This window comes from Durio zibethinus, chromosome 26, assembly GCF_047325235.1.
Source record: "Durio zibethinus cultivar Kanyao isolate XHJ-2024 chromosome 26, ASM4732523v1, whole genome shotgun sequence".
Taxonomy (NCBI): domain Eukaryota; kingdom Viridiplantae; phylum Streptophyta; class Magnoliopsida; order Malvales; family Malvaceae; genus Durio; species Durio zibethinus.
The window spans coordinates 6,106,615-6,209,882 of NC_143187.1; the positions used below are offsets into that span (position 1 = coordinate 6,106,615).

Consider the following 103,268-nt stretch of genomic DNA (forward strand, 5'->3'; position numbering starts at 1 on the left):
TTACTCGGCTGTTGTGTGATTGCTTCTTCGACTGCTTGTAAATTGCTTGATGCTTCTATGATCACGGATTGGGGACTTTATGTAGGGATTAAATCCCTTTCAACTTGGAAAGCCTTGGATCCACCGAATCTATCAAGAATTTTCATGATTTAATTTTTCTGAGATCTTTAGTTAATTAAACAGCCTTGATGTCCGCGTATTTCCAAAATTAAAATGTATTAATTACTTATGAATCTTGGGCTTGGATCTTCACCGATTGAATCTACCCCAAATCTTTCCATTTCGATTTTTCTTTTTTCTTTTTGTTTGTTTTTAAACATGACAGAAGACCAAAAATTAAAAATAAAAATAAAAACTAAAATGAAAATGAAAAGGCAAAAATTAAAAACCAAATAAATTAAACGAACGAAAACACAAATTTAAGCTCTTTGATCTTTGGCCTAAAATTTAAATTTATCAATTAAGGTTTAATTATAATTTTGCATAAAATTCAAAGCTTATTTTAGCAGTGGAAAAATTTTCGATAAAAAATTTTCGTATAAAATGAGATATATATATATATATATATATGAACTTATTCCCTCAAAACAATGAAAAGTGAACCTTCATGGCGTTCTTTTCATGAATTTTCTCAATGGGATTTGATTAAGCCATATTAGATAAGCGTTTTAAGTGTTATTTAGTAGTTTGATGTGGTGTGGATGCGCTTCCGCTGCTATAGCTAAAAGTTTTGAGTACCAACTGTGACTTCTTTAGTTCTTTTTCTTACATCATAGTCTAAAAAGGATAGTATCTAACACCTCGCCGAAGTTTCCAGGTCAACTTGCTTCTTGAGTGTCTTTGTCACTCTATAGAATCTAAGTTGATTGCTATCAAAGAAAAGGATAGGAACTTATTACTTTACCATCTGCTCTCTGATCCACCTCTGTCATTGTCCTTTCTCTACCTCATTGAGACAAAAAGCTAGTTGGGATTCTTTGTGGAAATTGGACTTCAAAGGACCATTAGAAAGCTATCTAATTTTGATTTGAGACCCATGTAGTTCAACTACTCTATGAATTTAAACCAGTATTAATTCATTTGCTGGAAGGCAAAAGATTTTTTATCCCAGTAATTGCTGCAAAGTTTAACATAGCAGAGAGACAGATGAGTGAAACATCAGATTATTGAGCCTGGTGTGCATTGCTTTAAAAGTCCAATCTCAATGAAATAGAGGAAGTACATTTAGTGCGCAAGTACACAACTTAAAACTAGTAACTTTTCAGAAAATATGAAATAAATCCAGAAATAAATCCAGAAATATGATTTCCCGACATAAGCAAAGCGATGGTTCTTCATGCCAAAGAGCATATACATTGTTGCGAGCCACGAGTCTTGCCTCCAGGAACTCATTCCTACAAGTGAGTAAAGAAACGAATATCAATCCAGGTAGCTAAGTTGTGCAAAGATGGTGTAGCATCTAAAGTGCTCGTGAGCGTCCTGTTTGAATGCTTTTTTCATTTAGGATAAACCAGTCCAGTTTGATGTGTAATACGAGCTAAGACAAGGGAGACTCACCATGGGAGGAGAAGGTTCCCAGTGGTATTCTTTGATAAATACACCCCTGCCAATGTTATTGATACCTTTAACATAGTCTGCAACATCTGGTGGCATATTAGTAAGTATCAATTCCCTCAAGCTGGTCAGCTGGTGGAATGCATCAAGCGCTTTTAGATTTCTACAGTCCCTAATTTCTAATTCTCTGAGACTAGTCAAGGCTCCTTTCTGCACAACCCACTTACGAAGGTGGTTCAGTTGCCACAGTTTCAAAACATGGAGTTGAGGAAATGCTCCAGAGACACAATTCATTTCTTCCCCTATGTAGGAAAAGCTTAATAGCCTAAGTATATTTAGGTGAGGAAGATTTCCTAGCGCTTGCATTGGGTCTTTGTTCATTACTGTCTTTGATAGAGTGAGGCTCTTAAGGTTTGGAGGAAGATTTGTAGAATCAACTGATCTTACTAACCTTCCACATAAATACAAGTTAACCAGGTTGTGCTGCACCTCGAGGCTCCCGAACTTGATTAATGCTTGCTCACCAGACTCTCTTATCGATTTTATCCTTAGAGAGTGAAGTTTGTTCAGTTTTGAAGTCCAGTCAATATTTATACGTCGGATATAGAATGTCAACTGCAACTTTCTGAGGCATGTCAACTTACTGAAGGTCTCTGCAACTGATGATTCATTGCCTATAGACAGCCCACATAAGCTCTGAAGCTTATTTGAGAATTCCACATTGGGCGTTTCCAGTGAATCGAGACAAATTCCATTCAGATAGAGATGGCGTAGGTTGCCAAGCTTCCAGAAAGAATCAGGCAAAGTGGTTATGTTGGTGTGCTTCACATCGAAAGTCTCCAGGCATTGCAAAACGCCAATAGAGACTGGAAGTGAATTAATAGCTGTTGATCTCAAGCCTAGGTACCTTAAGTTCAAAAGAGTGCCCACTGCCGTGGGAAGCGGAGGTTTGTAGACACTCTCAAGATCAAGAACCTTAAACACTCCACGGTTTCTCTTACTCATAATCTTTTCCATAAACATGGTTGAATTTCCATCAGGGATACCTCCTTTTAGAGTGTTGAAAGATACGTAAGAATGTAAATGGCCTAGGTGAAGCTTTGAAATGGGGATGTTTGAATATGTTGCAAGTCTCCGGACTGGTAATTGTGATTTTCTAGGTGAAAATACCTTGCTGTGGATCTGAAAAAATCCAATATTCCTTGCTTTTAAGGAGAAGACATCATGAATAAAGCTGGGCAAACGACATGTTTTGGGGCTCCCATCTAACCTCCATCTTACCACTTCAACAATTTTTCTACAAACTAGTTCCTCAAAATACATTTCTGCCAGATCCTCCTCAACCGTATCACCATCGGGCAAGGATGTGACAAATCCTTCAGCTACCCAAAGATGAATCAACCTCCTTATGGGGATTTCAATTGCCTTAGGAAGGAGTCCCATGTAAAGAAAGCAAGGCTTCAAATAAGAAGGCAATTCATGATAGCTTAAGGCCAAGATATCGTCTATGGCAGTCACATGTTCAATCAGTCTTGACCATTCACTGTCTGTTAATTCTTTGGCAGACAACAAACCTCCCATTAAGACAATTGCCAAAGGTAAACCACGACAAAAATTCAAGATTTGCTCCTTGAATTTGATTAACTGAGAATTATGTAATCTATGTTCAGTAACTTCTAGCATTTTTAAGATCAATGCCCAACTTTCTTCATCATTCAATGGACGTACCTGTAGAGTTGAACTATCAGGCACTGCCACATCAGCCTTTCGAGTAGTTACAATAACCGCACCACCAAGGGAAGAGGAAGAGGGTGGAAAGACCTCCTTGATTGCTTCCCAAAATTCCGGAGTGTCGACATCATCAACAACAATTAGATACCTTCCTCGTTCTAGAAGTTTAGGGAGCCTCCACTTTACTTCGTCTTCCAGTAGTGGCTCCTTTGCAATCTTTTCATCAAGCTGGCTTATCATTGCAACCAGGACATCTCTCATTTTGAAATCTTTCGTTACATGAACCCATGCGAAGCTAGAGAAATGCCGCTTAATATCTAGTCTGTTATATACTATTCTTGCTATGGCTGTTTTGCCTGATCCTCTCTCCCCCACCAGTGAAACAACTGCTGGTTGGTTCCCTTTCTCTGCCTCCTGGACTACAAGGTCAACCAAATTCTTTACTTGCTCCTCAAGGCCAACCACTTGACTTTCATCATCCAAACAAAAACCAGATATTCTTCCCCAACGTTGGTGTTGGCTTGGTCTTGGGATATTGTCATCAGCAACATCTTGAATATCCAATTGTTGTCTGTCTTTGAGTAAGTCTCCAGTCTTGAAATGAAATCTTTGATCTCTTTGTTGAAGATAAATTGGTTATGGAAAGAAGTGAAAGGCTGCCGGCACATCATCATGAGGCCATTATGTCTCTGACTCTGCAGTGCTTTCCAGAAGAGAAAGGTGTCAATGGCATCATCCATGGAATAGAGAGCACGCAAGAGGCGAGTTGTCCACTGACTGCTGTTCATTTCAACGGCTAATGCTTGATTCTTCTCTGCTTGTTTCAGCAACCGCCTGACCAAGTTGAGCTGGTGGGTGGTTCTTTGAACTTGGCCTTTCATTATTTTTATTTTAATTGTGAAAATAAAAGATGTACATTATTTTTTTTTTGTATTTTATAAGTTATTATATTTGAATATTTTTTAATATGATTAATTAATAAATATATATTATGTTTATAATTAGATGTCATTAATAATAATAGGAGTAAATATTTTATTTATTTCTTTATTTTTATATTTTTAAAAAATAATTTTTTATTTACTAAATACATTTTTTGGAAAATAAATAATAAAAACTTTCTTAAAAAAATAAAAATAAAAAAAAATTCACAAATTAAACAGGACATAGATTTTTTGGACTATTGATCGTTTTGGGTCAAAATGGAACATTATACCATTGGAGAAAGAAATGTCCCGAGATCGTTATGTATTTTAAATATGATTAAAGACATATTATATTATCATTGTAGACTATTGATATTTTAGTAAAACGTGACATTAATTTACTACTAATTAGATTTTTTTAGATTTGTTGTTTTATAAAAGGAACTAATTTAAATTTGAAAAACGAAATATTGAATTTTTATTTTAAAAAATTTATGATATAAAAATTTGTTTGGTATATTTTTAAAAAATTAAATGTTAGTATTTTTTATTAATATTTTATAAAATAACAGATATGATTTTATAATTATTTTCTATTGGTAAAAGTAAAAAAAAATGAAATTAATGTAATTAAATAAATTTTTTAAATAAATTGACTTAATATATCAAGTAATTAACATCTACTTAGCATTTTCAACATATTTTTATTGAAAAATTTTCATTAAGTGATTTTTAAAAATGGTTTATCGAACTATTAAAAATTGTAGGCTTGAGAAAATGTTTTTAGTTTTTATGTTCTGATTTTAGTTTCTAAAAATTAGTTTTTTTTCTATTTTTATTTTCTTAAAAGTATATTTGGTAAATAAAAAAAATTATTTTCTAAAAATACAAAAATAAGAAAATATAAAAAAATCAATTATGTTACTATTAATGACATTTAATTATAAATATCATATATATTTATTAATTAATGACATGAAAAAATATTTAAATATGATAACTTACAAAATATAAAAAAAAATAATGTACATATTTTGTTTTCATATTTTAACCTATTTTTATTTTATTTTTTAAAAATTAAATTAAATTTTTAATTATCAAATACATTTTTATTTATATTTTTTATGTTTCAAAAAAATAAAATTAGAAAATAGGCAAACACTACCTTAATTTTTTTATTTGAAAATTTTTAATGATTTATAAAACACTTTATATTATCAAAATTTATAAATTAGAAATAAAATGATTAAATTTGTAGATTTAGGTGAAGGATGAATTACTTTCCTTACAAACATTAAATAACAAATTTACAAATAAGTTTTGTGAATCAATCCACTTTCATTTTTTCAAACTCATTCAATTAACATTTCTTCAGACGTTGCAAAATCAACCAAACAGACACTTATTATTCAATCAATACCCTTTAACAGAACGGTGTGTTTAAGCCTGATTACATTACACGTTGTCGGCACTCGGCATTACATTAGAGGATAAAAATAAAACAACAAAACAGAACGGCGCGTTTTGCTTTAATCGTTAAACGGTGCGTATGAGGCTTATTACAATACCAATGTCCGTGTATAAAGGACCCACTCTCTCCCGATTCAGGAACCGACTCTGTTTTCCGTTTTGGCATACTTCCCTCGCTCAAATCTCACTCAGAGTCGAGGGGGTTTTTTTTGAGCGCCTTTTTTAGGTCCTGCGCTTAAATCAAACGTTATCGTTTAAATCCATTGAAACCCAACGTTTCTTTCGGTTTGAAAACTATATTTTGAAGTTTAAAAAACGCCCCATTGTAAAGACCCGTTATGGAGACGTCTCCCAGCTACTTTGACCCTCAAGTTCACGTATCGCGGATCTGAAAGAGTAATTTTGAATTTTACATCAAACGTATAAAAAAAATCATTGAGATATAAAATAATTCACATCAATTTAAAAAAAATTTTTTTTTTTATAAAATAAAATTTTAAGATCAATGAAACAGTACGAATCATGTTAATTTGAAATAACAGACGAATAAATGTTTGGATCTTAAAATCGTACAGATCATAAATTAAGTCTCAACTCATGATACACGCCGCTAGAAAAAAGTTTCGTCGTTATGGGTACTATTTTAATAATCCCATTTTTTTTTTCACATGAAAATATTTTACATCTTTTTAGAGCTACCTACTTCTGTACAATAATGTGAAATTTTGGTTGTTTCAGTTGGGGCTTCCTGGGTGCCTTTTTGGAGCCTTTTTTTCTTCTTGGGAGTTGTTTTTGATGGGTCCGAGCCTTTTCCATAAAACCCATTTCACAAAGTAATGTGTTATGTTGTTTGGTGATGGCCTTGTTCTTTGTTAATTGTTAGAATTTGGGTTTTGAATATGACCTGTGGAATGGGATTTGATGTTCAAACTTTGGATTGAATAGTTGATAGCTATTAAGTTTTACTTATTGATAAGAATCAATGGTTTTATGTATGAAATATTCTTTATCATTACAAAACAAACACACACACACACACAAAAAGAAGCAAGAAGCATAAATGAATATAAATAGAAACAAAAAGGTGATATTAAAAGTGGAGTTTGGTTATTGAAGACTTGAGAGGAGGAAATAAAACAAAATGATAATAAGATGGCAGTGAAACTCTGGAAAATGAGGGGAGGAAAAGAGATAAAAACTGAGATGTTTAGTATCACGTTGTTTTAGGTTGTTCTTTATGTTGTTTAGTATGAGTATTGCTTGTTTTCATTATATCTCAATTTATGTGGATTATATAATACAGACTACGTGCAGGAAAAGAAACTCAAGTTCAAGCATATATCCACAGCAAGAAATTGGTGTTTCAAAGTTCAATGAAGCTAAGTTGTTGTATGAGGTACAGATTATCAGCAGCCCAACTAACGCTGCACTTCTTGAAAACATCAAGCAAAATTCTGAGATCTGATTATTTTGAAGAAACGCCCACAAAGACACAGTCGGCTTGTAAGAGGAGACCATCTAATGATGGTCATCGAAGTTGATAATGGTGTTGATTCAATCCGCAGATTCGGAAGTCAGGCACTAAAAGCTTGCAAGATTGAGGAGGATATATTGGCAGATAATAGAGACCCAACTTTTGCTCTGTTTGCATCTCTACCTGATTTTGCTCTTCAAGGTGCTTGAAGTACTATAACTTATTTTAAGTGCAACAACTCAAAGTTGAAACTATTTAACTAGCTTTTCTTGTTTCCACTGAACATAATACGATTATGATGATAGTCTTTGATAAATATGTCCTAGGATTTGTTCGGGATCCTTGATTCATTTCAGCTGTATTTAGGAGTTATGAAACTGATATTTGCATAAAATTAGGTTTGAATGTGTTAGGAAATGCAAAACTGATTGAAGGTCATTACACTATGCATGTGTATAAATAAAGTTTTACTTGGATTTCTTGTACATCAAGTCCATTAAATGTTGCAGTCTAAGAAATATGAGGACAGTAAGTAGAGAAATATGCAAACTCGTAATAACAGAATTAAATTACTGGGTTCATGATGCGTGTATTGCAAGTGTATCAAATCCTTGACTGACTGATCAGTATGTCTATATTTCTATTTTGGAGCACTATTTTGTAGTCTTCTTGATATGGCATCCCTATTCAAGCTATATATGTTTGTATTTTCATGTTTTGCAGGATTAATGCCGATTCCAGATCTGATTTTACAATTTGAGAGATCATGCAAGAATGTTTTAGAGTCGATTGGTTTTGTAGTGCTGGAATAGGTAAAATCAATGGGATTAATGTCCCAGTTGTGTGAGAACATTCATTCTTACATGTGCACCTTAATTTTTTATAGGCCTTGTGATTCTCAGATGATTTGGTTTGGTGCACACACAGTGCTTGTTCTTAGATACCTACTTGCTGATAAAATGAAGGATCCCTTCCGAGAGAAGCTTATGACTGTTGGTAATCGTATTCTACACATGTAAGTAATTTCGTATTCTGGTCTTATCATTGTTCTTATAACCATGGTAGGGAGTGATTTGAACTGCTTAGTGGTTCACTGCCCCTGACTATGAAATATCTAGTTTTTTAATCAACTTGCTTGTTATGTGTGCTACAGGTGTTGAATTCTTGTCTTTAAGTACAAGCATTGATTTACTTCTCCAGGAGCATTGCTAGTTTTAGTGGATTCTCTCATTGTGCATTATGTTGAGATCTCATGGTTCACATAAGCAAAATGAATTTCTAAGTGCTTAGTTTAGCTCTTTCAAACATGAAAAATGTTGGAAGTCTATGGAACCTATGCAAGAAGCATGCATCTTAACTACAGACAACATGGAATCAAGTGAACATCATCATAAATGATTGAAACCCATAACTTTCAGTTGATTAAAATTTTGATTTTAGAAAAGAATAAAGATTGTGAACACTTGGCCTTCAGTTGATGAAACTTTTGATGTAAGAAAGATATAAAGGTAGTGATGACATTTGCTATGAAGTGTGACTTTTTCTTATCCACTTTTGTATAAGCACCCAAACATTGTTATTTTATTAAAACCTTTAATTATCACTTTTGTTTACATGGAGTTAATATATTTGTCCAATAAAAAAATTCAGTTTTATCAATAATAAAGATCAAGAGCTGTGGTAGTTGTCTAACATGTTCTAGCTGTCTTTATTTAGTAGGAAAATTTGTTATTGAGCATGAATCTAGTATGTTAGATGTTTTAGATGCTCACAGCCCATTATATCTCTCATGGAATGGTGTGTTCCTTTGGGATGTCAACCATGTTACAGAAGTCATTCAATACGTGTCTTATATGAAAAAGGGAAACCATCTTGAGTCTATTGATAAGTTCACTTAGTTTGGTTGGTAATTGTTAATTATAAAATTAAATTTCAGGTATTCTATGATTTTATTCTCCAAGCATCATGAAGAATTGGTGGGGATTTATGCTTCTCAGCTTGCATCTTGATGTTGCGTCGATCCCTTTGTGTAAATGATGGAGCTAAGGCCAAATAGCAGGTAACAGCTGTATGTTGTTTTCTTTCATCTTTTCCTTTGTGGTTATTCAATATTGAGTATTTCCGATGGGCTACCTTTTATCATTGGGTACTTAATGGCCAGGTGTTATGTCCATGCGGACAACAGTGACTTACATATTTATTTATTACACTGTAATGCATGTTAATCAACAAAGAAACATCATAGCCAAAACTTTTGAGCTGGTATTCTAGAAACATGCATATTAGATTGATTTGCAGAAGAGGAAAGAAAGTGTTTCAAAACTAGTTGCATCTTAATTTTTATAATATGTCTGGTGGCGTTATATTTTGTTGCGTGGCCTGTCTACATAAGTGTGAATGGTATGAGATGTAAAATTTAGGCTTACTTGTGGCATTAAGGGATTAGGTCTGTGTTTCTAATTTGTGTTTGAGTTTTTCCTGCTGCTTGATTTGTGTAATGATGCATCTAATTATGTAGATAAACAACAATAATACGTGAATAATGAATTGTAAAATACTAGATATTTGTCAAAGTTTTGTTTGAAACAAAATAAATTGTCTGAAACCATGAATCTATGAACTATTTCCAGAATGAGAGGCATTCCACTGCTTCACTCAATTCTGGTGATTGAGATTGTTGTTATAGTTTAGTGCATGTTTTCTATAGTTCTACATTGTATATACCAGTAACCCATGCAGGGAACATCTTTTGGGACAGCTGTTTCCTTTTGTTTTTTGGCCGGATGACAAGGCTGTTTGAATATCATATTTCTTTACTCAAAGAAAGTAAGAATGCCTATGGAAATGCTAAACATTAATAATTTTTGTCTTCTTTTGAGTCCTTTGTTGTGTACTTCCATGGATGAATTTCCTGCTCTTTTGCATTCATTCAAATAAGTTGCTAAAATTTGACAACCATCCATTGTGGCCACTAGACTGAGGTGCTTTTCTGGCTGAAGGAGGCGATTACATTGTCCAGGCTGCAGTTGTGTCCAGAATATATACTTAATGTTAATTGTTCTTCCCATGTTTTTAAGCATTTTGAGGAAAGTGAGAAAATGTAGAAGATTTTTTTTAAAGAAAGTTAAAAGGTGGGAGCGCATTATATACCTTATATTTTATTTTCCAAAGACAGCCTACACAGGCAAAAAATAATATAAAGAAGGAAAGGGGGAGAGATGAAAGAAAAGACAGCTGTAATCACTTTTTACTGTCATCATTTCTATAACTACTTTCCAGATGCTGATGCCTGAATTCTGGGATCATATGTAGTTATCCTTTTTTATTGTTTCTTATGTTTTTCTCTTTAATTTTGATGCATTTAGTATGGACCTCCAAGGTTGTGATTTAAATAGCTGGAATCCATACTTTTCCTCCGATTATTGCTGATTTTAGTTTGAAAGATCAGCTAAGATGTTTGTCAAAGTGATGTGGAAACCATAGAGGCAGAGATATCAGTTTAAGATACTGCAAAATAAGACCCTACTAGTCTTTCTCCATATTAAATCTTTGCATTTGTTCTTAGTTTTAAGTTGCAATGTTTTTGTTTCTTCACTTGGCAACAGTGTGCATGTCAAATATAAAATCTTCCTTTCTGCTATGGAGTATTCGCCATTTTGTCTAGGGGATGATTTGAAAGGAAGCTTTGAACTGAGACTGAAGACAGTTATGTATTTCTAGGCTTTTGTGAACTGAGACATATCTTTAACTGTGCAAGTAATGTATTTAGAATCTTTTCTACATGATATCCTAACGTGAATCTGAGTCTGGGAATTTTAGGTGTAACAATTTCTTCAAGCAAAGAAAAGATTGTTTGAGTAATGGAATATCAATTGCTGACTTATGTTTGTATGTCATTTGCAAATCACTCAGAGTTGTATTATGGACCAGGGCTAATGATGACCAAAAAATACAAAGATACCTCCAATAAGGGCTACAAATAGCAGTAAAGGCATGTTGAAAAAGGAGTTATCAGATTCACACGTTTCTGCCAGGGCTTTGAAAGGAGCAGTAAATATCAAAACGTTGGTGGCAAGAAATGCTGTCACTGGATCTCTTAACCCAAAACCGCTACCCCAGCATCAGCTTCAATCAATTAGAACAGTCTGACGAAAATGGAGAAAATTATGTTAATAAAGAGTAACATGATACACCATAAATTGCCAAAATTCAAATAAAATCCAAGTAATTTAAAGGCATATGCCTCTTTCTTGATCTTCAAACATTGAACCTTAAGCATTCTACAAATCTTATCAAGTGTGGAGGTGAACATGTAGCTCACAAATCATATCCAAGTAAACACAAAAAACAAATAGCTAACTAGCTTAGTTTTTTTAACCATGACTAAAAATAATAAAAGCGTGAAAGCTGCCTAGAGGACTCACCGTCATACCTCAAGAGCAGATAACTGTTGTAAAAGTTCATCATAAGGTGATGAAACACGATCCAAGACCCGCTCTCTCTCCGATTTTTGGCAATGGAGTAAGGACTGTTTACCCATTTCTTGCAACAGATGATGAATCTCAACCAGTCCATTAACATATTTAAAGGATTATCCAAAGTTTCCTACTTTAAATATAAACGATGCTATCTTACCTGTTTTCAATCATCAAAATTTAACTCCAAAATTAGTTACAATAATATTTTATTCCACCATTAATTCAATTCTACTAGTAAGCCATTTTACTCTTCATTTTAAACTTTTACCATCCATTATTTAATCATTCTTCAAAAACCCATTTCAAGACTTCACATATATTTCCAATTTTGCATCAAAATTCAGTTTTTTCTTTGGGATCAAATTCAGGAAATTTTTCATATTTGTAAATTAAAAGAACCCCCAAGCTTACATTGCAGCAAAAACTAAAAAAAAAAAGCAAATTACAAAGAAATAAAGTTTTTTTTTTCTTAACTAAAGGCAAAGAAAAGAAGAGTGAAAAAAATGGTAAGAGGAAGGGAGCACTGACCAGAAAATTGGGGCTTGGCGAAAGATGGTGAGAGAAGGGAGCATGGTGGGGTAAGGAAGCAAGAGCAATGGATTATCACTGCCATTGCTTTGGATAAAACTTGGATTCTCCAAACGCAGTGTTTTATATGGTGTGAGCGTTGGAAGACATATATGGCCTTGGAATTTTACAAAAGTTACACTTATGCCATTCTTTGTTGTTTAACAGAAAATTTGATTAAAAATGGATTTGATTGTGATGCTTTATCCTTTACCATATATGGTGAAATATGCTGGATTTTATAGGTTTTTCTACCTCTATTTTCTGTTTATTGTGGGAGCAAACAGACCATTAAACCAAATTCCAATGGACAAAAAGCTCAATAAGCTCAAATAAGGTGGCAGCCCTGTATGATTTTTTTTGAAGAGTTCCCAGTTTGAGATAAGAAAAAAGCGATTGTTAGAATTTGAACCAAAATCTTTTAAATGCCACTTTTTAAAAATGGTTAAATGAACCAACATATGAGCTTCCGCAACTTTGTATACACTATTGACTATAAGTTCAAAACTTTGTTCCAACAATCCTGGAACATCATTCTTCTAGAAAAACGGCTTAAAATTTGTTGGTCAACTATGGGAAGAAATCTGCTAGTGATTTCTGCCTTTAAGCTCTGATCAAGGTTTAACAAAGTACATGAATTCAGCACAGGCACTGTCTATTTTATAAAAGAAGGGAAAAAAATGACAATTCGGAAGTGGGAATTCTCTGGTCAAGAAGAAACTATAAGGGGAAAGATGATTTGTCCATTACAAAATTTCCAGTCTTGAAGAAAAGCAAATTTTACGTAGGCAATACCAAGAATGAGAGAAAAAGGCACTTATGGCAGCAAGCAAGCCTAATGCTGACAACCATATACTACTATAAAATCACTCGGTAGGCTATTTGGCAGTCAGCCAGGAAATGTCACGGGGTTGTAGGATTTGGTAATGATCAGTTAAGCCCAAGTGTGCCATCAGAAGCCAAACATGGGTTAGAAGCTGTCCTCCTCGCCTCAGATGTTGTCTGTGCTGACTTCCTTCGCAATGACTAGCAGCATGAGCAAGCATTTCCACCCAAGTATCAGCAATTAAGGTCCATTCCTGCCATAAAATAGTAGTTATAAGTTCACTAATGAGATCTCAATTTTCAAGAGTGAGAGAGTTGGGAGTAATATTATTTACCTCTTCCTTGTTTGGTATTTCTTTTAAACTTCTTGCAAGGCTACTTCCATCAGATAACATAGATTTCCTTGCTTTATACCTCCTTCCAAGCAATTCAGTCCCCATGGTAGCGTTGACCAACTTATTATACGTTTCAATTTTGTTTTTTGGTGGCACTGGTGTACTGCAAAAATCAATGACTTCGGCACAAGTGTCTTCAATTAAAATATCACCAAGCCCAGCTGGTAACATGGAAGGATAATTAACAAGCAAATGCAGCATATACCTTGACATGAGAATGCTCATTTCGCGCTTTGATTGAATGGCGGCCCCTACAGATTCCTCCAAGTGGTAGCAGATGTCTGTAGCAATGTGCCAAATCAGAATTCTCTCATCAAATCCTTTCTCCACGCTCCACTTAAGTTCACTGTGACCATGAATTTCCACTGCAAATTTTTTACTGCCTACATCCGAGGTATCATGAGCTGTTGCTTTAAGTCTCTCCTTGAGATGCTTGAATATCCATTTCTTTAAAGTGCTGGATATCACCTCCTTAGTAACATATCTCTCCTTTTCTTGCTTTTCCACGATGCCTAAGAACTTAAAGAGTTTTAGAATTCTATGGCAAAGGTGAGGTTTTACTTCACTTAAGATTGGATCGTAAATCATTGGTTTTTCTCTAAGTGCAAAGCCTAGGAGATTGTATTGAGCCATGGTGTTTGACCAACGAGGATTGTTAAATAGTTGGATAGAAGCAATGGCTTTCAAGATAGAAGTTTTTTTGTGCAAGCACAACCAGACAAAGGTCCAGTCCGAGAAAAGAATGACCAATGCGGCATATATGTCAAGTACAATAGCTACCACCAGCAATAGGAAGGTTATGACAAGGTCAGCCTTGTTATACTTGTGCTTATCATCAGCCAAAGAGAAAAGGACTAATACAATGCAGGTAAGTGATAGATTGATGCAGCGCAAGCTAAGGCCCCAACGAGAATAGACCACCGATGCTTTCGTGTAGAGCAAATCGTACATGAATGCAAGCTCCATTTCAACTACTTCAAAAGCCTTGTCAAAGGACAGATTCTGAAATACAGCTAGGCTGGTGTCTCGATGCCGAGAGGTAAGTAGGAGATTTACAAAAATACGCTTGAATATCTGAAGTAGTCCATAAGCTTTAAGTAATTCATTGGTCTTGGAAATGGAATTGTCTTCAAAAGCAAAGGTCTCCATGGGCAGTTGGATATCGATTACTCTGTTTGGTATTACATTGTATCCCTCTTCTTTCTTCACATCATACTCCTTGAGTAAATTTGGGTTACTGGAGCCTGGAAGATCACGACGAACAAGCGTGGAACCTTTAATCTGTTCGCTGCTTGCTGAACGGAGGACCCAGGTTCTTTCTACATACTTGCTGATGCCAACAAAGACCATTAAAGTGGACAGAATTGATAGATGAGAACCTCTCCATGCCATGAGGAAGGTGTTGAATGCAACTCCCGTTTGTAGAGCCAACCCAAGCAGGTGCCTCAACCACAACTCATTGTCTTCTAATGAATAAGCAGTGATGGTGTCAGGGCCACCCAAATGCAACAACAGGAATGGTGCCCAAAATACATGTAGTTCAATGTTGGCATCCGATACTCCATTATCACTAGTGTTTCCCAGGTCATTTGAGATAATGCCAAGGGCCATTGTTGCCACAGTATCTGCAGCTAAGTAAGCAACCCATACTGCAAATCTGATCAAAAGTTGGTAACTATATTTTCTGCGATTGCCCATGACAATGAGTATTGTCTGAAAAAGGAGGCTAAGTAGAACCAGTCCTCGTAGCTGCCAGTCCTTCCATAGGTTTTTGAAAGTTTGAATGAGTGGCTCCATCATTTCCTCTTATTCTTTACAACAATCTGCTAAGAATTATATAGTTATATTTTATAAAGATTGACCTAGAAATGTAACATCGATACAGAAAGGAAGGTGAATAAGGCTTTGATATGTGGGTAGACTGAACTAACTATTGAAAGTAAGGCCATCTAGGTTTCATTATAAAGGTAGAAACAGACAATGACATAGGTATGAAATGCTACCATATCACCAGCTATACTGTTTCTCATTAAGTACTAATTTGTTCCATGAATAAGCAGATCATTGATCCAAAATAACAGAAATAAAGAAATGTTACAAGCAGCCCGAGTAATTACATTAAGACAAGTTCAACAAACAAACAGGAAACAAGCACACAAGAATTGAAGAAGTTCCTTCTTGTAGATGGCTAAATCTACATTCAAAAAGTTGGCTCAAGCCAAACAAGAGTATAATGCAGTTATTGAAGCGCAGTGAGAAGGGAATATGAAGAGAAGATTAAGTACCTGTGTTAATCACGGATGACACTGCTTTATGGTCTAATCACCAATGCTTATCCTCCTCACTCTAAGCCAAATTTCCGGAGGAAGAGAGAAAGAGAGAGAGAGGAAGAAAAAAAAGAAAGATAATTATGGACCCATCTGCAATGGTCTGCTTGAGTCTTGACTGCTTGGAAATCATTTGCATACTGCATAATGACCATATTTGCTTGACTTTGACTTCATGTATAAATAAATTTGTGACCATACATTCTTTTCTACATTAACTGGAAAAGAGAAATGTATCCGAATGAGAATAATATTTGGTACTGCATTCTCTCAAAACAATTAAAAGTGAACCTTCATAGCGTTCTTTTCATGAATCTTCTCAATGGGATTTGGTTAAGCCGTATTAGATATAGCCTTTTAAATGTTATTTAGCAGTTTGATGTGGTGTGGATGCGTTTCCGCTCGCTACAGCTAAAAATTTTCTGAGTACTAGCTGTTACTTCTTAAGTTCTTATTCGTTCATCATAGTATAAATAACATAGTATCTGATACCTTGCCGAAGTTTCAAGTTCAACTTGCTTCTTGAGTTCCTTTGTCACTCTATAGAATCCAAGTTGATTGCTATCAAAGAAAAGGATAGGAACTTACTACTTTACTCTCTGCTTTCTGATCCACCTCTGTTATTGTCCGCTCTCTTCTTGAGACAAAAAGGTAGGTGGGATTCTTTGTGGAAATTGGACTTCAAAGGACTGTTAGAAAGCTATCTAAGTTTGATTTAAGATCCCTGTAGTTTAACTACTCTAGGAATTTAAACCAGTATTAATTCATTTGCTGGAAAGAAAAAGACTTTTTATCCCAGTAATTGCTGCAAAGCTTAACATAGCAGAGAGACAGGTGAGTGAATCATCAGGCTATTGAGCCTTCCTTGAGTGCATTGCTTCAAAAGTCCAAACTCAATGAAATAGAGGAAGTATATTTAGTACACAAGTACACAACTTAAAACTAGTAACTTTTCAGAAAATAGAAATAAATCCAGAAATATGGTTTCCCAATATAAGCATAGAGTGATGGTTCTTCATGCCAAAGAGCATATATATTGTTGCGAGTCACGACTCTTGCCTCCAGGAGCCCATTCCTACAACTGAGTAAAGCAACGAATATCAGTCTAGCTAGCTAAGATGTGCAAAGATGGTGCAGCATCTACAGTGCTTGTGAGTGTCTTGTTTGAATGCTCTTTCATTTAGGATAAACTAGTACAGTTTGATGTGTAATATGAGCTAAGACAAGGGACACTCACCATGGGAGGAGAAGGTTCCCAGTGATATTCTTTGATAAATACACCCCTGCCTGTGTTATTGATACCTTTAACATAGTCTGCAACATCTGGTGGCATATTAGTAAGTATCAATTTCCTCAAGCTGGTCAGCTGGTGGAATGCATCAAGCGTTTTTAGACTTCTACAGTCCCTAATTTCTAATTCTCTGAGACTAGTCAAGGCTCCTTCATTCACAACCCACTTACGAAGGCGGTCCAGTAGCCACAGTTTCAAGACATGGAGTTGAGGAAATGCTCCAGAGATGCAATTCATTTCTTCCCCTGTGTAGGAAAAGTTTAAAAGCCTAAGTATATTTAGGTGAGGAAGCTTTCCTAGCACTGGCATTGGGTCTTTGTCCATTCCCGTCTTTGATAGAGTGAGGCTCTTCAGGTTTGGAGGAAGGATTCTAGAATCAACTGGTCTTAGTAACCCTCCAAATAAATACAAGTTAACCAGGTTGTGCTGCTCCTTGAAGCTCTTGAACTTGATTGATGCTCGCTCACCAGACTCTCTTATTGATTTTATCCTTAGAGAGTGAAGTTTGTTCAGTTGTGCAGCCCAGTCAATTTTTATACTTGTTGGGATATAGAATGTCAGCTGCAACTTTCTGAGGCATGAAAACTTACTTAAGGTCTCTGCAACTAATGATTCAGTGCCTATAGACAGCCCACATAAGCTCTGAAGCTTATTCGAGAACTCCACAGAGAGCCTTTCCAGTGAATCGAGACAAATTCCATTCAGATAGAGATGGCGTAGGTTCCTAAGCTTCCAGAAAGAATCCGGCAAAGTGGTTATATTGGTGTGCTTCACATCCAAAGTCTCCAGGCATTGCAAATTGCCAATAGAGACTGGAAGTGAATTAACAGCTGTTGATCTCAAGCCTAGGTACCTTAAGTTCAAAAGAGCGCCCATTGCCTTGGGAAGCTGAGGTTTGTAGACACTCTCTAGATCAAGAACCTTAAACACTCCACGGTTTCTCTTACTCGTAATCTTGTCCAGAAACATGCTTGAATTTCCATCAGGGATACCTCCTTTTAGAGTGTTGAAAGATAAGTAAGAATGTAAATGGCTTAGGTGAAGTTTTGAAAAAGGTATGTTCGAATATGTTGCAAGTCTCATGGCTGGTAATTGTGATTTTCCAGGTGAAAATACCTTGCCGTGGATCTGAAAAAATCCAATATTCCTTGCTTTTGAGGAGAAGAAATCATGAATAACGCTGGGCATACGACATGTTTTGGGGCTCCCATCTAACCTCCATCTTACCACTTCAATAATTTTTCTACAAACTAGTTCCTCAAAATACATTTCTGCCAGGTCCTCCTCAACCATATCACCATCAGACAAGGATGTGACAAATCCTTCAGCTACCCAAAGAAGAATCAACCTCCTTACGGGGATCTCAATTGCCTTAGGAAAGAGTCCCATGTAAAGAAAGCAAGGCTTCAAATAAGAAGGCAATTCATGATAGCTTAAGGCCAAGATATCTTCTATAGCAGTCACATGCTTAAACACTCTTGACCATTCACTGTCTGTTAATTCTTTGGCAGACAACAAACCTCCCATTAAGACAATTGCCAAAGGTAAACCACCACATAATTTCAAGATTTGCTCCTTGAATTTGATTAACTGAGAATTATGTAATCTATCTTCAGTAACTTCTAGCATCTTTAGGAACAACGCCCAACTTTCTTCATCATTCAATGGACGTACTTGTAAAGTTGAACCATCAGGCACTGCCGCATCAGCCTTACGAGTAGTTACGATAACCACACCACCAAGGGAAGAGGGCGGAAAGACCTCCTTGATTGCTTCCCAAAATTCAGGAGTGTCGGCATCATCAACAACAATTAGATACCTTCCACGTTCTAGAAGTTTAGGGAGCCTCCACTTTACTTCGTCTTCCAGTAGTGGCTCCTTTGCAATCCTTTCATCAAGCTGGCTTATCATGTCAACCAGGACATCTCTCACTTTGAAATCTTTCGTTACATGAACCCATGCACAAATAGAGAAATGCCGCTTAATATCTAGCCTGTTGTATACTATTCTTGCTATGGCTGTTTTGCCTGATCCTCCCTCCCCCACCAGTGAAACGACAGCTGGTTGTTTACCTTGCTCTGCCCCCTGGACTACAAGAGCAACCAAATTCTTTGCTTGTTCCTCAAGGCCAACCACGTGACTTTCATCATCAAAACAAAAACCAGATATTCTTCCCCAACGTTGGTGTTGACTTGGTCTTGGGATTTTGTCATCAGCAACATCTTGAATATCCAATTGTTGTCTGTCTTTCAGTAAGTCTCCGGTCTTGAAAATGAAATCTTTGATCTCTTTGTTGAAGACAAATTGGTTATGGAAATAAGTGAAGGGCTGCCGGCACATCATCATGAGACCATTATGTCTCTGACTCTGCAGTGCTTTCCAGAAGAGAAAGGTGTCAATTGCATCATCCATGGAATAGAGAGCACTCAAGAGGCGCGTTGTCCACTGAATGCTGTTCATTTCAACAGATAATGCTTGATTCTTCTCTGCTTGTTTCAGCAACCGCCTGACCAAGTTGAGCTGGTGGGTGGTTCTCTGAACTTGGCCTTTCACCTTTGGGGTCATGGCTATTGCTTCATCCTGAATAAGATTTTGCAGTTTCCGTGAGAGAAGATAAACTACCACTTCAGCATCCATGAAGAAGAACTGACCAAAAATAAGGCAAACAGAACTCCCAAGCAACAGACCATAAAATGGGAATTCGCAGGTATTTTGTTGATTGTTTTTGACCCTTTTCGGATTTGAGTGTTTTAACTGTGTCGAAGTCTTGTTTTGTGGACAATATTTTTCCTCCGACGTTTCCAAGACTTCCCGTGAATGCAAAGGCAACCAAAGATGCTTGGCCCCACCAATAGTTACTCAAATATGGGAAATTTGTTTAAGATTCGGAAGATAGCATTTGATAGGTAAAAAAATTTAGAGAAGTATAATTTTAAGAGTACAGAAATTATTGATGAGTAAATTAATATAATTATAAATAGGTAAAATTTTCATAGGTTTAAGTAGGAGAAAAAAATATAAATAAATTATAAAGTTTTATTAAATTGATAACCTATAAGATTTTAAAAGTTTAATGTTCCTATGATGTGTATGTTTGAAGTACGTATATTTATATGTTTATTAGTAGATTAGAAAAAATTAAGATATTTCATATAAATATGATGATTATTTTATTTAAATAGATTAAAAGATATTGAAATGATTCACATAATTATTAGTACAAATGAATATATATTTATTTGAATTGATAGTATTTAATAAAACTAAAGAAGGAGATTGAGGGGTTTTATAAGTATTAATTATTAAGTGATTGATTGAGATTATTTGTTTATAATTTTTTATAATTAATAAATATTAATTATTAAGTGGTTGATTGAGATTATTTGTTATTAATTTTTCATAATTAATGTTTTTTTTATATGTAAACGCAAATTAATTGGATTAAATTATATTAAATTATTATTTCTTATATGAGGTGATTAATTGTTTAATTATACTTTCTTTGGCTCGAATATTCAATTGTATTAAGGGTTTTTTATCTAATAAGTAGTATTAACGCTAAATGTTTGAGACATAAAAAGAAACAAGCTTGAACTTGATTCAAATGAAGAGTGCGAGTTCTTATTTTAAGATATGAGTTTGTGTAAACAGTGAAAATACAAAAGAATATTGTTACCAAACTTCCATTACATATGAGGTCGAGTATGTCTAGTATAAAAAATTGATGATTCGATAGAATTTGTGTTTAAATGGAGATAATTGAAAACAGTTACTCAAATATCATAATATATTTATTTGATATTAGCTAAGTATTATTTAATAGATAAAAAGATTTATAGATAAATAATTCTAAGAGAAAAAAATTATTAATAGACGAGTTAGTATTTTTTTATTTAAGATTGACTAAATATTATTTTATAAATAATAAAACTTGTAGAAAAAAAGTTTTAAGAGGAAATAAATTATTGATAGACAAGTTAGTATAATTATAAATAGGTAAAATTTTTAAATATAAAAAAATATTAAAGAGTTGTAAAATTTTATTAAATAGATATTTCATAGGACTATAGGAGATTAATATTCTTATAAATATATATGTTTATGTTTAAATATTTGTTAATAGATTAAAAGAGATTAAAAAAGTTCATATAAGTATAATGATTGTTTTGATGGATTAGAAAAGATTGAAATTATTTATATAAAAATGAATGCACATAAATATATATTTATTTGAATTATAAATATTTTATAAAATTAAAAAGATTAAACGAGTCTATATATACTAATTATTAAATAATTGATTGAATTGTTTATAATTTTATATAATTAATAAATGTTTTTAAATTCATCGAATTAAATTATATTAAATTATTATATTTTTATAATTAATTAGTTATTTAATTATACTTTCGAACGACTTTTTAACTAACATCCGCAAACAGTAGGAAGTAAAAATCTCACAATCATCAGTGTTTTGATATGCACGAAAGGAATGTGATTCGTAGCTCTGAAAAAGTATGTTAAGATGGAGAGATTTTATTAAAAAAGGGCACGTCAGTACGGCAAGTAGGGAACGGTGAAAGAATGGATTGTTGAAAATATCCAAAACGTGCCTGATTTTAAGATTCCAAATCGAGGCCTTTTTCTAAAGTTGCGGATGTTACGCTTCCAGATAGAATGGGATGAAATTTAACCCTTTTTACGAGCTTGGATTCCTAGCCAAGTCTTTGAAGCAATTAATAACATCCCATAAATCAACAAGATTTCATTTTCTGAAAATTTGATCGTTTAGGGTCAATGGAATATTATAGAGAAATGATATTTTAGTAATACATGACATTATTTTTCTACTAACTAAATTTTGTTAGATTTGTTGTTTGATAGAAGGAACTAATTTAACTTTGAAAAATTAAATACTAAAATTTTAATTTAAAAAATTTAAGTATTGAATTTATGATATAAAAATTTGTCTGGTATATAATTGAAAATTAAATGTTAATATTTTTTTGTTACTATTTTATAAAATAAGACATGATTTTATAATTATTTTCAATTGGTAAAAGTTAAAATAAATATGAAATTAATGCAATTAAATAATATTTAAAAAAATTGACTTAATGTATTAACTAATTAACATCTACTTAGCATTTTCAACATATTTTTATTGAAAATTTTTCATTAAGTGATTTTTTAAAAATGATTTATAAACTATTAAAAATTTTAATTTTCAATAATTTAAAAAATTTTAATTATTTATCAAACACTATATATTACCAAATTTCATAAATTTGAAAAAAAAGGATTGAATTTGTAAATTTAAGTAAAGGATGAATCGCCTTCCTTACAAACAAGTTTTGTGAATCAAACCACCTCTTTTTCAAACTCATTCAATTAACATTTCTCACTCATTGCGAAATCATCCAAACAGACCCTAGTCTTCAATCAATAATGCTCCTTAACCCAGAGGATAATAAAACAACAAAACAGAACGGTGCGTTTTGCTTTAACCGTTAAACGGTGCGTTTAAGACTGTTACATTACACACCGTCGGCGTTACATTAGAGCATAAAACAACAAAACAGATTTGCTTTAACAGTTAAACGGTGCGTTTAAGACTGATTACATAATTCACTGTCGGTGTATAAAATCCCACTCTCCCAATTCAGGAACCGACTCTGTTTTCCGTTTCCGCATACTTCACTCGCTCAACTCTCACTCAGAGTGGGGGGTTTTATTTTTTTGGCCATTCATGGTCGAGGGTTTAAGCCCTTTTCTGAGTTTTTTTTTTTTTTAGTTTAGCACAAATTCCTGGGCTTAAATCAAACCTTATTGTTTAAATCCATGGAAGCCCAACTTTTCTTTCGATATGAAAACTATCTTTTGAATTTTAAATAACGCCCCCATTGTAAAGACCCGTTATGGAGACGTCTCCCAGCTACTTTGACCCTCAAGATCATGCCACCAGAGAAAAGTTTCGTCGTTATGGGTACTATTTTAATAATCCTTTTTTTTTTATGAAAATATTTTACATCTTTTTAGAGCTACTTTCTTTTGTACAATAATGTGCAATTTTGAGTTAGGGTTTTCTGGGTTTTTTTTTAAGAATATTTTTCTCTTATTGGGAGTTGTATTTGATGGGTTAGAGCCTATTCCATAAAAACCATTTCATAAAGTAATGAGTTATGTTGTTTGGCGATGGCTATGTTCTTTGTTAATTGTTAGAATATGGGTTTTTAGTATGACATGTGGAATGGGATTTCATATTCAGACTCTGGATTTAATTGTTCATAGCTAGTAAGTTTTACTTATTGATAAGAATCAATGGTTTTATGTATGGAATATTATGTGCCATTACAAAACAAACACGCACACACACACAAAAAGAAAAAAAAAGCAAAAAGCATAAATGAATATAAATAGAAACAAAAAGGTGATATTTAAAGTGGAGTTTGGTTATTGAAGACCTGAGAGGTGGAAATAAAACAAAATGATATTAACATGGTGGGGAAACTCTGGAAAATGAAGGGAGGAAAAGAGATAAAAACTGAGATGTTTAGTATCACGTTGTTTTAGGTTGTTCTTTATGTTGTTTATTATGAGTGTTGCTTGTTTCCATTATATCTCTATTTATGTGGAATATATAATACAGACTACGTGCAGGAAAAGAAACTCAAGTTCAAGCATATCTCCACGGCAAGAAATTGGTGTTTCAAAGTTTAATGAAGCTAAGTTGTTGTATGAGGGACAGATTATCCACAGCCCAACTAATGCTGCACTTCTTCTTGAAAACATCAAGCAAGAGGCTGAGAGCTTTGATACTGATTATTTTGAAGAAACGCTTGCAAGGACACAGTTGGCTTCTAAGAGGAGACCATCCAATGATGGTCATCAAATTGCTGAGGTTGATAGTGGTGTTGATTCAATCCGCAGATTAGGAAGTCATGCACTAAAAGCTTGCAAGATTGAGGAGGATTTATTGGCAGATAATGGAGACACAACCTTCACCTTGTTTGCATCTCTACTTGATTCTGCTCTTCAAGGTGCTTGAAGTACTGTCACTTATAATAAGTGCAGCAACTCAAAGTTGAAACCATTTAACTAGCTTTTCTTGTTTCTACTGAACATAATACGACTATGATGATAGTTTTTGATAAATATCTCCTAGGATTTGTTTGGGATTCTTGATTCCTTTCAGCTGCAAATTTCTAGGAGTTATGAAACTGATATTTGCATAAAATTATGTTTCAATGTGTTAGGAAATGTAACACTGGTTGAAGGTCATTACATTATGCATGCGTGAAAATAAAGTTTTACTTGGATTTCTTGTGCATCAAGTCCATCAAATGTTGCAGTCTAAGAAATATGAGGACAGTAAGTAGAGAAATATGCAAACTCATAATAACAGAATTAAATTACTGGGTTCATGATGTGTGTATTGCCAAGTATATCAAATCATTGACTGATCAATATGTCTATGTTCCTACATTGGAGCACTATATTGTATTCCTCTTGTTATGGCATCTGTATTCAAGCTAAATATATTTGTATTTTCTTGTTTTGCAGGATTAATGCCGATTCCGGATCTGATTTTACAATTTGAGAGATCATGCAGGAATGTTTCAGAGTTGATTAGGTATGTCTCATAGCATCAAGTATATTTATAAGTTGGTGTAGGTGTGTCTTGTGATTTAGGCAGACTCTTGTGCATGAAACACCATGGATATGCTTATAATTACAAATTTATTACTGTTTGATTTTCTTTTCGATTGGGCTTGTGTCTTGATATTGAGCATTTTAGCATGCCATATCCCCTGTTCCTCTTTTTTCTGTCCCCCTTTCCTGGAAAGAAAGAAGATCCAATGGTACTTTATTTTGCTTTTGTTTATGCATTGTTATCTATAGATAGATAATTACTTAAGTCTGTGTTATCGAGAGTTGAGGATGCTGACATGAGCATTATCATTTTTCACTTAAAATTATGTAGTAGAGATGGGTGTTTCTGATGTTTTTTATTTGTTGAGGAACTACTTGTGCATTTTCTTTTCCAAAGTGCCTTTGTAAATTAGGTAGCATCAATTTCTTGGGTGACCTTTTAACTGCATCATGGTTTGTGGCTTGCACAGATATGAATCCAATGTACGTCATCGGGTTGTGGAGGACAAATTGATGAGGCAGAAGGCTCAGCTTCTGCTTGATGAGGCTGCTACGTGGTCTCTCCTGTGGTACCTTTATGGAAAAGGAAATGAGTCTTTAAACTTTGAAAACTTTTGGCAACAATTGATTTCTTAGAACAATGATTTCTTAGAACAATGATTATTTAAGTTACGAAGTTTTTCAAAGTCATCCTGCGTCTTGTTTCTCAAATCACATTGTTCATAGTGTGTGCATTATCTTTTCAAATAGTTTTTTTTTTTTTTAATTTTATTTTGATTACTTCTACTGGCTGGAAAGTTCATCCTTGACCTTTGGATTTTTTATGACAGTTTCCATTCTTCTTGCAGTGACCGATGAACCTCCTGAAGAGCTCATTCTGGTATCTTTTTTACTTTTCAATATTTTGTCCTTTGAACTGAGTCTTTTACTCCTATAATGCTAGTATTTCCTTTTGACTAGCTTCTAATTCAAGTTAAAATGGTTTACTCTTATTTAAATCTACCAATTTGTGACAGTCCCCTTCAACATCGCATATAGAGGCTTGCCAGTTTGTTGTGAATGATCACACAGCACAATTATGCCTCCGTATTGTTCAATGGCTAGAAGGATTGGCCTCTAAGGCCCTTGATCTGGAGAGCAAGGTGATTGGTGTTATAAATTTTAATATGGATTATGTTGACTAGTTCTGCATATTTGTTATTTTTTTGTTGTGCTTTCATCACACTGTGTGATGGAAGAAGCATTGTATTCATTTTCTTGAATATTGATAAGGATTTTATAAAGCCAGTGGCATGGCATGCCCTTACAGGTGGTGTGACTTCTTATAAACGTGAATCTTTCAGTCTTTCACCATTCACCCCTCCTCCATCTTTGCATCTTTTCCTTTTGATTGCACTTTTATGCAGTTTCATAGTATTTAGATCTGATTAGATCTGCTGAATAAGGTGAATAATTGGCATTTTGTTATTAAGAATGATACTATAAGGTGTTATCTTTGAATGATTCAACCATTGAAACTATGAGGTTGCTTGGCATCTCTTTCATGTTTCATGCTTGCTTTGGTAATTTTCATGTGTCATAAGCAATAAGTGTATTTGCAACAGGTTTGTTTTACTTAATAAGTGGAACGAGAAAAAAAGTGGAACATTTGGGAACTGTAGAACCATGGGGTTCATCAAGCCTATGAACTTTGATATTGTAGGTTTTGCTAAGCAGCATTCTTGTTTTATGATTATTGATTCTGTAGACTAGCAAAAGCTTCCATGTAGCTGATGGGATCATTGTGGTAATACATGCTGTTTGAAACATCATATTTTTATGCTCCTTGGATGGCATCATTCTTGCTGGACAGGTGTTGTATTACCACCCGGAACTCTGAGCTTTCGTGAATTCAGCATGTATGGTGGCATCTCCCATGAAGGAATGTATCTTTGTTGTCGTATCGAACACCATATTAATTGGGTTTTTTAAAACTTTTTCTACAGGTGCGAGGATCTCATGTTGGTACCTATCTTCCCAACTCTGGAATTTGGTACCACACTCAGAGGTTTCTCAAAAAGGGTGCCTCTGCTGCTAATACTGTTCATCATTTAGATTTTGATGCTCCAACTCGGGAACATGCCCATCAGCTACCTGATGATAAAGTACTCTCTCTGAAATTCTTCTGAAAATTCTACTGACTTCTGTGATTATGTATTTTTACTCCCAGAGTGATACGTGCAGTGTTTGTCATAGGGGTACAAAAGTGTACTTTCAATATAGAGAGGTTTCAATATAGAGAGGGTGGGAGGGAGAATTCTTATAGATGTATATGCGAGAAGCAAATACAATCTTGGTCTGATTTCCTTTTGGAGTTTGTGATAGAGTTATGACAGTTTAAAATATCTATTATTTGTTTAATGAGGCAGTGACAGTTTTTCCTTGACAGAAACAAGATGAGTCCCTACTTGAGGATGTCTGGACTCTGTTAAGGGCTGGAAGACTGGAAGAGGCATGTGACCTTTGCCGGTCTGCTGGACAGGTATTCAGAGTTTGACAAGGTTGAATACAGAGTAGCCTAGTTGTGTTTTTTGTATGCTGTCTGATAAGCAGTTTAATTTTGCAGCCATGGAGATCTGCAACTATATGCCCATTTGGAGGTTCAGACCTATTTCCTTCCATTGAAGCCCTAGTGAATAATGGGAAAAATAGAACTCTGCAAGCTATTGAACTTGAGAGCGGTATTGGACATCAATGGCACCTTTGGAAATGGGCTTCCTATTGTGCATCAGAGGTAAATATGACAACAATCCTATCTGATGTTTTTGTTACCAATTTAATTTTGGTCCCAGACATGTTTGATACCTCGTTTTATTGGTTGAATTTATCCTTTCAAGTTTAAACGTCTTAGATTTTATCTCAGTTCTTTTCTTCTGGAGGTTATAAATAATATTTATCATTCTTTGGTGTTCGGAACTTGGTGCTTTATAAGTTTTCCATCTCTCTCTCTTTCTCTCTCAAATGCAAGGATGTTGGTTGATGCATGAAGTCAATTGAGTTCTCTGGAATTAATGGAGTGTTTCCTCACTCTCTCTATCTTCCCCTAACATTTCTCTTTTTATTTTTTTATTTTTTGAAGAGAATTTCTGAGCAAAATGGTGGGAAATATGAAATAGCTGTATATGCAGCCCAATGTAGCAACTTAAAGCGCGTGCTTCCGATCTGTGCAGACTGGGAGGTATACTTTTCTGAATAGATAAACATTCTTAGGAGGCATTTCAAATGCTAATATGTATGTAATCTCTTTCTAACTTTACTAAAAATCAAGTCATGAAATTCTCATGTCCCTTACATCTGCAGACAGCCTGTTGGGCAATGGCCAAATCGTGGCTTGAAATTCAGGTAGATCTAGAATTAGCTCGTTCACAACCTGGCAGGATGGAACAATTAAAAAGCTACAGAGATGGTAATGATGGAAGCCCTGCAGGAACTGATGGTACCTCTCAGCTTTCATCTGGACCTGAAAGTTGGCCACTGCAAGTTTTGAACCAGCAACCCCGAGACCTTTCTGCTCTTCTTCAGAAACTTCATTCAGGGTATATTTTTATAACATGGTTTTTTCTAATATTAAGTTTTTGTTTGTTTTATTGTTTAATTTTTTCATTTTTTTTTCTTTTGTCCCCTGATTTAGTGAAATGGTGAATGAAGCTGTTACTCGTGGATGCAAGGAGCAGCAACGCCAAATTGAGGTTTCTGTCAATTAGACTTTGAACACTTGGTTTTTATCTGATGCTAAGATTGCAGAAATGTGTTGTATGATCTGAATAATCCTTTTGATCTATCAAAAGAAAAGAAAAAGAAAAAAAAGGGGTAGGGGTGAAAGAATTGAAAGCGAAACTAGCTGTTATAGAAGATAAGGAATGGACTCCTTTGCAGTGGGATTGTGAATTAAAAAGTTCCCTTTTCTAGCAGCAGATTTTGATAGAGATATCCGGTTGTCATATAGTTAGGCTAGCAGCAAATGAGGATATTCCCCTTTTGATTCACATGAGCAGAAGAAAATGCTTATATTTGTTTTAAAACCTCTCCCTTTACCATTTTTTTTACTCCACTCTCCTTACCTCATTGAACCTATGATCTTAGCTGCATAGGCTTCACTAGTTTTGGTTCCTGTATTGAACTCTTCATAGACATACCTGCACCATTGACATGCGCAGAGATAATTTTTTCTTAGAGCTTTTGTAATTCACTCTAGATATGTGCACATAAAAAAAATGGTGCTGTAGTTCTTGTTTTCTTTATTTATTAAATGGATTTAATTAAATCCAATAAATTTTTCGGTGGCCACTCTAACCTTACATTTCTTGACAGATGAATCTAATGTTAGGGGATATACCACATCTCCTTGAGCTTATATGGTTGTGGATAGCACCTTCAGAAGATGATCAAAGCATCTCCAGGTGGTGCTTCTTGAAAGCGCATCAACACTTATAATATTTAATAAATTAGAACCAATTGTGATCGAAAGTGCATTGGGCCCATTTCTATCACATTTCTTACTTAAGCTAACTCATGTTAGTGAGCTTTCAACAAGGGTCACAGGTTGGCTTTTTGAATTGGTATTGTAGTGCTGGAAAAGGTAAAATCAATGGGATTAGTGTCCCAGTTGTGTGGGAACATTCTTTCTTACATGTGCATCTTATTTTTTATAGGCCTCATGATCCTCAGATGATTCGGTTTGGTGCACACATAGTGCTGGTTCTTAGATATCTACTTGCTGATGAAATGAAGGACCCCTTCCGAGAAAAGCTTATGAATGTTGGTGATCGTATTCTACACATGTAAGTAATTTCACATTCTGGTCTTATCATTTATCTTATAACTATGGTGGGGAGTAATTTGAACTACATAGTGGTCCACTGGCCCTGACTACGAAATATCTAGTTTTTTAATCAACTTGCTTATTATGTGTGCTACAGGTGTTGAATTCTTGTCTCTACGTACAAGCATTGATTTAGTTCTGCAGGAGCATTGCTAATTTTAGTGGATTCTCTCATTTATGCATTATGTTGAGATATCATGGTTCAAATGAGCAAAATGAATTTCTAAGTGCTTAGTTTAGCTCTTTCAAACATGAAAAATGTTGGAAGCCTATGGAACCTATGCAAGAAGCATGCATCTTAACTACAAACAACATGGAATCAAGTGGCGATCATCATAACTGATTGAAACCCATAACTTTCAGTTGATGAAAATTTTCAGTTAAGAAAAGAATAAAGATTGTGAACACATAACCTTCAGTTGATGAAACTTTTGATGTAAGAAAGATATAAAGGTAGGGAAGACATTTGCTATGAAGTGCGACCTTTTCTTAACCACTTTTGTATAAGCACCCAAACGTTTTTTTTATTAAAACCTTCAATTACCAAGTTTGTTTTCATGGAGTTGTGGAAAAACTAAGAAATAAATCAGTGTGGAAACTGGATGTATGTTGGAAAACTGCTTATTGAGAATTATACAAGAATCTTAGGCTTATATACAACTAACTAGGGGTTAAACTAGGAAACTAAATCTTTCTAAAAAACTAATCCTATAATTGAGGGATTGTCTATCCTAATTTTAGGGATACAAATACTTAATTCTAGAGATACAAATATAAATATACAGATTACAAGATTACAACCAGCTATAAATAAGTGTTTTCCCACATTCCCCCTCAAGCTGGTGAATAGGTGTTTTCCATTCCCAACTTGGAAAGAATTTCTTGAAATGTTGCATTATTGAGACCTTTAGTCAATACATCTGCAAGTTAACCTTTGGTTGATACATAAGGTGTACAAATCAAACCACTGCCTAGTTTCTCCTTTATGAAATGCCTGTCTACTTCAATGTGTTTTGTTCTATCATGTTGCACAGGATTGTGTGCAATGCTTATTGCAGACTTGTTATCACAGTAGAGTCTCATTGGTCCATCCCACTTGATCTTCAAGTCTTCTAGGATAACCTTTAACCATAGTAGTTCACAAATTCCTTGAGCCATTGCTCTGAACTCTGCTTTAGCACTTGATCTTGCCACCACATTCTGTTTTTTACTTCTCCAAGTCACAAGATTACCACCTAAGAAAGTGCAGTAGCCTGAGGTGGATCTTCTATCAGTTACTGAACCTGCATAATCAGCATCTGTATATACTTCTAGAATTAATCCCGAATTTCTTTTGAATAAGATACCTCTCCCAGGATTGGCCTTCAAATAGTGCAATGTACAGTAGACAGCCTGTAGGTGCACTTCTTTAGGACTATGCATAAATTGACTTACCACACTCACAGCATATGCTATATCAGGTCTAGAATGTGAGAGATAAATGAGTCTTCCAACTAATCTTTGGTACATCTCTCTATTTACAGCAGCATCTTCATTAGCTTCTCCAATTTTATGATTAGGATCTATAGGGGTGTTTGCAGGTTTACATGCAAGCTTCCCAGTTTCCTTCAGAAGATCCATCACATATTTCTGTTGTGAGATGAAAATACCTTGCCGTGAGTGAGCTACTTCAATTCCTAGGAAGTACTTCAATCTCCCTAGCTCTTTTATCTCAAATTCTCTAGCCAATCACTGTTTTAGAGATTCTCTCTCTTTTTCATCATCTCCAGTTACAATTATATCATCAACATACACTAATAGAACTGTGACTCTCCCTGAATCAGAGTGTTTGATAAACAATGTGTGATCTCCTTGACTCTGTTTATATCCCATTGCTAGCATCACTTTGGCAAATCTCCCGAACCAAGCTCTAGGAGACTGTTTAAGGCCATATAAAGCTTTTTTCAGCCTGCATACTTTGTTTGCTTCTAGATGACCTCTAAATCCCGGTGGAACCTTCATATATATTTCTTCTTCCAAATCACCATGTAGAAAAGCATTCTTTACATCAAATTGTTGAAGCTGCCAATTGTAATTTACAGCCAATGATAACAAAATCCTAACTGTATTCATCTTGGCAACTGGAGCAAAGGTTTCCTGGTAATCCACTCCATAGGCTTGAGTGTAGCCCTTAGCCACTAACCTGGCTTTTTACCTTTCAATAGTACCATCTGCCTTGTATTTTACAGTGAAAACCCATTTACACCCCACTGGATTTTTTTCTTTAGGCAACTCTACCAGTTCCTATGTCTGATTTTTCTCTAAGGCCTCAATTTCTATTTTCATGGCTTGCCTCCATTTCTCACTGGATAATGCCTTTGATAAAGCCAGATTTTGTCTTTATTGAAAGATTTTTCAGAAAGAAATGACAAAGGTAAACTATTTTTTATACTACTTGTGTTATTTGATGTCTCAAGATAGTATAGTCCATCCTTCTCCTTAGCAAGTCTAATCATCTTCCCCGAACTCTGATCCTGAAATTCATAATAAGAGGGATAAAAAGTTACTTTGCAATTCATATCTTTGGTAAGTTTTTGTATAGATATCAGATTAGTAGACAATCCAGGAACATGAAGAACATTTTTGAGAACAAACAAGGGATTAACTTGAACATCTCCTAATCCTGCAACTGTGGTAAGTGAACCATCTGCAGCAATAATTTTCTTATTACTAGGACACAGGTTATATGTACTAAACTTTTGTGAGAAATGTGTCATGTGGTCTGTGGCTCCTGAGTCAATGACCCAAGAACTCATAATAGGCTTAGCTGAGACATTTAATCCATGAGAACTTGAAGCTTTACCTGAACTAGAAACCTTATCCAAAGAACATACCATAGTAGGCTTTTCAAGGATTTTCAATAAGTTCTCAGCTTTTCAATCTCTTCCCTGTCGAACTCTTCTTGTTTCTGAGACATCTGTAGTACTCCAGTGATATTTCCTCAAATTGGGTGGTAGTGATATCTTTCTTTGAAAGGGTTTGGCAATGAAGGCTGAAAATTTTGCTTCTCAAGAAGAGCCTAAAGCTATGATACCATGTGAAAAAACTAAGAAATAAATCAGTGTGGAAACTGAATGTATTTTGAAAAATTGCTTATTGAGAATTATGCAAGAATCTTAGATTTATATACAACTAACTAGGGGTTAAACTAGGAAACTAAATCTTCCTAAAAAACTAATCCTATAATTGAGGGATTGTCTATCCTAATTTTAGGGATACAAATACTTAATTCTAGAGATACAAATATAAATATACAGATTACAAGATTACAACCAGTTGTAAATAAGTATTTTCCCACAGGAGTTAATGCATTTGTCCAATAAAAAAAATCCATTTTTATCAAATAATAAAGATCAGGAGCTGTGGTAGTTGTCTAACAGGTTCAAGCTGTCTTTATTTAGTAGGAAAATTTGTTATCGAGCATGAATTTAGTATGTTAGGTGTTTTACATGCCCACAGTGCATCATATCTCTCATAGAATAGTGTGTTCCTTTGGGATGTCAACCATGTACAGAAGTCCTTCAATATGTGTCTCATTTGAAAAAGAGAAACCATGTTGAGTCTATTGATAAGTTCACTTAGTTTGGTTGGTAATTGTTAATTGTAAAATTAAATTTCAGGTATTCTATGTTTCTATTCTCCAAGCATCATGAAGAATTGGTGGGGATTTATGCGTCTCAGCTTGCATCTCATCGTTGTGTAGATCTCTTTGTGTACATGATGGAGCTAAGGCTAAATAGCAGGTAAAAGCTATATGTTGTTTTCTATCCTCTTTTCCTTTGTGGTTATTCTATAATGAGTATTTCTGATGGGCTACATTTTTTCATTGGGTACTTAATGGCCAGGTGTTTTGTCCATGCGGACAAGAATGACTTACATATTTATTTATTACACAATAATGCATTTTAATCAACAAAGAAACATCACAACCAAAACTTTTGAGCTGGTATTTAAGAAATAGTCGCATCTTAATTTTTATAATAAGTCTGGTGGCATTATATTCTGTTGTATGGCCTGTCTACATAAGTGTGAATGATATGAGATGTAAAATTTAAGCTTAATTGTGGTGTTAAGGGATTAAGTCTGTTTTTCTAACTTGTGTTTGGTTTTTTCCTGCTGCTTGATTTGTGTGTAATGATGCATCTAATTATGAAGATAAACAACAATAATATACTGAACTGTAAAATACTAGATATTTGTTAAAGTTTTGTTTGAAACAAAATAAATCGTCTGAAACCATGAATCTGTGAAATATTTCCAGACTGAGAGGCATTCCACTGCTTCACTCATTTCTGGTGATTGAGATTGTTATTATAGTTTAGTACATGTTTTATAATGAGGCACTCTACTCTTCTGGGTGAGCACTACATTGTTTCTATGGGTAACCCATGCAGGGAACCTTTTTGGAGACAGATATTTTCTTTTTTTTGGCTGGATGACAAGGCTGTTTGAATATCATATGTTTTTACTCAAAGAAAGTAAGAATGCCTATGAAAATGCTAAACATCAATAATTTTTGTCTTCTATTGAGTCCTTTGTTGTGTACTTCGGCGGGTGAATGTTCCTGCTCTTTTGCATTCAAATATTTAAAGGGAAAAATGTTTCTTTGTCCTTCCTCAGTTTATATTGCTAAAATTTGACAACCATCAAATGTGGCCACTAGACTGGGGCTTTTCTGGCTGAAGGAGGTGATTGCATTGTCCAGGCTGCAGTTGTGTCCAGAATTTGCACTTAATGTTAATTGTTCTTCCCTTGTTTTTAAGCATTTTTAGGAAGTGAGGAAATGGAAAAGATTTTTTTTTTTTTGAAGAAAGTTAAAAGGTGGGAGTGCATTATACACCTTACATTTTTTTTCCCCAAAAACAGCCTACACAAGCAGAAAATAATATAAAGAAGGAAATAGTGAGAGATGAAAGAAAAGACAGCTGGAATCACTCTTTGCTGTCATCATTTCTATATCTACTTTTCAGATGCTGATGCCTGAATTCTGGGATCAAATGTAGTTATCCTTTTTTTATTGTTTCTTTTGTTTGTCTCATTAATTTGATGCATTTAGTATGGACCTCCAAGATCATGATATAAATTGCTGAAAACGATACTTTTCCTCCGGTTATTGCTGATCTTAGTTTGAGAGATCAGCTAAGATGTATGTCAAAGTGATGTCAAAAGCATAGAGGCTGAGCTATCAGTTTAAGATATTGCAACATAACACCCTAATAGTCTTTCTCCATATTAAATCTTTGCATCTGTTCTTAGTTTTAAGTTGCAATGTTTTTGTTTCTTCACTTGGCAACAGTGTGCATGTCAAATATAAAATCTTCCTTTCTGCTATGGAGTATTTGCCATTTTTTCCAGGGGATGATTTGAAAGGAAGCTTTGAAGAAATTATTGAGAGGTATTGATGTGTTTTCTGAAGCATATATTTCAGGCAGTAGTGATCCATTGTTTTCAAATAAAATTGGAATTCTTTGGCATGCTAACAGACTTTTGTCACGATCGCGAGAAACCAAAATCGGAAAATATGATGAATCATCTGATGTTGTGGAGCAACATAGGTTGCATAGTCTTCAAAAGGCTTTGGTTGTCCAATGGCTCTGCTTTACACCTCCATCCACAATTACTGATGTTAAAGATGTTAGCGCTAAACTTCTTTTGCGAGCATTAATACACAGGTAATCTCTTCCTTTTCTTTCTCCTGGTAGCTTTATTTAATTGATTGTTGTAAAGGGGTTTCTGGTTTAGTTTGGTGTACCATCTTTTTGTTTTTGCTTTAACCATGAAAGCTATTTATGCATTACTTGAAGTTGTCTCAATTCTAATTTAACCTGATTTGAAACTATCTGTATAACATTTAACCATCATTTCTTTCCACAGCAATATATTGTTCAGGGAGTTTGCTCTGATTTCTATGTGGAGTGTGCCAGCAATGCCCATAGGTGCACATGAATTACTCAGTCTTCTTGCTGAGCCTTTGAAGCAGCATTCTGAAACTCCTGATACTTTGGAGGATTATGTTGTTGAGAATCTGAAAGAGTTTCAAGACTGGGTATGTTTTTTCTTTTATGCTACAGAAATTATTGGCAGTGATAAGTTTTTCTTTACTTTCTTCTTTATGCTTATCTGTGTTTTCATTTTAAATAGAGTGAATACTACTCCTGTGATGCAACATATCGCAACTGGCTCAAAATTGAATTAGCAAATGCAGATGTTTCTCCCATTGAACTTTCAGTAGAGGAAAAACAAAGAGCAATAGCAGCAGCCCATGAGACATTGAATTTATCTTTGTCATTGCTACTGAGTAAGTAGATTTTCGATCATATGTTCTTCTATGCACAAAAGCAGTGCTCTGACTGAAGGATATATTTTGATTGGCAAGTGTGTGATAGCTTTGCTTCCTTTGAGTGTGGAAGTTTTATACTTGTCTTTTGCTCTCAACATATCGATGCCTTGATAGTTAATAATCTTAATGCTTACTAAAGGAGAAGAGAACCCTTGGCTGATTTTTGTGGAGGAGCATGTAAATGAATCGATGGAACCTCTATTTCTTGAATTGCATGCTACTGCAATGCTCCGCCTGCCTTCTGGTGAACCCATGTGTCCAGATGCTACTGTTTGTGCTGCATTGATGAGTGCACTTTACTCTTCAGTGAATGAGGAAGTTGTCTTAGAACGTCAGTTAATGGTATGATTATTTATCTTGTTAACCATTAAGCAACTTAGTTGCCCATGCTGATATTAAATTGTTGATCTGATATGCTACAGTTTTTGCATTTCCAAAACCTGAATGATCTAGCGCTTTATAAAATAAGAGGTATATTTGCATCGTGTTGAACAATTAATTTCTAAGATATGCATATCTGCAAAAGGAGGCCTTGTATCATTTCAGGGTTACATTCTAGATATCAACTCCACTTAATCCTAGTGGTAATTTCATATAAATTGAAGAGAAATGGGATGATACTATTCTCTAAATAATTGCTTCTCCAAAACCTTGAGAGAAAGTATGGGTAATAGTAGGCTTGCTTGAGAGATTGAGTGAGGAAAAGGATCCTTTTAGTTCTAGATATTAGAAAGAATAGCAACTCATGGGCCGTGGTCTAGTAGGAGCCATTCATAGTAGACAGCTTTGCAAACCGCTAGAAATTGAGAAGGAAAGGGAAGCCATTCTTACTAGATATAGCTTTGCAAACAGTAAGAAATTGGGAAGGAATGGGAATAGTGTTAAGAAAATAAATATGGTTTGGATTTAACCTCATTATAAGATTTAGATTACCAATAGATATAGTTTTGGCCAAATTTTCTGCTTGCCTTTAATGAACCTTAGGTTCATGAAATTTTATGTTTGTCATATTTTCCTTTGACATGATCTTTTTTTATGGGCAGGTAAATGTTGCCATTTCTTCAAGGGACAGCTACAGTATTGAGGTTGTGTTGCGCTGCTTGGCAGTAGAGGGTGATGGTATTGGTTCACACATCCTGAATGATGGTGGCCTTCTGGGTTCTGTTGTGGCAGCTGGCTTCAAAGGTAAGGAACTAAGAAGATGCCAATCTGCCATGCTTGTCTGTAGTTGCATACTCTCATAGTCTTGTGTACCTCTGGCAGAAACCTAATTATGAAGTAAAGATTAAAAATTGCTTATTTATGATTGTTGAGCAAATTCATGGTACGGTTGTTACAGGTAGACACCTATTCTTTTTAAGTATTGTATGATATCATCACTGGTCAAGGAAGAAATATACACTGTCAAATAGCAAGTGGTAGGAACATTACCTACCGAGGTAATTTTCTGCAGTATTGATTGAACATGTTAAATGCAGGTGAGCTTGCTAGATTCCAAGCTGGACTTACGATGAAGATATCTGGATTAGATGCTTGGTTTTCAAGCAAAGATGGTTGCTTGGAAGGGCCTGCAACATATGTTGTGCGTGGCCTTTGTCGTAGGTGTTGTATTCCAGAAGTCATTCTTAGATGTATGCAGGTAAACTTTTAACGGAATAATGAGGCCCATTATTAATATAGGCACCCTATTTGGTAATGGAAAAAGTGCCTCATTGCTTTTAAAAGCAGAAAAGAGTCAGAATAAAAAAAACTTTTTTGATGATTCATTGAAAGAAATGTTTTACAAAAGACAAAAGGGGAAATAGAAACCTAAGCATAGGAAAATTTTATGGCTTCAAAAAGTAAAGTTTATGTCTCATGTTAGCAACAGCTATGCTTTTTTGCTCTATGTTACTTGGATTCAGTGGTTAGTGCTGGACACGGTCATGTATCCAATATGGGTACATTTAATTTCTTCTGAGTTTTTCCTTATGGAAGATTGAGCTTCCATACCCATGTCTGATATATGTCGGACGAGGTACTTGAAGGAAAATGAAGATACAGAGCAACATTTGTTTGGGAGTCTGTTTTCTTGGTTGAATTATACTGTTCTGTTTTAATTTTTAACCAACTATTGTTACTGGTATTTTGCAAAAATTAAGAGAAATGAGGACTAGAAACAAAAAAAAAAAAAATGCAACATCATTGTGGGAATATTACTTTGCAAATTTAATTGAAGCAAGGACAAGAAACAAGGAAAAAGAACGCAACAGCTGTGGAAGTGCATTTATTTTGTAACTTTCACCATGTCAATATTTTTGTTCTTAGCATATCTTATTTGCAGGTTTCTGCTTCTCTCATGGAGTCAGGTAATCCTCATGAAAGCCATGATCAGTTGATTGAGCTAGTCTCGAGTTTGGAGACTGGGTTTATCCATCTTTTCAGCCAGCAACAATTGCAGGTAAGTGGATATTTTTATTGGTTAAGTGGGAATGGAGGTTCATATTGGTCCTTCCTCGTAAGCAACTCTCATCCTTCTTTCTGTCAGAGCAAGGGAACATTCTTACTAACTCTTTTTTAACGTCATGACAAATGCGATTCACCATGCACACCCATTTTGTTCCGTTATTATTTCATCTGAAATATGTTTAGAATAATATTTTGTATTTTGTATGTGTTTCTCCTGTGTAAATAGTATGCCAATCTCTGTACGACATATCGACATATATAAGTACTATAAGACAATCCTAAAACATAGAGTTATACCTCTTTAGATGAAGCAAGCCTTTGTTTATTATAGACATAAAGGTTAAATTCCATTTTTATAGACTTTAAATTATAAGATCAAGGTGCAAACTTAAACAGCAAAAAGAAGAATTATAGATGATGTTAGGAGTTTGTCACTGAACTCTGTCAACTTTGTTAAAATTTTCACGATATAAATGTGGTGTTTGGCAGCTAACTCATTTCATTCATCTGGGAATTGCATGTCTCCTTAAATAGCTTTGTTGTATTAATTTTTGGGTCATTTCCCCTCTTATGTTGTTGGGGACTATCATAATTTCATTCAAACAACTATTTTTTGTCTCCTGAGCAGGAATTTTTATTGTTTGAGAGGGAATATTCCATATGCAAAATGGAGATTCAAGAGGAGCTCTCCTCATGATTTAAGTAAGCTTGCGGCCAAATTCTGGTTTAATATCATTGTGCCTTATGCGGAATCGGCGGTGTTGAGAATGTGCCATTCCTCTCCCCCATCTCACGCTGTAGTTTTTATTCAGTAAAGAATATTTTGTTTTATTTTTTTTCCAAGTTTTATGTGCCTCTTTCCCTGTCTGGATTGAGCGAGAGTTCTGAAACATGGAACACTCCTTCAATTTTGCGGATAGCCTGGATCTAGACCAACATGACAAATTGAGGTTCTAAACGAGGATGTTAATATCGTTCAATATAATGTTTCGGTTTTTTTTTTTAGATGGTATGTGTTAGTATTAGTTGTCTTGGTATATTATTTTAGATTTTTTGATTTAATATAAATTTATTTATAAATATACATAAATTTATGTATAATAATATTATTAATAATATGCAAATGAAATATAATATTTTTAAAAATTAAATAAATGAGTTTAAAAGTATAAAAAATAATATCATTAATTTATTGTGATATTTTTAAATATTTAATATGATTATATGATATTTAAATAAATATTTTTTAATGTAAAAATATATTAAGATAAAAATAAAGAGATGAAAAAGAAATTAATTCTAGTGTTAAGATTCTTAAGCTTTAGAGGGAGTATTATTATATATTTTAAAGAAACTAAAATATTTATAAATTTTGATTTTTGAAAATAAAGTATAAAAAAAAACAAGTTGTAAAAAGAAAAAATTTTAATTTTAAAGGGTTATTTTGTTTATTGGTTTTTATTTTTATTAGGTAAAAAATAATCAAGTAACAAAAGATAAATTATAAATTATAAAATATGTTTTATAATTATGTATTGATTGAAATAAATTTGATTAATTATTTCATTGAAATTTATGAAATTAATTGAAATCAATACAAATAATTGATATTATTTGATTTCAAGTTTAATCAATAAAAAAAATTATTTTTAAATATATTATATTTTGACATAATTAAAGTATATCAAGATCAAAACAAAATTACCAACAATGACTTTAAAGCTACAAGGATATGGATGCATCAGGACAATAATTGAGGGTAAGAAGTTGAGATAGAGAAAGAAAAAGACATGGTTAAACACTCACCCAATCATGTTTTTCATATAAAAAAGAGAATTATTTAAAAAAAAAAATTGTTTAAGAGATGCATTTGTTGTTTTCTCTCTTTCCTTCATCTAATCCTCGCTATCTGCAAAAGTGTGTCATCTTAAGAAAATACAAGCTAATAGTGAAAAAATGCCCAAACTATGGTCTTGAGTATTAACAACATCAAAACCAAACATGCCTATAGTAAAATGTGTTCAGTTTTTGGTCGAATAAAAAATAAACTCCAAATTCAAATTCAAATGAGATTATTAAGAGTATAATTTTTTTTTTTTGGGTTTTTTTGAGGTTTAAATTTGGGATCTTCAATTTTAAAGTTGAGTCTAATAATATTGATAGAGTAAATTAATTTGGACATATTTTAAAAAAACAAAAGAGATTTTAAGAAGGGAAAAACTTCCCATAGAATTTTCATTTTGCTCTTTTTATTTAAAAAAAGAAAAAAAGAAAAAATGAAGAATTTAAAGTGGCGCAAGACCCACCAAGTAGGCTACGCCAAACAGAGTTTAACTATTGAAGTCCTTTCACCTTTGTTAAAATCCAAGGAACGAACCGAACCGGACCAAAGTCTCGCTCTGTCTCCCTTCTATAAAATCCGATCCTCTTTTAACAGAACTTTTCGCCAATTTGTTCTGCGGAACTCAGAATTAGAATTATGAGTTCTTCAAAACCTTATTTTCTGTTAAAAAAACATTCTTTGTTTGCATCAGAACTAACATTTCACTGTCTTTTTTGTCTTTCCCCAACTGTTTCCCTCTCTTTTCTTTAACTTTCTTCTTAATCCAAACACGTCCTTAGTTGTATCTAATCAGACCCCGGGGCTCTCTTTCTCAATTTCGCCCATGTCAAACCCACCAAGGTCTTTTTTTTCGTTGGATTTCGCTAAATTTTCTCCACTCTTTACTCGAAAACATCATCTGGGTTCTTAATTGTCTAAAATCTCCACTTGAGGTTATCTTTTTCTTGATCCAAGCAAAAACCGTGAAAGCTCAAATTCTCATGGTTTAATTCTGATAAAGCAGAGAAGATTTTTACATGGGTGTTTCTTTTAAGGTTTCAAAAACCGGTACTAGGTTCAAGCCGAAGCCTTGTCTTCAATCAGAGGCTTCAGTTGATGCTGTCCCTGAGAATTCTAAAGACAGCTCACGGCCTAGAAAGCTTCAGGCAAATTCTGTAGATACCCATTTGCTCCTTTAGATTGCTGATAAAAATGATTGTTAGAAAATTTAAAAAAAAATGAGAAATTTTGGTGGAAGGAAATTCTGGGTTTGTTTCAGTGAACAGATCCTGCCACTTTCCTTTTTTTAATAAAATCTTATAATTGTACTTTATTCTATTTTACTGGAATTTTGCTAATTGGTTGCTGGCAGAAGTTAGGGAGAGATTGAAGTGTTGATTTTTTTTTTTTTATGTTTTATTTATTAACTAAATTTTCCAGTCAAGTTTTAAGGTAAAAAAAAATAAGCTTGATTTCATGTATTGCCTGTTTTCATAAAATATTGTTTTGCCCGTGTTTTAGCCCTTACGTTTTTGGTGTAATAGTTACTGTAGTTAATGGGATTTTGTTTAGTTTTAAGTTTGTAACTTTCTTAATAACTGGTATAAGTTCTGATTTTAGTACGACTTCTCTCTCTAGTTTGATTCATAGCCCCTAACGGAGAGAAGAGGGAATAGCGAAAAGAAATTAGTTTGTATGCTTTTTTTCTGTGTGATTTTTTTTTTCTGATTATTTTGATTGTTTGTTGATCTAGGATGATGTCATTGAAGGTGTTGAGCGTGTTCCTGGGGTGTCTCAGCCAATTGTTTCTGATGCAGAGCTTCATGTTCCTGCAGGTTAGAGTCAAAACTAGAACTGTGCTTTGTTTTTACTTGGGTTAATGACACGGATGGCTCTGAACTATAGTGAAAATTTCAATTTGACACCTGAATTTATTAACTAATGTAGTATTCACCTTAATATCGTTAGCTTCAAATGGTGACAGATGGCTGACAAACAGCCCTTCAAGTACTATATTGAACATTTCACTATAATTCAAGAGGCATTTGTGATATTATCCCTTTTTCTTTTTCTCTCCAGATAGTTGTCAATATTCAAATTGTGATTGTATTGGTTCTTTCTTATTTTTGCAGACCATGAGATTTCCTTCACCTTGAATCTTTATCCAGATGGATATTCTATTGGAAAACCGCCAGAGGTTTGTTTAAGACAATATTAATGATACTCTATTCATTAAGAACTTTACTAAAAGGACAGATTCTTTTGTATCCATCTTGTAAGTCTCTTTTAAGTTAAAATAATTCTTGAATTTTCAGAAGGAGGCTTTGGATCAGGCTACTATTCAGGATGCTCCAAAGTTGCATCCATATGATAGGTCATCTGAAACTCTTTTCTCAGTAAGGGTTAATTCATGTCTTTCTTCTGTTTGCTATTTCTGGCTATTTAAAATTAATTTTTGTCTTTATTGTTATTCCTACAATGTTGTAATATGATGTTTCCTATGTCAAATATATTTTGGTTTTGAGTGCACATTGGGAAGCTCATATTGTATGGTCAAGAATAAAATCTTCGAGTCAAATAGTTTGATTAGTGAAGGTCTTTGTCCTATCTTCACTGGTCCTTGGTGGATAGTGGAGGGATAGCATGATCTCCTTTTTATAGCCCATGCCCATCATTTGCGTCAGTTGTCTGTAAACAGTGGGTTGGCAAAGTGGTATGTCCTAGGTTCATGTCTTAATGATCTGAGAAAACAATGTTCATAATACCTGACCATATTTTTTGTGTTGCCTGGTAACATAACTTAGACTTCCTTTATTTGGGCTTGGGATTAGGTCATTCATAAATATTCTTCAAAAGATAGGAGCACATTGACCTTGATAAATGGTAACTTTGCTTGGTTGTTAATTTTGCTACTTTGAGAAACTGTTTTTTGATACAATATATTTTGAGGAAAAAAAACTTTCATTGATATTTAACCTGACAGTCTTCTGTTTACATAGAAGCTGGATGGTGGAATTTTTTTTACATTTTAGCCATTTCATCACTTTTAATCAACTATGATTTTGCCTTTTACTATGTAGTTTCAGTTTTTAGCAAAATTTAAGTAGCAAAAAGAAAAAACAAGTAGCAAAAGTAACATCAAATTGAGCAAGGGGAGAGTATTTGTTGGTTTAAGCCGAAAAAACCGACAAAAACTGTGCATCTAAGTAAATCAGTTCGGTTTTTTCGGTTTAGGCTGTTTAGTTGGTCGGTTTGTGGTTTTAAATCTTACAAGCTGAACTGATAAAAAAAAACCAACTAGCAATACCCTAAATTCACACCTCTCATACTTTCCACCTCTCTTTATCCCTAAAATCTAAGACTCATTTCCTCTGTTTCAAACATTCTCCCTCGCTCCTCTCTCTCTACTGCAATGCCCTTCAAGCTCCATGGCTTCACCATACCAAAAGTCACCTCTCATAATCATGCCAGAAGCTACCAGTGACGACCAAAGCCACGGCATGATGGTTAGTCCAAACAGCTTTTCGTCCTTTCCCTTCCCCTTTTGCCAAACATCCGAAGCGACCTTCCACCACATGAGCTTCATGCCTTCACTTTGTTTCCTTCCTCTTCCTCCTTTCAAAGCTTTCCCATTTTCCTTCTTTTTCTTTTCCCCTCTTTCTATTTCTTCTCTTATCACTGAAGGTATTGTCTCAAACCCATTGCCTTTGCTACTACTAATAAAGAATGAACTTGGTTTTGAGCTTGTTTGATGGTTTGGTAGCGGAAATTTTCATTCTTTCAGAGGTTTTTGAAATTGGGTTTTTGGATGGGGAGATAGTTTTCTTGGATTCTCAATGAATTTTGTTTTTCTTTGGGTGGGAATTAAAGTTTTTTTTAAGTTCAAGTTTAGCAATTTCAATGAGTTGTTTTTCTTTTTTTGAGCATTTGGATTGGTGTTACATTGAAATTATCAATGTCGGCTAGGAGTAAGATATAGAATTGTGGGTTCAAAAGCAATTTTTTTTAGTCTTTTCATTGAGAATAATCTGCTCAGGAGCCACAAAATTAGAGGAAATGAGAAGTAATTGAATTGAATTTTAGAGCCAATGTTTTCATTATTTCAGTCATTGCCAATACCAGTATGAACTAAAAACCAACTTTCCAAAATTTTCCACTCTTTTTACTGAATTGGGTTCTCATTTTGTCTTACCAATTAAGTGAAAGAAAATCATAGTTCTCAAAAGTTGATTCCTTTTTCCTTCATTTTTTCTTAAGGAACAAATAGAGTAATGTGAAGAAATTAAAACGAAAATGATTATTGATGGATTTGCAAACTGAAAAAACTGACCAACTTAAGTCAGTTCAGTTAATATTTTTTAATCATTTGATCGGTTAGTTCCTTTTTTATATACATTAAGTCGGTTAAATCGGTTTTTGAATTTTTACAACCGAATTAACTGAATCGACTGTGTGCTCTCCCCTAAATTGAGCTTTTGTGGTTTTGATTGGCTTATGTCTTGAAACTTGGTTTAAGAAAAGAAATCATTTGGGTTTCAGTTGGGTTTCAGGAAGAATTTGTCTTAATTCAATGAGGCAATTGCTTGATATTATGTTGAAACTGCAGTGTAATTACTCTCAATGTCTTCTTAGCTAACTTTTTTCTTTTAGCGTAAGCTCCACTTATAAGTTTTCTCCTCAATTATGTATGAATGTGCTTGAAGGCAATTGAATCTGGCCGATTGCCAGGAGATATTTTGGATGATATACCGTGCAAATATGTTGATGGGACACTCTTCTGTGAGGTGAGTTATAAAATTATCATAGTTTGCATCTGTTTATCTTTTTATGTAATAAGTCATGCATATTCTACTTCATTCCATTGATTTTGTGGTAGTTCCTTTTTATTATCATATGTCTTAACATGAGTTTTTACCAAAGCAAGTATCGACACACTTGAACCGGCCCTTTAACCCATCTCCTTGTTGTCACTACTGTTGTCTGTGTCCAACATTGTACTCACAAATCACTCACAACAACACCATCTCTACGGTTTTTTTTTAAATCTTAAAATTCCACCCTCAAATTTTGCGAACAAATAACTTTTGACATCTTTGTTGGTGTGTCTCAGAGAGAGCTTAGCAGGTAGCATTTTATACTTATTTAAGTACATGCTTCATAACTATTATGATCATAGGTAATGTGCATTTAATTAACTCATATTTAGGACTTAAGATTCATGTTTCCTTTTGAAGGTGCGAGATTATCGAAAAGTTGCACCTCAACAAGGATCTACCATCCCATCTTTGGGTGGATCCCCCATCATCAATAAAGTGTGTCTTAGGATGTCTTTGGAGAATGTAGTGAAGGATATTCCATTGAGCTCAGATAATTCGTGGACTTATGGTGATTTAATGGTACATACAGGCAGCCCATCCATCCTTTGCAAACTACTGTTTTACATGTTGCTTGGCTGTTATACATTTAACACCCATTTGACTTCAGGAAGCAGAGTCTCGGATATTGAAAGCCTTGCAACCACAACTTTGTTTAGATCCGACTCCCAAACTGAACAGGCTCTGTACTAATCCTGTTCCAACAAAGGTAATGACTGAGTTCAGAGAGTAATGTGAAATTCATCTGCTTTGAGCATCGGGTCATATTTTTCTTAACCATGATCAACTTGCAGCTCAACCTTGCTTCTTGTAGCTTGCGGAGAAAGAGATTGAGGCAGGCTCCAGAAGTTAATGTAGCCTCTACTAGTAAGGTCCATGGCAAGAAGGTTTTCATAGATAGAGTGCCAGAAAGCTCTAACAGCAGGTTGGGAGAGGCAGGAATTATTTCAGGGAGTATGATGCCGCAACAAATTCAGGAAAATCTGACTTCTCAAGGTATTAGTCCAAGCAATATGTTAGCATTAAGACCTAAAAGTTTTGTGCAAGAAGCACTACCCATGACATCCCAGTCACCAAGGTATCAAATGGGAGTTGTGAATGGAAGAAGCATGCAGGACCATGGGTCTGGTTCTGTTGTCAGTGCATCAGCTGCATCCCCTGCTGGGCAGGAAATGACAATAGCGTATGCTGACAGCATAAACTCCAGTGCTTCACTTCTTGGGAAACGGGAGAATCCCGATGGTCCAATGTCACCCTTATCTGGCCTTAATAAAAGAAATAGGCTTAATGCTGTTGGACCAGATGGGATTCCACAGCAACAAATTGGGCCACATATGGATGGCCTCCATGGACCAGATATGAGCTGGAAGAATATGTTACTGCCCCAGCAAGCACTGGCAAGAGGAATTCAATATGCAAATGCAGGCATGCAGAAGTATCCACAGCAGGTTTTTGAAGGGGTTCTGAAACAGGAGTCTGGTGCAATGCCATTTGCTGCAAGACAGCCAGCATTGAGATTCAGTGCCAAGGAAGAGCCATTTGATCCGGACAAGTTGGATAGTTCTGAGCTCAATCGGGAAACTGATATAAACCATTTGGACCCACAGCAGACACGGCTTCAACCAAGATTACCCCATGGATTTGTGAAACCTGGTTTACCTCAAACACCTTGGAACAATATTAATCAGCATGTTGAGAAAGATGCAAGAAAGGAGGAACATTTCCCAAAAAGGAAATCAGTGCAAAGTCCACGTGTGTCAGGTGGGGCTTTGCCTCAATCTCCATTATCATCAAAATCTGGGGACTTTTCAAGTTGTTCTGTAGGACCTCACTTTGGGGCGGTTGCAACAACCACTGCGCATGGAGCATCTCTAAAGGAGAAGGCAGCTGTTAACTCAGCTCCTGCTGTTGGTGGTACCCCATCTTTGACTTCAAGTGCAAATGACTCTATGCAACGACAACACCACACTCAAGTTGCTGCTAAGAGAAGATCAAATTCCCTTCCCAAGACCCCAGCAATAAATGCAGTTGGATCTCCTGCAAGTGTTAGCAATATCAGTGTTCCACTAAATGCAAGCAGTCCTTCTGTTGGAACCCCACCTTTGGCTGATCAAACAATGCTTGAAAGGTTCTCAAAGATTGAAACGGTGACTATGAGGTACGATGTGAATTGAATTACTACTGTATTGAATAAATAAATTCATGTTTCTATGCTGTATATAGTGTAAGTATCATCTTTGTTTAACTTTATAGGATACTGGTTCTTCTTCTTATGAAGCATAAATGTTTGCTTGTTTGTCCTGGTGAGATTCCAGATCGTGAATGTGTTTTGGTGGATTATTATATTATGAAATCTGCTTGGTTATTAGAACACGTTCTTAGTTTTCAGGAAGTAAAATTCATGTCTCACAGTTTCCTGTTAATAGTTGTATAGATGGCAATATTCATATTACAGTTTCGATTCCAGGTATCAACCCAACAGCAAAAAGAACAAGGTTGATGAGTATCACATCCGGAAACCCAGCACATATTCTCCTCAACTATTATCTGCCTGTCTAACTAGTCTTTCCAGTAATGAGGATTTTAAAGACGATTCAAATTCACTATCAAAGTCACTTTTCGGTGGAAAGATGAATACCTACAAGACAAGAATCTTAAATTTTGTGCAGGGTGAACATGTTCAAGGTCGGGTTTGTTGTTATTTGTCACGTTCTGGTCCCCCAGATATTTAGTGGTTTATCTCACTTGCATTAACTTTGCTCTACTTTAACAGGGAATGCTGTTTCTCTAGTTCCTAGGGCACGAACTAGAATGATATTGTCTGAGAAACCAACTGATGGGACCGTAGCAATGTTTTATGGAGACATAGATGACGGTGACATTCTCGGTGCAGAGGATCATATTTCTTGTCTTCCTACTCTTCCAAATGCTGTAAGTTTGTTTAATAGTTAGATTTTTCCAGTCCTGAAAGAAGAATATGCCTTTTAGACCAATTGAAAACTGCCTGGCCCCAGTTTTTTGGGTGGTAAAAGCAAATCTCTGCCATTACCTTATTTTAGAGTTTGAACAATTGAACCTTTTTATTTTCCACTTTTCTTATGCATGCATGAATTTCTCCATTCTTCTGACATGTTCACCTGATTGAATCCTCCAACAGCACTTAGCGGACTTGCTTGCAGAGCAGTTCTGTTCACTGGTATGTCTGCTAATAGTCTTGATATTCAGAGTTAAAGGTTTTAGGCTGAAACTTATTATTTCACTTCAATATTATTTTAACTTGCTTATGTAGATGCTGCGTGAAGGATATCACCTTGTGGAAGATAATATCCAGGCAAAACCTACTCGTGTGCTTATGGCCTCAAGCAGTCAACCAAATTCTGCTGTAACCTTTCCCAACAATTCTGCAGTCGATATGCAGCTTACGATGCAGCAATATGCTGAAGCTGTTCCGGGTCAGGCAACCAATGAAATGGCAAAGCCAAATATCAGTAATAATATATCTGTAAATCCGTCTCCAAGTGTGCTAGGAAACACTAGGATTGTGCCTCCAGGAAACTCTCAGGCCTTACAGATGTCTCAAGGACTCCTATCTGGCATTTCAATGCCTGCAAGGCCACCGCAATTAGATCCACAACCACCACTTCAGATGCAGCCGCAGGCAGCACAAGCACCACAGCAGCAACAACCACAACAGCAGCAGCAGCAGCAGCAGCAAAGTCAACAACATGCCTTGCTTCAACAACATCAGCAATTCCAGAGATCACCTATGATGCTTGCATCAAATCCTCTCTCACACTTGAATGCGATTGGGCAGAATTCAAACATGCAGTTGGGTAATCAAATGGTCAACAAACCTTCCCCTCTCCAACTTCAGATGATACAGCAGCAGCAACAACAACAGCAGCCACAGCAGCAGGCACAAATGCAGAGGAAAATGATGGGACTAGGAACAGCTGTAGGTATGGGAAACATGGTCAGGCTTGGGGGCCTGGGCAATGCCATGGGAATTGGAGGTGCAAGGGGAATTGGTGGAACAGGAATCTCAATGACACCTATTTCTGGCATGGGTAATATGAGCCCAGCTTCAAATATTCCCAATGCAATAAGCCAGTTTCGACCTGGATCACTAACAGCAGCTCAGCAAGCTGCTTTAATTGCAAAATTAAGGATGGGCCGAGCAAACATGCTAGTCGGTACTCAATCAAGCGTGCCTGGGATGTCTGGAACCAGGCAGATGCATCCAGGTTCTGCTAGTCTTTCTATGCTGGGCCAGGGTCTGAACCAGGCTAACATGAACCCGATGCAGCGGACTGCTGTGGGGCCCATGGGTCCTCCAAAAATGATGCCTGGGATGAACCAGCTTTACATGAACCAGCAGCTGCAGCAGCAACAACAGCAACAGTTACAGCAGTTGCCACATCAGCAAGTGCAGCAGCAGCAAGAAACAACCTCACCACTGCAGGCTGTCGTTTCACCTTCACAGTTAGGCTCTCCATCTACCATCGGAATTCCACAATTGAACCAGCAACCTCAGCAACAGCAGGGCCAGCAACAGACCAGCCCACAACAAATGAATCAAAGGACTCCCATGAGTCCACAGCTGAGCTCAGGTGCTATACATGCACTAAGTGCCGGTAACCCAGAGGCTTGTCCAGCTAGCCCCCAATTGAGCTCCCAGACCCTTGGCTCAGTTAGTAGCATCACAAATTCTCCTATGGAGCTGGGTGTGAACAAAAGCAACTCTGTTGGCAACACATAGCATGTTCGCAGCACTCTTTTTCTTAAACTAATACTTAAGCCGCCTTGGTGCCTAGCAATCCCTTTCCTGGAAGAACCTGTAAAGTTAATTTTGCAGACAGATCAGCTTTTGATCAAAACTCAAAAGGGAGTGAGGTACTCTTTGATAAGTGCGAAAGCTAATACTTAAGCCGCCTTGGTGCCAAGCTACCCAGAGACAAGTTGCAATGGGGCCAGCTTCCCCCTCTGAAATCTTGTTTTTCTTTTGCGAGTAAAATCTTAAAAATTTATCAGCGTTGGTGTGTAGTAACTAAGAAATATTTTTAACTAAGAGTATTTGACTAATTATATGTACTTTTTTTCTCTCTATTTATAGAGATAAGTTTTATTTCCCTCTTCTTAAAATAACAATAGTTTCATATTACACTAGTGTTGATTCCCCGTTACGAATGGGTTAGTTACAAATGTTAATTAAGTCGTTTTATCATTTTATTTGATGAAAAAGTTCATCGTATGGATCATATTTAAAAAAAAAAATTTTCATCTAATAATTTTTTTAAAAATTATTCATTCATGATTTATAAAATTTTTATTACTGAATTTATTATTTCTAAAAATCTAAATTTTAATACCAAATAAAATTTATTTTATTATGTTTATAAATTTCTCAATTTTATTTTATAATTGCTTGAAAATAAATGCCAATTATCATTATTGACATTTTTAAAAAAAAATTTCGTCACTTGGATCATATTTAGAAAAGCTTTTCATATAAAAATTTCTTAACAAATCAATCATCTGTAATTTCTTTGAATTTAATTTTTGAAAAAAATTTTATTTATTTTCAAAACTTAATCATCTTTGAAATGATTTTTAGTTTTTTTCAAAATTTAAATACATATTATTTTTGGCTAGAAAATTAATATCAATTATCATTATTGAATATTTTCTAAAATTTTACATAATTTGGGTAAAATTTTTTTAAAAATCTCATATAAATTTTTTTTTTTAAATCTACCATTAATGATTATTAAAAATTGTATCAACGGAATTTTTTTATTTATTTTCCAAAATTTATTACTTTTTTTTTCAAATTTATAAAATTATTATTTTTTAACTAATTAAAATCTATCCTAATTTAAAATTTAAATAAATAACAAATTAAAAAATAAAGAAATAATTAAATAACATAAAACAAAAAAATAACATAAAATAATTAAAAACAAAATTTTGAATAAAAGTACGATAGTAATTTAATAATATTGGGTAGATGTCACATTGAGAATCCTTAAGGAACTCTTTTAATCTAGTGTAGTATAGATATCAGACAAACTTCTGAAAAAAGAAAAATACTTTTTCAATTAAAAATGTAACTCTCGGTAATAGAAATAAATTTTATTTTGTTAGAGTGCCATTAAAGCTAACTAATATATTTCATTGAAATAAAAAAAAAAAAAACTAATAAGTGAAGATTTAACTGTTCAATAAAAATATAATGTGCATTAAAACTTTTAAGTCATGTAAATAATTTGCCCTTATATCACCAGCATGTAGTAACATTTGTTTAATATTCTTCAAGAGTGCTCGATTTGAGAAGTTGCAGTTTTCTCAAATGCCTCGAATGGAAAGTAGTTCAACCATTCCTTGGAACAAATTTATTCACTTTTTTTTTGTTGTATGACAGCCTTTGTTTAATTATGTGATGACAGATTCAGTAATGATCTGAACAAACTTATCAATGGGAAGTAACAATAATGATAGATTTTAAAGCATAGAGTGGAGTCTCTCATGCTTTGTTCTGACATGGTTTCTGGAAATATCCTTCACAGTAGGGCATCCAGAAAGGGCCATGGTGAGCTCAAGCTCATCCTTCAGCATTTCAACAACTCTTTTCACCCCATATTCTCCCTTTGCTGCAAGCCCATAGACAGCAGGCCTTCCAATCTGCAACTCTTACATGTCAGTGTCCACAAAGTGTTGATTAAAGATTGAAAAGTATTAGAGGCAAAAGCAATTCAAGAATCTATAAGTATTGTTTATGTATGTGTGTTTGTATATATATAAAACAAGCTTAAGATGTATGTGTATATATATATATATATATATATATATATATATATATATATATATATATATCTGATAATAAACTCTAAAGAGTGGTCCAGTTTATCCTTGTAAATATGCAAAATTTTATATTTCTTCTATTGGCCAATACGCATGATTTCTTTACGGTTTCATGTTTGTTGTTGAATACTCAAAAGAGTTTGATATTTTCCCCCTTTTTTACTAGTAAAGCTACAATTAATGAAAAAATAAATAAATTAAAGGAAATTAAAGAGAACTTCAATGGTATTTTTTTTTTTTTTGCACCAACCACCTTATGAAAAAAAACACCTAGGAGAACTAGACGTATGCCTGACAAAATGCGCCTAGTCCAAAGGGTCTGAGGCGCTTTTGTTGTCAGGTGCTAATGCGCAGGTGCACAATATAGGAAGATTAATCTAGTATATGTCCAAAAGGAACAGTGGAATGGGATCCAGAAAGAACTTACAAGGACAGCTTGCGCACCAAGGGCTAACGCCTTGAAAACATCTGTTCCCCGCCTTATTCCTCCATCAAATAAAACAGGAACATTTCCTTTAACAGCATGAACTACCTGCAAACCATGGTAAAAATATCTGTTCTTGGTTCTATATATCTCCAAAAGAAATGGAAAGGGAAGAGCATGCCTAATGCAAATGTTCTTATAAGCCAAGTGCTACCGAAGACATTTCTAGTTTAAGATTTACAAGCACAACTGATTTTAGTGACAAGATGAGGGAAGTATAAAGACATTACAACTAGGAGAAGCCACAAAAACAAATTGAAATAGTAGAAGAAAGAAAACACAGATTGGGAGAAACATAGCTGTTAACATGTATTTAACAATCGGCAATTTTATTTCCCCTTACGTACTTCATAAAAAAAAACCATGACTTTTCCTGCATTTACCACTTCCTATAGAAATCTAATCACGTTGGAAAATCTAAAAGCTTAACAAGCAAGCATGATCAACTGAGACAGGTTTACCTCTTCAAGAACAGAAATGGTAGCTGGAGCATAATCTAGCTGGCGAGCTCCATGATTGGAGACAACAATCCCATCAACGCCTACTTCAACAGCCTTAATTGCTGCCAATTTTGATATATCAAATCTCAAGTGATGATTTTATATCGAGTAAACCAGAGCATCCAAAAAGAAAAAGAGGAAAAAAGTTTCTATAAACTCACAAGGGCAGAGCAGTTGAACTACTAAGAATATCTAACCATATTCTATCCTTCAAACCAACTGAACCAAAAGGAAGTGACAGCATAGAGTAGTTCATCCTAGAACATGAAGTCCAGCTAAAAAGGGAATCCTCTCTAGAATTCTAGGAGTAAAGGTTTCAAAACTCTATCTTTGTCAATTTACTTAAAAAAAATTTAAAAATATTAAAGCCATAGCATTCTTGTACGCAAAACATTTCAAATTTCAAAAGTTGAGAATAAAAATTTTAATCATTTACTGTATATAGCAAGAAACTATACTGCAACTGATTTAATAAGCCTTTTCTTACCATCTTCGTGAGTAAGTACTCCCTTGATCAAAATCGGCAAATTTGTAATAGATCTTAACCATCTAATGTCCTGCAAATGTTGTGATGCACAGCTTCAAGTTAACAGGAGTGAAAAAAACATGGGTGCTTATATGCCTAATGACTAAAAATAAAAGTGAAAAATTATATACACATAGGAGCTTCCATTTAAGGACCTTTTATCAAAGTTTTGAGATGATGGTAAATTAAACAACTTAAGTATTTAGAACAGTCCTGTATATTCATCATTTACTTCTAACATAAGGATGGGAACTTATTCAATTCCAAACAATATGCGACAAGTCAATCAATCCAGTTTATTGGTTTATACTTTATACCTTCCAAGACAAAGAGGCATCAAATGTATTGTTGGCAAAAGCTTCTAGATTTGAACCGTCATCCTGTAAAAGTTCAATATACTGAATGACTATTACATGCTTATAATGAATCTCAATTTTGAATAGAATTTCCAAGGTGGATAAATTCCCATAAAGGAAGAGAGCATAAACATGTATATCATCAGTGAACCCCAAGCTAGCACTGAGCCTTCTGGCTTGGAAATATGATCCTGCCTTATCCAAGGGTGATATGCCCTCATATGACCAGGCCAAAATTACTTTTTTTCTCTGAACATGGATATAAGCATTAATGCATATTTCTTTCCAATTAAATAGTAGTGGTCAGACATTGCATCCTGTTATATTCAGCAATAATTGGGAAAATAAAATATTTTCACTTACAGAGGAAACTTCGTTCGATATGAGACCTTCAAAGTTCTTCAATTGAGGTGCAACCATTCTGCAAAAGTATGAAAAATTTCAAATGAAAGGCATAAATTTCAACTTGTCTTTAAATGTGTGGATGAATGAGTTAATGTTCTCTACAACATTAGGGAACAAAATTTGTGCCCTATCTATAGCATATAAAGAAGTTATATGAATCTGTCAGACTGAAACAAAATGAATGAAAGGAGACACTATGTCACTTGTTCTTTATGTCTTTCTCCCTTCGACCAAGTCTAGGAGCATCAACAGTTAGGACAATGGCCTTGTATCCACATCTTTCAGCTCTCTGCACTAAATTAGCAGATATATCTCGCCTCTTGTAGACCTGTTCACAGAAGGATAAATATTAATCTGTTATAAATTCAGTTCTTTGCCTGTGATATTGGAAATCCGGAAGGACAAAGAGAAATTGCTGTAAAAAAAAAAAAAAATGAAGATTCACTAAAAGACTTGAAGCAGCATAATACATATAATTGCAAGAACCGAACAGCAATGCAGCTAGAAGCAACCTCCTCAACAGTACAGGTAGACATGTAGGATAAAATCTGCATTCATAACACAATCTCAGTATTCACACTTAAGGCAAGCCAATGAGCCTAAAACTATTTATATTATATTTATACCATTATTGTGTTACATGCAGCAGCTGCTCTGGCTGTGGCGACCTCACCTGTTAAAAACACAACAAAAATAGTTGAACTGGTACTTGAAATAAAACATTAAACAGACAGCATAAGAGGATTCAAACCTTCAGGGTGTGCCAACTTATGCATAGCGGTTGGAGCAATCATAATAGGGGCTGAGATTTTGTACCCTAGAACAGTAGTCGACAAATCGACCCTGCTGACATCAACAAATATTCTTGGCCGGATCCTGAGAATGGAAGCATCCATATCAGTAGACTGTTTTACTTTTCTAGCTACATCAATTTCATTAGCAGGCTTAACAGCTTACGTAATTCTATGAAATTCTTCCACATTCTCTTTTAGTGTGTGCTGATCCTCGGCTCCACCACTATAGTAGTCATAGTACATTTTGGGAAGGGCTTGCCTGGCTAATTCTTGGAATTCATTAACATTAACTGGTTCAGCTGCCATTGATCCCGGAAATAGAGATCCTGATACAGCAAAAAGAAATGGCATTATCAATTTTCAATGCTCCAGAGCCCTTACGTCTAATACGTATTTTAGGTCATAATTAAACTTCTATTGCACAAACAACCTAAAAGGATGTTGCTACTATCCAGAATCATAAAAGATTCACATTTTATCCTGAAAAAACCTTGAGATAAATTTTCTTACAAGGATACAAACTAGACTGGCTCGAGAAAAGCTGGGGCTCGTAAGCGGCTAAACAGGTTTTATTCAGAGCATAGTTCATAATAGAGAAAATAGGCAAAAGCCAAATCTAATAAAAAAAAATCACAGTAATAAAATTCATGGAAAACATAATACTAACATTTAATTTTGCCCAAAGCACCAATTTGCTATCTTATGCTAAAACCCTAAAACTCTTTCTAAGAGTCATATAACATGGCTAAATTAAAAGAAAAAAGACACAAATTACAGTACCAAAGTGAAGTTTCTTACTTGAATTAAAAATTGTTTGATAAAGTTTACAGTGTACCTTTGATGACTGAACTATACCAAAATGACCCTGCAAAATCCCAATGATAAAAAAGTTTCAATTCCAATATATGCAACTGTGCATATATGTAGTGTTGGCAAAAAAGACGAGGAAAGACGATTCATTCATTGTCCTTTCTGTCAAGTCCAACCTTGCAGCTCTCACAATTGGTAGTTGATTTATCATCAATTCTGAACACTGACAAGGTCGGTTCTGTTTGTCTTTTAGTAGAGGAAAAATGTTTGATCCGCCCGAGTCCTAGAAACCAAACCTCATCTATGACCATGAATGATCCAACTGAAAGACCTTAACCTGTTTCTATTCCATGATTTGGGCCCAAACTCAGCTCTATTTCAAGTGTGACATGATTGTTTATAGGCCAACTTCAATTCGTACCATAAATCTTAAGACCCACAACTTCGCTCAGTGGCTAGACGGACTATCGTTCTTCTTGATTTTGTCCAATCTGATCAATGAAGTGTTATTATTCCTACCCAATTTTGAATTTTTCTCAATCTAGAACATCAGACTTGCATGGATTACGATTACCCAATTAAACCTCCATGATTATGCCATTTAACATTTAAAAAGTGTAGTTGAGCATAATGTATACAGGGAAAGATGTGAACAGCAATATTTGAAACATTATTTTTCTATAGATGAAACTCTTTGGTCCTTTTTGGTCATGGAAGCTGTTTGTTGTTATTCATTCAGTTAAAATATAGGTAAGATTAAATGGAACCAAATCCATCAGTAGTGTACACCTATATAGGCATTATCTAATTTCTGAGTTGAATTAAAATTGTATTTATAATAGAATTGCATGTAAGAGGTTTAGTTCTAATATGATTGATATATAAGCTATATAAATAAGCTAATATACTTCTAGAAATTAATAAGATGGGTTAATCTCAATTACACTAGTAAATTTCTCTCTTGTTTAATCCTTGAGTGTCCATAAAAAATCCTTGAATTTGAAGTATAAAAACTTATGGACCTAATAACTGTTTCGTAAACAAGAAGGACAAGAAGCTGATCAAGAAGTAAATCTTTGAGAGTTTGGGAAGCAAACATCAGGAAATCTGTCTTGGGAAGTAGTATTGGAGTAGGTAATCTTAAGTCTATTTATATTCCTACACATTACAATTCTAAAGATACGATTTCAACAATGGTAGAAAGGTGCAGAACTGATGAAAAACATGAAGGAACCTTGTTAAGGTAAGGCTTCAACTTAGCTTTCACTTATTTGATGTCTAAAAAGTTCCTGACATAATCCATCTACTGGAAATTTGTTTCTGCTGGATAAATATTAAAGCATTGAGGGAAGCTGCTCATGTTTGGTCGTGACAAGGCTCCTAGTAATTTCTTTCACACTAGAACAACCAGAAAGGGCCATAGTTAGTTCAAGTTCATCCTTAAGCAGTTCAAGGACTCGCCTGACTCCAGATTCCCCTTTCGCTGCAAGTCCATAGATAACTGGCCTTCCAACCTATAACATACAAAACTGTCTTATTAGAGCACATAGAGAAAAACGGAGAAAGTTAATGCAGGAAAGAATGCAAAAGCTCTGTGGTTTCATAATTTTAACTTGAAGGAAAGTGTGACAGGGAAAACAAGAAATGAACCCCAATTATAGCCTGGTGAGTGTGAACCGTCTTTATTATTAGCATAAGCGGTTGCAATCCGATGCTACCATACAACCACTAGGAAATGGGTGAATGAAACATGGGATTTATTTCTTAACTGAGCTTATAAATGGCAGTTTAAGAGCTTACCAGGACAGCTCGTGCACCAAGGGCAATAGCCTTGAAAATATCTGTTCCTCGCCGTATTCCTCCATCAAGGAAAACTGGAACTTTTCCTCCAACAGCATGAACTACCTGTAACCTCATTTTGCACAAAAATAAACAGAATGAGAATCTTCCTTGCTAGCAAACATGTTGGAGCGAAGTAGCATACTCAAATTTTAAGAAACAAAAGCTGTGAGTTGGAAAATTCCATATGCATGAATGCATCAGCACCTATAAAATTATTTCAGATTTGTCGCTAAGAAATTTCAATAATCTCTCATATGCTGGCACATTTTACGAAGGCTTTCTTTGGGGAGTTAAGAATGTAAAACTGATGGTTGATTTGCTTAACTAAATTGTCAGTTTGGCACATAAAATTCTATAGCTGCAACAATGCCAACAACAGTAATATGCGAAGGAGTGCACCTCTTCCAAAACAGAAATAGTGGCCGGAGAATAATCTAGCTGGCGACCTCCATGATTGGAGACAATAATCCCAGCAACACCTACTTCCAGAGCCTTTAGTGCTGTGAAAAGTAATATCAATATTCAACAAGCAACTCAATTAGCAGACAAGCCAAAAGAAAGTGCGTAGACACAAATATACAACCAAGAAAACAGGTTAAAAACTATATAGAACAATAAATACCCCAATTTCTACAAGTTAAAAATGATAGGCATCTACTGAACCCTTTGAGTTTTGAGCATATATGTAAGAAACAGAATCTAAATGAATAGCTGAAGGGCCTATAAATTGCTGAGTAATGGTGTGCTCAACTAGGACTAGGGTTTCCAAATGTGCTTTCAACTGGAGTCTTTTTGAAAATTTATCATCCTAGAAAAGATAAATTTAAGACAACATGGACCAAAATCAATATCCAAACTTTTTTTTTAGAGCCTTAGAGCTCTAAAGATGGAGAGATGATCCAATCCTTCTTGCAATCTATCCCGAATAAATAAAGAAATAAAGAGATGAAAAATATATTATCAGGTGGCGCCTCAACCTTACCATCTTCATGAGTGAGCACGCCTTTGATCAGAATTGGCAAGTTTGTAATAGATTTCAACCATCTGATATCCTGCAGATATGACAATGTACTAGTTAAACCAATAATAGTACCACAACCATCGCTCTCATGTTCACCCTATTCTTCCCCACCAACACTAATGTTATGGAGAGAAGAAACTGTCCATTACATATGTGAGGCCCTTTGTACAAAGTGTTCAAACAAACTAGTAAAGATTTCCTATCAAAAAACAAGAGTTAGTTTGGACTTGGGCATTTCCTATATATTTATTGTTACCTCCCAACAGAAAGAAGCATCAAGAGTCCCATTGGCCAGAGCTTCCAAACCTGAACCTGCATCCTGTAAAATTTATTGCAGGTAATATATTTTTCATTAAGACAAACATCAAACAGGCTTAATTGATGTAATTTATATCCTTTGTTTTTATTAATTTCCTTCAATTATCCAAAAGAGAATGGACAGGTTTCATATGCCAAATACTAGCTTCAGACTTTTGATTTGACATAGTTTTTGAGAAAATAAGGCAGAAAAAGGAGAAAAGAAAGAGCAAATACTGGGTTCAGTACTTTGAACCCCTCTCTGAGAAAGTGCTTTAAATGAAAAATGTAAAACAATAGCTTATTTTGTAAGAGACAGCCTTATGTATTTTATAATCAATAAAAGTTCATTATTTCTCCTTTTTTATGCTCAGCAGTGCGGAGATAAAAGAGAGATAGTGCAGTCCAAGCAATAGTCTTAGCTCAAAAGGAATTCCAACACAAAATGTTGGATTGGGACTACACTAGAGATAAATTTTTAGTTGATAAAAGACCCTCCAGATTCTTCAGCTAAGGTACAATGATTCTGCAGAGATTTCCAAATAATCAATGTCTCAAATGATGCATAAGGCATAGCTTTTCATGCACAATGTCAGTCAGAAATAACACTTTTATCACGGTAAAACCAGAACAAGTGCTTTGTCTTAGTTATATGAAGCAGATAAATCTAAACATTCAAAGCAACTGAATCTTTAGTTCATAAATGTTGAATGATAACTGTTCCACTCACAGAAACAAATTTAGTTGATAATAGACCCTCCAGGTTCTTCGGCTGAGGTACAATGAGTCTGCAGAGGTTTGTAAAAAGTAATCTTTAACATGATATGACAAGAAAACTTTTCATGTATGATGTAAAACCACAACAGTGTTTAATTTCAAGGATATAAAGCAGATTAATCTAAACAGTTAAAGGCAATTCAAATTTTAGTTGGTAGAAACTCAATGAAAGTGAGAATGCTGATATTTTACTTGTTCTTAGTGTCTGCCTCCCTTCGACCAAGTCTTGGAGTATCAGCAGTTAGGACAATAGCCTTATATCCATTATTGTCAGCTCTCTTCACCAGCTTAGCTGATATATGCCGTCTCTTATACACCTATTCAGATGAAACCAAATTAGAGTTCATTTCCTATCAATGATATTGCTAAGGACAGAGAAGAAACTGCTGGGGATAAATAATGATAAAGTCTATATCTGGTATTGAAAGAACTCAAGTAAGGCCAAATATACATATAATTGGAAGAAGCGAACGGCACTGCAGCAGGCAGCTACTTCCTCCAATGAGCAGGTAGATGAGGTGGATAAAACCTGGAATAATGATTGATAGTCAAAATAGACACAATAACTTAAACACCTAAACTCAGAAAGGAAGAGTTTTTTTTTTTTTTTGGGCCAAAACAATTAAGCAAAGTTCATTTATATTTAATTAATACCATTATTGTGTTATATGTAGATGCTGCTCTGGCTGTTGCAATCTCTCCTGGAATGAAAACATAAAGCTAGTGAATAAAAGTTTTAAGTTCTATCAAAACTCTTTGGAGAGGACTTAGACCTGCAGGGTTTGCCAGCTTTTGCATAGAAGTTGGAGCAATCATAACTGGCATTGAGATATTATAACCCAACACTGTAGTTGATAAATCAATGCTGCTCACGTCTCGAAGAATTCTAGGCAGAATACTGAGAATTCACACATTGTAATTAGTAAAACGATCCGACAAGTTTGCTCTAGATCATTAACCATTTTAACACATTACATTATTCTGCTGAACGCTTCCTCGTTCTCTTTTAAGGTGCATTGGTCCTCCGCCCCCCCAGTGTAGAAATCATAGTACATTTTTGGAAGGGCTTGCCTTGCTAATTCTCTGAATTCATTTACATTAACAGGTTCTGCTGCCATTATCCTGCAAACATGGGACATCAATCATGTTTGGACGTTCTGGTATATCTAGCTTTAACTACCACTACAATTTCATTAATAATAACAATCCAATGCATACGTTCCGGAATAAATCTTAGAAGAGTTGCGTATACAGACCTTTATTGCTGGGATTCAGTACAATAGGCAATGCTTCTGTTGAAGCTTCAGAAAAAAAATTGTTGCGACCATTAATACGAAAAAGGAAACGCTTATATCACCTATACGATTCTCAAGCTTTACATACTAACAATTGCAATTGTTAAGTGGCAATTGGGCACAAAATCAAAGGGAACTTGTTATGATTCCTGAACATTCCTAGGTACAGACATGTATATTTGAGACGTGCTTGAATGCCATGAAAATCGGTGAATGGATTGAAGCTCAAAAGATAATTAAAGCGAGATGATGTTCCAAAAACATACCCATAGGAGCAGAATTCTTATTATGTGAAGGTAGAGCAGATAGTGGGCAACAATCTCTAAATTTTCAATTTCCAATGAACTATGATTATTAAAATCTCTAGTGTTGTACCTTTCTAGGTCCTTGCTAACAACTTGCTCTGAAAACTAAATCTTTACTTGGAAATTATAAAAATGAAGAAGAAAAGTAAAAAACTGACAGAATTTCTTAGATTGTCTTCTTTGAATTTGCCATCTCTCCCACCTCAAAAAGGTTAGATTTATTTTTCCCGTATTCTGATCTATCGACTTCAGCTAAATCTATGCTATTACTAGTCGGCATCCAGAGAATCATTCCCCACTCAGCAGCCAGCCTTTGTTTTTTGTCTTGATTTATGACTTCACCCCTCTCATATAGAATCATTGGTACTGGGCCATAGCTCTCTTGTTTGGTTTTGGATTCACAAGCTATCAAAGAAAGATCTTGACAATGAATCCTGGAAGCAAGTTTAAGTTAAAGAAATTTGATCAAATCCTAGTACGTCATTTTTGTCACAGAGTTAGGAAATCAACAGCTGGTTAAAATTTTCTATGTACCTAAATCTAAGTGTCGGTTGCAAATTTAAGCACGCAAGTGGAAAATATCATATGGAAAACGTCAAATCCTGTGTCCAATGTCCAACCTACTTTCATCTTTTATCTCCAAGAGATTAAGACAGTTTTTAACTGTTAGTAAAGAAAAATATCAGTCAGTGTGAAAGTGATTTTAGCTGACATGACATGGAGTAACCAATTCTCAGAAATATTCTGCATCACACGTGGTTTCCATTGCTCAGAAATATATCAAATATTGACACATGTAGTTGACAAAACAATACCATTTATATGAAAGTGATATTAGCTGACATGATATACCTGTTTTATATAATATTTTCTCCTAATTAAAAAAAAAAAAAAAAAGAAAGCCATCAGAAAACGACCAAATATGGTTTTTTTTTATCGAAGCTATCAATAACATGCACTCACGCTACTCTAGATATTAGAGTTAAACGCCTGCTGTCATTTTTGGCTTATCTCCTGCACCATCTAACTTGATTGGCTTCAGCAAGGAAAGAACACTAAAATTGCATGTAGACTGGGTTTTCTGCCATGATCTGGTTGATACCAGCAACATCATAGAGATATTACTTGAAAACTCGGGTTATAGTTACACAAGTAATTGTCAAATTGACTGGTACATGTTTGCTATGCTGGTAAAGGGCTTTCAAAAAAGGCATAGCCTAGCACAACCTGATTTCAATTTAGTTTACAGCAATCCGGATTGAGATGCAGGCAGTGCAAAAAATTAGGTAGGTAAGAGGAAGTGGCATTGATATTTTCAACCAATGTCTAAAAGCAGTGAAAGAAACATTTAAGCATATCTTTACCAACTTTTACTAAGAAAACGGCATTCAAGAGGCATTGGTAGTACAGCAAACGCTAAATAAAACCCGCAAAAAGCTCAATTATTCCATTGGACATACTATAAATTCCATGAAATCCATCAAAATTTGAATTTGTTGCCCAAACCATTGGACACTAAAAATTTAAGATTTGTTCATAAGGCCATCTTTCTTAGTTACTTTACCTCCAGCATCTCCTTTCGCCTGCTCCATGCACCTCTCTTGGTTCATGCAAAAATTTGCAGTTTTCTCCATAATAGCAACGTCCTTGAGCATGATATCGGCAAAGCTTTTGTGAAAGGAATCCTTGCCTCTGTGGCAGAGTTGCTGGGTGGTGGCAATGGTTCATGCTTTTCAGCTGCTGTCTATGATAATTCGGCTCAGGCATTTTATTCGTTCCACTTGCCATGGATTTATCACTGGTACAATTCCAGTATATATTCATATGGTTTGGTTGTTTGCAGCTTTCGTACAATTTATCACCCCTTCGAAGCTGGACCTCCTGAATGCCACTGCTCTTGAGCGAATCACAAGGAATTTGATTCTGATATCTGTTCCATATATGAACATTTTGACATTCTGATTGAAAACTTTTAGTCCAAAAATTAGGACAAAAACCTGACTGTTCAGAAAGTTGAATCATTTTTTCTCTGGGAGCAACTGATAAACCTGACTGCTGAGGTTGAATTGCAAGCTGCTGAGATTCAGCTAAGACACCTGGTCGCTGAGACATAATTGATAGTTTCTCTAAATCGAAGAGTGATCCGCCACAAGTTTGACTTGTTATTTTTCCTGCTAAAACAGTTAAACCTGAATGTTGATGTTGGGGGGCTAACATCCCTGAATTAGTAGATGAGCCTGGCTGTATTGTTGTTATTGAACTTAAGTGGGACTGATTCTTGCTCTGTTCTTGTTTTAAGATCCTAAAGTCCATACATGATAAGAGCAACTAAAATGAGATTCCAAGCATCAACATCCTTAACTAGCATCTTTTCTGGTTTTTTAGTGCAGAATACTTAGCATCACTCTAAACAAATTTTGAATCTTTTGAAGTGCAATCAGAACCAAATTTACCTATCTGCTCTCAGCATTCTCCTTCTTTCCTTTTCCTGGATCCGCACTTCTCTATTTGACCTGGCAAGTGAGCCCCTTGAATGCTTGTCCATTAAAACTTTTTGCCTCTCCCCTTCATCTTCCCACCTCTGATGAGTAGTATGGATAACTTAGCATTATATTCACAAATCATTGGACAGCTGAAAAGGAAAACCATTGAAATGCCTCAAACCTGCCTCAAAGTCTTCAATCGGTAGAGGTTCCGACCCTTAATTAGGAGGGGGTAAAGTGGAGGAAGCGGTTTCTTCCCTCTACTCCAGAGGACTTCTATCTGATCACATTAGCCACAAACATCATGTTAACTTTTACCTTATCCTTGAGGTTAATATCTCATCCTTTTATTTGGGTCATATCAAACAGCATATTTTCGGCATGCAGTTGTAGGATAAACACCAATTAGGCCCTTATCATTCTTTAATCTAGCCTAATGACATAATTGGAGGGTTATGAAGCAAATGGGTTTACCAATATTATGAGAAACATAAAAGGTAATGTTGCTTCCAGAGTCATCTTCTATTGAATTAATAGAAAAAGCAACCAAAGAACACTAGATCTGGTTCTGTTTTGGTGATTGCTTTACATAACTAGGAATAAGTTGCAAAACTTTTACACCTAAACACAGGAAACTCAGTATCAATGTGGCTCAAAGTTTCAAAAGGCATCAGGTAAATATAAATCGGTTGTTTCCTTCAATGCTCTTTCTCATTCAAATTATTGCCTTAAAATGCTATTTAAGCCATACTTGGGTGTAAACTGACTAGGAAGAACAATAAACAGATTTAATGTCTTGTTCTCTTTTTTCTAATCTAAACAAGTTTATTCTATATTATGTATGGCCTTGGACTCACTGTAAATGTATGCTGCTGTTTGGCAGCACCATAACTTTCTTTGACAATGCGGCCTGCAATAATTCTTGTACCACATGGAGGACCACAAGCACTTCGCGATGCTATGTTAAACCTGAAATGATTAGTATACGGATTAAACAGGTCTAACAAAATATACAGGCAGAATTAGACAATGAGTTGGAAACTATAATTATTTCTCGTACAGTTGTATGTAATATGCATGGTATAAAGTGACGTCTAGTTCAGAATTATATAAAGGGCTACTTTGCATCTATGTTCCTTTATATTTTGGTGCAAAAAAATAACCCTAACGCTTACGTTTCATAAACATTCTGCTCAAACATAACGACATCACCAGTGCATGCATCACCTGCACCAAATTCCTTTGATTCTCAGAACAAATTTATAAAGAAAGCAGGTACAAATCTTGAACACCTTATGCATAAAAAAATCTATTAAAATAAGAAAAAAAAAACTCGATCAGATCATATAATATAGAAGGTATAAATTGATATGGAGTGTTTTCTTAAATTTTAAGCTGGTTCAAAAACTCTGAATTCAGTAAACCATGAGCTAAAATATGTACCTTTACAGTTCAATACAAAGCTGGATAGCGGATACTTCTTCTCCCCTCCACCATTTAAAATCCTAAAATACATTATACAATAATTAAAAAAAAAATTCAGTAAGTCTACAAAATGATGTTGCTACTATAGAAAATGGAGATTACTCTAAATGCTCTTTAATGCGCTGAATAAGCAGATCCTTTTTTCCACTCAATCTAAGTCCATTTTTCCTCAGATAAACCTTACATTCATCTACTTTCAGCTTCTCTAGCTTCCCAGCTGCCAAGCATTATAACAAGAAAATCACATTTCCAAAATAAAACAACCAGAAAACTAATTAATTTCAGTGAAAATGAATATGAAAATCTTTCCTGATCATTCTTTTCATTTCTCATTTCCTTCTATTGAGATCATAAGTACTAACCTTTTATAATCTCTTGAACATTCTCATAACTTTTGTCATCAACCTCAGGCAAATCCATCTCCCTTTCTTCTGGGTCTTTCTCAATACTGAAATCAGAATCCCTAGCAACACTGCAAGTATAAACAAAAAACCCAAAAAAAAACTAAAAATTAAAAACTCTAATGCAATCCACCATGTTAAACTAAAATTAATTGCTAATATATGTGGGGATATACGACTTACCCTGGCCTTGATTTTTTCTTGATGGACGATTTCTGGAACTTGGCGCGAGTGTCCTCTTCAATGCTGTAACTTGGGTCAGTACCCGAATCGTAATATGGGTTGGATCCATAGAAACTACTGCTTTCTTCTTCGAATCCTTCGTTGTAATCTTTAGAGCTTTCAGAGTCAGAGATTGCCATTGATGAATGATGACTCTGGTTCCTAGTTTCAATTTTGGGGTCTAGGCCCTTTATGGAAGAGAATTTGAAATTCAAGTTTTCTTTACCGTTGGGGTGTCTAATGGGCCCAAAAAGTTTTATTGGGTCATAGAAGGTGGGCCCACTAAGCTCATTGCAGAAGTTTAACTCTTTTTACTAAAGAAAAAAGTGAAAATGGATTGGAGTTGCACTACTTAAAATATATAATAATGGCCAAAAGAAATTAATATATAACAATTCATTTAATGGGCCCAAAAAGTTTTATTGGGTCATTGGAGGTAGGCCCACTAAGCTCATTGCAGAAGTTTAACTTTTTTTTATTAAAAAAAAAAAGTGAAAATGGATTGGAATTGCACTACTTAAAATATATAATAATGGCCAAAACAAATAAATATATAATAATTCATCTAATCCTGTCCGCTATGCAAACTCAAGCTCCCTTTTAACGAATGATAAAGTTGAAAACAATAATAAAAATTATTATAATTACGATTGAAAAAAAAAAATAATGTAATTATGATTAAAAAAATTTTTAATAAAAAATTTATGTTAATTTAACTTAATTAAAATTAATATTTAAATTTAATTAATAATATAATAAATTTAATCATATCACATCAAAAGTGCGATAAAATCGAAACGAAATGGAGACTCAACTATCGACACTTTATTTGTAAATAATTACAAATAAAGGTATGAAATACAAATATCTGCTGGGTTGGGGGTGAGTAAACATAAATAATGACGAGAACATGGCTTTGTCACAGTGTATAAAAAAAAAAAAAACTAATTCGATACATTGCCTCGGGAACGTGGTGGGCCATAGATTGAGTAAATAAACACTAGTAAGTCCATAGAAGGAAAATGGCAATAATGTGCTAATACTTAAAATAATTACCACACGAAGCTTTTAAGTAATTTACTATTTGCTGTTGTATTCTGGCTTTTACATATAGAAAGAATAGTTTTGTCTTTAACATAATTCTCTTAAGGTAGGGTCCCTCTTTCAAAGTTCCACATTGCAAATGTCCCTAGACTTCGCCGAATTGTGTTATGAGCAAATACCAGAATCCACTCCAATGTTTGGTCTCAAGAAGTTATCCACAGCAACATAGAGAAACCCAAGAAATTCCATGACGAGTGCTATGAAGCAAAGTGGAATCACCATAACTTTGATTTCACCCAGAAGAGGAGGAAGACAACTCCTAACACAATGGCAACAGGAGCCCACTTCCGAATTAAAGCCTACAGGCCAATTGGTGAAACATATCAAGAATTTTCAAACTTCAGTATTGCTGAAAATTATAATCTCTAAAATGAATCAAGAAATATTGCAAAAACAGTCCGGCCACAACAAGAACATGGAAAATTGACTTAAACCTCTTGCCAAAGGAACCATTTAAAAGAAAAATGAAATCCAAATTTAGTTTAAGGAAATTAAGCAACAAAGCTAATCAAAGCATCCTTCATCCATGGCACTTACTTATGGAAACTTCACTCAATCTGTATGACATAAATCATATCACATTTAGGTGCTAAATCCATTATTCTTTATGATTTTTTAAAAAGGGGGGGGGGGGGGGGGTGTACAAACTTCAAAAATGAATTTTAACAAAGAAATACTTATGTAACTATCTCATGTTTGTCCTCATGCCTATCAATAAAGCCTAGAACTCAAACTAATTGATGCATTAAAGAGCCCTATGCAAACAAATTGATTTCCCTTTTTCTATCCAGAGATGCCAGTCCATGCTCAGGGAGTCATTGTGACACTGATCAAGAATATTATGTCAATCATCTATTTTTACCACCAAGAACATCATGACTTAGTAGCACACCTTTAGTAGCATGAACAAAAATGTCAACAAGCAAGAGCTAAATGCCTTAACCTAGAAAACGGGGGAAAGAAAGAGAAAGAAATGCCTCCAAATAATGATTCTTCACTCTTCACTAGTCAGAGAAAACTAACCTGTCGATTTAGATCTCTTGCCTTGTCAGCATATACACGAGATTCTGATGTCAAACGACTAGACATTTGACTGACCTCTGCATTATCCGCAAAAGAAGTGAAATGCACACTTGGTTAGACTAACAAAAATACAATCTATCAGCCAGTGAAAAAGAAGAGGGAGAGAACGTAGCATATTAAACCATGCCAATTGCTAGTAGAGAATAAAATACTAGAAGTAAAGTTCTTAAATCTTAATTGGCATAATGTTAACTGATATACAACACTCTGGAAACACTCAATGAGAAGCAAAGACCAGTAAAGCAAGCTTTAGTATGATTAATGCAAATCAAAGTTTTATGAACAGCTAAATCAGACTATCAAAAGAACGGAAGGTATAAAACCTGCACATGCACTCACACAAGAAACATTGAATCTCCTTTCGAAGACAAATATATATATATAATATAAAAACGAAAACCATCCAGTTTTCAGTCATGTTCCAACGTGTATTACCTAATTGAGGGTAATTTATAAAAGTTAAATAGAAGCAACAGGCTGGTCTCACCTACAAGTTTTTTCCCCCCTTTAACCAGAACAACCAACACGGACAGATGCATTAAAATTGTAAAAGCACATTTACCTTGCTCATGATTGTAAAATTCAGCATTCATCATGGGGCATTGATTCAACAAAATTCAATTAAAAATGGCCTAATGTAGTTATGAAAGGAAATAGGAATATCTTACGGTCCAACTTTTCACCAACACCAAGAACTTCTTGTACGTTGCGAGTCATTATTTGGTGAACTTCATAGAGTTCATCATTCAACTTTGCAATATTCCGTTGTGTACGGGTATCCTGGTACAACTTTTTCGTCTTCTGTATGAATGTATCTTAAAGAAAAAGAAAAGATAAAATCAAGTCTAGTAAGAGAAGCAGCATAAAATTAACCAAAGGAGATACAGAAAAGGAATCTACCAAATTTAATAAAGGCATAAGGCCTGGCAGCTGTTTCAATTTGAGCTCCATTAACACGCTCAAATTCATTCCTGAGGTCTTCCAGATATTGAAAGGCAAGTTTCTTAGGATAAGCACGGTCACACATTGTCAAGTAACAAACACGTCCTTCAATGATATAGCTAAGAACTAAGGTCAAGGTAACAGTACAACTCAGATACACTTGCAAATAATACCAAAACTATGCAAAAACTTTTTTTTTCCCTGAGAAAAAATACAAAGTATAAACCTATTTCATAAATCAAGAAATATGGGATTCAAAAAATAGAATCCAGAATAAGGATACTGGAATACATAAGGGCCAGTTTCAACAGACATTCTTGAAGCCTCATTCTGGCCCTTGGAGAGATTCTTAAACAAAGCCTTAACTTGCTGTTTGTACATTTCAGCATCTATCAGATCACGACCATCGTCTAGTCCCTCCGCCAGAGGAAGACCATCAGTAACACGAGCAATCATTGTCATCTTCACCATCTTTACTCCCCTATTTTGCAGCTTCACAAAATCCCTTCAAACTAATAAAAATGAAATAGTAACGCCCCGATTAGATACTGAAAAGATAAACTCCATTTAAGTCAAAACTTAACAACCCAAATTGCATTCTATAATATTTAATTATTTTTTCTTTACAAAAGATGCAGCAAATACCAATTGAGTAGATTTCCATAATTTGGTTCTCAAATCTTAATGGTAAAACTAGCCACCAAAATGATGAGAATACAACACTTTTCAGTTCCACAATTATCATTCAAATCATTAAAATTAACCAAATAAAAAACATAACTTGATTCTTAAATTAGTTAATTCTATAATTCTAATATTCACTAAACTCTCTTAATCGATCGAAGCCAAGATCGACCCAATTCTTCTTTTCTAATCAAATGGTAATTAATGTAACCAAAGACAGCCCATCTAATCAATATCATCACGATCTCAAAAAAATATACTTTGTTTCAGGGATTCTAACAAAATTCAGAAATTCAGTTGAAAGAATCTCATATCGGGAAGATTTTCCACAACATTGCAATCAAAAGGAACAATTTCCTTCAAACAATTATAAGCACATTTACGAATTGATAAACAAAAACTATTGGTTTTATAGGAGTACCTGATTATAGCATATGGATCTTTGAATTTCTTCTTGATTTCAACGATACGAAGATGGGGAAACGACCGACGGTCCGATAAGTCTTAAGAGGTGAAAATAAACGGAAAGAGAGAAACAAGGACAGAGTTAAAAACAGGGCTTTTATTACAAGAAAGAAAATAGAAAAATGAATGTGATTGGGTGTTTTTTTCTTAAGCTACGATTTTCAGGGCGTCGTGTTATTCAGGGATTGTACCTTTGAGATTGTCATTTCAGGTTTCAAAGGTACAACACTGTCGGTTACTTTTTGGGGTTTGGATCGTTGATTTTTCAAAAAAAAAGGGAAATTTTATGATCTAAATTAAATTAATCTTGCCTTTTATTATATCCAATAAAATTTTGCAAAAAGGAAATGGTTTGTTCTTTCTCACATGAGAAAAAATATGTTATTTTTTCTTTAAAAAAATGTTTTTAATTCTAAAATACAATTTCTTATAAATATAAAAATTCATTTAGCTTTTAGATTTCAACTTTTATGTATTGGATTAGCTTAGATCCCTTGAGCCGATTAAAAAAAAAAAAAAAATCTATGCACTATGGCATAAAAAACAATGGTTGTTGACAGATTAAAAAAAAAAAAAGTTTCTCAATTTTTTCAACACATTTGCAAGGTTATGAGGCATAAAATTTGTTTAGTTTAAGCATTTTTGTAAGGGAGAACTTGCATCAACTTTTTAAAGTGAAATTTTGTTTGATGATATTCATAAAAATTTTTAATCAAAATGTTTATCAACAAATTCGCTTAATATTTGCTATTCTTGAGCAAGATTTTTTATTGTTATTGGGATCTTTTTATTTACATTACTTGTTTCTCTTTTTTTTTTTTTTTGTAAGTTTAAGAAGGAGAATTCAAATCCAATTATTTAAATAGAAAACCTTGTACTAATCGTTAAAGAAATTATGACTGTTTTCTTGAAATTAGAAGAAACAAAAAAATTTTGGAAAGCTATAAATTCGATTCTAAATTATAACACAAGCTTTTGGAAAAAAAATACATATAAATATATATACTCACATATATTTTCATTTTTTTATTTTAATATTAAATTATGTAAATATTGTTATGAAAGTATCATTCATTTATCATGTTAAATATTATTTTTTATTATAAATAAATGTACTTTCAATTAAGCATTTTTGAATTTATGATATTCATAAATTCAATTAATTATGAATAAATGTATTTAATTTTTTGTATTTTTAAAATTTTAAGGTTATATTTATATTTACTATTAATAAATTAGAACTCAAATCCAAATCAAATTAATCTAATTACTTACTAAATCATTTATGAATTTATAATATTTACAAATTTAATTAATTATAAATAAATATACTTAATATTTAATGTAATTTATATTTAACATATAGATATGCAATAACACACAAAATATAACCTCATATAAAACTTGAGTTTTCTCTAAGTTGTGTAAAACGAAAAGGCATGTTTTTGTACATTCTTTATTTCTTGTTTTTTTCTCTAATAATGTATCACACATTTATTTTTCTTTGATAATTTTAAAAAGTACAAAATTTTAAAATAGTGTGGTAACTTTGATCAATTTAAATGTTTTTTTTTTATAGATTCATCAAATTAATTTTAAAAAATGAATGCCAATGATATTACAAAATTATGAATCTCTTAATAAAATAAAAAAAAATTTTGTCGAATTATAAATTTTAATATTCATAAATTTTTTTAATTTGAGATTTTTTATGTCTAATAATCACTTTAATCTCAATTAATTCGAAGTTAAATCAAATCAAATCTTATATAAAAAATAAGCTTTCTCAACACTTATTTTTTCTATTCATAAGATTCAAAATTAAAATTTTACTTATATAATCAAATTTTTTAACCATTCAAACCAACATATTTTGATAAATATTTTTAAATTATTAATCACTACTCCATACACAATGTGCATATAAATTAGTTTAAATTTATCATAATTTATTGTAAACTGAAACAATTTCAATTAAAAATTTATTTACTTTGAAAAATTAGACATCCAAATAAAAATTAGTTTTGAATTTTAATATGCTAATTTGAAAGAAAGTTATTGAATCTCAAAAACTGTAAAAAATCTTTTACAATTAATTATTAAAAAAAATCACCAAAAAAAAATCATCACATAAATTTCCCGCCAACAGTCCTAATCTTTCTCTCCATTTTAGTACGCCGGCAAACATGAATCGTGGCCGCGGTCGAACCAGCCCTGGTTATTCAGGTGGCGGAGGCCGATCCTCGCGTCGCGGAGGTTATTTTGGTCGTGGTCGCAATGCTGTAATTTTCATCCCTGACTTTACCAATTACTCTTTTTTACGTTTTCTTTATTTTCCCTTTTTTTAATTATTTGAAGGGTTTAGCTCTTGGTAATAATCGAAGGTTCTTCGATGGCCGATTTTGGAGAAATTTTTTTTTTGCCTATATTGAATTAAATGATATAATTACCTTTAATTATCACTTTATCTTTTTTTTTCTTAAAAAAAATTGTAGATTTATCACGCATGTTTATCATTACGATACATTATTCATAAACCTAAAATTTTGGTTAATTGTAAGGTTTGCCGATAATGAAATCCTGAATTTTGACTTTTATAGACGGTCCAAATTTCTTACCATATTTTCTGGTGCTAATGTTTGTATACGAGGTTAGAACTTAGTAGTGATGAACAATTTTTTTTTCCTAAATGCTTATTGTTTTACCATCTCCAGGTTGGAGCTGAGAGGCATTATGATGAGGATTATGGTTACAGTCAGGACAATGGAATGTCCCAAAGTCGAGGCAGACATTTGCAGAACGTGTCGCCGACTAGTGGGTCAAGTTGTTCTAAACATAACAATGTCCCCTTTAATGAGTATTGGCAAAAAAGGCCGTTGGACTTCAACGGCAAAATAATACTCCTGAAACAATGGGCAGTTCATATGCAGTCCTTAAGGATGATTTTCCTTCATTGTCTTGTCAGTCAGATTCTAAGGGCTTAGGCCTGGCGCAGAAAGAACACAGATTGAACCTTCCCCAGTTGAGGAGACAGAGAGTTGTGCATCTCTACTGCATCATGATCTCTCCTGCAAGGTGAACACCTCCTGCATGCTAGACGACTCTGAGCCATCTGAACCTTCCCTAGAAAGGAGTCCCCAAAATAGTGCAGGTGTTGGAGATACAGGTCAGGTTGAGTGCCATGCTGTGATTGAGCCTTTTGATATTTGCCTGTCCAGTACTGGAACTCCTGTCACACTAAAGCCATCCTTGCTTGTAAAGAATAGAGAAAAGCGGAATGAAATGAAAAGATCTACAGAAGGCCAAAATGGAAATGTTTTGAGATCTGGAATGGTGCTTCTAAAGAAACATCTTTCTTTAAGTGATCAGGTGAGGCTTGCTAATTGCTGTATGTCAATTTTCTTGCAATAGTTTTTTCTCTAGGATTTTCGTGCTAATTACTATATCTCTTCGGCACATTCATAAACATGTGTTTGCCTCTTGTTGTTACGTGCTTAAAAATTGTTTCCAGTATTTTATTTTAGTAAGTTTGACTCTGAGCGAAGGTTCTTGTGCTTTTAATTTTAACCATGGCAGAATGGACGGCAGCAATTATCCCTTTTGTGGTAGGAGATGTTGTTTCTACTACTAAAATCTGAGTGTGTCCTAGCCTGTTGTCCCATTTGACATTTGGACTAAGTCTTGAGGTTGCATTAGCCCCACATCCAGTGGTTTTGGTTCTGTCAACTATGATCTTTATGTTTTATGTATGATTGAAGATGAATGTTTACCATGTTACGAAAGGTTGATTGCAACCGGGATCTGCTCTCTTTTAATTTACTTTGCACCCTCATTTGCATCTAGGTCAAAATTATAAAAGCTTGCCAAAAGCTTGGTTTGGCTTCTGGAGGTTTCTATCAACCAGGTTACCGTGATGGAGCAAAACTGCATTTGAAAATGATGTGCCTTGGTAAAAATTGGGATCCAGAGACAGGTAATTATGGAGATTTTCGACCAATTGACTGTGCTGTCCCCCCAGCTTTTCCTCGTGAATTCCATCAGTTGGTTGAAAAGGCAACAAAAGATTGGCATTCCCTTATACAACAAAAGGCTAGAACAAGTCACGTAGAAGACATTCTACTCAGCAAGTGGTCGACTGGGTCTCCATCAGGTCCAAACTTTAAACGTTATTTTCATCATTGCTGTACGCGACATAATAGAAAGTCCTTGTCTTGGCAATTCTTGCCTTTATGTCGTTGCAACAATGAATTCTCATACAATTTTGTAGCAAACTAGTACCCAACTCTTTCAGTTTTAATTGAATCACATAAAGTTTTCTTCTGTTTTACGAACACTTATTCTGAATTTTCTCATTTCCGAATACAAATTTGATGATCAAAGAATGCATATTTGACGCAATATATTGCATGATTTTGTGGGGAACATTGTGAGCCTTTTTTATGATTTTTTATTTTTACCACTTCAATTTATTTTCCTTTCTAACCCGACTCTTCTTTTTTTTTTTTTTAGAATGGCATGAATTTAATTTTACCCCTATTTGGCTATGACCTATCCATACCACTGAAAATTTAGATCATGTTGCTTGCAGGATCGGGATGAAAGTCCAGAAAGTCTACATAGAGGATTACCTGTGGTATTCTTTTCCATAGGAGATTTAGCGGAATTTTTATGTCGTGACCAAAGGGATGTGGACAAGGCAGAAAAGGTTGAACTTGAATCTGGGGATGTGCTGATATTTGGTGGGAACTCTGGTCACATCTTTCATGGCGTAACTTCTATTAAGCAAAACACTGCCCCCAAGGCTCTCTTGGAAGAAACAATCTACGTCCAGGGCGTCTAAATCTGACTTTCAGAGAGTAGTAAATCCTTGATAGGCATTTGACGTCAAATTAGTAATTCTACATATAGCGTTTTCTCCTGCCTTTGTTCTAAAGGCAATAAAAACTATAGATTGCACATACAGTAGTATTGCATGGTCTTGTAAGATATTGATTTTTATACGAGTGATTCTATTAATCTAAAGAGAAGATCAGATTTAAAGGTTATTTACTATGTGACTTCTGTATGAATTTGTGCTTTACAGTAAAGAGACACGCTTCAAATAGATGAGATGTTTGGGTTTCATGTGAGGTGACATGATCGGATCACCCAAAACCCTAAACTTTACCCCCCTATCCCCTAATACTAGGTGTTGTAAGGAGATATTGAAATTTTTTTTTTTACCTTAGGACTGTTGAATTTGACAGTTTTACGAGTTAAAGCCTAATTAAGCCTAATTCTATACTTAATGATAGTTGGGTCTAGAAGTTGAGTTCTTCTGGATTTCCTAATCATATGCGGTGGGTGGTCTGCCATAGTCTAGGAAATGCTGATGTAGACCCCATTTGTGCCTAAAAGCAATGGTAGCACCTAGCTACTGCGCTGATACCCCGTTTTGGCAGCCAAACTTCGACAGTCACGTAAACCAAAACCCGTTTGGTTCCACATGCCTTCAGCTTTCGATTTGCTTAAAGCCTTAAACAACAATATCTAAAAGCTTATTGAATAAGCAATCCCACAAGACCAGCCACTCTGTCCGACAACAAATGTTGCTTGCCATTCTCCCTTGTCTGGTCATTGCCAGCTTGTAACACTTGGATGGCTATTGTCCTATATTTAACTGCACTTGAACCATTATAAAATCCCCTGTAATTACTCACATTCTCATTCCCTATGAATGCCCAATGTTTCTTTAAAGTCTATATACCATGCTTAATTTCTACGGTCGACTGATCCATCTTTGTTTCTAGGTTTATTCTTATTATTGTTGTTATTATTACTATTTCGGGCCAAAATATTTTCTTGTTCTATAAGATTTAAGTGGATATGTGTCTTTTTAGTCTCTTTCTATCAAAAATTTGGCAAACCACAAATGGGAGACGGAGAGAGGGTAAGCCATGCTGGAGAAGCAGGGCACATGCTAAAGCTATCAGACAAGGATCTGTGAGATTTTGCTTGTGCCCTGGTTCTCCAGCTTGGACACTCTCCCTTACCAAGCACAAGCCTGAAATCTTATAGCAGGTTGAGGCTTTATTACATTCTGATGTCTTTAGAACAAGTAGAATCCCGTATATTTTGCTCTTTCTCCCTTGCTTGCCCAAGGATGTAATCATCAGGCAGTGAGCATACCCCTCGGCGCAAAGGTAATTTTCTCGGTACTTCCTCTTGATACTCAGAAATTTAAAATTTTAATAATACATTTGTTGCAGGCTTAAAATTAAAATAAATAATGTGGGTTGAAGTGAACCTTCAATGACTTTATTGTTATACACAAATGACTTAGTCATAGGTTTGCTGACAAGACAACCACAACTTAAATATATGGCCAAATTGTCTATAGTTCTCTTTGGCGCCTCAAGTCATCCAGAAAATTAGTATCACCTTAAATACTTTTAAGTTATTACAAACAGTAGGTGACAAAAAAGCTTTAAAACCATCCTTTTCATGCTGATTCAACTGCGATCAAGGTCGACTCTCTAAAGCTGAGGCTGCTGAGTCCACATGGCTAAGCAAAGAAGCATAAACTTTTTGTTTCAACCGTTCCGCAGTTTCCATCAGTCCAGTGTTATCTGAGCTCAAACTCCTTTGTACTTTATCCAACCATTCATTTGCAAATTTAAGTTGTGACAATGTGACAGCAATATGGTTGTCCTGCTCCATCACTCGTCCTGTGGCAATTTTTCCTTTCTTCTCCTGGGTACTGATCCGAAATCCAACATCCAATGCTTCCTCTAAAAATTTCAAAAACCAAGTTCTTGTTTCATGCAGCAAAATTCCCCTCAGTTCTTTTATCTCTTTGGCACCATCTCCTTTGGCCCATTCTAGTTTCTCAGCTCCACTCGACTGTATTGAAGACTTTGGAGACTTTAATGTACTTTTTTCATGGGTTAGACCTTTCCTTTTGTTAGACTTTTCTTTGTCTAGCACAGATGGAAGAGTAGATAACTGAAGTGGCTTATCTTTTAAATTTGTTGCAACACTTGGTTGGTCAATTAGCTGTTGAAGGGTGAAGAACTTGGTGAGAGAGAGATGGGGGTTCTCAGGTGAGGCAGAGGAGCATATATCAGCAAACATGCTGGAAGAAAATATGGAAGTTAGGAAAATCTTCGTTACAAGTATAGCATTCAATTCATCGTGTTCTTTACTGACTAATCGGAACCAAAAAAATCGCCATTGAAAATTTTGGACTGAAAAAATGTACTTACCAAAGACACTTGACAAGATTTGCTGCCATTGATGCCTCCCTTTGAGCATCTGCTGCAACCAAAGAAGCTAAATTTCTTCTTCTAAGCATTCCCTTGTAAAAATGATGATCAAAGATGATAAATAAGAATTATGCTGTTATAGAATTTTTCATTCAATTATCCGTAGGATTCATCATTTTCGATCCAATTAGGACATTTTCTCATTCTAGAGGGAAGTCTTCTTTTACCAGTTAATTGAAATTAATAGAAGAAATGTGCTAAATAAAATGCAATGCACAATCCAGATTGTGAAAGATGTAACAATTAAGCATTGCCTCAAAGCATTGAACCTAAAAATCTTTCAGGATAGGTGTATATATACCTTCCCTGGCTTTAAGAGACTGGCAGGCAGAGTGTTCCACGAACCTGTCTCTGGCAAATTATTCTTTTCTTTGCTGTTTGGCAAACAATTCAAGTTCATGTTTTCCTGTTTACTTGAAGAGCGTTTTACAGGTGTGCCCTTGGGAGGCACCATAGTTTCCTTGGTGTTAGATGCAACAACCTCGGGCTTCGAGACTGGTACCTCTGGCCTACTACGGGTAGGAGTCACCGGGTGTGCCTGTAATGCTATACCCTACTGTAATTGTAAAGACATGAATCTTAAGTTTATTTTCATCAACATGAAACTGTTTGTTAAACAAGAATCTTACCTGACCTTTAGGTTCCTGCTGTTTGCTTTTTCCCTTTTTACCTGCTCCACAGCTCTCATTCTCGGTGCTTTTCACACAACTAATTGAATCTGGTCCACTTGCTTTAGGATTTGATGGCAAAATACCCTGCATATACCTTGATGCAACACCTGCTTTTTCCTCTTTGATAACGATTTTCTGTCTCGGGCTCACCTCTTTCATTTCCACTAATTCCTTTGTTTTTGAACCATTATTTCCTTCATTATCAACCGCCACTGGACACTCGGATGGCACTAACATCTGCATCAAATCCTTTGGATTGCCTATAAAAGGATTCCTTCCTGGAACTGGCCTGATACCAACAAGAATGGGAACTGGGGTTCCAGCTTCCACTCTCTCAACATAAAAAAACTGACCAAGTTGCAATTTATTGTTCAAGATTAATTCATTGTCATCCTGTGACAGCGAAACATATGTTGAATGCGAGGAGTCGGATACTTTGATGAAGAAACCTTGGTTAGGCCACAACTCTGATCCTGTTAAAGCAGGCACAATGCTGATTACTTGCAGGAGCACAGATCGATATTCCCCTCGAACTTTTACATTGGAATTCATACTCTGAAGAAGCTTTAATAGCACTCCTGGTGTAAGTGATGCCATTAATCTTTTTTCTTCCTTTCCAGTCTATGAATTCTCCAGCCTGGAATTTTCTCACTACTATAAATTGGATCTTTTGCCTGATTCAACCATCAAATTCTGAAAGTGTTAGCTCATAGAAATTCTTGTTACAGTTGTATATAACACCTTAGTTTTACTATAGTTAATGCAAAGAATCGAGAACCTGAAAAGAGCTGAGGAACCGGGTGAAAGGTAGTGGCGCAAGAACAGGGCCCTTGAATCAAAAAGAAAATTTATTCACATAAGGCTACAGTCTCAGCAACCAAATGAGAGTATTGGCCTTTTTGGGTGAAGTGGGCATTGCTGCAAACCCTCAAGAATCTCTAAAGCTTTGCATGCCAGGCACGTAACCATCAATTTCTCTTGGCTTAAAAGCCAAGAGACATGTTTCCGTGGGGGAATTTTCGACCTTGGGTCCACATTTCTTCAATGTGGCACACAATGACTCACATGCCCCTATCAAAAATAGTTTCTTTAGGACACGACTGCTGTTATATCCAATGGGCACTTTGGTAAAGTTGCCTTGGGTCAGTTCGTGGTCGCATTTCCTTTTAGAAGTAGAAGGAATGGAGTTTTAGATGGAAGGTGAGGGTATTCCAAACGTCCCCTTCTTCTTAATTTGCATGCCAAAATTTTATTCTATTAATGGACCAAGACTTTTGGTGTGCAACTGCGGATAATTAAAATTAGGTGCACGTTAAGACTTGTTATCACTTGATTAAGACCACCCACGCTTGAATAATGCAAATGTGTAAATCACTGCCATAATCATAATTTTCTTTTCGTTACTTCACATTTCTAAGAAAAGATTTTGCTTGAAAAACACTCCTATAATTTCATCCTCAAAAACCTATGCATTGTGACTGAAGAAAAGGTCCATAATTCATCCAAAGAAAAATGTTTCAAGTATTTGATTGCCTTCAAGAAGGCACCTTTTTCTCTAGTTATATCTATGTGTCATGAACTCTGTTGCTGCCTTTCTACTGTGATTATAGTTGCTTTCACCTTTTTATATGGTTGGGGAGGTGGTTTTCTTCAGTTTGTGATTCTAGTTATGGCAGGAAATGAATAAAATTTTGTTCATTATCCCCAAGAAACCTAATAGCTTAGTCTTTACATAAGTTCATAGGGATCAATTTCCTCTTAACTTTGGGTGTGTATCTGTAGATAGGTGAAGCTTGGAGAGGACTACTAACCAAATTCTAAATAATTATCTGTGTCATTGTTATGACCCTTGAAAATGCTAAGCTAATGAAGAGTATATAAATGACACGTTCTTTCTCTTTTCCATTTTCAATCTACAAACAAAATTATTAATTTCTTGCGCATTAAGTTACTGAATACTCTACAATCAAATCAGTAACTTCTTTTTTTTTTCATTTCTAGAATCCCATTGTTGAGGTATATAACAGAAACAGAAATGGAAATCCTACACCAAGATTTGGTCAAGAGGCCAAAGCTCTTAGATGAAGTTTTAATTGGCTAAATTCAAAAGTATCATCTCAAGAAAAGGCATTGGCTTCTCTTTCAGCCCGAACCAAGCTAGCATACACACCATCAAGATGGGAAGCCAAAAGTGAATCATGGCTACCATACTCCACAACCGCACCATCTTTCACGACAGCTATCATATTGGCTTCCCTAATTGTTGAAAGCCTGTGGGCAACTATAATTGTGGTGGCTCGCCGTGAAACCCTCCTTAGTGCTTTCTGGACATGCTTCTCCGATTCCAAGTCCAGGGCACTGCTTGCTTCATCTAGCAGCAGCACCCCTGATTTTTTCAGTATGGCCCTTGCTATTGCAATCCTTTGTTTTTGACCGCCTGATAGCTGGACCCCACTCTCCCCAACCTATCAAGAACAAGAATCATTTGCCAGTATGGCCCTTGCTATTGCAATTCTTTGTATTTATATTAAGTCTGAGACAAATTGAAGAATAGACTAATGGTTAAATAGGGGGGCTAAATAGACCATACCTGAGCTTCATAGCCTTCAGGGAGACCACTAATGAACTTGTGAATGTAAGCTTCCTTTGCAACCTCTTCAATCTCACCCCATGTGGCAGTTGGGTTTCCAAATGCAATGTTTTCCCTAATACTTCCAGCAAACAGAGCCGGTTCTTGACCTACCAAGGCTATTTGTTTCCTTAACCATTTCAGATCGATCTCCCTCAAATCTATGCCTCCCATCGTTACCTTCCCTTGATTTGGATCATAAAATCTTTGTACCAACCATATTACTGTTGATTTCCCTGACCCACTTGAACCTACCAATGCCACCATGCTACCACCCTTGATCTTTAAACAAAAGTTCCTCAACACAATCACTTCAGGCCTAGATGGATATGCAAATGTCACCATTTTCAATTCGATATCCAATGGCTTGGAACGTTCAATTTTTTTACCTTTGTCTCCGAAGTTACCAATCAGTGGCCTACGATTAATGATATCAAACACAGCAGGAATTGCTGTCGCAGCCATGGTAGTATCAGGTGCGAGGCCAGCTAGTTGTCCAACCGAAAATGAGCTTAACACAAGAATGAGAAAGATTTTATATACATCTCCAAAATTTGCCTTGCCATGTTTTACAAGGTAGGCACCAAACCAAAGCGTCAAAGTATATGCACCATACATAGCACCTTGAGAGAAACCAAGTGTCAGGCCTAGAATTTGGGACCTTTTCAATGATTGTTTCCTAGGCTCTGATAAAGCTTTATCAAAGGATTTAACTATCTCTTCTTGAGCAGAAAATGTCGTCACTGTCCTTATATTGGAAACTGCACCAGAAGCAATGTTGCTAGCTTTGGCATAAGATTTATTATCTAACTTTGGTCCAATATTTATAATCAAATTCAAGTAGCTTGCACCAAGAGTGAAAGGAGTAACAGCAGCAGCCAATAGGGTTAATCTCCATTGGAGGAAAAATGAGACACCAAGCCCCACAGCAGCTGAACTCACACCCATCAACAAGACTGAGTACCGATCCCCGAGGACTGATCGAAAGCTGAGACAATCAACAGAGAGTCTTGAAACAAGGATTCCAGTCGAATTGTCCTCAAAATCAAACCAACCAGGTTCTTGTTTTAGTATAGAGCGAAATAAGAGATCTCTCACCCTCATCGTGAGCTTTGTTCCAGCCCAACCACAGAAGCCTTGTTGTCCAGTCATGGAAATTATAGAACCGAAGCCTAGGCCAACCAGAGCCAAGGAGAGTTTCCCAACTTCGCTCTTTGCGCTGTCATCAAAGTAAGCTTGAAGAGCTAAGCCTAAAAGGAAGGGAAATATGGAGAGAATAGCCCCTGCAGCCATACCTAACATTAAACCTAGTAAAAGTGAGATGAGCTCTGGTCTTTGTAGAGCCCATATCTCTGAAATTTGAAAATTTCTAGACTCTGGCCTTTGTTGCATTTCCTCCTCTACTTGATTAACTTCCTGGATGGAATTTAAGTACTTTGACCTTGAAATTTCGTACACATAAGGTGATGTTGGTGCTTCATAGCCCGATTTCTCATGTGTGGGAAACTCAATTCCCTTTTGAGTATTTTTCTCATTCAGTGTAGGTTTTGAAACTGCTTCAGAAGCAAGCTTGACAAGCTCATAATAGGCCCCTGCTCTTTCCATTAGCTGGTGATGGTTACCAGTTTCAACAACTGAGCCATGATCAAGAACAACAATAGTGTTGGCATTTCTTACTGTTGCTAGCCTGTGAGCAATTACAATTGTTGTTCTGCCCTTGGAGATCTTGTCAATGGCTTGTTGGACAACTGCCTCAGATTGGGAATCCAGGGCACTAGTAGGCTCATCTAAGAGAAGGATTCTAGGATCTTTAATCAAGGCACGAGCTAGAGCAATTCTCTGCTTTTGACCTCCGGATAATTGAGTTCCCTTTGCTCCAACCTGCAATCCATTTTCAAATCCAGAACTCAAAACATAACTTGTTTGAAAATCAGGTTAGTAATATATACATACATACATATATATATATATATATATATATATTGATTGTGCATAAAGAAGTTCATTAATATGAATGTCAATGTTTGGGTTGTTGACCTGAGTATCATATCCTTGTGGAAGGTCATAGATGAAGCTGTGGGCATTGGCAGCAACGCAAGCCTCAACAGCTTCTTTCTTGGTGGCATTTTCCTTTCCCATCATGACATTTTCCAATATGGTGGTGGCAAAGAGAACTGGCTCTTGCCCAACCATACCAATCTGCCTTCTTAGCCACTTCACTTGTAGTGTCCTTAAATCATGGCCATCCAAGGAGATGGTTCCTACCAATTAAAAGACCCAGCAAGATTAGGAACTAAATAGACAATGCTTTTACCAAAATCACATATTTAAGCTCAATTAAACTATTAGAACGAGATAATTAATGAACCTACCCTTGTCAGGATCATAGAACCTCTCAATGAGAGCAAAGATGGTGGACTTGCCACCTCCACTGACTCCAACCAATGCAAGAGTTTTTGCTGATCGAATAACCAAATTGAGAGAACTGAGAATTGTAGTATCAGGACGAGATGGATAAGAAAAAGTTACACCTTTAAACTCTATCCTTCCTCGAACACTGGACAATGTCCTTCCCTCGGGATTATAAGGGTCTATCTCAGGAACCCTGTCTATAATATCAAATACCCGACCTGCTGCTATGGTGCCTTGAGCGAATTGAGCAAAATATGTCAATGATAATGCCAAGCCCCTGAAAAAAGATCAGGACAACCTTTGGTTACTTCTTGTGTTTGGAGAGAATGAAATATTCAAAGGAAACATATTGGAATCAGAAATCTTTGCAAGCAAATTTTCATCTTGCTCAATTCGTTTCAAGTATGTATAAGGAGATTTCTTTAACAATAAGCACTAGCAGTTGCAGGTGTAATTGTGTTCAATTGAGAGTTGGAGAGAGAAGACGAGCTCATTACCTTCCCCCAACATTGACACCAAAGAAGCAAGCAATTGCTGCACCGCCAGAAATCTCTTTTCTAGCAACCAAGATTGAACCATACCAAAAAGCCAATGCCCATGTTGAATATGTAACCAAATAAATAACCCCCATTCCTGCACCCTTAGCAAACCCAATCTTTGCCCCAAGAGGCACTGATTTGGCCAATAATTCAGCATATCTTGCTGCCAAATTGTCCTCAGCAACAAAAGAAAATACAGTTCTAATTGAACTTATTGCTTGCTCTGCAAGGGTACCAGCTCCTCTGTAAGAAACCTGTAAGTCCAAAAATATGAACCAAAATACTAAGACTAACAAGCCGACACTGAAAACATTTCCAATAACTGTAAAATTTATTACCTCTTCCTCAGCCGTGAGACCACCATAAATAGCCTTATAAGCAATACCACAAAACATCATTAATGGGGTAACAGAAAAAACTACCAGTGACACTTTCCATGACTGCAAAAACCCAACTGCATAACCGCATATGAAGGTGAATATATGGTGAATGAAATGTGCCATCTGCAAATTATAATTCAAGTATTGAACACTTCATCAGATTCAGTGCTAGTTGCCAGTGTAAGAAGGTAAAGTCAAAGTGTTTCCGGTTTACAGACTAATGAAACACACTTCTGGAAAAGAAATAGACAGAACCCTACGAGCATTTGAGATGCAAATAAAATCAAGGGCTAACCTTCTCTCCCATAACTTCCTGGATTTGAGCAACATCACTTGAAATACCATGCATAATGTCACCCGTGCTCACTTCTGTATCAAAAAAGCTGATGTCCTGTCTTAAAACTGCTCTCAAGTACTTTGTTCTAATTCGTTGAGCTGAACGTTCCCCAACCAGCCTCCAGCAGGTAATTTCTGCCATTTATTGAATGAAAAATCATTTCTACTACTTATGAAGATACAAAGAAACGAGAAGTTCTGACTATTTATGTTGTCATTACCTAAATATGCTCCAATCATCACTACTGCTGACAAGCCAGACATAAGTATACATATCTGAAGATATATAGCAGGAGAAAAAAAAAAAAAGAGTTTCTAATATTAGTTATATCTTTGATCATATTGATTGTAACAGACAAGAAAGTTCAATTTTTGACAATTGTTGATCACCAAAATACTATTTGGAGAAAGTGAACGAGGAAAATTGCGTATTAATAATATTGTTTCAATTCTCACCTTATCTACATCCTTCATCATGTTGGATGATTCTTTAGCAATTTTATTCACAAACTTACCAAAAAGGTAAGAATAGCAGGGAAGTGAACCCCCATTTATCAAGGCTCCCAAACAACCCAAAATCACAAGTACTATATCCCATTTTGTTGAATACTTGAACAAACTAAATAAACCAACTGGCCTTGGTGGTTCTGCGTCCTCTTCTTCCTCATTTTCATCTTCATTGAAATCCGGTACCGGAACAAAGTCATCATACTGATCATGATCACCACCGAATTGATGGCTTGTTGATTGCCAAGTGTCATGACCATGATGCCCTTGATGCAACTTATGATCAAGACCTTCCAACTTGTGTCTCGTTTGAAGATGCCCATCAAGGTCACTATGAACACTATGATGTGATAATCCATGACCATGACCATGACCATGCCCTGGATTATCATCTTCACTGAAATCCAGTGACAGGCCAAGGTCATTATACCGATGATGACCACCAAAATGATGACCAGTTGATTGCCAAGCATCATGACCGTCAAGCTCATGCTGCATTACTAGATCGAGATCGTTGTCCACCTTGTGCCTCGTGTGATGACTCCTAACTTGCTTATCACGACCATGATGATGTCCTCCATGTGAAACATCGTCCTGATCATCATCCATATAAGCCTGTGAAACTGAAAACGAACGTGAACCAGCACCTGCATGAAGGTTAGAATCAGTCCCTAATAAGCGTATTTGTCTCTCAACATATTCTGGAGTGTCATAATCTATAGTGCTAAGCTCATCCTCGTCAGCCAAAGGACTAGCACCATTTCTATTATTCCCTTCTTTAATAGTAGCCAGCCTTGAAATTTCGTGATGAGACTTACTATGATCTCCCAAAGGGAGATGCGATGAACTGTCATAGTCTCTAGCAACATAGCTTTGAAGCTCAAGCCTCCCTGACGGCACAGCTCCATAACCGGAAAGCTCATAGGACGGATTTGCACTGCTTCTAAACCCGCCAGAGGTACGAGAAAGATAATATTCACTGGCCGAACGTCGACGAAATGCCTGACTGTTTAGCGATGAGGTACTGGAGGCCGCCCAAGGACTAAGGGCTGCACCCATATTGCGGCTGTAATGCCAACCAGAAGGCTCAAACTGCCATGAAACTTCACTTTGCCATGATATATCATCGTCCGAGGCAAAAGGCGTGGCAGGAGTCCGGTGGCGGAGCCTCCGTAGAGTGGTGCAGGACCCTCGGGCAGAACGGAGTGACGTGAAAGAACTCGAGGCATAGCGTGAAGCTGGCGTGTTATGGCTTTGGTGGTGGTGGTGGTTTAAGGAAGAGGAGTAGTCGATTTCGATGGAGGAATCAGCCATGGGAAGAGATTGAAGAAGAGGGTCTGACGAAAATTTTGAAAATGTGAAATTAAAGTGTTAGGAAAAGGAGATGAGAAAAGAACAAGGCATAGAATAAAAAGTACGGACAAGATAAACGAAACAAGGTTCTACTTTAGGAGGAGCTGTCCAAAGTCTCAGAGATTGTGTCCTAGAAGTCAACGAACTTTGGATATTCCGCTTGTCTTTTTCATGATCATGTAGTTGCCCCAATTCAAAATTGTCTTGAATTCAAGGGTTTCATTCTTTTAATTCCTTACACATATCACCAGTGACAGAGACTAATGTAGCTTATTTAAGATCAGAAAGAATGACAAAGAGCAGCCGACCCCGACTGGTTAAGAATGCAAGGGTCATACCTACAAACCGTTGGCAGATCTTGTCTTTTTAAGAAGTGGACCATGTAATAAATAATGAAAAAAATATATAAAAGGATTCTCAGCTGGCAGTGACTTATGATCTACCCCTGCCAGGCGAGGTCGGCAAGGAATACAAATTAAAAGGTTATGGTTTTTTATTTCAAACTTTTACATGGAAGGGTGCCATCTGAATTCCTACCCAATAATACCCTCCTCTGCCCAAATCTTTCCTTAGTATTTTGAAGACAGTTTTTCATGTCAGAAATCCTTTTCTGGACAATTGACTATAGTATAGTGGATGTTTTCTTGTACAGTTGTGGGGTCGTAGAAGAAGATGTAAATGAGAAATATATCAAACACTGAACAGGTCTCCCCTACTTGATACATCGTACATACGTAATTAAAACGATGCTCAGAAACCAGGTTTCTCCATTTGTCATGAATTACATCGAATACAATAAAGAACAGATGGTTTTGTTGACCATACTAACATCGTTTTGATTTTTTTTTTTTTTTGACCAATTGTCCATCCGGAATAGCTAGAAGATTCAAGCAAAATATTCTCTCCGTTTAAGACATGTACATGTTTGGCATTTTGTATTTAAATTTGCAGAGTGAACCAAGGCCAAGGCCAACCTAAAGAAGCAAAGATTACTGCAAATTCTTGACCATCGAAAGCTCCTTTCTTTTTGCCTTGACATGTTGATTCTGTGCCGCTGTCGGATCTCTTGAATGGTTAAAAAACCAAGCAAAACCATGATACTTAGAGGATGATAAGAGGGAGGACACAGTATATAAACTGTTAAACAGGTTCTTTTCCACTGAGGAAAGTTTCAATCGCTCTCAAAAATAGAGACAACAAAGGCAACTGTACCTTTAACAGACAAAAATGTCCCGCCATTGTGGGATTGATGTAACTTGCAAGTACCATGAACCCTGCTCCAATTCCATAGATAATAATGTTACATATAAATATGTAGGATGTGAGAACCTGGTACATTGTCCATAGCTTACGACCTGTACCTTTTGTATTAGGAATCTGATGGGGGTTGCCCCATCAAGATATTTTATCCACAAACTAGAATATTCAATCAATACCAGAAGGATTTGTTATCTTGGAAAATACAGATAAGAATAAAGTAAATAGAGAAGCACAAACATGTCCAAAAACAAAGGGACAAGGGAATTTCACCCAGAAAAGAAAAAAAAGGAAAATATAAAAGTAGTTTTCTTTTACTCCGCATTGGCAACAGCTCTGATTTTAACAAAGAGTTCAATTTTATATATATATAATCACAAGGCAAAAGCAAATGAAAAAGGACAAAAAGAATGCCTCTGGATTACCAAAATCACAATGACTTTATGCCAATAGGCTTTTTCTTGTTCAATACAATATACAACATATCTCAAGACAAACTATAGAAAATTACTCACTAGATCATGAGGAAGGATTCATGACTCAATGAAGATTTACAAGTCCCACTGTAGATGTGTTATAGTGTTCATTGTATCGTGCCTACCTGAAGCATCTGTATCTTATATGTATTCCTTTACACCCTACTGTTTAAGATGATTCCAAGCACTTTTCCTGGACTTTCTTCATATGAATTTTATCTAGGCTTGGAGTCACTACCCTTGCTTCGAAATGTTGACAATGAAAAGAATGAACGTGGTGCTGCAAAATTGTTCAAGTATACTATAATAAAACCATAAACTCAACACAAGAACAAACTAAGAGTTTCTTCTGAATATGCATAACAGATTCTCCAATATGTTAGTAGAGGCTTAGTCCGTTGGTACTGAAGTTCTAAAATATCGCTCAGAAAAAGAAGTTTTGAAATAATTATCAATAGCATTAGCTTAATTTTATACGAGCTTTCAGTTAAGATTTTTCTTAAGGCAATAATAGGATAGCACCTAAAGGTTGCATGAAGATTCAACGAAAAGACCAGGATTCCACAGAAGCAATTTTCATGTAGCATGCTCTTTTTTGTTCAAGATGCACTATTTTGCTTTCAAAGGGAAGTCCTCTGGCATCAAATAGAGCCACACTTGGTCATGTAAGGTGATAGGTTCATAGCAACAATCTATGAGAGGATAGCATTTGTTCAATAGAATGCCTTCATAAACTACTTTCAAGAAAGAGAAGCATCACATAACTAGATTAACATTAACAAGGAGTCACCTTTTATGGAGCTTCCTGACATATGATCTTCCCTCAATTTGAAGTTTTCTGGTGGTGCTGGAATAGAAGTATGTAAGGATTGAACTGCAAGGGACCATTGATGACTCTACTTTCAAATCAGGTTCATATATACAACAAAAGAAATGGAGAAATTGCAACAAGGAAAAGAAACATGCATCATCAAGTTGAATTAGCAGGCCAAAAATAAATTTAAAATATTTGCAGCTATGCATCATAAATTTTGAAAACTGCACACATATGTTTCTTTCCTTAAAGTAAGCCCATCTCAATCGTGTCCTGGTGACTTGCTCCTTATAAACAACAACAACCTTCTTGACAGACATGAGATAGCAATCAACCAATAGGCATTAAGATTTCTTATTCTAACTACTGCGGGATAATATATACAAGGGTCTCTCCTTTAACAGTTTTTCTTTTTCCTTAATCAATTACCGGAGAATGGACCCCACAAGGACTGAAGTAAACACCTGAAACTGTTTAGAATTCAACTCATTTTTTAAAAGTAACTTCTATATTACAGTCTCATAGGCTAAACCAGTTCAACATGAGTGTTCATCAACCAGACAGGTTTCCACAGTTAAAGAGAGCATAAAAACATATTCTATAGCTTTACAATAAAGCGAAGATATTCTATGAAAGTAGAAGTCCGGAGCAATTTTTTAATTAGAACAATAATTATTGAACCATGCATGCAATTAATGAATATTCAAAGTAATTAATAGACAAGGAAAAATAAAATAATCAACGCATATTCTAAGCAAGTAAGAACAAGGTAATTGACATATAAGGAAAAAATAGGAGTTACCCTGATCATTAAACAACTCGCTTTCATTGAAGCCATCATCAGAGGGGTGGCCTTGAGAAAATCCCATTCTTGACTTCCTCAAGTCTTCTGATGATCGATTGGCAGGATCTCTGCCATCCTCTGCGTCATCATCTCCTTCAGAAGTTGTAGCTGAGATCCAGTCCACCAAACTCTCCATCCCACGGCTTTTCCGTCCAAATTTCAACAACCTTTTGAACCCTTTTGTGACATCCCTACGTGACTGATTATGGGTTGCATTAGCAACAAGAAAAGGTTTCTGAGCACTTCCCCATTTCTTCCTCATTCGAGCAGCATCCACCTCTGTTTGAGCAAGTGAGTGAGAATTCCAAGATGCAGGGCTCCCAATGGGGGAATCCATGGAAGCGTCAATATCTGAAGTCTCATGGGGATAAGAAAATGGATGATGCATGCGTAAATTCCATGATACAGGACTTTCTCCTGGTGAATCCTGCAGGGATACTGCAGTATGGAACATAGTGGGCACTGCAGCAGGCATTTCAGCAACTGATGCAGGGTCAACCTGAGAAAGAGACCTCAAGGAATCACCATTCTCTGATCCAGAATTATTCAACTTGTCAGATTCCTGGCTCAGTCTTGATCTTCCATTTTCCATGTCAGCAGAATCATCAACTGCCATAGTTTCAAGCTCATCCTCTTCATCTTCTTTGGCCATATCCATGGAATCATCTGCCTCAAATGCTAGCCCATCAGACTCTTCACCTTTTGGAGCCTCAGATGCCTCTGATGCTTTGAACTTTGCAATATTTACCCCAGCACCGGGACCTATGCCATTACCTTTCCTGAGGAAATGTTTTGCTTCCACAATCTTCAAAGTTTTGCCATTTAAGCTCTGTTCTATCTGCTCTTTTTCAAATTTCAAAGGTGCAAAAACAATGCCATCAGAGTTCAGTGCAGACAAATCAGAAAATTCTACAGGACCAGCTGAGCTTTTCCTAAGGGACTGAGACTGTCGAGGCTGTTCATCCTTGCCAAGAGCAACCTCTTCATTGGTACTCTTGCTCCGAGCATAGTTTCTCACTTGAGTACAGCTAGTTGTCTTGCCAGCTCCCAAAGAGGGCTTTGCATTTTCTTTTCTGAGATCAGAGAAGCTGGGAACTGACTGCGCAAGAGGATTTTCAGATTGTGCTCGTCGCCTTCCGGAACTGGGATTTGAAACTTTGGCTGCTGAGCGTGGAACTGCAGCTACTGTGGTGCGAGGAGTGGATAAAGAAACATTTTTATTTGGCAAAAGCTTCTTAGGGTTGAAGCTCCTAGAAGAACGATCGACTAAAGATGCCTCATTATATGATCTATCCTGTGCATAGTACTTCCGATCCGGAAACTCAGAAAGATCTTCATCTTCTTCACTCTGAATTGAACTTATTTGATGCTGCCAAATGCATAACCTTATCAAAATTAGTAACAATTCAATCAGAAGTTTTTGAGATCCCCAAAACTTAAAAACAAAGGTCCAATTCTACCAGTTATAATTTTAGCATTTATTTCCCGAAAATATAACGGCTATGGGGGATACCTGTTCCCTCTGCAATCGTAAATTGAATGACCTCACTTTCTCTGCTCGTTGACGAGCACTAGAAACAGAATCCTGTCTATCAGCAGAACCAGAAAATTTGGCCTTCATCTCAGCTCTACTTCGCTCAAGGATATCTTGCATAGCCTTCAATTTGGCTTCCTTCTCAGCCTTTTTAGCACCCCATTCTTCCCTCAGCTTTGCGTCTCTCTTTTGCATGTACTTCTCATAAAATTTTCCTCGAGAATCATCTGAAAAGCTGATACCAGAGAAATTCAGCCTCAAACTGTCAGCATAGTCCTGGTTATCTACCATCTTTGTTGGAGTACAAAATTTATCCATATTACTCAAACTCCCCATTGGTTCAGACATTGAGTTTTTGTCAGGCATCTGTGCAGGAGATACATCCACTGCCACCGGTTTCTTGCACTGTGAGCTTGTTTCCTGTTCAATCTGCACATCAGCAGGCTTGCTTCTCCTAGCAGAACTGAATTGATCACCAGGAACCCGAAGTTTGTGCTCTGCAAAAAGCTTTTCAAGTTCATTTGCCTTCATTTTTAACTCATCATTCAGCTCCTGGTTTCCCCTTGACTGCCTTAGCCTCTGAGTTTGATCTACTGGCATCATTGGAGCACTTAAACTCTCTTCAGTCTCAGGAACCTTTTTACCTAGAACAGACTTGTTATTTGCATAAATAGAACCACCTTCATCCCTCCTACCCTTTGACTTCTTGCTCTGTTCAGAACCTACCGGAACCTCTTTCTTGAACTTCATTTTATGGACTCCAAAACCCTCAACTTTGCTTATTGGCTTCTCAGATGATGCTAAGTCTTTCTTTCCCACTTCCTCAACTTCCCCAGTAATAGATATCCACTGTGGCTGAGGAGTGAACTGATCACCTTCACTGCCTTTATACTGAGCCTCCTTAGATTTTAGTCCAATACCACCTTCAAACTGCCCTGATAATGTACGGGAGTGGCCTGGAGCCCTAAGACGCAATTGTGTTACCGACTGGTCCTTGCCTTGAGCCTCCACTCTATTCTTTAATTCACCCTCAGGTGTGGCATCCCCCACTGCATCTGCAAAACCTTCAACCTGGAACTGAGAAGTGGGTTGCTTTTTAACCCCCACAATTACAGCCCTATCAAGGAAAACTCGAGACTGCACCTCTGAACGTCCCATCTCTCCTGTTAAGGAACCCTTAACCTTCTCCTGAGAAACCACTTGATCACCCAACTCAACCTGTTCTGACTTACCAGTAAAAGACTGATATTGGCTGTTCTGCGATCCCAGTTTATCCTTCAAATTCATTTGCCCCTTCAATCCCACATCCTCTTCTTTCCCCAAAAGATTACCAACCTGTACTTGCAATGTTTGCACTTCTCCCTGATCTTTCAACCCAGAATCAGCAGCTCTACCAGGACCACTCATAGGTTCAACTTTAACTGAACTTACCTTCTCTCTCAAACCCTTCTCATCTTTTTGCTCCTTATGCTCAGATAAACTTTGAAACATGTTATTTATACCTTGAGACACAGAAGATGAGGAGGCTGTGCACAAGGGGCTATCTGTGTTACCATCCTTCTTGTCATTACCCAAGTCTATGCTCATATCACTTGCACCACTCCATCTTCTTAAGACAGCCTTTTCAACAGCTGCAGGCACAGATGATACATCAGATGAAAGTCTTCTCAGTTCCACAGATTTGCCAACAGTGACGGGTTTGCCTCCAGAGCTTGAGCTCTCCTTCTGTTTGTTCTCAAAGAGATTGATTCTGTCCTGCACACTAAGCCGCCTAGCAGGTTGACCGATTTGACTAGGTAATGGCTCAGTCACAGCCTCCTCTTCCTTGTTTTCGTTTTCAGAACGTTGTTGTGTAGTACTTGAGGGCTTTGGTTGTTGAGATGTGGCTGGCTTTGATTGGTCTAAATGGTGCTGAGTCTGCATAGTGTTTGGTTGTAGTTGTTGTTCTCGGTGTTTATTCTGGGAAGGTTGGTGGGGCTTGCCATTAACATGGGACCCAATTTGGTCTTCATTGGGGTCATCAATTGACATGTCAGATCCCCATGAGGCTCTGACCACTTGATCATCAACACCAAGTTTCCATCGGCTAATCAGTTCTGGTCTTCTCTGGCATAGTGACATGAATTTGGTGCAAGCCTCACTGCACAAGTTTTTAAAAACTTACATGAGAATAATTATTACTAACATTTTCTTACTATTAAAAATTTGTTTAAAAAAACTGATAGAAAAGTGAAGGTGAGAAGTACAAAAATGTTGGAAACTCTGAAACTGCCCTACCAGTAAGTTAAAATCTAAATTATCCACACATAGTCCGGATTTTTTTAATTTAAATTACCAGGTCGGGTTCCAAAGTGGAGGGGATTAGGCCATATCTCACTGACAAAAGATACCAGCTTTGTCCATAACAATAAGGACAATATGACAAACATAATTGCAAAACGTTACAGCCAAATATCAGGCAGTATGTGATGATTTCCAGGCAAAATTGGCGGCCTTCCCTTTTTACCATTAGGGGCCCAACATGACAGTACTGTCCACAATTATGAGGGAATTCCTAAGGCGTACTTACTGCTACACATTAACAATTTCAACATTTTCCATCCTCGTTTTCCACTAAGTGATCCACTTTGCCAGGGAACCCAATGCTCCCAAACCCAAATATTCAAAAGAAAACAAAAAGAAAGACTTCTGGCAATTTGTCTAATTCTCAACAGCTGAAATCATCAGGATATGTTGATAAGAAACATGACTACAATTTGGACCTTTCATGCCCAACAAATAGAAGACAATCATCTTTAGATTAACCCGACATGTAACGACAGAGAATTTAAATCAGTTGATGAAAGTTAAATAGAAAAAAATACAAAAGGGATGTCATTTTAGGCCATCTATATTCATTGAAGGTTGCCTTCAACTAAGCACATGGTAAGATTTCATTTTTAAAATAGCTTAGCAGTTAGATTATGTTTTGACTAAGTACCACTTCAAGTAACTTTTAGACCTCTAACCTACTAATAATGATTATAACTCAAAACCGCTTGAAAAGTCTGACTGGTAGCTGAGCGAACCCCACCACTAGGACAGGAAAACTATGTTGCCATGAAACCAACTAGGACAGGAAGACTATGTTGCCATGAAACATATTTGTTTGACATCAAGCCCTTTCTACAACCGTCAAAACTAAAATGAAAGAAGGGGAAGAAAAGGAAACATCAGCCTTTTCTATGATGTTGAAATCTCTATATGCTTTAAAAGGGAAAAAAAAGTTCATTTATAAGGGCGCATGTCAGTTACAAATCTTCGATTAATCTTAACATAAGTAGTCAAATAATTATTGAAAACCTCTGACCAAAAAGAAAAACCTATTGAACAATATGAACCTATATGGTGACAACTCTTCTGTCTCTCCAAAATCCAAATGTTATAAAGAAAAAAAAAGAGCTTAGTGATTGAACTGACCACGTCAGACATGATCGCTGCTAAACAAATTGAGTAATGAAATGGTCTAAGAGAAGGAAATTTTAAACCAACATTTAATTTTGCATTGAATTGCTCTTTTCCCTCCTTTTCAATCCTTAGAGAAAGCGCTCACGCCTTGTGCAACTTCCACTTAATTGGAAAATGGATGAACATCATCAAATCATTCACACTATGTTTGGAAGGAAAGGAAGAGAGGTAGAAAACTGTTTGATCTAATGGTTAGGTTAGTCCACCTCCTTTCTTATATTTCAGGCTAGTCAGTAGATGAGAAAATTTTCCATCTACTTTTCCTTATTACTTACCGAAAGCTTGAAGCTAAAATGAAGTGGCTCAAAAGCTGAGAGTAACAAAAGAAACATTGTCCCATCTCACATTGTTCTCATACCAGGCTGGACCAAAATCAAGAAATAACTTCCTATCTAACCTTTAATGATGTGCAGTACAAAATCACTGCAAAAGGTGGTGTTTACCATAAGAGACATACAGCTGCACAAAGACTACTATCTCACCCTAACCAAGACCCACTTAACAAGCAGCATAGCCAACTCAGGAGGCAGGCAGACAGACAGAGACAGACAAAGAGACACAGTATCTCATTGAAAAGGATTTCTAGAGTTCTTACTTCAAGGGATGAGCACCAAACCGATCTGCAAATTGTTGGAGTTCAGATACAGAGTCAGAGTTAAAACCAGCAGCAGATGCACGAGTAAAAGCTGTTGCCAAGTCCTGCTGAACAGCAATAAGTCGTACATCAATAGCCCTTAAAAGCTCCCTCCTGTGCAAATTGGACATACAACAATCAAATTAGAAAGCATAGGTGATGAAGCAAATGGAAGATCCAATTTTAGCAATAACAGCTGTTTTGGGATGGAACTTTTCAGGCACTCAGAGCAACTTCCTGTCCATTTCCACAATTAACAAATGCAATAACTCAGGCAATATTCTTTCTGCATAGCTAAAATCAATATTTCCTAAGCAATGTTTTATTCAACCAGCTCACATCTCAAGAGTGAAACTTAATCATTTCAATAGTTTCTGTACAGTCCTATATAAATTCTACTTGTAACAACTCCAAACTTCCTAATACTAGAAAAGGCAGGCCAGCCTTGCATTCCTGAGCATGTCAGCATATATCAATCATCAAAGGGCCCATCTCTGATCATTAACTTCACTGCCAATCCCTTCAATGCTTAAAGCATAGAAAATGTCTAGCAGTTATAAAGTTTCAAAAGAAATCAACTTAACAGTTTTCAAAACATGTATGTGAAGCAGTATTTGATGTCACAATCATCCATTTTAATTAATCACAATTCAGTCAAACAAATTATAACACCACAGACATGTAAAAGCTTAAAAAAAATAAATAAAGTTACTTTGTTGCATCAGCGGCTGCCGTCAGTCCTGCACCATCCCCACCTATCACAAATTATCCAAACACTGTTAGTTTTCAACAATGACTTGCCACAGGGATACAAACCCATCGAGATTTTACCTAAATATTGCCCATCTCAATCAAGCTCTAAAGAATGATGATTAACAGTTGTATCAAAAACTGAAACGCTAATTCAATTACTTTATAGGCAGACTTAATTATACATATGTAAGAGCAAACACAAGATCAAGTGTCTGATAAATGGAAACAAGAATAACCATCCATGGTAATTTATAATCATGGTGATTTATAAAGTATCTTCTCAAGGCATGACATAAATTGAATGCAGAAACATAAGACAAAACCAAAATAACTTGTAAAGTTAACAAAGTCAGTAAAAGAAATCCATTCATGATAGAAACAAAGGAAAATAAAACATACCTAATGCGCCAGAAGGCTGATCTCCCACCCCCTGAAACATAATGGTTCCAAGATTCAGTACAATTGTAAAGTAAAACTGCATCAAATTAACAAAACAAAGCTTTCCCCATAGGCCATAGATGAAGGCCATTAATACCTGGGAATATATTCTTCGAGCTGCTTCCAACTGAGACATCTCTGCATCAAATGTGTTCACCACCACCAAAACCTCCGGTGTACTAACAAACCGCACAAACCTGGAAACAAATGCCAATAGTATCAAAATATGAAGCCAAAAATATCAACATGAAATGGAAAGAAATGACACAGTTATTGAAAATGTCTAACCTCTCAAGTGTTCCTTTTGTGAACCAAGTCTCCGCATTTTTACTCTTTTCAACTTCAAGCTTAATTGATTGAAGTGAAAGTGCAACCTGTTCTTCTGCCACCTTTAAATGAGTAACAAATGGCTTTACTAACCCAGAAGCAAGCTTTTCTGTGATACCATTGCTGGAAACAAATAATTCACATCTGCCCACAGGGAAAAAAAATAGCAATGGTTTTAAGTAAAAAGAAAATTAGGAGCAATACAAAAAGTCATAGAATGATATCCTTACCGTGAGCGCTTTGGTGACAATTGGAAAATGGCAAAATCAAGAAGTGTGTCGGATTTCATCTTCTCTCTATGATATTTACAAAATTCCCTAGTCTAATGCTTCACGTACACAAATATGCTTCATAGCACAACAAGAAGCCACTGTGTGGTGCCATAATCAGCATAACTTCAAACATAAGACTTCAAAGCAACAATGCAGATTCTGGAGTAAAACAGGGAAAAACCATATAAACGAAAAACAAATCATACAAAAAAGATCCCAAATAAGATTATATTATCTAATAATTTCACTGACAATTAAAACTCTAATTTATTAAACCCTGCATGTGCAAATCAAACAAGGAAACCAATACCTTAACAGGAGTAACTCACACTTAAAACAAAACGAAAAAAAAAAAAAAAAGACATTATACTAACAAAAAAGTTAAGAGTAAAGATAATTAGAAGCCCCAAAAACTTTAAGAAAAAAAAATACCAATTTTAGACCCCAAACACTTGCCAAAAAATTTTTTAAAAAATGGATCTCAATCTAAAAATTCAGATGAAAAACAAAAAATGCACCAAGAAAAATAAAACTCTTGGCACCAAAATAGAAATCCATTCATCAGATATATAAACCAGACACAAACCAGATCTGATTCCACCCAAAAGGCAGAACTTCAAGTACTAAAATAAACTAAACTAAGCCCATAAAACCCAAGATACAGAAATTGAAAATGAAAGCACCAAGATAACAGGACTAAAACCACCCACTTAAACAAAACATAAAATGCAAAACAAATACCATTTAACAAAAAAAAAAACCCAAGAAAGAACTGAACTTTACTTAATGTGAAAATGGGAGGGTTGGATCGTTTGAGAAAGAAAAAAAGTTACCTTAAAAAAGAAAAAAATGGTGAGATCTTGGAGTAAGGAATCGGATCCTCAGAATCAACTCTCAAATGGGTACCTGCATTTGGGTGGTTCTTTTTTCTTTCTTTCGTTGTTGTAGTTTTACATGATGAAGTTAAAGAGTTCAACTTTATGGTTTTTTTTTTGTAAGTTTGAAGAAAACCCTAAGAATGACAGGATGGTTTATGCTTTACTCATTTCTCAAATCGCAATCTTTTCTTTCTTTTTCTAAGTGGAGGTGACTTTGCTTTCTCTCTCTACACTACTCTCTCTGTCCAAAAAGATACAGTAGAGAGAGAAAGAAAGAGAAAGAGATTATGTTTTTCTCGGGACAACGCTTTTTGTTGTTTCCATGTATTTTGTGCTTTTGTAGTTTTAACTCAAGAATTTGAAACATGGATGACTCTTCTTCGCTACTAATGTGTAATTACAAAAATATGCTTCAATTTTTGTTTACAATTTTCTCCTTTCAGTTTTAGACTCTAATATTTGAAATTTCTTTCTTTCTTTTTTTACGAATTCATTTTTTTGTATAATTATATAAGATTAGATTTAAAATGTAGATTTTTTAAAATTTTTTTGTTATGTGATTTGAATAAAAAAGAGCCCATCTATTTAAATTTTAAGTACTTGGAATAGATTTTGCATCGATTTATTCTCATTGAAGATTTTAAGAAAAATATGAAATCTCACATAAGCTTGTTTTTATTTGGAAAAGCGAATTCAAATGTTGCTAAAATTATACATTAATTATTGAATTAAATATTCAAATATTTTTAAATAAATTTGATTATGTTTAATAAAATTTTTAGATTTAAAATTTTTTAATGAAAATCGAATTTTAAGAATTATATCTAAGTTAGGTAAAACAAGTCGTTAAAAAATTGGAACTTGAAAACGATAAGAGGTGGACTAAATTGTTATTTCCATTTATTTGTTTGGATTAACACAAAGGGATAAATCGTATATTATATCATATTTTTTGTTATTCTTTATGCATATTATTTTTTTTATAAATAAGATTATATTTAAAAATAAACAAAAGAGTTATAACTACTGAAATTTAAATTTTAAATTTATTAAATATTATTTTTTAAAAATAATTATATAAATTAATTGAATTAAATTTTAAAATTTTTATCCATATGTATTAAACAAATCACATAAAAATAAAATTAATTCGATCCTATCAACATGATAATAAGCACCAACAATTCTCAAATTTAAGAACCATTGCTTTTAGTTGCATTGTTGGATGCTTATTTAATTTGGTAGTTAGATCTTTTGATCTTGCATACAAAAGAAACATAAATTCTTAATTAAAAACTTTTATAGGTAGAACCTAATAAGTAGAGGTTGTGATACTAACTTTCTTGTATTTATAATTTAATCAAATTTAAAATCAATCCACCTACCATCCATAATCTTTAAAAACGGTACACTAAAAAACTATTGTACAGCATGATCTCATAAAAATGAAGTAATAAAAAGATTTTTCCATAAAATTTTCCAAAGCTTGAACATTATTATTAAATATAATATCTTCATTTAATGCATTGTAAATTATCAAATTATTGGTCAACCACTATATTTATTGTAAGAATATATTTATAAATATTATGTTAATAGATATTTGTAATGTGTCGACAAAATTTTATATACTTTTTGTCGAAACAAAAAAAATTTAAATCAAACTCTTCAATAAAATAATAATGTATTTATTACTAAATCGAATGATCAAATATGCAAATCTTTTTAAGCTACACTCTTATATTCATTTTCATATTTGAAAGAAAAAATTCAATTTTACTTTTATTAATGGCTAAATTTCAACACCTAATATATGCCATCTTTTATCACATACTATTTTTTTTACAAAATAAATTATAATTTACAAATAAAAATAATTATAAAATTTAAAATTATTGAGCATCACTTCGAATTAACTTAATTAAATGTTGGAAACATAGATCCATGGCTCCACGCCTTCTATAAATTGGTGATTAAGGGAGGGTATAGTTGTCCATGAACCAGGGGAATAGGTGATTGATTGAATGGACCACATTTTAGGATATGGGGATATTTGGGTCATTTCAAGCATACTCAAGGCATGGTCAGCTGTCTACATTTCTCAAAAGCGGGAAGGATGTTTTAAGAGTAAAATTTTAACGGTTCTTTTTAAAATAAAAGTTTTGAAAGTGAGATCGAAAGGAAACCGTGAAAAACGGACTTATCGCGCGGTTCAAGCACTGACCCCCGTTTGTCTCAACAATACAAAAACATTTTTACTTTCATGTGAGTTTACTATATTGCCCTCATTTGTTTTTGGCATTCTATGATCCAATCACCCTTTGACATTTGTCACCGAACTTTTGTTGAATACCAATTTCATTGCTCGGCCAACTCCTTTCAATGCTGATAAAAAAAATATTATTATTTTAGAAATATGGATTTGGTGAATGTGATGTCTTTGATACGCTTTTATTAAAATTTAGGTAATATTATAAGTTTTTTTTTGTTATAAATTGTAAACTATTTTTATCATCTAAATCTTTCGTTTTCACTTCTTGATTAAACACTTCAAATTATAAATTTCTTTTTGAAACGTCAAATTATAAATTTAATTAATTATCTAATATATATAGGGTGAAGAATAATTTTCAAAGAATCCTTAAATTTTTAAGTTTAATATAGATAATAAAAATATATTACATAATTGAACATGAAGCTTTTATTTATTTTTTAGAAGATAGATTTTTGTAAAACTGAAACTTTATTTCTTGTAAATTTTTGTTTCCCAATTCTTTCTTTTTATTAAAAAAAATATATATTAAGTAATTGAAAAGAAAAAAAAAAAAAAGAAGCACCACGAATAAAGGGCGCATAGTGCATACGTCAAGAATCACAAGGCCACGCTCTAACTTTTGGCAGGACCATCAGAGTTAGTGTTTTCTGACTAAAAAAATTTGCAGGAGTGTACTTGTTTTTTTTTTTTTTTAATTCATACCCAAAGTGTAACCTTTGAAGGAAATTTGTTTTTGGTAAGCAAACTTAGAAAGAAAAAAAAGTGTGATCAATCAACAATGAGGTTTTGTTTGTTTGTTTGTTTATGAAATTAAATTTTCTTTCTCCCTCTACCCAACAAAATTATTGCTGATTTTCTACCTAACGTCTGCCCATCAAGAATTTAGTATTTGGTTAATAATATCAATAGAAGAACAAATCACTACGAAATGACTTTGCCCCTATCCATTTATCAATTATGCCAACGAAGAGATTGGCAGTTAGATATAATTAAGCACATACAGTCCTTTACCATGTCAATGATTTTTATTGCAAATTTTTTAAAAATAAAGTTATGTTATACAATTTAAAGAAATTCTTCTAGTCTTACATTTTAATTTTATCTTAGGAATTGAAGGTTTGTCACTTGAATTTATAAAATAATGTGCATGGTTATGCATAAAAATATGTTGGTCTACAACAACTCGGTTACTTAAACGTATATACATAGAATGTTGTTGATTCCATTCTATAGATAGTTCTTTGTGAATTAAATGCTGTACATATAAAAAAGAACTATACCATTACTCCTATTATGTTTTTTTATTGTAATATTTAATTTGTTACTGTTAAGAAATTGGCTAAATGTAGTTGACTCTATATATCAAATATAATTAAGAGTGGCCTATCAAATAGTTATTAGAATCAATATTTTTATTTAGTACTCAAGTTGGCAAGTTACTAAATAAATCATTTAAACAAAATATAACTACAATATATTTATAATATCCAAATATTTGATTCAATAATTAATGTATATGATTGAAGTCAAATATTAAATTTTTATTTTCAATAATTAAGATCTAAATTTTAATAAATTTAAATATCGAAAAAAACATTTATCTTAAAAATATAGTTTAAGTCATCTATCATGTTGGTAGAATGTTACATTCTTAATTTCAATAATTAAAATCTAACATTTGATAGTTTCAAATTATAAATATAAAAAAAAATTTATTCTTCCATTTAAATTAAATTAATATCGTATATTTAACATATATATTATGAAGACGAGAAAAAATTAATTTAGGATAACTTAAGTGAATTTAATTATTTAATCAAGATTTTTTTATAATCGTAATATAATTGACACATAATTTATTTTAAACGAGTTATAATTTTTATTTTTTAAATATAACTATTTATTGAATTTTAATTATCAATGGCACTTTAATCCTCTAAATTCAAATAAAAATTATTGACTTTTTTTAAAATTAAAATTTGAAAAACAAAAAGTAAAACCCAACTACTATAATCTTATTTGGGAATTGGAAGGCATGTAATTTTGTCGGTTTAGTTTTCTACCGAGCATATGATTAAGTTATGATAATTACTAATTGATTGTGATTATTATTGACAACGAAACACCTAATAGCACAACATTTGGATATGATTCTTAGATTAAGGATTTAATTTAACGCAAAAAAAATCGTTAGATTAGTTCTTAATAAAATAAACAGGCCATATGATAAACAAATTTAACGGCTGTGATTGACTAATGAGTTGAAAGATGCGTTGGTGAGGTCGCCATCAGTAACCATCAATTGCAGGTAAATGGGTAGGCCATCCAAAATCGTTTAAAAATTTTGAAGGTCCTGATTGAATCATGAGCATGACTTTGGAATTCATATCATCCTTCTCACAGCTACCTTAGGTTTGAAATTTTTTATGTCCCCAACTCCTTAATAGTTGGTGTCACATGATTTTTTTTTTATAGAAAATATACCAGTATAACGAAAGTGAATATGGATTAAAATTTATTAAAATTTTATTCATTTATATTAATTTACTAAATTTACAAAATAAATAATTAATAAATTATTTTCCTTTGTGAAATTTACTATCTTTTATTATCAATAGGATGAGACACCAATAATGAAGCAATTTGTTATTTAATAATAAAAAAATTATATTTGATGCTGTATAAATGCTATATTATATTATACATTATAAATTATCATATTATTAATTAGTAAATTTAAATTTTTAAAATTTGTAAAATATATTTTTTCAAAATTTAAATATTTAATAATAAATAATTTTGAACAGATTACTTATAATATATTAATAATACATAATATTTATATACATTAAATATAAATTTATAAAATAATACCCAAAAATAAGCATGAATACCCTACTCAATATTAGAA

At 34.9% G+C, this 103,268-nt stretch overlaps 13 protein-coding genes, 1 long non-coding RNA gene and 1 pseudogene across 35 annotated transcripts; 4 read left to right on the forward strand and 11 right to left on the reverse strand.

Moving 5' to 3' along the window:
• Positions 1-1,187: 1,187 nt before the first annotated feature.
• On the reverse strand, positions 1,188-4,142 carry LOC111274716 (inactive disease susceptibility protein LOV1-like). Of its 2 annotated transcripts, XM_089755491.1 has the most exons (3): positions 3,283-4,119; positions 1,558-3,198; positions 1,188-1,394 (listed from the first exon to the last, which is right to left on the reverse strand). In XM_089755491.1, exons 1-3 carry the CDS (start codon positions 3,544-3,546, stop codon positions 1,389-1,391), a joined length of 1,911 nt encoding a protein of 636 aa, XP_089611617.1. In that variant the 5' UTR covers positions 3,547-4,119; the 3' UTR covers positions 1,188-1,388. The 2 variants fall into 2 exon arrangements, with proteins under 2 accessions (XP_089611617.1, XP_022715315.2); XM_022859580.2 differs by having other exon boundaries at positions 1,558-4,142.
• A 1,675-nt stretch (positions 4,143-5,817) lies between these two features.
• On the forward strand, positions 5,818-11,143 carry LOC111274719 (nuclear pore complex protein NUP107-like). Of its 2 annotated transcripts, XM_089755495.1 has the most exons (6): positions 5,818-6,077; positions 6,985-7,356; positions 7,879-7,967; positions 8,042-8,170; positions 9,092-9,214; positions 10,761-11,143. In XM_089755495.1, exons 2-3 carry the CDS (start codon positions 7,203-7,205, stop codon positions 7,965-7,967), a joined length of 243 nt encoding a protein of 80 aa, XP_089611621.1. In that variant the 5' UTR covers positions 5,818-6,077; positions 6,985-7,202; the 3' UTR covers positions 8,042-8,170; positions 9,092-9,214; positions 10,761-11,143. The 2 variants fall into 2 exon arrangements, with proteins under 2 accessions (XP_089611621.1, XP_089611620.1); XM_089755494.1 differs by lacking the exon at positions 10,761-11,143 and having other exon boundaries at positions 5,846-6,077; positions 9,092-10,307.
• On the reverse strand, positions 11,052-11,761 carry LOC111274720 (uncharacterized). The gene is made up of 2 exons (XR_002688256.2): positions 11,580-11,761; positions 11,052-11,300 (listed from the first exon to the last, which is right to left on the reverse strand). It is a non-coding gene; the product is annotated as an uncharacterized LOC111274720 (long non-coding RNA).
• Positions 11,762-12,926: 1,165 nt separating this feature from the next.
• LOC111274185 (uncharacterized) lies at positions 12,927-15,845 on the reverse strand. The gene is made up of 3 exons (XM_089755490.1): positions 15,706-15,845; positions 13,361-15,243; positions 12,927-13,279 (listed from the first exon to the last, which is right to left on the reverse strand). Exons 2-3 carry the CDS (start codon positions 15,218-15,220, stop codon positions 13,079-13,081), a joined length of 2,061 nt encoding a protein of 686 aa, XP_089611616.1. The 5' UTR covers positions 15,221-15,243; positions 15,706-15,845; the 3' UTR covers positions 12,927-13,078.
• Positions 15,846-16,582: 737 nt separating this feature from the next.
• On the reverse strand, positions 16,583-22,732 carry LOC111274718 (putative inactive disease susceptibility protein LOV1). Its single transcript, XM_022859582.2, has 7 exons — positions 22,709-22,732; positions 22,547-22,625; positions 21,733-21,810; positions 21,600-21,651; positions 21,469-21,545; positions 16,985-19,896; positions 16,583-16,828 (listed from the first exon to the last, which is right to left on the reverse strand). The coding sequence occupies exons 1-7, from the start codon at positions 22,730-22,732 to the stop codon at positions 16,823-16,825; spliced, it is 3,228 nt and encodes a 1,075-aa protein (XP_022715317.2). The 3' UTR covers positions 16,583-16,822.
• On the forward strand, positions 22,710-39,384 carry LOC111274717 (nuclear pore complex protein NUP107-like). The gene is made up of 24 exons (XM_089754981.1): positions 22,710-23,024; positions 23,699-24,078; positions 24,602-24,671; positions 25,162-25,275; positions 25,538-25,571; positions 25,708-25,833; positions 26,677-26,835; positions 27,120-27,212; positions 27,297-27,464; positions 27,810-27,908; positions 28,031-28,266; positions 28,362-28,419; positions 29,042-29,130; positions 29,383-29,511; positions 33,212-33,334; positions 34,888-34,986; positions 35,075-35,263; positions 35,466-35,637; positions 35,733-35,889; positions 36,071-36,273; positions 36,975-37,116; positions 37,410-37,570; positions 38,255-38,371; positions 39,008-39,384. The coding sequence occupies exons 1-24, from the start codon at positions 22,957-22,959 to the stop codon at positions 39,074-39,076; spliced, it is 3,255 nt and encodes a 1,084-aa protein (XP_089611107.1). The 5' UTR covers positions 22,710-22,956; the 3' UTR covers positions 39,077-39,384.
• Positions 39,385-40,824: 1,440 nt separating this feature from the next.
• On the forward strand, positions 40,825-50,241 carry LOC111274721 (protein PHYTOCHROME-DEPENDENT LATE-FLOWERING-like). Of its 2 annotated transcripts, none has more exons than XM_022859585.2 (12): positions 40,825-41,376; positions 41,955-42,036; positions 42,334-42,398; positions 42,517-42,597; positions 44,905-44,985; positions 45,436-45,597; positions 45,686-45,784; positions 45,870-47,233; positions 47,543-47,760; positions 47,849-48,006; positions 48,233-48,271; positions 48,365-50,241. In XM_022859585.2, the coding sequence occupies exons 1-12, from the start codon at positions 41,239-41,241 to the stop codon at positions 49,832-49,834; spliced, it is 3,957 nt and encodes a 1,318-aa protein (XP_022715320.2). In that variant the 5' UTR covers positions 40,825-41,238; the 3' UTR covers positions 49,835-50,241. The 2 variants fall into 2 exon arrangements, with proteins under 2 accessions (XP_022715320.2, XP_022715321.2); XM_022859586.2 differs by having other exon boundaries at positions 40,825-41,367.
• Positions 50,242-51,292: 1,051 nt separating this feature from the next.
• Positions 51,293-57,697, reverse strand: LOC111274724 (peroxisomal (S)-2-hydroxyacid oxidase GLO4-like). Of its 5 annotated transcripts, XM_022859597.2 has the most exons (14): positions 57,612-57,697; positions 57,273-57,325; positions 55,800-55,866; positions 55,165-55,327; positions 54,959-55,083; positions 54,834-54,880; positions 54,678-54,755; positions 54,411-54,535; positions 54,166-54,223; positions 53,764-53,826; positions 53,408-53,477; positions 52,882-52,982; positions 52,364-52,468; positions 51,293-51,756 (listed from the first exon to the last, which is right to left on the reverse strand). In XM_022859597.2, exons 4-14 carry the CDS (start codon positions 55,305-55,307, stop codon positions 51,577-51,579), a joined length of 1,095 nt encoding a protein of 364 aa, XP_022715332.2. In that variant the 5' UTR covers positions 55,308-55,327; positions 55,800-55,866; positions 57,273-57,325; positions 57,612-57,697; the 3' UTR covers positions 51,293-51,576. The 5 variants fall into 5 exon arrangements, with proteins under 5 accessions (XP_022715332.2, XP_022715329.2, XP_089611677.1 ...); XM_022859594.2 differs by lacking the exons at positions 57,273-57,325; positions 57,612-57,697 and having other exon boundaries at positions 55,837-55,866; XM_089755551.1 differs by lacking the exons at positions 57,273-57,325; positions 57,612-57,697 and having other exon boundaries at positions 54,720-54,755.
• LOC149511274 (peroxisomal (S)-2-hydroxyacid oxidase GLO4-like) lies at positions 56,870-61,447 on the reverse strand. 2 transcript variants are annotated; one of them, XM_089755554.1, is made up of 12 exons: positions 61,310-61,447; positions 60,724-60,870; positions 60,522-60,646; positions 60,403-60,449; positions 60,200-60,277; positions 59,941-60,065; positions 59,702-59,759; positions 58,931-58,993; positions 58,636-58,705; positions 58,053-58,153; positions 57,612-57,716; positions 56,870-57,325 (listed from the first exon to the last, which is right to left on the reverse strand). In XM_089755554.1, the coding sequence occupies exons 2-12, from the start codon at positions 60,864-60,866 to the stop codon at positions 57,146-57,148; spliced, it is 1,095 nt and encodes a 364-aa protein (XP_089611680.1). In that variant the 5' UTR covers positions 60,867-60,870; positions 61,310-61,447; the 3' UTR covers positions 56,870-57,145. The 2 variants fall into 2 exon arrangements, with proteins under 2 accessions (XP_089611680.1, XP_089611679.1); XM_089755553.1 differs by having other exon boundaries at positions 60,724-61,424.
• On the reverse strand, positions 60,793-66,165 carry LOC111274723 (uncharacterized). 2 transcript variants are annotated; one of them, XM_022859591.2, is made up of 12 exons: positions 65,901-66,165; positions 65,679-65,788; positions 65,419-65,533; positions 65,275-65,336; positions 65,007-65,058; positions 64,689-64,800; positions 64,013-64,111; positions 63,802-63,929; positions 62,913-63,650; positions 61,551-61,782; positions 61,005-61,049; positions 60,793-60,870 (listed from the first exon to the last, which is right to left on the reverse strand). In XM_022859591.2, the coding sequence occupies exons 1-11, from the start codon at positions 66,077-66,079 to the stop codon at positions 61,020-61,022; spliced, it is 1,857 nt and encodes a 618-aa protein (XP_022715326.2). In that variant the 5' UTR covers positions 66,080-66,165; the 3' UTR covers positions 60,793-60,870; positions 61,005-61,019. The 2 variants fall into 2 exon arrangements, with proteins under 2 accessions (XP_022715326.2, XP_022715322.2); XM_022859587.2 differs by lacking the exons at positions 60,793-60,870; positions 61,005-61,049 and having other exon boundaries at positions 61,515-61,782; positions 65,901-66,162.
• A 731-nt stretch (positions 66,166-66,896) lies between these two features.
• Positions 66,897-70,520, reverse strand: LOC111274726 (25.3 kDa vesicle transport protein SEC22-1). Its single transcript, XM_022859600.2, has 6 exons — positions 70,174-70,520; positions 69,352-69,580; positions 69,027-69,187; positions 68,795-68,941; positions 68,067-68,143; positions 66,897-67,342 (listed from the first exon to the last, which is right to left on the reverse strand). Exons 2-6 carry the CDS (start codon positions 69,537-69,539, stop codon positions 67,259-67,261), a joined length of 657 nt encoding a protein of 218 aa, XP_022715335.1. The 5' UTR covers positions 69,540-69,580; positions 70,174-70,520; the 3' UTR covers positions 66,897-67,258.
• Positions 70,521-72,380: 1,860 nt separating this feature from the next.
• Positions 72,381-75,262, forward strand: LOC111318629 (DNA N(6)-methyladenine demethylase ALKBH1C-like; annotated as a pseudogene). The gene is made up of 4 exons (XR_016334218.1): positions 72,381-72,499; positions 72,932-73,586; positions 74,061-74,367; positions 74,806-75,262. The product of XR_016334218.1 is annotated as a DNA N(6)-methyladenine demethylase ALKBH1C-like (transcript).
• A 1,232-nt stretch (positions 75,263-76,494) lies between these two features.
• Positions 76,495-79,151, reverse strand: LOC111274728 (protein CORTICAL MICROTUBULE DISORDERING 1-like). Of its 4 annotated transcripts, none has more exons than XM_022859607.2 (5): positions 78,971-79,151; positions 78,156-78,866; positions 77,823-78,067; positions 77,462-77,553; positions 76,495-77,331 (listed from the first exon to the last, which is right to left on the reverse strand). In XM_022859607.2, exons 2-5 carry the CDS (start codon positions 78,787-78,789, stop codon positions 76,719-76,721), a joined length of 1,584 nt encoding a protein of 527 aa, XP_022715342.1. In that variant the 5' UTR covers positions 78,790-78,866; positions 78,971-79,151; the 3' UTR covers positions 76,495-76,718. The 4 variants fall into 4 exon arrangements, with proteins under 4 accessions (XP_022715342.1, XP_022715343.1, XP_022715341.1 ...); XM_022859608.2 differs by having other exon boundaries at positions 77,823-78,059; positions 78,151-78,866; XM_022859606.2 differs by having other exon boundaries at positions 77,823-78,074; positions 78,151-78,866.
• Positions 79,152-80,094: 943 nt separating this feature from the next.
• Positions 80,095-86,594, reverse strand: LOC149511275 (ABC transporter B family member 19-like). Of its 3 annotated transcripts, XM_089755572.1 has the most exons (10): positions 85,814-86,594; positions 84,945-85,642; positions 84,710-84,764; positions 84,448-84,623; positions 84,111-84,275; positions 83,731-84,026; positions 83,194-83,510; positions 82,859-83,082; positions 80,783-82,702; positions 80,095-80,657 (listed from the first exon to the last, which is right to left on the reverse strand). In XM_089755572.1, exons 1-10 carry the CDS (start codon positions 86,307-86,309, stop codon positions 80,310-80,312), a joined length of 4,695 nt encoding a protein of 1,564 aa, XP_089611698.1. In that variant the 5' UTR covers positions 86,310-86,594; the 3' UTR covers positions 80,095-80,309. The 3 variants fall into 3 exon arrangements, with proteins under 3 accessions (XP_089611698.1, XP_089611697.1, XP_089611696.1); XM_089755571.1 differs by having other exon boundaries at positions 80,165-80,657; positions 84,945-86,422; XM_089755570.1 differs by having other exon boundaries at positions 80,165-80,657; positions 83,731-84,275; positions 84,945-86,422.
• A 431-nt stretch (positions 86,595-87,025) lies between these two features.
• On the reverse strand, positions 87,026-98,388 carry LOC111274727 (uncharacterized). 7 transcript variants are annotated; one of them, XM_022859604.2, is made up of 12 exons: positions 98,038-98,388; positions 97,163-97,363; positions 96,894-97,076; positions 96,703-96,802; positions 96,567-96,597; positions 96,127-96,169; positions 95,376-95,528; positions 91,253-93,413; positions 89,698-91,108; positions 88,872-88,955; positions 87,561-87,622; positions 87,026-87,413 (listed from the first exon to the last, which is right to left on the reverse strand). In XM_022859604.2, exons 2-12 carry the CDS (start codon positions 97,219-97,221, stop codon positions 87,288-87,290), a joined length of 4,413 nt encoding a protein of 1,470 aa, XP_022715339.2. In that variant the 5' UTR covers positions 97,222-97,363; positions 98,038-98,388; the 3' UTR covers positions 87,026-87,287. The 7 variants fall into 7 exon arrangements, with proteins under 7 accessions (XP_022715339.2, XP_089611699.1, XP_089611700.1 ...); XM_089755573.1 differs by having other exon boundaries at positions 87,111-87,413; positions 97,163-97,302; XM_089755574.1 differs by having other exon boundaries at positions 87,111-87,413; positions 88,872-88,928.
• Between the last annotated feature and the right edge of the window lie 4,880 nt (positions 98,389-103,268).

What these genes read in the sequence shown, in the direction of transcription:
- LOC111274716 (XM_022859580.2), bottom strand. Translation starts at nt 3,546, where the DNA reads ATGAGAGATGTCCTGGTTGCAATGATAAGCCAGCTTGATGAAAAGATT.
- LOC111274719 (XM_089755495.1), top strand. Translation starts at nt 7,203, where the DNA reads ATGATGGTCATCGAAGTTGATAATGGTGTTGATTCAATCCGCAGATTC. An exon ending in ACCTGATTTTGCTCTTCAAG is followed by an intron (nt 7,357 to 7,878) that starts GTGCTTGAAGTA and finishes CATGTTTTGCAG; the next exon opens with GATTAATGCCGATTCCAGAT.
- LOC111274185 (XM_089755490.1), bottom strand. Translation starts at nt 15,220, where the DNA reads ATGATGGAGCCACTCATTCAAACTTTCAAAAACCTATGGAAGGACTGG. An exon ending in AAATACCAAACAAGGAAGAG is followed by an intron (nt 13,280 to 13,360) that starts GTAAATAATATT and finishes ATTTTATGGCAG; the next exon opens with GAATGGACCTTAATTGCTGA.
- LOC111274718 (XM_022859582.2), bottom strand. Translation starts at nt 22,732, where the DNA reads ATGCGGAAACGGAAAACAGAGTCG. An exon ending in GGAAACGGAAAACAGAGTCG is followed by an intron (nt 22,626 to 22,708) that starts GTTCCTGAATTG and finishes TAACTGTTAAAG; the next exon opens with CAAATCTGTTTTGTTGTTTT. An exon ending in TTCACCGTTCCCTACTTGCC is followed by an intron (nt 21,546 to 21,599) that starts GTACTGACGTGC and finishes ATACTTTTTCAG; the next exon opens with AGCTACGAATCACATTCCTT.
- LOC111274717 (XM_089754981.1), top strand. Translation starts at nt 22,957, where the DNA reads ATGGAGACGTCTCCCAGCTACTTTGACCCTCAAGATCATGCCACCAGA. An exon ending in GAAAAGTTTCGTCGTTATGG is followed by an intron (nt 23,025 to 23,698) that starts GTACTATTTTAA and finishes GACTACGTGCAG; the next exon opens with GAAAAGAAACTCAAGTTCAA. An exon ending in CGATCTGTGCAGACTGGGAG is followed by an intron (nt 27,909 to 28,030) that starts GTATACTTTTCT and finishes TTACATCTGCAG; the next exon opens with ACAGCCTGTTGGGCAATGGC.
- LOC111274721 (XM_022859585.2), top strand. Translation starts at nt 41,239, where the DNA reads ATGGGTGTTTCTTTTAAGGTTTCAAAAACCGGTACTAGGTTCAAGCCG. An exon ending in CTAATCCTGTTCCAACAAAG is followed by an intron (nt 45,785 to 45,869) that starts GTAATGACTGAG and finishes ATCAACTTGCAG; the next exon opens with CTCAACCTTGCTTCTTGTAG. An exon ending in GCAGGGTGAACATGTTCAAG is followed by an intron (nt 47,761 to 47,848) that starts GTCGGGTTTGTT and finishes CTACTTTAACAG; the next exon opens with GGAATGCTGTTTCTCTAGTT.
- LOC111274724 (XM_022859597.2), bottom strand. Translation starts at nt 55,307, where the DNA reads ATGGCAGCTGAACCAGTTAATGTTAATGAATTCCAAGAATTAGCCAGG. An exon ending in ATGCCTCTTTGTCTTGGAAG is followed by an intron (nt 53,478 to 53,763) that starts GTATAAAGTATA and finishes CAACATTTGCAG; the next exon opens with GACATTAGATGGTTAAGATC. An exon ending in TTGGTGCGCAAGCTGTCCTT is followed by an intron (nt 51,757 to 52,363) that starts GTAAGTTCTTTC and finishes TAAGAGTTGCAG; the next exon opens with ATTGGAAGGCCTGCTGTCTA.
- LOC149511274 (XM_089755553.1), bottom strand. Translation starts at nt 60,887, where the DNA reads ATGTCCCATGTTTGCAGGATAATGGCAGCAGAACCTGTTAATGTAAAT. An exon ending in TTCGCTTCTTCCAATTATAT is followed by an intron (nt 60,066 to 60,199) that starts GTATATTTGGCC and finishes TCATCTGAATAG; the next exon opens with GTGTATAAGAGACGGCATAT. An exon ending in CTATTTCTGTTTTGGAAGAG is followed by an intron (nt 57,717 to 58,052) that starts GTGCACTCCTTC and finishes ATGAGGTTACAG; the next exon opens with GTAGTTCATGCTGTTGGAGG.
- LOC111274723 (XM_022859587.2), bottom strand. Translation starts at nt 66,079, where the DNA reads ATGGCAATCTCTGACTCTGAAAGCTCTAAAGATTACAACGAAGGATTC. An exon ending in CTTTGTATTGAACTGTAAAG is followed by an intron (nt 65,059 to 65,274) that starts GTACATATTTTA and finishes AATTTGGTGCAG; the next exon opens with GTGATGCATGCACTGGTGAT. An exon ending in GATTGAAGACTTTGAGGCAG is followed by an intron (nt 63,930 to 64,012) that starts GTTTGAGGCATT and finishes ACTACTCATCAG; the next exon opens with AGGTGGGAAGATGAAGGGGA.
- LOC111274726 (XM_022859600.2), bottom strand. Translation starts at nt 69,539, where the DNA reads ATGGTGAAGATGACAATGATTGCTCGTGTTACTGATGGTCTTCCTCTG. An exon ending in ACTGGCCCTTATGTATTCCA is followed by an intron (nt 69,188 to 69,351) that starts GTATCCTTATTC and finishes CTTAGTTCTTAG; the next exon opens with CTATATCATTGAAGGACGTG. An exon ending in CAAGAGATCTAAATCGACAG is followed by an intron (nt 67,343 to 68,066) that starts GTTAGTTTTCTC and finishes ATTGGCCTGTAG; the next exon opens with GCTTTAATTCGGAAGTGGGC.
- LOC111274728 (XM_022859606.2), bottom strand. Translation starts at nt 78,789, where the DNA reads ATGGCATCACTTACACCAGGAGTGCTATTAAAGCTTCTTCAGAGTATG. An exon ending in AGCAGGAACCTAAAGGTCAG is followed by an intron (nt 78,075 to 78,150) that starts GTAAGATTCTTG and finishes CAATTACAGTAG; the next exon opens with GGTATAGCATTACAGGCACA. An exon ending in GTCTCTTAAAGCCAGGGAAG is followed by an intron (nt 77,554 to 77,822) that starts GTATATATACAC and finishes CATTTTTACAAG; the next exon opens with GGAATGCTTAGAAGAAGAAA.
- LOC149511275 (XM_089755570.1), bottom strand. Translation starts at nt 86,309, where the DNA reads ATGGCTGATTCCTCCATCGAAATCGACTACTCCTCTTCCTTAAACCAC. An exon ending in GGTGTCAATGTTGGGGGAAG is followed by an intron (nt 83,511 to 83,730) that starts GTAATGAGCTCG and finishes ATCTTTTTTCAG; the next exon opens with GGGCTTGGCATTATCATTGA. An exon ending in CTGAAGGCTATGAAGCTCAG is followed by an intron (nt 80,658 to 80,782) that starts GTATGGTCTATT and finishes TGTTCTTGATAG; the next exon opens with GTTGGGGAGAGTGGGGTCCA.
- LOC111274727 (XM_022859604.2), bottom strand. Translation starts at nt 97,221, where the DNA reads ATGAAATCCGACACACTTCTTGATTTTGCCATTTTCCAATTGTCACCA. An exon ending in GCAGCCGCTGATGCAACAAA is followed by an intron (nt 95,529 to 96,126) that starts GTAACTTTATTT and finishes CAATTTGCACAG; the next exon opens with GAGGGAGCTTTTAAGGGCTA. An exon ending in GACATTTTTGTCTGTTAAAG is followed by an intron (nt 87,414 to 87,560) that starts GTACAGTTGCCT and finishes TAACCATTCAAG; the next exon opens with AGATCCGACAGCGGCACAGA.